This window comes from Pseudophryne corroboree, chromosome 2, assembly GCF_028390025.1.
Source record: "Pseudophryne corroboree isolate aPseCor3 chromosome 2, aPseCor3.hap2, whole genome shotgun sequence".
NCBI classification, from domain to species: Eukaryota; Metazoa; Chordata; class Amphibia; order Anura; family Myobatrachidae; genus Pseudophryne; species Pseudophryne corroboree.
The window spans coordinates 137880052-138024230 of NC_086445.1; the positions used below are offsets into that span (position 1 = coordinate 137880052).

A 144179-nucleotide genomic window follows, 5' to 3' on the forward strand; every position below is an offset into this window, starting at 1 on the left:
CACAGACCTGTAGCGCTTTTATAATGATAAATTCACAATACAGCACCAATTTATACTGTGCCCCCCCCCCCCCTTCCCCCGTTTTGCACCGATACTTGTTCAGAAGTGGAGGACCAGCGTTCTTCTCTGCAGCTTGCTTGAAGAGAAAATGGCGCTGAGCAGTGTGCTGGCTGACTGAGGAGGAAGCCCCGCCCCCGCAATGGCGCATTCCTCCTCAGCAATTTCAATACTAATTTTTATACTGGCGGGGGTAGGACTGTGCCTCAGCAACTTATGTTCCCTTATTAGCCAGTTTTGAGTAGATTTCATGCTGCCCAGGGCGTCCCCCCCCCCCCCCGCGCCCTGCTGTGCCTGTGTTGAAGGGTAGCATGGCACGCAGCGTTCCCACCCGCTGTGCGGTACCTTTTAGCCATCACGATGACTGAAGATCCTCTTCTGTACACTCACCTGTCTTCTGACTTCTGGCTCTGTAAGGGGGGTGACGGCGGGCTGTGGGAGTGAGCGCATAGCCGCAGCTAGTGTTCAGTACCCTTCAGGAGCTAATGGTGTCCTGTCAGCCAGGAGCAGAGCCATGAAACTATTCAGGAAGTTGGTTCCTACTTCTGCCCCCTAAGTCCCACGAAGCAGGGAGACTGTTGCTAGCAGTCCTCCCTGAAAATAAAAAACCTAACATAAAGTCTTTCAGAGAAACTCAGTAGAGCTCCCCTGGAGTGCATCCAGTCTGCCTGGGCACATTTTCTAAACTGAGGTCTGGGGAAGGGGCATGGAGGGAGGAGCCAGTTCACACCCTTGAAAAGTCTTAAGGTGCCCATGGCTCCTGCGGAACCGTCTATACCCCCATGGTACTGAACTGGACCCCAGCATCCTCTAGGGCGTAAGAGAAAAGTACTTAAAAACCCTTGAGGGATCTTAAATTTTTTTATCAGGGTTTAACCAAGCCTCCCTGGCCAGGGAGTTTAATTCCTTAGACACAGGAAAAGTTGCTGAGGTCTTTGGTCTAGCAGTAAAATATAATTCCTCATCTGGTTCCGCCTCATGATCTGGTATGTGGAGAACCTCTCTAATAGCAAAGATGAGAGCCTCCACTCCAGGGGACAGAGAGCTGTCCTCATCCATATCATCATCATCCACATCCGGCTGATCAGAGTCAGAATCAGACCGTAATACCTGAGGCAGTGAGCATTTATGGGATACCCCTAGAGGGGGCTGATAAGCCTTATTGGCATCTGCAGCCTTAGCCACACAATCAACAGCCATGCAAGCGCTATGCCGCCTCCCACTGGGAGTGTATTTTAGCTTAGCAGAAGTGCGAACAAAAGGATCGCAGAGCGGCTACACAAAAAAAATTGCGCAGTTTCTGAGTAGCTCTAAACCTACTCAGCGCTTGCGAACACGTCAGACTGTTCAGTTCCTGTTTTGACATCACAAACACGCCCTGCGTTCTCCCAGCCACGCCTGCCTTTTTCCGAACACTCCCTGAAAACGGTCAGTTGACACCCAGAAACGCCCCCTTCACGTCAATAACTCTGCGGAAGCCAGTGCAACTGAAAAGCATCGCTAGACCCTGTGTGAAACTACATCGTTCTTTGTAATAGTACGCCGCTCGTCCGCATTGCGCCACATACGCATGCGCAGAAGTGCCGCTTTTTTGCCTCATCGCTGCACAGCGACTGAAAGCAGCTAGCGAACAACTCAGAATGACCACCATTGTTCACACACGAGTGACCCCGCTGAAGAGGGGTTTGAGTTATAAGCAGTACACATAACCATGTCCACAGACATTTTGGACAACAGTAATACAGCTTAGCCCACTGACTTAACACCTCCACACAGACCCTAGAGCAGGCATTCCCAACCACGGTCCTCAAGGTACACTAACAGTGCAGGTTTTAGTGATATCCAGGCTTCAGCACAGGTCACTTAATTAGTAGCTCAGTTATTTTGATTTAACCATCTGTGCTGCAGTCTGGATATCACTAAAACCTGCACTGTTGGTGTGCCTGGAGGACAGTGGTTGGCAATGCCTGCCCTAGAGAGCCCCTGGAGTGACACTGAGGAGCGGACACCAGCACACAGAAATACAGCAGCACAAAGTGTGAAAGTATGTGTATGACCTGATAGGAGTGCAGCGACGCTACCGCTGGCGTGCTACCCCTTCTATGACCCCCTGGTACCAGTTTAATCTGCAGCAGCATGGGTCCCTGGAGGAGCAGCATTCATGCAGCCTGATGATCCGCAGCAGCAGGAAATGGCGCCTTCCCGCCTGTTCCTGCTTCGGGAGGCCCCACCCCCTATAATTGCGCGCGGTCCCTGACAGTGATTTTATACTGGCAATGTTAAAAACATTATACATCCATATACAGTCAATTCCCCGAAGGGAGGGGAAGGAGAAAAAAGAAACCAGGTACAATTTAAGGTGCACTCAACCCAACCAGCAAGTTTTACTGTATTATTTTCAAAAAGTGTATGTCCACACTGCAATGTCAAATAAAGGCTCAAATGCCCATTAACTAAGATTAGTACTGAGAATTATTATTGTTTGAGGGACTGAGACATGTCCTTTATTAATAATAGAGCGAAATATTAAAATCTAACAAAAAAGAAAAAGTTTGTGACAGAAATTAACAAATTGTGAATAAAGATTAAAAACAACGCTGATGTGTCATACCCTTAATATATATCCTTAAGAATTATTCCAAATGTACATGAATGTGCATGTATTTATGCAGCACTGTATCGGTGCTATTTATAATAGAGATCTGTACTTCATGTATTAACTGGAGCTCAAATCATATGCCACAGAGGGAGATATATTATTTGGCTGTTTGAATCACAAGTTGTTACAGTACATTGCAACAGTGGTGAGTAGAATATTACTTAGTGTTGTGATAGAAACACTGTTGCTAAATATATGATTCACGCATTTAGATACAAATCACCATGTGGTAGAGAGAGCTAATAAGGGAAATATCTGGCTACAATAGCATTTGTAAAGTAGTGTGCAAATGCATCAATGGATATCCTATATATAGTATCAATCTTGGGTAATATGCTGCCTTATTACACTGTATTGAAATATGATTATTTAATAAATCACAACAGCATAGGATATCTATAAATCCTGTTAACGATATATATATAAAGAGGGTAGATTAGTATTTACTGTATCATATAGATGCACAATGATTGATAATTATGCCGCACTAGATTAGATTGTATCAACTCCGTGTCTCACAATAGCACTGTCTATACATTCTCAGTGCTTATGATATATCGTTCTTCAAAGATCTTTTAATGTGCAAAAATGCCCTATAAATATATAGGGTACATGCAACCCACTTATTTATGCATGGCCTATATATATGGGTCTGTGATGTATAACACAAATCAGCAGTGATTATATCCCGTGCTGTATGATATTATATTGTGCCTATACAGGACATATAAACTGCCCTTGATGATCACTGATCGTGTTTAAATGTGCACATTCATATAACACTAAAAATGGCTACTGGGAGACACTGTCCCTGTGTATATATCGACACAGGGGTAAATTTACTAACATTCGTAATTTTCGGAAAAAGGTCAAAGTTCAATCACGAATGACATCGAAAGTGTAAAACTGCAACTTTTTGAATTTATTACGACTAATTTACTAAGCTGCCGTATTCGGGTTTTTCTTTTCTTCCGATGTCGATGTCATTCGTGGTTTTTTTTTGTTTTTTACGGCAGTGATTAGCAAAACCCTGCCGACTTTTTTTACAATTAATCTCGGCCGGATCTGTGTGATCCGTGCTGGGGTTCATTTTTTTTTTTTTTTTTAATTAAACACTGTAAAATCTAAAAAAAAAATTGCGTGGGGTCCCCCCTCCTAAGCATAACCAGCCTCGGGCTCTTTGAGCCGATCCTGGTTGCAGAAATATGGGGAAAAAATTGACAGGGGTTCCCCCATATTTAAGCAACCAGCATCGGGCTCTGCGCCTGGTCCTGGTTCCAAAAATACGGGGGACAAAAAGAGTAGGGGTCCCCCGTATTTTTAAAACCAGCACCGGGCTCCACTAGCTGGACAGATAATGCCACAGCCGGGGGTCACTTTTATATAGTGCCCTGCGGCCGTGGCATCAAAAATCCAACTAGTCACCCCTGGCCGGGGTACCCTGGGGAGTGGGGACCCCTTCAATCAAGGGGTCCCCCCCCCCCAGCCACCCAAGGGCCAGGGGTGAAGCCCGAGGCTGTCCCCCCCCATCCAATGGGCTGCGGATGGGGGGGCTGATAGCCTTTGTTGTAAAAGAAAAGATATTGTTTTTAGTAGCAGTACTACAAGTCCCAGCAAGCCTCCCCCGCATGCTGGTACTTGGAGAACCACAAGTACCAGCATGCGGCGGAAAAACGGGCCCGCTGGTACCTGTAGTACTACTACTAAAAAAATACCCAAAAAAACACAAGACACACTCACCGTGAAAGTATAATTTTATTACATACATACACACATACATACATACTTACCTTATGTTCCCACGCAGGTCGGTCCTCTTCTCCAGTAGAATCCAAGGGGTACCTGTTGAAGAAATTATACTCACGAGATCCAGGGGTCCAGGGTCCTCGGGGAATCCAGGTGTAATCCACGTACTTGAAAAAAAAAAAAAAACGCAGAGCCGAGCCACGAACTGAAAGGGGACCCATGTTTGCACATGGATCCCCTTTCTCCGAATGCCAGAAACCCACTCTGACTGATGTCTAAGTGGGTTTCTTCAGCCAATCAGGGAGTGCCACGTTGTAGCACTCTCCTGATCGGCTGTGTGCTCCTGTCCTAACTGACAGGCAGCACACGGCAGTGTTACAATGTAGCGCCTATGCGCTACATTGTAACCAATGCTGGGAACTTTCTGCCCTGCGGTTGACCTAAAGTGACGTCACCGCTGAGCAAGAAAGTTCCCAGCATTGGTTACAATGGAGCGCATAGGCGCTACATTGTAACACTGCCGTGTGCCGCCTGTCACTCAGTACAGGAGCACACAGCCGATCAGGAGAGTGCTACAACGTGGCACTCCCTGATTGGCTGAAGAAACCCACTTAGACATCAGTCAGAGTGGGTTTCTGGCAGTCGGGAAAAGGGGATCCATGTGCAAACATGGGTCCCCTTTCAGTTCGTGGCTCGGCTCTGCGTTTTTTTTTTTTTTTTTTCAAGTACGTGGATTACACCTGGATTCCCCGAGGACCCTGGACCCCTGGATCTCGTGAGTATAATTTCTTCAACAGGTACCCCTTGGATTCTACTGGAGAAGAGGACCGACCTGCGTGGGAACATAAGGTAAGTATGTATGTATGTGTGTATGTATGTAATAAAATTATACTTTCACGGTGTGTGTGTCTTGTGTTTTTTGGGGTATTTTTTTAGTAGTAGTACTACAGGTACCAGCGGGCCCGTTTTTCCGCCGCATGCTGGTACTTGTGGTTCTCCAAGTACCAGCAGGCGGGGGAGGCTTGCTGGGACTTGTAGTACTGCTACTAAAAACAATATCTTTTCTTTTACAACAAAGGCTATCAGCCCCCCCATCCGCAGCCCATTGGATGGGGGGGGACAGCCTCGGGCTTCACCCCTGGCCCTTGGGTGGCTGGGGGGGGGACCCCTTGATTGAAGGGGTCCCCACTCCCCCAGGGTACCCCGGCCAGGGGTGACTAGTTGGATTTTTGATGCCACGGCCGCAGGGCACTATATAAAAGTGACCCCCGGCTGTGGCATTATCTGTCCAGCTAGTGGAGCCCGGTGCTGGTTTTAAAAATACGGGGGACCCCTACTCTTTTTGTCCCCCGTATTTTTGGAACCAGGACCAGGCGCAGAGCCCGATGCTGGTTGCTTAAATATGGGGGAACCCCTGTCAATTTTTCCCCCATATTTCTGCAACCAGGATCGGCTCAAAGAGCCCGAGGCTGGTTATGCTTAGGAGAGGGGACCCCACGCATTTTTTTTAAAAAAAATAAGCACTTTCCCACCCCTTCCCACTGATATACATGCACGGATCTCATGGATCCGTGCATGCCTATCCAATCACGAATAAAAAAATAAGAATTTACTTACCGATAATTCTATTTCTCGGAGTCCGTAGTGGATGCTGGGGTTCCTGAAAGGACCATGGGGAATAGCGGCTCCGCAGGAGACAGGGCACAAAAGTAAAGCTTTCCGATCAGGTGGTGTGCACTGGCTCCTCCCCCTATGACCCTCCTCCAAGCCAGTTAGGTACTGTGCCCGGACGAGCGTACACAATAAGGGAGGAATTTTGAATCCCGGGTAAGACTCATACCAGCCACACCAATCACACCGTACAACTTGTGATCTAAACCCAGTTAACAGTATGATAACAGCGGAGCCTCTGAAAAGATGGCTCACAACAATAATAACCCGATTTTTGTAACTATGTACAAGTATTGCAGATAATCCGCACTTGGGATGGGCGCCCAGCATCCACTACGGACTCCGAGAAATAGAATTATCGGTAAGTAAATTCTTATTTTCTCTATCGTCCTAGTGGATGCTGGGGTTCCTGAAAGGACCATGGGGATTATACCAAAGCTCCCAAACGGGCGGGAGAGTGCGGATGACTCTGCAGCACCGAATGAGAGAACTCCAGGTCCTCCTTAGCCAGGGTATCAAATTTGTAGAATTTAGCAAACGTGTTTGCCCCTGACCAAGTAGCTGCTCGGCAAAGTTGTAAAGCCGAGACCCCTCGGGCAGCCGCCCAAGATGAGCCCACCTTCCTTGTGGAATGGGCATTTACATATTTTGGCTGTGGCAGGCCTGCCACCGAATGTGCAAGCTGAATTGTATTACACATCCAACTAGCAATAGTCTGCTTAGAAGCAAGAGCACCCAGTTTGTTGGGTGCATACAGGATAACAGCAAGTCAGTTTTCCTGACTCCAGCCGTCCTGGAACATATTTTCAGGGCCCTGACAACATCTAGCAACTTGGAGTCCTCCAAGTCCCTAGTAGGTGCAAGGCACCACAATAAGCTGGTTCAGGTGAAACACTGACACCACCTTAGGGAGAGAACTGGGGACGAGTCCGCAGCTCTGCCCTGTCCGAATGGACAAACAGATATGGGCTTTTTTGAGAAAAAACCACCAATTTGACACTCGCCTGGTCCAGGCCAGGGCCAAGAGCATGGTCACTTTTCATGTGAGATGCTTCAAATCCACAGATTTGACTGGTTTTAAACCAATGTGATTTGAGGAATCCCAGAACTACGTTGAGATCCCACAGTGCCACTGGAGGCACAAAAGGGGGTTGTATATGCAATACTCCCTTGACAAACTTCTGGACTTCAGGAACTGAAGCCAATTCTTTCTGGAAGAAAATCGACAGGGCCGAAATTTGAACCTTAATGGACCCCAATTTGAGGCCCATAGACACTCCTGTTTGCAGGAAATGCAGGAAACGACCGAGTTGAAATTACTTTGTGGGGCCTTCCTGGCCTCACACCACGCAACATATTTTCGCCACATGTGGTGATAATGTTGTGCGGTCACCTCCTTTCTGGTTTTGACCAGGGTAGGAATGACCTCTTCCGGAATGCCTTTTCCCTTAGGATCCGGCTTTCCACCGCCATGCCGACAAACGCAGCCGCGGTAAGTCTTGGAACAGACCTGGTACTTGCTGAAGCAAGTCCCTTCTTAGCGGCAGAGGCCATAAGACCTCTGTAAGCATCTCTTGAAGTTCCGGGTACCAAGTCCTTCTTGGCCAATCCGGAGCCATGAGTATAGTTCTTACTCCTCTACGTCTTATAATTCTCAGCACCTTAGGTATGAGAAGCAGAGGAGGGAACACATACACCGACTGGTACACCCACGGTGTTACCAGAACGTCCACAGCTATTGCCTGAGGGTCTCTTGACCTGGCGCAATACCTGTCCCGTTTTTTGTTCAGACGGGACGCCATCATGTCCACCTTTGGTATTTCCCAACGGTTTACAATCATGTGGAAAAAACTTCCCGATGAAGTTTCCACTCTCCCGGGTGGAGGTCGTGCCTGCTGAGGAAGTCTGCTTCCCAGTTTCCATTCCCGGGATGAAACACTGCTGACAGTGCTATCACATGATTTTCCGCCCAGCGAAAAGTCCTTGCAGTTTTTGCCATTGCCCTCCTGCTTCTTGTGTCGCCCTGTCTGTTTACGTGGGCGACTGCCGTGATGTTTTTCCCACTGGATCAATACCGGCTGACCTTGAAGCAGAGGTCTTGCTAAGCTTAGAGCATTATAAATTTACCCTTAGCTCCAGTATATTTATGTGGAGAAAAGTCTCCAGACTTGATCACACTCCCTGGAAATTTTTTCCTTGTGTGACTGCTCCCCAGCCTCTCGGGCTGGGCTCCGTGGTCACCAGCATCCAATCCTGAATGCCGAATCTGCGGCCCTCTAGAAGATGAGCACTCTATAACCACCACAGGAGAGACACCCTTGTCCTTGGATATAGGGTTATCCGCTGATGCATCTGAAGATGCGATCCGGACCATTTGTCCAGCAGATCCCACTGAAAAGTTCTTGCGTGAAATCTGCCGAATGGAATTGCTTCGTAGGAAGCCACCATTTTTACCAGGACCCTTGTGCAATGATGCACTGTTTTTAGGAGGTTCCTGACTAGCTCGGATAACTCCCTGGCTTTCTCTTCCGGGAGAAACACCTTTTTCTGGACTGTGTCCAGAATCATCCCTAGGCACAGCAGACGTGTCGTCGGGATCAGCTGCGATTTTGGAATATTTAGAATCCACCCGTGCTGTTGTAGCAGTATCCGAGATAGTGCTACTCCGACCTCCAACTGTTCCCTGGACTATGCCCTTATCAGGAGATCGTCCAAGTAAGGGATAATTAAGACGCCTTTTCTTCGAAGAAGAATCCTCATTTCGGCCATTACCTTGGTAAAGACCCGGGGTGCCGTGGACAATCCAAACGGCAGCGTCTGAAACTGATAGTGACAGTTCTGCCCCACGAACCTGAGGTACCCTTAGTGAGAAGGGCAAATTTGGGACATAGAAGGTAAGCATCCCTGATGTCCCGGGACACTATATAGTCCCCTTCTTCCTGGTTCGTTATCACTGCTCTGAGTGACTCCATCTTGATTTGAACCTTTGTAAGTGTTCAAAAATTTTTTTTTTTTTTTTTTTAGAATAAGTCTCACCTAGCCTTCTGGCTTCAGTACCACAATATAGTGTGGAATAATACCCCTTTTCTTGTAGTAGGAGGGGTAATTTAATTATCACCTGCTGGGAATACAGCTTGTGAATTTTTTCCCATACTGCCTCCTTGTCGGAGGGAGACCTTGGTAAAGCAGACTTCAGGAGCCTGCGAAGGGGAAACGTCTCGACATTCCAATCTGTACCCCTGGGATACTACTTGTAGGATCCAGGGGTCCTGTACGGTCTCAGCGCCATGCTGAGAACTTGTCAGAAGCGGTGGAACGCTTCTGTTCCTGGGAATGGGCTGCCTGCTGCAGTCTTCTTCCCTTTCCTCTATCCCTGGGCAGATATGATCTTATAGGGACGAAAGGACTGAGGCTGAAAAGACGGTGTCTTTTTCTGCAGAGATGTGACTTAGGGTAAAAACGGCGGATTTTCCAGCAGTTGCCGTGGCCACCAGGTCCGATGGACCGACCCCAAATAACTCCTCTTCCTTTATACGGCAATACACCTTTGTGCCGTTTGGAATCTGCATCACCTGACCACTGTCGTGTCCATAACATCTTCTGGCAGATATGGACATCGCATTTACTCTTGATGCCAGAGTGCAAATATCCCTCTGTGCATCTCGCATATATAGAAATGCATCCTTCAAATGCTCTATAGTCAATAAAATACTGTCCCTGTCAAGGGTATCAATATTTTTAGTCAGGGAATCCGACCAAGCCACCCCAGCTCTGCACATCCAGGCTGAGGCGATCGCTGGTCGCAGTATAACACCAGTATGTGTGTATATACTTTTTATGATATTTTTCCAGCCTCCTGTCAGCTGGTCCTTGAGGACGGCCCTATCTATAGACGGTACCGCCACTTGTTTTGATAAGCGTGTGAGCGCCTTATCCGCCCTAAGGGGTGTTTCCCAACGCGCCCTAACTTCTGGCGGGAAAGGGTATACCGCCCATAATTTTCTATCGGGGGGAACCCACGCATCATCACACACTTTATTTAATTTATCTGATTCAGGAAAAACTACGGTAGTTTTTTCACATCCCACATAATACCCTCTTTTGTGGTACTTGTAGTATCAGAAATATGTAACACCTCCTTCATTGCCTTTAACGTGTGGCCCTAATAAGGAATACGTTTGTTTATTCACCGTCGACACTGGATTCAGTGTCCCTGTCTGTGTCTGTGTCGACCGACTAAAGTAAACGGGCGTTTTAAAACCCCTGACGGTGTTTTTGAGACGTCTGGACCGGTACTAATTGTTTGTCGGCCATCTCATGTCGTCAACCGACCTTGCAGCGTGTTGACATTATCACGTAATTTCCTAAATAAGCCATCCATTCCGGTGTCGACTCCCTAGAGAGTGACATCACCATTACAGGCAATTGCTCCGCCTCCTCACCAACATCGTCCTCATACATGTCGACACACACGTACCGACACACAGCACACACACAGGGAATGCTCTGATAGAGGACAGGACCCACTAGCCCTTTGGAGAGACAGAGGGAGAGTTTACCAGCACACACCAAAAACGCTATAATTATATAGGGACAACCTTATATAAGTGTTTTCCCTTATAGCATCTTTTTTATATATTTCTAACGCCAATTTAGTGCCCCCCTCTCTGTTTTAACCCTGTTTCTGTAGTGCAGTGCAGGGGAGAGCCTGGGAGCCTTCCCTCCAGCCTTTCTGTGAGGGAAAATGGCGCTGTGTGCTGAGGAGATAGGCCCCGCCCCTTTTTCGGCGGCCTCATCTCCCGCTCTTAACGGATTCTGGCAGGGGTTAAATATCTCCATATAGCCTCCGGAGGCTATATGTGAGGTATTTTTTGCCAAAATAGGTATTCATTTGCCTCCCAGGGCGCCCCCCTCCCAGCGCCCTGCACCCTCAGTGACTGCCGTGTGAAGTGTGCTGAGAGGAAAATGGCGCACAGCTGCAGTGCTGTGCGCTACCTTTAGAAGACTGAGGAGTCTTCTGCCGCCGATTCTGGACCTCTTCTTACTTCAGCATCTGCAAGGGGGCCGGCGGCAAGGCTCCGGTGACCATCCAGGCTGTACCTGTGATCGTCCCTCTGGAGCTGATGTCCAGTAGCCAAGAAGCCAATCCATCCTGCACGCAGGTGAGTTCACTTCTTCTCCCCTAAGTCCCTCGTTGCAGTGATCCTGTTGCCAGCAGGACTCACTGTAAAATAAAAAACCTAAGCTAAACTTTTCTAAGCAGCTCTTTAGGAGAGCCACCTAGATTGCACCCTTCTCGGCCGGGCACAAAAATCTAACTGGCTTGGAGGAGGGTCATAGGGGGAGGAGCCAGTGCACACCACCTGATCGGAAAGCTTTACTTTTGTGCCCTGTCTCCTGCGGAGCCGCTATTCCCCATGGTCCTTTCAGGAACCCCAGCATCCACTAGGACGATAGAGAAATAAAGGTCTGTTTTTTTTTAGCACTTTTTTACGAGTTGTAATTTTTCACGGCAGTGTTTTTTTTTTTTGGCTTTGCACTTCTTAGTAAATGACCGAGATTCATACTTAAACAGCCGCGTTTTGACCGATGGTGTATTCATTCGTGATTTTTTTCCTAGGACTTCAAAATATTACGAATGCCCTCATCACTGCCGTGATTTGAGTTTAGTAAATTACCGAGATGACACTTTGATGAAAAAACGGCATCTCGGTCAAAATCGGGAGCTTAGTAAATTTCCCCCACAGAGAGAAGATTTGTATATATATGCAACACTGTATATCATAAGTGTGTGATTGCAAAAAAAATAACCTGTTAAATTGAATGGTTGCCAGGCATAAAAATAGCGTGGCATAAACCTCAGTGTTTAATATTAAGGTTACATTTCCTTATGGTGGTTTTGAAATACACACAATTTCTAGAGTAGAGAGCACGTTGTTATCTTTTATATTTAATAAATTTCCCTGCTATCTCTCTTATAAAGCCTTTGAAAATAAGATTTTACTCACCGGTAAATCTATTTCTCGTAGTCCGTAGTGCAGGGGTGGGGAACCTCCGGCCCGCGGACCGTATACGGCCCGCAAAGCCGTTTGGTCCGGCCCACCAGCTTGTGTCAGTGAGACACGCTGCCGCTCAGTCCAGCGGCAGTGTGTCTCAGCTGTCAGAACAGGGAGACAGGGAGGAGAGCGCGGCTGTCGAGTGGGAGCGGCGGCGTGTAGTACTGCAAACCAGCCGCCGGTCCGTGAGCCAATCAGAGCTTGCGGACCGGCAGCCAATCAGGAGCCGCGGCTGCCGGTCCGCGAGCTCTGATTGGCTCTCGAACCGGCGGCTGGTTTGAAGTACTACACGCCGCCGCTCCCACCCGACAGCCGCGCTCTCCTCCGTGTCCCACGGTAAGCAGCACGGAGGGGAGGGGGGAGGGCATCTGTATACCTGGCACTGTGGGGGCATCTGTATATCTGGCACTGTGGGGGGCATTTGTATACCTGGCACTGTGGGGGCATCTGTATACCTGGCACTGTGGGGGCATCTGTATACCTGGCACTGTGGGGGGCATTTGTATACCTGGCAATGTGGGGACATCTGTATACCTGGCACTGTGGGGGGCATTTGTATACCTGGCACTGTGGGGGCATCTGTATACCTGGCACTGTGGGGGCATATGTATACCTGGAACTGTGGGGGGCATTTGTATACCTGGCACTGTGGGGACATCTGTATACCTGGCACTGTGGGGGGCATTTGTATACCTGGCATTGTGGGGGGCATTTGTATACCTGGCACTGTGGGGGCATCTGTATAACTGGCACTGTGAGGGGCATTTGTATACCTGGCACTGTGGGGGCATCTGTATACCTGGCACTGTGAGGGGCATTTGTATACCTGGCACTGTGAGGGGCATTTGTATACCTGGCACTGTGGGGGCATTTGTATACCTGGCACTGTGGGGGCAATTGTGGATCTGGCACCGCACTATTGGGGGCATATGTGTATCACGTCCCATTTTAACTGGCCACACCCATTTTTTTGGCGTGTGGGCGCCTCCGGCGCGCACACACAGTACCTCTAAGGGGCAGACCTACTGGGGGGCAGGGTCATTTTTTAAGTTAAGAATTTTTGTATGGCCCCCGAAGGATTTTATAAATATCCAAATGGCCCTTGGTAGAAAAAAGGTTCCCCACCCCTGCCGTAGTGGATGCTGGGGACTCCGTAAGGACCATGGGGAATAGACGGGCTCCGCAGGAGACTGGGCACTCTAAGAAAGATTTAGTACTACTGGTGTGCACTGGCTCCTCCCTCTATGCCCCTCCTCCAGACCTCAGTTAAGGAAACTGTGCCCGGAAGAGCTGACATTACAAGGAAAGGATTGTAGAATCCAGGGTAAGACTCATACCAGCCACACCAATCACACCGTATAACTTTTGATAACATACCCAGTTAACAGTATGAACAACAACAAAGCATCACCCACGGATGCCAACATAACATAACCCTTTATTAAGCAATAACTATATACACGTATTGCAGAAAGTCCGCACTTGGGACGGGCGCCCAGCATCCACTACGGACTACGAGAAATAGATTTACCGGTGAGTAAAATCTTATTTTCTCTAACGTCCTAGTGGATGCTGGGGACTCCGTAAGGACCATGGGGATTATACCAAAGCTCCCAAACGGGCGGGAGAGTGCGGATGACTCTGCAGCACCGAATGGGCAAACACAAGGTCCTCCTCAGCCAGGGTATCAAACATGTAGAACTTAGCAAAGGTGTTTGAACCCGACCAAGTAGCTGCTCGGCAAAGCTTTAATGCCGAGACCCCTCGGGCAGCTGCCCAAGAAGAGCCCACTTTCCTTGTGGAATGGGCTTTCACTGATTTTGGATGCGGCAATCCAGCCGCAGAATGAGCCTGCTGAATCGTGTTACAGATCCAGCGAGCAATAGTTTGCTTTGAAGCAGGAGCACCCAGCTTGTTGGATGCATACAGGATAGACAGCGAGTCAGTTTTCCTGACTCCAGCCGTCCTGGCTACATAGATCTTCAAAGCCCTGACTACATCAAGCAACTTGGAATCCTCCAAGTCACGAGTAGCCGCAGGCACCACAATAGGTTGGTTCAAATGAAAAGATGACACCACCTTCGGCAGAAATTGCGGACGAGTCCGTAATCCTGCCCTGTCCATATGGAAAACCAGATAGGGGCTTTTACATGACAAAGCCTCCAATTCTGACACACGCCTAGCCAAAGCTAAGGTCAATAGCATGACCACTTTCCACGTGAGATATTTTAACTCCACGGTCTTAAGTGGCTCAAACCAGTGAGATTTCAGGAAACTCAACACCACGTTAAGATCCCAAAGTGCCACTGGTGGCACAAAAGGGGGCTGGATATGCAGCACTCCCTATACAACGTCTGGACTTCAGGAAGAGAAGTCAGTTCTTTTTGAGAGAAAATGGATAGGGCCGAAACCTGGACCCTAATGGATCCCAATTTCAGGCCCAAAGTCATTCCCAACTGTAGGAAGTGAAGGAAATGGCCCAGCTGGAATTCCTCCGTAGGGGCATTCCTGGCCTCACACCAAGCAACATTCTTTTCCGCCATATACGGTGATAATGTTTAGCCGTCACCTCCTTCCTAGCCTTTATCAGTGTAGGAATAACCACATCCGGAATGCCTTTTCTGCCCGGATCCGGCGTTCAACCACCATGCCGACAAACGCAGCCGCGGTAAGTCTTGGAACAGACAGGGCCCCTGCTGCAACAAGTCCTGTCTGAAAGGCAGAGGCTATGGGTCCTCTGTGAGCATTTCTTGCAGATCTGGATACCAAGTCCTTCTTGGCCAATCCGGAACAATGAGTATTGTTCTCACTCCTCCTTTTCCTATGATTCTCCTCACCTTGGGTATGAGAGGAAGAGGAGGAAACACATAAACCGACTGGAACATCCACGGTGTCACCAGTGCGTCTACAGCTATCGCCTGAGGGTCTCTTGACCTGGCGCAATACCTCTGTAGCTTTTTGTTGAGGCGGGATGCCATCATGTCCACCTGTGGCAGTTCCCACCGACCTACAATCTGCGCAAAGACTTCTTGATGAAGTCCCCACTCTCCCGGGTGGAGGTCGTGCCTGCTGAGGAAGTCTGCTTCCCAGTTGTCCACTCCCGGAATGAACACTGCTGACAGTGCTCGTACTTGATTCTCCGCCCATCGAAGAATTCTGGTGGCTTCCGCCATCGCCGCCCTGCTCCTTGTGCCGCCCTGGCGGTTTACATGAGCCACTGTGGTGATGCTGTCTGATTGAATCAGCACCGATTGGTTGCGAAGCAGGGTCTCCGCTTGACTTAGGGCGTTGTATATGGCCCTTAATTTCAGGATATTGATGTGAAGGCAAGTCTCCTGACTTGACCACAGCGCTTGAAAATTTCTTCCCTATGTGACTGCCTCCCACCCTCGGAAGCCTGCATCCGTGGTCACCAGGACCCAGTCCTGAATGCCGAATCTGCGACCTTCGAGAAGGTGAGCACTCTGCAGCCACCACAGGAGAGACACCCTGGCCCAGGGGGATAGGGTGATTTACCGATGCAGTCCAGTAAGTCCCATTGGAAGGTCCTCTCATGGAACCTGCCGAAGGGAATGGCCTCGTATTATGCCACCATCCTTCCCAGGACTCGAGTGCAGTGATGCACTGACACCTGTTTTGGTTTTAATAGATTCCTGACCAGTGTCACGAGCTCCTGAGCTCTCTCTATCGGGAGATAACCCTATTCTGGTCTGTGTCTAGGATCATGCCTAGGAGAGGCAGATGAGCTGTAGGAACCAACTGCGACTTTGGAATATATAGAATCCAGCCGTGTTGCCATTACACTTCCAGAGAAAGTGATACGCTGTTCAGCCACTGCTCTCTTGATCTCGCTTTTATGAGGAGATCGTCCAAGTACGTGATAATAGTGACACCTTGCTTCCGCAGGAGCACCCTCATTTCCGCCATTACCTTGGTGAATGTTTTCGCGGCCGTGGAGAGACCAAACGGCAACGTCTGAAATTGGTAATGACAATCCCGTACTGCAATTCTGAGGTACGCCTGATGAGGTGGATAAATGGGGACATGAAGGTATGCCTCCTTTATTTATCGAGTCACGATAAAATCTCCCCCTTTCAGGCTTGTAACGACCGCTCTTAGCAATTCCATCTTGAACTTGAACCTTTTCAGGTATATGTTCAGGGATTTTAAATTCAATATGGGTCTGACCGAACCGTCTGGTTTCGGGACTACCACATGGTCAAATAATAACCCCATCCTTGTCGAAGGAGGGGAACCTTGACCACCACCTGTTGAAGATACAATTTGTGAATTGCAGTTAACCCTGTTTCCCTCTCGTGGGGGGAAGCCGGCAGGGCCGTCAGTGAGGAGGCATCCTCTAAAAGTCCAGCTTGTATCCCTGAGACACAATATCTATTGCCCAGGGATCTAACAGGGAGTGAACCCACTTGTTGCTGAATTTACGAAAGCGTGCCCCCACCGGGCCTAGCTCCGTCTGTGGAGCCCCAGCGACATGCGGTGGATCTTCATAGAGGTCGGGGAGGACTTCTGTTCCTGGGAACTAGCTGTGTTGTGCAGCTTCTTTCCTCTGGCCCCGCCTCTGGCAAGAAAGGACGCACCTCGGACTTTCTTGTTTCTTTGTTCGAAAAGCTGCATTTGATAATGACGTGCTTTCCTAGGCTGTGCAGGAATATAAGGCAAAATATCAGAATTACCAGCTATAGCCATGGAGACCAGGTCCGAGAACCCTTCTCCACACAATCCTCAGCCTTCCATATGCCACTGAAGTTGGCATCATCTGTCCATTTCATATTCAACAGGACACGTCAAGCAGAAATCGACATACTGTAGCTTTGACTCTAGGACCCAGTATACTCATGTCTCCTTGGGCATGTTTGATTATATATATCTCTTAAGACAGCATCTTTAATATATATATACATATCTCTCTATATACATATATGTATATATATATATATACATACTAGGGTCTCAATTTCTGCTGATAAGGTACCTGTCCACGCCACCACAGCGCTATAAACCCATGCCGACACAATCGCCGGTCTGAGTAGTGTACCAGAATGTGCACGCTATCTGCAGGATCCCTGAGAATAGCTAGGGCTACCTTCTGGGAAAACGTGACACCCTAGGGGAAGATTCCCATCACATCCTGGCCCTAATGGGGAAAGGATACTGCCTGAGAATTCTTTGTGGGAAGCTGCAGTCTCTTGTCTGGAGATTCACGCTCTTTTTCCTCATGAGAGGAGGGAAATTTACCTCAGCTTTCTTCCCCTTAAACATGTGTACCCTTGTGTCAGGGACAAATGAGTCATCAGTGATATGCAAATCATCTTTTATTACAATAATCATATATTGAATACTTTTCTGCCATTTTGGCTGTAACTTTGCATTATCGTAGTCGACACTGGAGTCAAACTCCGTGTCGATATCAGTGTTTATTATTTTGGATAGTGAGCATTGTCAGACTCTGAAGGTCTCTGCGCCATAGGGACAGACATGGGTAGATTTCCTGTCTGTTCTCTAATCTTTTGTGCAATAAATTCACCTTAGCACATACACATATCCAAACAGGTGTCGGCGTTGTCGACGGAGACACCCTCTCACACACATATTTGCTCCATCTCCTCCTTAGGGGAGCCTTTTACCTCAGACATGTCGACACACATGTACCGACACACCACACACACAGGGGATGCTCTATTTGAAGACAGTTCCCCCACAAGGCCCTTTGGAGAGACAGAGAGAGAGTATGCCAGCACACACCCCAGCGCTATATGACCCAGGAATCACACAGTAACTTAGTGTTAACCCAGTAGCTGCTGTATAATAAGAATTTACTTACCGATAATTCTATTTCTCGTAGTCCGTAGTGGATGCTGGGAACTCCGTAAGAACCATGGGGAATAGCGGCTCCGCAGGAGACTGGGCACAAAAAGTAAAAGCTTTAGACTAGCTGGTGTGCACTGGCTCCTCCCCCTATGACCCTCCTCCAAGCCTCAGTTAAGATACTGTGCCCGGACGAGCGTACATAATAAGGAAGGATCTTGAATCCCGGGTAAGACTCATACCAGCCACACCAATCACACCGTACAACTCGTGATCTGAACCCAGTTAACAGTATGATAACCGTAGGAGCCTCTGAAAAGATGGCTTCCAACAATAAACAACCCGATTTGTTTGTAACCATAACTATATACAAGTATTGCAGACAATCCGCACTTGGGATGGGCGCCCAGCATCCACTACGGACTACGAGAAATAGAATTATCGGTAAGTAAATTCTTATTTTCTCTGACGTCCTAGTGGATGCTGGGACTTCCGTAAGGACCATGGGGATTATACCAAAGCTCCCAAACGGGCGGGAGAGTGCGGATGACTCTGCAGCACCGAATGAGAGAACTCCAGGTCCTCCTCAGTCAAGATATCAAATTTGTAGAATTTTACAAACGTATTTGCTCCTGACCAAGTAACTGCTCGGCAAAGTTGTAAAGCCGAGACCCCTCGGGCAGCTGCCCAAGATGAGCCCACCTTCCTTGTGGAGTGGGCATTTTAAGATTTTTGGCTGTGGCAGGCCTGCCACAGAATGTGCAAGCTGAATTGTACTACAAATCCAACGAGCAATCGTCTGCTTAGAAGCAGAAGCACCCAGTTTGTTGGGTGCATACAGGATAAACAGCGAGTCAGATTTTCTGACTCCAGCCGTCCTGGAAACATGTATTTTCAGGGTCCTGACCACGTCAAGCAACTTGGAATCCTCCAAGTCCTTAGTAGCCGCAGGTACCACAATAGGTTGGTTCATGTGAAATGCAGAAACCACCTTAGGTAGAAAATTTGAGGACGAGTCCTCAATTCTGTCCTTTCAGAATGAACTATTAAGTAAGGGCTTTTATATGATAAAGCCGCCAATTCTGACACCCGCCTGGCTGAAACCAGGGCTAACTCGTCACTTCCATGTGAGATATTTTAAGTCCACAGTGGTGAGTGGTTCAAACCAATGTGACTTTAGGAAAACTCAACACAACATTGAGATCCCCAAGGTGCCACTGGAGGCACAAAAGGAGACTGTATATGCAGTACCCCTTTTTACAAATGTCTGAACTTCAGGCACTGAAGCCAGTTCTTTTTGGAAGAAAATCGACAGGGCCGAAATTTGAACCTTAATGGACCCTAATTTTAGGCCCATAGACAGTCCTGTTTGCAGGAAATGGAGGAAACGACCCAGTTGAAATTCCTCTGTAGGGGCCTTCTTGGCCTCACCCCACGCAACATATTTTCGCCAAATGCGGTGATAATGTTTTGCGGTTACGTCTTTCCTGGCCTTGACCAGGGTAGGGATCTTCAGGATCCGGCGTTCAACCGCCATGCCGTCAAACGCAGCCGCGGTAAGTCTTGGAACAGACAAGGCCCTTGCTGGAGCAGGTCCTTTCTTAGAGGTAGAGGCCACGGTTCGTCCGTGAGCATCTCTTGAAGTTCCGGATACCAAGTCCTTCTTGGCCAATCCGGAACCACGAGTATAGTTCTTACTCCTCTCCTTCTTATGATTCTCAGTACTTTTGGTATGAGGGGCAGAGGAGGGAACCCATACACTGACTGGTACACCCACGGTGTTACCAGAGCGTCCACCGCTATTGCCTGAGGGTCCCTTGACCTGGCGCAATATCTGTCTAGTTTTTTTGTTTAGACGGGACGCCATTATGTCCACCTTTTGTTTTTCCCAACGGTTTACAATCAGGTGGAAGACTTCTGGGTGAAGTCCCCACTCTCCCGGGTGAAGGTCGTGTCTGCTGAGGAAGTCTGCTTCCCAGTTGTCCACTCCCGGAATGAACACTGCTGACAGTGCTATCACATGATTTTCCGCCCAGCGAAAATCCTTGCAGCTTCTGCCATTGCCCTCCTGCTTCTCGTGCCGCCCTGTCTGTTTACGTGGGCGACTGACGTGATGTTGTCCGATTGGATCAATACCGCCTGACCCTGAAGCAGGGGTTTCGCTTGACTTAGGGCATTGTAAATGGCCCTTAGTTCCAGAATGTTTTTATGAAGAGATGTCTCCAGGCTTGACCATAAGCCCTGGAAATTCCTTCCCTGTGTGACTGCTCCCCAGCCTCGCAGGCTGGCATCCGTGGCCACCAGGACCCAGTCCCGAATGCCGAATCTGCGGCCCTCTAGAAGATGAGCACTCTGCAACCACCACAGGAGGGATACCCTGGTGACAGGGTTATCCGCTGAAGCATCTGAAGATGCGACCCGGACCATTTGTCCAGAAGGTTCCACTGTGCGTGGAATCTGCCGAATGGGATTGCTTCGTAGGAAGCCACCATTTTTACCCAGAACCCTTGTGCATTGATGCACTGAGACTTGGTTCGGTTTTAGGAGGTTCCTGACTAGCTCGGATAACTCCCTGGCTTTCTCCTCCGGGAGAAGCACCTTCTTTCTGGACAATGTCCAGAATCATCCCTAGGAACAGAAGACAAGTCGTCGGAACCAGCTGCGATTTTTGGAATATTGAAAATCCAATCGTGCTGCCGCAACACTACCTGATATAGTGCTACACCGATCTCCAACTGTTCCCTGGATCTTACCCTTATCAGGGAATCGTCCAAGTAAAGGATAACTAAAATTCCCTTCCTTCGAAGGAATATCATCATTTCTCTATCGTCCTAAGTGGATGCTGGGGTTCCTGAAAGGACCATGGGGAATAGCGGCTCCGCAGGAGACAGGGCACAAAAAAGTAAAGCTTTTACCAGATCAGGTGGTGTGCACTGGCTCCTCCCCCTATGACCCTCCTCCAGACTCCAGTTAGATTTTGTGCCCGAACGAGAAGGGTGCAATCTAGGTGGCTCTCCTAAAGAGCTGCTTAGAGAAAGTTTAGCTTAGGTTTTTTACTTTACAGTGAGTCCTGCTGGCAACAGGATCACTGCAACGAGGGACTTAGGGGAGAAGTAGTGAACTCACCTGCGTGCAGAGTGGATTTGCTGCTTGGCTACTGGACACTAGCTCCAGAGGGACGATCACAGGTACAGCCTGGATGGTCACCGGAGCCGCGCCGCCGGCCCCCTTGCAGACGCTGAAGAGAGAAGAGGTCCAAAATCGGCGGCTGAAGACTCCTGAGTCTTCATAAAGGTAGCGCACAGCACTGCAGCTGTGCGCCATTTTCCTCTCAGCACACTTCACACAACAGTCACTGAGGGTGCAGAGCGCTGGGGGGGGCGCTCTGAGAGGCAAATAAAAACCTTATTAGAGGCAAAAAATACCTCACATATAGCCCACAGAGGCTATATGGAGATATTTAACCCCTGCCTAACTTCAAAAATAGCGGGAGACGAGCCCGCCGAAAAAGGGGCGGGGCCTATCTCCTCAGCACACAGCGCCATTTTCTCTCACAGAAAAGCTGGAGAGAAGGCTCCCAGGCTCTCCCCTGCACTGCACTACAGAAACAGGGTTAAAACAGAGAGGGGGGGCACTGATTTTGGCGATATTGTATATATATAAAAGATGCTATAAGGGAGAAACACTTATATAAGGTTGTCCCTATATAATTATAGCGTTTTTGGTGTGTGCTGGCAGACTCTCCCTCTGTCTCCCCAAAGGGCTAGTGGGTCCTGTCCTCTGTCAGAGCATTCCCGGTGTGTGTGCTGTGTGTCGGTACGTGTGTGTCGACATGTATGAGGACGATGTTGGTGAGGAGGCGGAGAAATTGCCTGTAATGGTGATGTCACTCTCTAGGGAGTCGACACCGGAATGGATGGCTTATTTAGAGAATTACGTGAGAATGTCAACACGCTGCAAGGTCGGTTGACGACATGAGACGGCCGACAATCTATTAGGACCGGTCCAGGCGTCTCAGAAACACCGTCAGGGGTTTTTAAAAAACGCCCATTTACCTCAGTCGGTCGACACAGACACAGACACGGACACTGAATACAGTGTCGACGGTGAATAAACAAACGTATTTCTCATTAGGGCCACACGTTAAGGGCAATGAAGGAGGTGTTACGTGTTTCTGATACTACAAGTACCACAAGAAAGGGTATTATGTGGGAGTGAAAAAACTACCTGTAGTTTTTCCTGAATCAGATAAAATAAAATGAAGTGTGTGATGATGCGTAGGGTTACCCCGATAGCAAATATTGGCGTTATACCCTTTCCCGCCAGAAATTAGGGTACGTTGGGAAACACCCCTTAGGGTGATAAGGCGCTCACACGCTTATCAAGTGGCGTTACCGTCTCCAGATACGGCCGCCCTCAAGGAGCCAGCTGATAGGAAGCTGGAAAAATATCCTAAAAAGTATATACACACATACGGTGGTTATACTGCGACCAGCGATCGCCATCAGCCTGGAGATGCAGTGCTGGGTTGGCTTGGTCGGATTCCCTGACTGAAAATATTTTATTCATGTACAGCATTTAATAGGATGCATTCTATATATATGTATGTGAGATGCACAGAGGGATATTTGCTCTCTGGCATCAAGATAAGTGCGTTGTCCATATCTCCCAGAAGATGTCAGGGACACGACAGTGGTCAGGTGATACAGATCCCATACGGCAGATGGAAGTATTGCTGTATAAAGGGAAGGAGTTATTTGGGGGTCGGTCCATCGGACCTGGGGACCACAGCAACAGCTGGGAAATCCAACCTTTTTTACCCCAAGTTACATCTCAGCTAAAAAAGACACCGTCTTTTCAGCCTCAATCTTTCCTTTCCCATGAGGGCATGCAGGCAAAAGGCCAGTCATATCTGCCCAGACATAGAGGTAAGGGAAGTAGACTGCAGCAGGCAGCCCTTTCCCAGGAAAAGAAGCCCTCCACCGCGTCTGCCAAGTCCTCAGCATGACGCTGGGGCCGTGCAAGCGGACTCAAGGTGGGGGGGTAGTCTCAAGAGTCTCAGGGCGCAGTGGGATCACTCGCAAGTTGACCCCTAGATCGTACGAGTATTATCCCAGGGGTAAAGATTGGAGAGTCGAGACATCTTCTCCTCGCAGGTTCCTGAAGTCTGCTTTACCAACGGCTCCCTCCGACAGGGAGGCAGCATTGGAAACAATTCACAAGCTGTATATCCAGCAGGTGATAATCAAAGTACCCCTCCTACGACAAGGAAAAGGGTATTATTTTTCCACACTATATTGTGGTACTGAAGCCAGACGGCTTGGTGACACATAGTCTAAATCTAAAATGTTTTGAACACTTACATAAAAGGTTCAAATCGAGATAAAGTCACTCAGAGCAGTGATAGCGAACCGGAAAAAAGGGGACTATATGGTGTCCCTGGACATCAAGGATTACCTCCATGTCCAAATTTTGTCCTTCTCATCAAGGGTACCTCTGGTTCGTGGTACAGAACTGTCAATATCAGTTTCAGACGATGCCGTTTGAATTATCCACGGCACCCCGGGCCTTTTTACCAAGGTAATGGCCGAAAAGATGTTTCTTCAAAGAAAAAAGGCATCTAAATTATCCCTTACTTGCACGACCTAAAAAGGGCAAGTTCCAGAGAACAGTTGGAGGTCGGAAGAGCACTATCTAAAGTAGTTCTTCGACGGCACGACTGGATTCTAAATATTCCAAGAATCGCAGCTGTTTTCCGACGATACGTCTGCTGTTCCTAGGGATGATTCTGGACACGGTTCAGAAAAAGGTTTTTCTTCCCGAGGAAAAAGCCAAGGAGTTATCCGACCTGTCAGGAACCTCCTAAAACCAGGAAAGGTGTCTGTACATCAATGCACAAGAGTCCTGGGAAAAATGGTGGCTTTTTACGAAGCAATTCCATTCGGCAGATTCCATGCAAGAATTTTCCAAAGGGATCTGTTGGACAAATGGTCAGGGTCGCATCCTCAGATGCACCTGCGAATAACCCTGTCGCCAAGGACAATGGTATATCTTCTGTGGTGGTTGCAAAAGGCTCATCTATTGGAGGGCCGCAGATTCGGCATACAGGATTTGATCCTGGTGACCACGGACGCCAGCCTGAGAGGTTGGGGAGCAGTCACACAAGGAAGAAACTTCCAGGGGGTATGGACGAACCTGGAAAAGTCTCTTCACATAAACATTCTGGTACTAAGAGCAATCTAAAATGCTCTAAGCCAGGCGGAACCACTCCTGCAAGGAAAACCGGTGTTGATTCAGTCGGACAACATCACGGCGGTCGCCCATGTAAACAGACAGGGCGGCACAAGAAGCAGGAGTGCAATGGCAGAAGCTACCAAGATTCTTCGCTGGGCGGAGAATCACGTAATAGCACTGTCAGCAGTGTTCTTCCCGGGCGTGGACAACTGGGAAGCAGACTTCCTCAGCAGACACGATATTCACCCGGGAGAGGGGGGTCTTCATCCAGAAGTCTTCCACATGCTAGTAAACTGTTGGGAAAGACCAATGGTAGACATGATGGCGTCTCGCCTCAACAAGAAACTGGACAAGTATTGCGCCAGGTCAAGAGATCCACAGGCAATAGCTGTGGACGCACTGGTAACACCTTGGGTGTACAAATCAGTATATGTGTTTCCTCCTCTGCCTCTCATACCAAAGGTATTGAAGATTATACGGTGAGGAGGAGTAAGAACAATACTAGTGGCTCCGGATTGGCCAAGAAGGACTTGGTACCCGGAACTTCAAGAGTTGGTCACGGACGACCCGTGCCCTCTACTTCTGAGAAGGGACCTGCTACAACAGGGTCCCTGTCTCTTTCAAGACTTACCGCGGCTGCGTTTGACGGCATGGCGGTTGAACGCCAGATCCTAAAAGGGAAAGGCATTCCAGAAGAAGTCATTCCTACCTTGATTAAGGCAAGGAAGGAAGTCACCGCGAAACATTATCACCGCATTTGGCGAAAATATGTCGCGTGGTGCGAGGATCGGAGTGTTCCGACGGAGGAATTTCAACTGGGTCGTTTCCTACATTTCCTACAATCAGGATTGTCTATGGGTCTCAAATTGAGATCTATTAAGGTTCAAATTTCGGCCCTGTCAATATTCTTCCAAAAAGAATTGGCCTCAGTTCCTGAGGTACAGACTTTTGTTAAAGGAGTACTGCATATACAGCCTCCTGTGGTGCCTCCGGTGGCACCGTGGGATCTAAATGTAGTTTTAGATTTCCTCAAATCCCATTGGTTTGAACCATTGAAAAAGGTGGATTTTAAATATCTCACATGGAAAGTGACTATGTTACTGGCCCTGGCTTCCGCCAGGAGAGTATCTGAATTGGCGGCTTTATCTTATAAAAGCCCTTATCTAATCTTCCATTCGGATAGGGCAGAACTGAGGACTCGTCCGCATTTTCTCCCTAAGGTGGTATCAGCGTTTCACCTGAACCAACCTATTGTGGTGCCTGCGGCCACTGGCGACTTGGAGGACTCCAAGTTGTTGGACGTTGTCAGAGCCTTAAAAATATACATTTCAAGGACGGCTGAAGTCAGAAAATCTGACTCGCTGTTGATACTATATGCACCCAACAAGTTGGGTGCCCCTGCTTCTAAGCAGACGATTGCTCGTTGGATTTGTAACACAATTCAACTTGCTCATTCTGTGGCAGGCCTGCCACAGCCTAAATCTGTTAAGGCCCATTCCACAAGGAAGGTGGGCTCATCTTGGGCGGCTGCCCGAGGGGTCTCGGCATTACAATTCTGCCGAGCAGCTACGTGGTCGGGGGAAAACACGTTTGTAAAATTCTACAAATTTGATACCCTGGCAAAAGAGGACTTGGAATTCTCTCATTCGGTGCTGCAGAGTCATCCGCACTCTCCCGCCCGTTTGGGAGCTTTGGTATAATCCCCATGGTCCTTTCAGGAACCCCAGCATCCACTTAGGACGATAGAGAAAATAAGAATTTACTTACCGATAATTCTATTTCTCGGAGTCCGTAGTGGATGCTGGGCGCCCATCCCAAGTGCGGATTATCTGCAATACTGTACATAGTTATTGTTAACAAATTCGGGTTATATTGTTAAGGAGCCATCTTTAAGAGGCTCTTTCTGTTATCATACTGTTAACTGGGTTTAGATCACAAGTTGTACGGTGTGATTGGTGTGGCTGGTATGAGTCTTACCCGGGATTCAAATTGCCTCCCTTATTGTGTACGCTCGTCCGGGCACAGTACCTAACTGGAGTCTGGAGGAGGGTCATAGGGGGAGGAGCCAGTGCACACCACCTGATCTGGTAAAAGCTTTACTTTTTTGTGCCCTGTCTCCTGCGGAGCCGCTATTCCCCATGGTCCTTTCAGGAACCCCAGCATCCACTACGGACTCCGAGAAATAGAATTATCGGTAAGTAAATTCTTATTTTCGGTCATTACTTCAGTAAAGACCCGGGGTGCCGTGGACCATCCCTACGGCAGCGTCCGAACTGATACAGTTCTGTACCATAACCTGAAATACCCTTGGTGAGAAGGGTAAATTTTGACATGAAGGTAAGCCTCCTTGATGTCCCGAGACATCATGTAGTCCCCTTCTTCCAGGTTTGCAATCACTGCTCTGAGTGACTCAATTTTGAATTTGAACCTCTGTATGCAAGTGTTCAAAGATTTTAGATTTTAGATTTTAAAATCGGTCTCACCGAGCCGTCTGGCTTCGGTACCACAATAGTGTGGAATAATACCCCGTTCCCTGTTGCAGGAGGGGTACCTTGATTATCACCTGCTGGGAATACAGCTTGTGAATGGCTTCCAAAACTGCCTCCCTGTCAGCGGGAGACGTCGGTACAACAGACTTTTGGAAACGGCGAGGGGAATACGTCTCGAATTCCAATTTGTACCCCTGAAATATTATCTGAAGGATCCAGGGGTCTACTTGCGAGTGATCCCACTGCGCACTGAAATTCATTGAGAACGGGACCCCACCGTGCCTGAATTTGTAAAGCCCTAGCGTCATACTGAGGGCTTGGCAGCGGCGGAAAAGGGTTTCTGTTCCTTGGAACTGGCTGATCTCTGCAGCCATTTTCCTCTCCCTCTGTCACGAGCAGAAAAGAGGAACCCTTTTGTCCGCTTGCCAACCAGGACTGCGCCTGATAATACGGCGTCTTATTTTGATAGGCGACCTGGGGTACATCCCCTCTTTTAAGGCAATACTTCCAAATGCCGTTTGGAATCCGCATCACCTGACCACTTTACTGGAATAATTGAACAACGCACTTATACTTGATGCCAGTCGGCAAATATTCCGCTGTGCATCCTGCATATATAGAAATGCATCTTTTAATTGCTCTATAGGCAATAATATACTGTCCTTATCTAGGATATCATATTTCCAGTCAGGGAATCCGACCACGCCAACCCAGCACTGCACATCCAGGCTGAGGCGATTGCTGGTCGCAGTATAACACCAGTATGTGTGTAAATACATTTTAGGATACGCTCCTACTTTCTATCAGCAGGATCCTTAAGGGCGGCCATCTCAGGAGAGGGTAGAGCCCTTGTTTTTACAAGTGTGTGAGCGCTTTATCCACCCTAGGGGGTGTTTCCCAACGCACCCTAACCTCTGGCGGGAAAAGGTATACTGCCAATAACTTTTTAGAAAATATCAATTGTTATCGGGGGGAAACCCACGCATCATCACACACCTCATTTTATTTCTCAGATTCAGGAAAACTACAGGAAGTTTTTCCTCACCAAACATAATACCCCTTTTTTTGGTGGTATTCATATTATCAGAAAAGTGTAAACTTTTTCCATTGCCTCAATCATGCAATGTGTGGCCCTATTGGAAATCACGGTTGTCTCTTCACCGTCGACACAGGAGTCAGTACCCCTGTCGGCGTCTGTATCTGAGGTAACGGGCGCTTTAGGGCCCCTGTATGAGACGTCTGGACATGCACAAGCTGAGTAGCCGGCTGTCTCATGTCAACCACTGTCTTTTATACAAAGCTGACACTGTCACGCAATTTCAACAGTACATCCACTCAGGTGTCGACCCCCTAGGGGGTGACAACACAATTTCAGACACTCTACTCCGTCTCCTTATCATTTTTCTCCTCATACATGTCGACACCAACGTACCGACACACAGCACACACACAGGGAATGCTCTGATAGAGGACAGGACCCCACTAGCCCTTTGGGGAGACAGAGGGAGAGTTTGCCAGCACACACCAGAGCGTTATATATATACAGGGATAACCTTATATAAGTGTTTTTCCCTTTATAGCTGTTGTATTGTTATATACTGCGCCTAATTTGTGCCCCCCTCTCTTTTTTAACCCCTTTCTGTAGTGTAGTGACTGCAGGGGAGAGCCAGGGAGCTTCCCTCCAACTGAGCTGTGAGGGAAAATGGCGCCAGTGTGCTGAGGAGATAGGCTCCGCCCCTTTCTCGGCGTCCTTATCATCCTTTTTCTGTATGTTTTGGCAGTGGTTAAATGCATCCATATAGCCCAGGAGTTATATGTGATGCATTTATTTTAGCCATATAAGGTTTTTTTATCGATTTATTGCGTCTCAGGGCGCTGCCCCCCCCAGCGCCCTGCACCCTCAGTGACCGGAGTGTGAAGTGTGCTGAGAGCAATGGCGCACAGCTGCGGTGCTGTGCGCTACCTTATCTGAAGACAGGATCGTCTTCTGCCGCCGATTTTTCCGGACCTCTTCGCTCTTCTGGCTCTGTAAGGGGGACGGCGGCGCGGCTCCGGTGACCCATCCAGGCTGAACCTGTGATCGTCCCTCTGGAGCTAATGTCCAGTAGCCTAAGAAGCCCAATCCACTCTGCACGCAGGTGAGTTCGCTTCTTCTCCCCTTAGTCCTTCGATGCAGTGAGCCTGTTGCCAGCAGGTCTCACTGAAAATAATAAACCTAAACTAAAACTTTCACAAAGAGCTCAGGAGAGCCCCTAGTGTGCACCCTTCTCGTCGGGCACAGAAATCTAACTGGGGCTTGGAGGAGGGTCATAGGGGGAGGAGCCAGTGCACACCAGGTGATCCTAAAGCTTTCTTTAGATGTGCCCAGTCTCCTGCGGAGCCGCTATTCCCCATGGTCCTTACGGAGTTCCCAGCATCCACTAGGACGTCAGAGAAAACCTATTTAAACTTTTACTTCTAAGCAGCTCAGGAGAGCCACCTAGCTTGCACCCTTCTCGTTCGGGCACAAAAATCTAACTGAGGCTTGGAGGAGGGTCATAGGGGGAGGAGCCAGTGCACACCAGCTAGTCTAAAGCTTTTACTTTTTGTGCCCAGTCTCCTGCGGAGCCGCTATTCCCCATGGTCCTTATGGAGTTCCCAGCATCCACTAGGACGTCAGAGAAATATTGTTTTTACGCCAAATTTATGTGCCCCCCCCCCCCCTCTCTTTTTCACCCTATTTTATCGTGCTTCTGCAGGGGAGAGCCTGGGGAGCTTCCTCTCAGCGGAGCTGTGGAGAGAAAATTGCGCTGGTGCTGAGTGCTGAGGAAGAAGCCCCGCCCCCTCAGCAGCGGGCTTCTGTAACCCGCGATTTTGTGTAAAAATAATGGCGGGGGCTCATGCATATTACAGTGCCCAGCTGTATATATGCTGCTTTTTGCCAGGAGGTACTCAATTGCTGCCCAGGGCGCCCCCCCCTGCGCCCTGCACCCTACAGTGACCGGAGTGTGTGGGTTAGTGTGGGAGCAATGGCGCACAGCTGCAGTGCTGTGCGCTACCTCATATGAAGACAGGAGTCTTTTGCCGCCGATTTTGACATCTTCTTGCTTCAACCCGCAGGCTTCTATCTTCTGGCTCTGCGAGGGGGACGGCGGCGCGGCTCCGGGAACGGACGACCAAGGTTAAGTTCCTGTGTTCGATCCCTCTGGAGCTAATGGTGTCCAGTAGCCTAAGAAGCGCAACCTAGCCGCAGTTATTAGGTTTGCTTCTCTCCCCTCAGTCCCACGTAGCAGAGAGTCTGTTGCCAGCAGAAGCTCTCTGAAAATAAAAAACCTAACAAAATACTTTCTTATTAGCAAGCTCAGGAGAGCTCACTAAAATGCACCCAGCTCCCTCCGGGCACAGATTCTAACTGAGGTCTGGAGGAGGGGCATTGAGGGAGGAGCCAGTGCACACCAGTAGTACTAAATCTTTCTTAGAGTGCCCAGTCTCCTGCGGAGCCCGTCTATTCCCCATGGTCCTTACGGAGTCCCCAGCATCCACTAGGACGTTAGAGAAAAATCGTGATTCACAGCATATATAAAAAGATGCTAATACAGATAGGAAACGTGGTCATAAATCCCTCTGTACTTTAGGCATATTCAGCTCCTAATAGACCCTCTCAAATTTCTAATATATGCATGTTTCATTCATATATTGGAATATTATTTAGTAATACGGGGACACATAGCGCAAGCCTATGCGCATTTCACTCCTAATAGAGCTTCCTCAGGGCACTATAGTGAACTGAGGAAGCTCTATTAGGAGTGAAATGCGCATAGACTTGCGCTATGTGTCCCCGTATTACTAAATAATATTCCAATATACGAATGAAACATGCATATATTAGAAATTTGAGAGGGTCTATTAGGAGCTGAATATGCCTAAAGTACAGAGGGATTTATGACCACGTTTCCTATCTGTATTAGCATCTTTTTATATATGCTGTGAATCACAATTTTTCAAAGGCTTTATAAGAGAGATAGCAGGGAAATGTATTAAATATAAAAGATAACAACGTGCTCTCTACTCTAGAAATTGTGTGTATTTCAAAACCACCATAAGGAAATGTAACCTTAATATTAAACACAGAGGTTTATGCCACGCTATTTTTATGCCTGGCAACCATTCAATTTAACAGGTTATTTTTTTTGCAAACACACACTTATGATATACAGTGTTGCATATATATACAAATCTTCTCTCTGTGTCGATATATACATAGGGACAGTGTCTCCCAGTAGCCATTTTTAGTGTTATATGAATGTGCACATTTAAACACGATCAGTGATCATCAAGGGCAGTTTATATGTCCTGTATAGGCACAATATAATATCATACGGCACGGGATATAATCACTGCTGATTTGTGTTATACATCACAGACCCATATATATAGGCCATGCATAAATAAGTGGGTTGCATGTACCCTATATATTTATAGGGCATTTTTGCACATTAAAAGATCTTTGAAGAACGATATATCATAAGCACTGAGAATGTATAGACAGTGCTATTGTGAGACACGGAGTTGATACAGTCTAATCTAGTGCGGCATAATTATCAATCATTGTGCATCTATATGATACAGTAAATACTAATCTACCCTCTTTATATATATATCGTTAACAGGATTTATAGATATCCTATGCTGTTGTGATTTATTAAATAATCATATTTCAATACAGTGTAATAAGGCAGCATATTACCCAAGATTGATACTATATATAGGATATCCATTGATGCATTTGCACACTACTTTACAAATGCTATTGTAGCCAGATATTTCCCTTATTAGCTCTCTCTACCACATGGTGATTTGTATCTAAATGCGTGAATCATATATTTAGCAACAGTGTTTCTTCTAGTTTCAATCACAACACTAAGTAATATTCTACTCACCACTGTTGCAATGTACTGTAACAACTTGTGATTCAAACAGCCAAATAATATATCTCCCTCTGTGGCATATGATTTGAGCTCCAGTTAATACATGAAGTACAGATCTCTATTATAAATAGCACCGATACAGTGCTGCATAAATACATGCACATTCATGTACATTTGGAATAATTCTTAAGGATATATATTAAGGGTATGACACATCAGCGTTGTTTTTAATCTTTATTCACAATTTGTTAATTTCTGTCACAAACTTTTTCTTTTTTGTTAGATTTTAATATTTCGCTCTATTATTAATAAAGGACATGTCTCAGTCCCTCAAACAATAATAATTCTCAGTACTAATCTTAGTTAATGGGCATTTGAGCCTTTATTTGACATTGCAGTGTGGACATACACTTTTTGAAAATAATACAGTAAAACTTGCTGGTTGGGTTGAGTGCACCTTAAATTGTACCTGGTTTCTTTTTTTCTCCTTCCCCTCCCTTCGGGGAATTGATTTTATATCCTTGTTTAAACCAGTTGGTAGCACCTTATGAGCCTTTATCCCTATGTCTCATATATACACAAGATTTTATAATAAGGGTTGAAATACACATCATGTAAGGCACCCCAACCTTGTAACATAAACTGAATTAATTTATCTTGGTGCGGGTTACTTTTCTGATTTGGTGTGAGCTTTATGCTTGACCAATATCAGATAAAAATATTTTACATCCATATACAGCCCACACAAAGCCTTAAGACAGTGAGCACTGTGGGGCTTGTAGCCCAGAGCCAGTATGTCCGCGGCGGGCACTGCAGATCCAGGCCCGTGACTTGCCGCCAACACTGTATTGGGGATCCGCTAACCGGGACCCCGGTGTAACACTCACCATACCTGGATCTTCGGCATCTGTTAGAGGGTGGCGGCTAACTACCGGCGTGGGCACACACTAACAGAGTGTGATCAGCACCTCAGGAGCTAAGTGTCCTGTCAGCTGGGATTACAAACAATTAACCCTCAGGAGGTTGGTTCGGTCCCCCCTCTAAGTCCCATGAAGCAGGAAGTCTGATTGCCAACCAGAACTACCTGATAAAAATAAACTTAAAAGAGAAATCTCTGGAGCTCAAGAGAAGTGCACCCGGCTCCTCGGGCACATTTTTCTAAACGAAGTCTGATATGAGCGGCATAGAGGGGAGGAGACAGCACACACTAAAAGTTTTTAAAGTGCCAGACTCCAGTGGACCCGCTCTCTATCCCATGGTACTAAAGAACAAGTCCCCAGTATCCACTAGGACGTATGAGAAATACACTGTACATATAGTAATTTAAACACACTAATACCTACTTTTTAATACTCTGTTTATAATAAGATTTTAAACCTATCGGTAAATCTTTTTCTCCTAGTCCGTAGAGGATGCTGGGGACTCCGTAAGAAACATGGGGTATAGACGGGCTCCGCAGGAGACATGGGCACTCTAAGACTTTAGATGGGTGTGAACTGGCTCCTCCCTCTATGCCCCTCCTCCAGACCTCAGTTAGAGAACTGTGCCCAGAGGAGACGGACAGTAGGAGGAAAGGATTTTTGTTAATCTAAGGGCGAGATACATACCAGCCCACACCATACACGCCGTACAACCTGGTATATACCAAACCAGTTAACAGCATGAACAAAACAGCATCAGCCAGAGACTGATCTCAACTGTAACATAACCCTTATGCATACCTCCCAACTTTTGTCTTCTGTGAAGAGGGACATATGCGCGGCGAAGTCGCGCGCGCTCCCGAAAAGAGGCATGGCCTGTGAAAAGGGGGCGTGGCTTCACGGGAGGACCCGCGATCGCGAGCCACGCCCCCTGTTTTCGTCACTGAAGGGGCATGCCCAGCGCTCTGTGAGCCGCTGGCATGCCCCCTCTCCCTCTGTCTCCAATGAATAGACGCTGTGCGCATGCGCACAGCGTCTATTCTCCGCTGCTCTGCTAAGCAGGGCAGCGAGAGACAGAGACTCCCAACTGCCCCCCCCCCCCACCGCGGGACACTGCGGCCCGCGGGTGGGACAGCGGGACAGTCCCCAAAAAACGGGACTGTCCCGCGAAAATCGGGACAGTTGGGAGGTATGCTTATGTAAGCAACAACTATATACAAGCCTTGCAGAAATAGTCCGCACTGGGACGTCCTAGAGGATGCTGGGGACTCCGTAAGGACCATGGGGATTATACCAAAGCTCCAGACCGGGCGGGAGAGTGCGGATGACTCTGCAGCACCGATTGAGCAAACAGGAGGTCCTCATCAGCCAGGGTATCAAACTTGTAGAAATTTGCAAAAGTGTTTGAACCCGACCAAGCAGCTGCTCGGCAAAGCTGTAATGCCGAGACGCCTCGGGCAGCCGCCCAAGAAGAGCCCACCTTCCTAGTGGAATGGGCCTTTACAGAATTTGGTAACGGCAATCCAGCCGTAGAATGAGACTGCTGAATCGTGTTACAGATCCAGCGAGCAATAGTCTGCTTAGAAGCAGGAGCACCTAGCTTGTTGGGTGCATACAGGATAAATAGCGACTCAGTTTTCCTGACTCTAGTCGTTCTGGCTACATAAATCTTTAAGGCCCTGACTACATCAAGGGACTTGGAATCCTCCAAGTCACCCGTAGCCACAGGCACCACAATAGGTTGGTTCATATGAAACGACGACACCACCTTAGGTAGAAATTGAGGACGAGTCCTCAACTCTGCTCGATCCTCATGGAAAATCAGATAGTGGCTCTTGTGAGACAAAGCCGCCAATTCGGACACCCTCCTCGCAGATGCCAAGGCCAACAACATGACCACTTTCCAAGTGAGAAATTTTAATTCAACCGTTTGAAGAGGTTCAAACCAGTGTGATTTAAGGAACTGTAACACCACGTTAAGGTCCCACGGTGCCACAAAAGGGGGTTGGATGTGCAGCACTCCCTTTACAAAAGTCTTGACTTCTGGGAGAGAAGCCAATTCCTTCTGAAAGAATATAGATAAGGCCGAAATCTGCACCTTAATGGAGCCTAACTTAAGGCCCATATCCATTCCTGTCTGTAGAAAGTGGAGAAAACGACCCAGCTGAAAATCTTCCATAGGAGCATTCTTAGCTTCACACCAAGATACACATTTTCTCCGGATACGGTGATAATGCTTCGCCGTTACCTCCTTCCTAGCTCTGATTAGAGTAGGGATGACTTCCCCCGGAATACCTTTCCTAGCTAGGATTTGGTGTTCAACCGCCATGCCGTCAAACGTAACCGCGGTAAGTCTTGAAACACCCAGGGCCCCTGTTGTAACAGGTCCACCCTGGGAGGAAGAGGCCATGGATCTTCTGGGAGCATTTCTTGAAGATCTGAATACCAGGCCCTTCGAGGCCAATCTGGAACAATGAGTATTGTCTGCACTCTTGTTCGTCTTATGATTCTCAATATTTTTGAGATGAGTGGCAGTGGAGGAAACACATAGACCGACTGAAACACCCACGGTGTCACTAGGGCGTCCACCGCCAGTGCCTGAGGGTCCCTCGACCTGGAACAATACGTCCGAAGCTTTTTGTTGAGTCGTGACGCCATCATGTCTATTTGAGGAAGTCCCCAACAACTTGTTACCTCTGCAAAGACTTCTTGATGAAGTCCCCCCTCTCCTGGATGGAGATCGTGTCTGCTGAGGAAGTCTGCTTCCCAGTTGTCTACTCCCGGAATGAAGACTGCTGACAGAGCGCTTACATGATTTTCCGCCCAGCGAAGAATCCTGGTGGCTTCTGCCATTGCTGCTCTGCCGCTTGTCCCGCCTTTGCGGTTTACATGCGCCACTGCTGTGACGTCGTCTGACTGAATCAGAGCGGGTAGGTTGCAAAGAAGGGTCTCCGCTTGTTGTAGGCCGTTGTATATGGCCCTTAATTCCAGCACATTGATGTGTAGACAAGCCTCCTGGCTTGACCATATTCCCTGAAAATTTCTCCCTTGCGTGACTGCTCCCCATCTTCGGAGGCTCGCGATCGTGGTCACAAGAACCCAATCTTGAATGCTGAACCTGCGACCCTCTAGAAGGTGAGCACTCTGAAGCCACCACAGGAGAGTTACCCTGGCCCTGGGGAACAGGCTTATCCTCCGATGCATTTGTAGATGGGACCCTGACCACTTGTCCAGAAGGTCCCACTGAAAAGTTCTCGCATGGAACCTGCCGAACGGAACGGCCTCGTAGGCCGCCACCATCTTTCCCAATACTCGAGTGCATTGATGAACTGACACTCTTTTTGGTTTTAGCAGGTCCTTGGCCATGTTTTGGAGTTCCTGGGCTTTTTTCATGGGGAGAAAAACCCTCTTTTTTTCCGTGTCCAGAACCATGCCCAAAAATGCCAGCCGAGTCGTCGGGACCAACTGCGACTTTGGCAGATTTAGAATCCAGCCGTGTTGTTGTAGTACTCTCAGGGAGAGAGACACGCTTTTCAGTAACTGATCTCTTGATCTTGCCTTTATCAGGAGATCGTCCAAGTATGGGATAATTGTGACTCCTTGCTTTCGCAGGAGCACCATCATCTCCGCCATTACCTTGGTGAAAATTCTCGGGGCCGTGGAAAGCCCAAACGGCAACGTCTGAAACTGGTAATGACAATCCTGTACAGCGAATCTCAGGTACGCTTGATGAGGCGGATATATGGGGACATGAAGGTATGCATCCTTTATGTCCAGTGACACCATAAAATGCCCCCCTTCCAGGATGGAGATCACTGCCCGGGGAGATTCCATCTTGAATTTGAACCTTTTCAAATATAGGTTCAGGGATTTTATATTCAGAATTGGTCTGACCGAGCCATCCGGCTTCGGGACCCCAAATAGGGTTGAATAAAACCCTTTCCCCTGTTGCACTAGGGGAACCTTTATAATCACATGCTGTTGACACAGCTTTTGTATGGCAGCTGAAACTATTTCCCTCTCTGGGGGAGAAGCTGGCAAGGCCGATTTGAAAAATCGGCGTGGCGGCACCTCTTCGAACTCCAGTTTGTAGCCTTGGGATACAATTTCGACCACCCAAGGATCCAAATCCGACTGAACCCAGACTTGGCTTAAGAACCGAAGACGTGCCCCCACCGGTGCGGACTCCCTCAGCGGAGCCCCAGCGTCATGCGGTGGATTTTGTAGAGGCCGGGGAGGACTTCTGTTCCTGTGAACTAGCTGTAGCTGGTGTTCTTTTCCCTCTACCTCTGGCGAGGAAGGAAGAGCCCTGACCCTTTCTGAACTTATGCGACCGAAAGGAATGCATCTGGTATTGGGGTGTTTTCTTTTGCTGTGGGGGAACATAAGGCAAAAAAGAAGACTTACCCGCGGTAGCTGTGGAAACCAGGTCCACGAGGCCCTCCCCAAATAAAACTTCACCTATGTAAGGTAAAGCCTCCATATGTCTTTTTGAATCAGCATCACCTGTCCATTGACGGGTCCACAGGGACCTTCTAGCAGAAACTGCCATGGCATTGGCTCCTGAACCCAACAGCCCAATATCTCTCGCAGCCTCTCTCATATACAACGCTGCGTCCTTAATGTGACCAAAGGTCAACAGAATACAATCTTTATCCAGGGTGTCAATGTCAGATGACAAGTTATCTGCCCACGCTGCAATTGCGCTACCCACCCATGCTGACGCTACTGCCGGTCTGAGCAGGGCACCCGTATGCGTATAAATTGATTTTAAGGTCGTTTCCTGCCTGCGATCCGCAGGATCCTTGAGGGCTGCCATGTCTGGGGACGGTAGTGCAACCTCTTTGGACAAGCGCGTTAAGCCCTTGTCCACCGTGGGCGAGGATTCCCACCGTAACCTATACTTTGAGGGGAAAGGATACGCCATAATAATTCTCTTGGGAACCTGCAGTCTCTTGTCTGGAGTTTCCCAAGCCTTTTCAAATAAAGCGTTCAGCTCATGAGATGGGGGAAACGTTACCTCAGGTTTCTTTTCCTTAAACATGCAGACCCTCGTGACAGGGACAGCGGGGTCCTCCGTGATATGCAATACATCTTTTATTGCAATAATCATATATTGAATACTCTTGGCCACCCTTGGGTGTAACCTTGCATCATCATAGTCGACACTGGAGTCGGAATCCGTGTCGGTATCAGTGTCTGCAATCTGGGAAAAGGGACGTTTATGGGACCCTGAGGGGTCTTGTGACACAGCCAAAACCATGGATTGACTCTTTTCCTTGGACTCTGCTTTGTGCAATCTCTTATGTAATAAGGTCACATTAGCATTTAAAACATTCCACATATCCAACCAATCAGGTGGCGGCTGTTCAGATGGAGACACCACCATCTGCTCTGCATCCTCCCTCGACGAGCCTTCCGCTTCAGACATGTCGACACACACGTACTGACACCCCCACACACACTGGGATATATGAATATGGGGACAGAGAGAGAGTATGCCAGCACACACCCAGCGCCCCTAGATACTGAAAACAAAGTCTCAGCCTGTACAGCGCTTTATATATATATAATTTGCACCAAATAAATGTGCCTCTCCCTCATATTTTGTTCCCTGTCACTTGTTCAGCAGGGGAGAGTCCGGGAGCAGCTTCTCTGCAGCATGCTGTGGAGAAAATGGCGCTGGTTAGTGCTGGAGGATCAAGCCCCGCCCCTCGACGGCGGGCTTCGGTCCCGCTCAAATGTTTATACTGGCGGGGTTTTTTATAATATACTGCCTCTGCAGTATCTAATAATGGTGCCAGTTTTATGTGAGGTAATTCTTTCTTGCTGCCCAGGGCGCCCCCCCTGCGCCCTGCACCCTTGCTGTGCCTTGTGTGTGTGTGGGAGCAATGGCGCGCAGCGCGACCGCTGCGTGGTACCTCTCTGAAGAACTGAAGTCTTCTGCCGCCTTCTTACTTCATATACTTACCCGGCTTCTATCTTCCGGCTCTGTGAGGACGGCGGCGCGGCTCCAAGACGAACAGCGAGGACGACACCTGTGTTCCGACCCTCTGGAACTAATGGTGTCCAGTAGCCTAAGAAGCAGCGCCCATCAGTCCAGGAAAGTGGGTCTGCTTCTCTCCCCTCAGTCCCACGAGGCAGGGAGCCTGTTGCCAGCAGTGCTCCCTGAAAATAAAAAACCTAACAAAAGTATTTTCAGAGAAACTCAGTAGAGCTCCCCTGCAGTGCATCCAGTCTCCTCTGGGCACAGGATCTAGCTGGGGTCTGGAGGAGGGGCATAGAAGGAGGAGCCAGTTCACACCCATCTAAAGTCTTAGAGTGCCCATGTCTCCTGCGGAGCCCGTCTATACCCCATGGTCCTTACGGAGTCCCCAGCATCCTCTAGGACGTAAGAGAAATATAAAACAACGTTATGCAATTCTAGATCACCTGTATGCACAGTAGTCCAACACCAGGAAGCATGCCTATGGGAGTGCAAAGTAAAATACATGACGTTCAGGTGGCAAAGTTCTAGAATGACTCCAACATCACATAGAACTGAATCACTTGTGTTTTTGTACAAGGCAGTTCTTATATTTGCTGATATTTTACATTAACTGTCTTAATTATAATATTTTTTGTACTTTTTTTATTATTTTCCATTGCTTATGATGGCTAGCATTAAAGACTATTTAAGGTCATCTGCATTTGCACAATCATAAACCCTGTAAGAAAGCATATGCATATTCCAGATAAACCAACAACAGTAATAAAAAAAATTGTTTTCTTTACTTAGAAGCAATCATAATGTCAACAACATTGCAACTTTTTTTTTTCTTTTTTTGCAATTACAGAGTGGTATTCATTTAAACAGAACAACAATTATGATGCGGAAACAACTGTAGATGAAAAATGAACGACATCCCCATATAAACTATTTTGTGCTGTGCACCAATTATGAACTTGCTGAATTTACCATGCCAATTTACAACCCCCATACTATACCAGGCAAGGTTAGTGGCAAGTGAAAACCACTAAAGGTAGGGAAATCTAAAAACACATATGGTAGTGTGTTAACTATACAAGAAAATAAACCAAGGGGGGGGAAAAAAAAAAAAAAAAAAAAAAAAAAAGACTGTACAGTTTAAAAACAAAAACGTACACATTCTTATATTTCATTTGTTTTTGTCTTTAAAAATGAGTGAGCTGTGTACAGGGGGTTTAAATGATATATAGACAAAAAAATGCTCATGGAGAGATTTATTCATCATCGTCATCATCTTCCTCCTCTTCTTCGTCATCCTCCTCATCGTCCTCTTCATCATCGTCTTCATCATCCTCCTGTTTCTTGCTCTTTTCAGGCTTAGCAGGAGCCTTTTTTGCTGGCTCGGGTTTACCTTTGGCCCGATATGCCGCAACATCCTAAAGAAATATTAAAGAAAAATGTACTAAATATAAGCAGAGATTTCACATTTTTAAAGACGAAAAACAGTTTCCTCTATGCACATTTTCAAGTAAAGACTTATTTCCAGAGCAGCACCATGGACTGGGAATGTGGGTATACAGTGTGTGTGCTAACTGCACAATTAGAAGGATGGAGGGGTCATGAATAAGCCATATTTTTAGGATTATCTCTGTAAAAAAGTTAAACTATTTTATTACTAAACAAGTATAATAGATAGTTGTCATGTTTGCCTGAAACCAAGGAGAACTATGTTAAAAATAATATTTTATACATATTACACACACAAACTTACTGTGTCTTAACGACTAACGTAATACGAGTTGTAAATGTCTCTAACCTTCCTAAATTTGATGATTTTAACATTATTGCACAAACGGGTTGGGTACGGGATACCAGCAGTTGGATGCCGGTGGTCAGTATACAGACAGCGGCATCCCGACTGTCATAATCCCGACATGTTTGAGCAACTAAAGTTACCCTACCCCTCTCTTCCCGCAGCCTAACCGTAATCCTCCATTCCCAAAGCCTAACCCTAAACCCCCCCCAGCCTAACCCTGTCCCCGCAGCCTTGATTGGTTAGAGATTATTATTTTTTAAAAAGATCCAAAGTTATTTAATAAAATGTTAAGAAACAATTTTAAGATATGTCATGTTAAATAATATAGTAAAATTATAAAAGAGTTAATTACCTTTTCATATTTTTCCTTCAGTTTCGCAGCTTTCTTTTCGTAAGGCAACTTGTCTTCTGATGCAGTATTATTCCACATCTCTCCCAGTTTCTTTGCAACATCTCCAATGGTCAAGCCTGGGTGCTCCCCTTTGATTTTAGGACGGAAGTCAGAACAGAACAAGAAGAAAGCGGATCTGCATAAAATAAAATACTGTGATGGTTATCTGTATGATCCCTTTTCCTCCATAACTCCTTATTTGTTAGTGTGTAACACGGTCTTATTACAGTATTGCATGAACCACGAGCTGTATTCTATCCAAGACCCTGTGTGCTCTCCCTCTGTTTGTGTAGTGTTCCCATCCAGGTGCTTTGATATTCTCCTACAGCCCACAAACATACTGGTAGACTTATTAATTGTTGACAAAACAGACCCTAGATATGCATGTCCTTTTAATTGCTGTCAGTTAAATAAACCTTTCATTTACCCTAAAACTATTTAGAATGTAAGCCCTCACGAGCAGGGCCCCCTTCCCTCTTACTTTAATAATCTTCAACTGCACCACATCCAGCAGTCTTCTGCCACCTGATACTTATTCCAGTGTCATCTGCTGATGTAACTATGTTTATTTACCCTGTACTTGTCCTACACTGTCATCAACTGTAAGTTGCTGTTTTCCTGTTTGATTATTTGTTTATGTATTCTGTAATTGGGCGCTGCGGAACCCTTGTGGCGCCATATAATAATAAAACTATAAACTTACGGTGGTCTCTTTGGTGCATTTGGGTCCTTAAACTTCTTTTTTGTTTCTCCTTTGGGCGGTATATAAGTTTTCATTTCTCTTTCATAACGAACCTTGTCCACTTTTGCCATATCTTCAAACTTCCCTTTTTCCTTAGCGGACATCGTCTAAGGGGAAAAATATCATGTTTTATTAGGATCTCACAGAAAACTACACTCAACGTTCCGTAATCAAATCCATCTTCTGTTCAACTGCCCAATGTGACTGGTACAAGTTAATTTATAGGAAAATACTTATATGGCAGTTAACAAGTCTCAAAATATTAAGTGGCAACACACAGGGGTCAATCCAATTGTCTGCACTCTCCAACATTTTTACTTTCTCTGACGTCCTAGTGGATGCTGGGAACTCCATAAGGACCATGGGGAATAGACGGGCTCCGCAGGAGACTGGGCACTCTTAAAAGAAAGATTAGGTACTATATCTGGTGTGCACTGGCTCCTCTCTCTATGCCCCTCCTCCAGACCTCAGTTAGAATCTGTGCCCGGCCAGAGCTGGATGCACTTAGTGGGCACTCATGAGCTCACTAGAAAAGAAAGAATTTGTTAGGTTTTTTATTTTCAGTGAGATCTGCTGGCAACAGACTCACTGCTACGAGGGACTGAGGGGAGAGAAGCAAACCTACCTGCTTGCAGCTAGCTTGTGCTTCTAAGGCTACTGGACACCATTAGCTCCAGAGGGATCGAACACAGGGCCCGACTTCGATCGTCCGTTCCCGGAGCCGCGCCGCCGTCCCCCTTGCAGAGCCAGAAGATAAAGATGAAAAACGGCGGCTGAAGACTCCTGTCTTCATTAAGGTAGCGCACAGCACTGCAGCTGTGCGCCATTGCTCCCATAGCACACCACACACTCCGGTCACTGTTGGGTGCAGGGCGCTGGGGGGGAGGGGGGCGCCCTGGGCAGCAATTAGTTTACCTTTTGGCACAAATAGCACATAATACAGTGTATAAAACTGTATATGTGCAAAAAACCCCGCCATTAACATTATAAAAAGCGGGAGAAGCCCGCCGCTGAAGGGGCGGGGCTATCTTCCTCAGCACAGCCAGCGCCATTTTCTCTTCACAGCTCCGCTGGAAGGATGCTCCCCAGGCTCTCCCCTGCAGTATCCAGTACAACAAGGGTAAACAAGAGAGGGGGGGCACATCAATTTAGGTGCAAATTGGTCATTAATAAGCAGCTATTGGGAAAAATCACTCAGTATAGTGATAATCCCTGTGTTATATAGCGCTGTGGTGTGTGCTGGCATACTCTCTCTCTGTCTCGCCAAAGGACTTTGTGGGGTCCTGTCCTCAGTCAGAGCATTCCCTGTGTGTGTGCGGTGTGTCGGTACGGCTGTGTCGACATGTTTGATGTGGAGGGCTACGTGGAGGCGGAGCAGGAGCCGATAAGTGTGATGTCGCCCCCTACGGGGCCGACACCGGAATGGATGGATATGTGGAAGGTATTAACCGACAGTGTCAACTCTTTACATAAAAGTTTGATGACGTAACAGCCTTGGGACAGCCGGCATCTCAGCCCGCGCCTGCCCAGGCGTCTCAGAGGCCATCAGGGGCTCAAAAACGCCCGCTAGCTCAGATGGCAGACACAGATGTCGACACGGAGTCTGACTCCAGTGTAGACGAGGATGAGACAAATGTACAATCCACAAGGGCCATCCGATGCATGATTACGGCAATGAAAAATGTGTTGCACATTTCTGACATTAACCCGGTTACCACTAAAAAGGGTATTATGTTTGGGGAGAAAAAGCAGCCAGTGACTTTTCCCCCATCTGATGAATTAAATGAATTGTGTGAAGAAGCGTGGTGTTCCCCTGAAAAGAAACTAGTGATTTCTAAGAGGTTACTGATGGCGTACCCTTTCCCGCCAACGGATAGGTTACGCTGGGAGACATCCCCTAGGGTGGACAAGGCGCTCACACGATTATCTAAAAGGGTGGCACTGCCGTCTCAGGATACGGCCGCCCTAAAGGAGCCTGCAGATAGAAAGCAGGAGGCTATCCTGAAGTCTGTATATACACACTCAGGTACTACACTGAGACCTGCTATTGCTTCAGCATGGATGTGTAGTGCTGCAGCAGCATGGTCTGATACCCTGTCAGACAACATTGATACCCTCGACAGGGATGCTATTTTGCTAACCATAGAGCATATAAAGGACGTTGTCTTGTATATGAGGGATGCACAGAGGGACATTTGCCGGCTGGCATCTAGAATTAATGCAATGTCCATTTCTGCCAGGAGAGTATTATGGACTCGGCAGTGGACAGGTGATGCTGATTCTAAAAGGCACATGGAGGTTTTGCCTTATAAGGGTGAGGAATTGTTTGGGGACGGTCTCTCGGACCTCGTATCCACAGCAACAGCTGGGAAGTCGACTTTTTTACCTCAGGTTTCCTCACAGCCTAAGAAAGCACCGTATTATCAAGTACAGTCCTTTCGGCCTCAGAAAGGCAAGCGGGTCAGAGGCGCATCCTTTCTCCCCAGAGGCAGGGGTAGAGGGAAAAAGCTGCACCAGACAGCCAGTTCCCAGGAACAAAAATCCTCCCCTGCTTCCACTAAGTCCACCGCATGACGCTGGGGCTCCACAGGTGGAGCCAGGTGCGGTGGGGGCGCGTCTCCGGAACTTCAGCGACCAGTGGGTTCGCTCACAGGTGGATCTCTGGGTTCTACAAGTGGTATCACAGGGATACATGCTGGAGTTCGAGGCGACTCCCCCTCGCCGTTACCTCAAATCAGCCTTGCCAGCGGCTCCCAGGGAAAGGGAGGTAGTGCTGGCGGCTATTCACAAGCTGTACCTTCAGCAGGTGATAATCAAGGTTCCCCTCCTTCAACAGGGACGGGGTTACTATTCCACAATGTTTGTGGTACCGAAACCAGACGGTTCGGTAAGACCCATTCTAAATTTGAAATCCTTGAACACTTATGTAAGGAAGTTCAAGTTCAAAATGGAATCGCTCAGGGCGGTTATTGCAAGCCTGGATTTTATGGTGTCGCTGGAAATAAAGGACGCTTATCTGCATGTCCCCATTTACCCACCTCACCAGGAGTACCTCAGGTTTGTGGTACAGGACTGTCATTACCAATTCCAGACGTTGCCGTTTGGTCTGTCCACGGCACCGAGGGTATTTACCAAGGTAATGGCCGAAATGATGATACTCCTTCGGAAGAAGGGAGTTATAATTATCCCGTACTTGGACGATCTCCTTATAAAGGCGAGGTCCAAGGAGCAGTTGTTAGTCAACGTAGCACTATCTCGGGAAGTGCTGCAACAGCACGGCTGGATTCTGAATATCCCAAAGCCGCAGCTGATTCCTGCGACGCGTCTGCTGTTCTTGGGCATGATTCTGGACACAGAACAGAAGAAGGTGTTTCTCCCGGTGGAGAAGGCCCAGGAATTGTCATCTCTGGTCAGGGCCCTCCTGAAACCAAAACAGGTGTCGGTGCATCACTGCACGCGAGTCCTGGGAAAGATGGTAGCTTCTTACGAAGCAATTCCCTTCGGCAGGTTCCATGCAAGGATCTTTCAGTGGGATCTGTTAGACAAGTGGTCCGGATCGCATCTTCAGATGCATCGGCTGATCACCCTGTCCCCGAGGGCCAGGGTGTCTCTGCTGTGGTGGCTGCAAAAGGCTCATCTTCTCGAGGGCCGCAGATTCGGCATACAGGACTGGGTCCTGGTGACCACGGATGCAAGCCTCCGAGGTTGGGGGGCAGTCACTCAGGGAAGGAACTTCCAAGGACTGTGGTCAAGTCAGGAGACTTCCCTTCACATAAATATTCTGGAACTAAGGGCCATTTACAACGCCCTGAGTCAAGCAGAACCCCTGCTTAAAAACCAACCGGTGCTGATTCAGTCAGACAACATCACGGCGGTCGCCCATGTAAACCGACAGGGCGGCACAAGAAGCAGGATGGCGATGGCAGAAGCCACAAGGATTCTCCGATGGGCGGAGAATCACGTGCTAGCACTGTCAGCAGTGTTCATTCCGGGAGTGGACAACTGGGAAGCAGACTTCCTCAGCAGGCACGACCTCCACCCGCGAGAGTGGGGACTTCATCCAGAAGTCTTCATGCTGATTGCAAATCGTTGGGAACGGCCACAGGTAGACATGATGGCGTCCCGTCTCAACAAAAAGCTAAAAAAATATTGCGCCAGGTCAAGGGACCCTCAGGCGATAGCTGTGGACGCACTAGTGACACCGTGGGTGTACCAGTCGGTTTATGTGTTCCCTCCTCTTCCTCTCATACCCAAGGTACTGAGGATTGTAAGAAAGAGAGGAGTAAGAACTATACTCATCGTTCCGGATTGGCCAAGAAGAACTTGGTACCCAGAACTACAAGAAATGATCTCAGAGGACCCATGGCCTCTGCCTCTCAGACAGGACCTGTTACAACAGGGGCCCTGTCTGTTCCAAGACTTACCGCGGCTGCGTTTGACGGCATGGCGGTTGAACGCCGGATCCTAACGGAAAAGGGCATTCCAGATGAAGTGATTCCTGCGCTGATAAAGGCTAGGAAAGACGTGACAGCACAACATTATCACCGTATATGGCGAAAATATGTTGCTTGGTGTGAGGCCAGGAAGGCCCCTACGGAAGAATTCCAGCTGGGTCGATTCCTGCACTTCCTACAGTCAGGAGTGACTATGGGCCTAAAATTAGGTTCCATAAAGGTCCAGATTTCGGCCCTATCTATTTTCTTTCAAAAAGAACTGGCTTCACTGCCTGAAGTTCAGACGTTTGTTAAGGGAGTGCTGCATATTCAGCCCCCTTTTGTGCCTCCAGTGGCACCTTGGGATCTTAACGTTGTGTTGGATTTCCTGAAATCCCACTGGTTTGAGCCACTTAAGACCATGGAGCTAAAATATCTCACATGGAAAGTGGTCATGCTATTGGCCTTAGCTTCGGCTAGGCGTGTGTCAGAATTGGCGGCTTTGTCGTGTAAAAGCCCTTATCTGATCTTCCATATGGACAGGGCAGAATTGAGGACTCGTCCCCAATTTCTCCCTAAGGTGGTATCAGCGTTTCATTTGAACCAACCTATTGTGGTGCCTGCGGCTACTAGGGACTTGGAGGACTCCAAGTTACTAGATGTAGTCAGGGCTTTGAAAATATATATAGCCAGGACGGCTGGAGTCAGGAAAACTGACTCGCTGTTTATCCTGCATGCGCCCAACAAGCTGGGTGCTCCTGCTTCAAAGCAAACTATTGCGCGCTGGATCTGTAGCACGATTCAGCAAGCTCATTCTTCGGCAGGATTGCCGCATCCTAAATCAGTAAAAGCCCATTCCACAAGGAAGGTGGGCTCTTCTTGGGCGGCTGCCCGAGGGGTCTCGGCTTTACAGCTTTGCCGAGCTGCTACTTGGTCGGGTTCAAACACATTTGCTAAGTTCTACAAGTTTGATACCCTGGCTGAGGAGGACCTTGTGTTTGCCCATTCGGTGCTGCAGAGTCATCCGCACTCTCCCTCCCGTTTGGGAGCTTTGGTATAATCCCCATGGTCCTTACGAAGTTCCCAGCATCCACTAGGACGTCAGAGAAAATAAGAATTTACTTACCGATAATTCTATTTCTCGTAGTCCGTAGTGGATGCTGGGGACTCCGTAAGGACCATGGGGAATAGCTGCTCCGCAGGAGACTGGGCACATCTAAAGAAAGCTTTAGGACTATCTGGTGTGCACTGGCTCCTCCCCCTATGACCCTCCTCCAAGCCTCAGTTAGGATACTGTGCCCGGACGAGCGTACACAATAAGGAAGGATTTTGAATCCCGGGTAAGACTCATACCAGCCACACCAATCACACTGTACAACTTGTGATCTGAACCCAGTTAACAGCATGATAACAAAGGAGCCTCTAGAAAAGATGGCTCACTACAGCAATAACCCGATTTTTTGGTAACAATAACTATGTACCAGTATTGCAGACAATCCGCACTTGGGATGGGCGCCCAGCATCCACTACGGACTACGAGAAATAGAATTATCGGTAAGTAAATTCTTATTTTCTCTAACGTCCTAAGTGGATGCTGGGGACTCCGTAAGGACCATGGGGATTATACCAAAGCTCCCAAACGGGCGGGAGAGTGCGGATGACTCTGCAGCACCAATTGAGAGAACTCCAGGTCCTCCTCAGCCAGGGTATCAATTTTGTAGAATTTTACAAACGTATTTGCTCCTGACCAAGTAGCTGCTCGGCAAAGTTGTAAAGCCGAGACCCCTCGGGCAGCCGCCCAAGATGAGCCCACCTTCCTTGTGGAGTGGGCATTTACAGATTTTTGGCTGTGACAGGCCTGCCACAGAATGTGCAAGCTGAATTGTACTACAAATCCAACGAGCAATAGTCTGCTTAGAAGCAGGAGCACCCAGCTTGTTGGGTGCATACAGGATAAACAGCGAGTCAGATTTTCTGACTCCAGCCGTCCTGGAAACATATATTTTCAGGGCCCTGACAACGTCTAGCAACTTGGAGTCCTCCAAGTCCCTAGTAGCCGCAGGCACCACAATAGGTTGGTTCAGGTGAAACGCTGAAACCACCTTAGGGAGAAACTGAGGACGAGTCCTCAATTCCGCCCTGTCCGAATGGAAAATCAGATAAGGGCTTTTACAGGATAAAGCCGCCAATTCTGACACGCGCCTGGCCCAGGCCAGGGCCAACAGCATGACCACTTTCCATGTGAGATATTTTAACTCCACAGATTTAAGTGGTTCAAACCAATGTGACTTTTGGAACCCAAAAAACTACATTGAGATCCCAAAGTGCCACTGGAGGCACAAAAGGAGGCTGTATATGCAGTACCCCTTTTACAAACGTCTGAACTTCAGGGACTGAAGCTAGTTCTTTTTGGAAGAAAATTGACAGGGCCGAAATTTGAACCTTAATGGACCCCAATTTCAGGCCCATAGACACTCCTGTTTGCAGGAAATGTAGGAATCGACCCAGTTGAATTTCCTCCGTCGGGCCTTACTGGCCTCGCACCACGCAACATATTTTCGCCAAATGCGGTGATAATGTTTTGCGGTTACATCCTTCCTGGCTTTGATCAGGATAGGGATGACTTCATCCGGAATGCCTTTTTTCCTTCAGGATCCGGCGTTCAACCGCCATGCCGTCAAACGCAGCCGCGGTAAGTCTTGGAACAGACAGGGTCCTTGTTGGAGCAGGTCCCTTCTTAGAGGTAGAGGCCACGGATCCTCCGTGAGCATCTCTTGAAGTTCCGGTTACCAAGTCCTTCTTGGCCAATCCGGAGCCACGAATATAGTGCTTACTCCTCTCCATCTTATCAATCTCAGTACCTTGGGTATGAGAGGCAGAGGAGGGAACACATACACTGACTGGTACACCCACGGTGTTACCAGAGCGTCTACAGCTATTGCCTGAGGGTCCCTTGACCTGGCGCAAAACCTGTCGAGTTTTTCCCAACGGTTTATAATCATGTGGAAGACTTCTGGGTGAAGTCCCCACTCTCCCGGGTGGAGGTCGTGCTGAGGAAGTCTGCTTCCCAGTTGTCCACTCCCGGAATGAATACTGCTGACAGTGCTATCACATGATTTTCCGCCCAGCGAAGAATCCTTGCAGCTTCTGCCATTGCCCTCCTGCTTCTTGTGCCACCCTGTCTGTTTACGTGGGTGACTGCCGTGATGTTGTCCGACTGGATCAACACCGGCTGACCTTGAAGCAGAGGTCTTGCTAAGCTTAGAGCATTGTAAATGGCCCTTAGCTTCAGGATATTTATGTGAAGTGATGTCTCCAGGCTTGACCATAAGCCCTGGATATTCCTTCCCTGTGTGACTGCTCCCCAGCCTCGCAGGCTGGCATCCGTGGTCACCAGGACCCAGTCCTGAATGCCGAATCTGCGGCCCTCTAGAAGATGAGCACTCTGCAACCACCACAGGAGGGACACCCTTGTCCTTGGTGACAGGGTTATCCGCTGATGCATCTGAAGATGCGACCCGGACCATTTGTCCAGCAGGTCCCACTGGAAAGTTCTTGCGTGGAATCTGCCGAATGGGATTGCTTCGTAGGAAGCCACCATTTTACCCAGAACCCTTGTGCATTGATGCACTGAGACTTGGCTCGGTTTTAGGAGGTTCCTGATTAGCTCGGATAACTCCCTGTCTTTCCCCTCCGGGAGAAACACCTTTTTCTGGACTGTGTCCAGGATCATCCCTAGGAACCGAAGACAAGTCGTCGGAACCAGCTGCGATTTTGGAATATTGAGAATCCAATCGTGCTGCCGCAACACTACCTGAGATAGTGCTACAACGACCTCCAACTGTTCCCTGGATCTTACCCTTATCAGGGAATCGTCCAAGTAAGGGATAACTAAAATTCCCTTCCTTCGAAGGAATATCATCATTTCGGCCATTACCTTGGTAAAGACCCGGGGTGCCGTGGACCATCCATACGGCAGCGTCTGAACTGATAGTGACAGTTCTGTACCATAAACCTGAGGTACCCTTGGTGAGAAGGGTAAATTTTGACATGAAGGTAAGCATCCTTGATGTCCCGAGACATCATGTAGTCCCCTTCTTCCAGGTTCGCAATCACTGCTCTGAGTGACTCAATCTTGAATTTGAACCTCTGTATGTAAGTGTTCAAAGATTTTAGATTTAGAATCGGTCTCACCGAGCCGTCCGGCTTCGGTACCACAACAGTGTGGAATAATACCCCGTTCCCTGTTGCAGGAGGGGTACCTTGATTATCACCTGCTGGGAATACAGCTTGTGAATGGCTTCCAAAACTGTCTCCCTGTCAGAAGGAGACATCGGTAAAGCCGACTTTAGGAAAACGGCGAGGGGGAGACGTCTCGAATTCTAATTTGTACCCCTGAGATATCACCTGAAGGATCCAGGGGTCTACTTGCGAGTGAGCCCACTGCGCGCTGAAATTCATTGAGACAGGCCCCCCACCGTGCCTGATTCTGCTTGTAAAGCCCCAGCGTCATACTGAGGGCTTGGCAGAGGCGGGAGAGGGTTTCTGTTCCTGGGAACTGGCTGATTTCTGCAGCCTTTTTCCTCTCCCTCTGTCACGGGGCAGAAATGAGGAACATTTTGCCCGCTTGTCCACGAAAAGACTGCGCCTGATAATACGGCGTCTTCTCATGTTGAGAGGCGACCTGGGGTACAAACGTGGATTTCCCAGCTGTTGCCGTGGCCACCAGGTCTGAAAGACCGACCCCAAATAACTCCTCCCCTTATTAAGGCAATACTTCCAAATGCCGTTTGGAATACGCATCACCTGACCACTGACGTGTCCATAACCCTCTACTGGTAGAAATGGACAACGCACTTAGACTTGATGCCAGTCGGCAAATATTCCGCTGTGCATCACGCATATATAGAAATGCATCTTTTAAATGCTCTATAGGCAAAAATATACTGTCCCTATCTAGGGTATCAATATTTTCAGTCAGGGAATCCGACCACGCCAACCCAGCACTGCACATCCAGGCTGAGGCGATTGCTGGTCGCAGTATAACACCAGTATGTGTGTAAATACATTTTAGGATACCCTCCTGCTTTCTATCAGCAGGATCCTTAAGGGCGGCCATCTCAGGAGAGGGTAGAGCCCTTACAAGCGTGTGAGCGCTTTATCCACCCTAGGGGGTGTTTCCCAACGCACCCTAACCTCTGGCGGGAAAGGATATAATGCCAATAACATTTTAGAAATTATCAGTTGTTATCGGGGGAAACCCACGCATCATCACACACCTCATTTAATTTCTCAGATTCCGGAAAACTACAGGTAGTTTTTCCTCACCGAACATAATACCCCTTTTTGGTGGTACTCGTATTATCAGAAATGTGTAAAACATTTTTCATTGCCTCAATCATGTAACGTGTGGCCCTACTGGAAGTCACATTTGTCTCTTCACCGTCGACACTGGAGTCAGTATCCGTGTCGGCGTCTATATCTGCCATCTGAGGTAACGGGCGCTTTAGAGCCCCTGACGGCCTATGAGACGTCTGGACAGGCACAAGCTGAGTAGCCGGCTGTCTCATGTCAACCACTGTCTTTTATACAGAGCTGACACTGTCACGTAATTCCTTCCAACAGTTCATCCACTCAGGTGTCGACCCCCTAGGGGGTGACATCACTATTACAGGCAATCTGCTCCGTCTCCACATCATTTTTCTCCTCATACATGTCGACACAAACGTACCGACATACAGCACACACACAGGGAATGCTCTGATAGAGGACAGGACCCCACTAGCCCTTTGGGGAGACAGAGGGAGAGTTTGCCAGCACACACCAAAGCGCTATATATATACAGGGATAACCTTATATAAGTGTTTTTCCCCTTATAGCTGCTGTATTGTTAATACTGCGCCTAATTAGTGCCCCCCTCTCTTTTTTAACCCTTTCTGTAGTGTAGTGACTGCAGGGGAGAGCCAGGGGAGCTTCCCTCCAACTGAGCTGTGAGGGAAAATGGCGCCAGTGTGCTGAGGAGATAGGCTCCGCCCCTTTTTCGCAGACTTTTCTCCTGCTTTTTTATGGATTCTGGCAGGGGTTAAAATTCATCCATATAGCCCTGGGGGCTATATGTGATGTATTTTCGCCAGCCAAGGTGTTTTTATTGCTGCTCAGGGCGCCCCCCCCTAGCGCCCTGCACCCTCAGTGACCGAAGTGTGCTGAGGAGCAATGGCGCACAGCTGCAGTGCTGTGCGCTACCTTGGTGAAGACAGGATGTCTTCTGCCGCCGATTTTCCGGACCTCTTCTGTCTTCTGGCTCTGTAAGGGGGCCGGCGGCGCGGCTCTGGGACCCATCCATGGCTGGGCCTGTGATCGTCCCTCTGGAGCTAATGTCCAGTAGCCTAAGAAGCCCAATCCACTCTGCACGCAGGTGAGTTCGCTTCTTCTCCCCTTAGTCCCTCGATGCAGTGAGCCTGTTGCCAGCAGGTCTCACTGAAAATAAAAAACCTAAACTAAAACTTTCACTAAGAAGCTCAGGAGAGCCCCTAGTGTGCACCCTTCTCGTTCGGGCACAGAGATCTAACTGAGGCTTGGAGGAGGGTCATAGGGGGAGGAGCCAGTGCACACCAGATAGTCCTAAAGCTTTCTTTAGATGTGCCCAGTCTCCTGCGGAGCCGCTATTCCCCATGGTCCTTACGGAGTCCCCAGCATCCACTTAGGACGTTAGAGAAAATAAGAATCTACTCACCGGTAATTCTATTTCTCGTAGTCCGTAGTGGATGCTGGGCGCCCGTCCCAAGTGCGGACTCTCTGCAATACATGTATATAGTTATTGCTTAACTAAAGGGTTATTGTTATGAGCCATCTGTTACTGAGGCTCAGTTGTTGTTCATACTGTTAACTGGGTATGGTTATCACGAGTTGTACAGTGTGATTGGTGTGGCTGGTATGAGTCTTACCCTGGATTCCAAATCCTTTCCTGGTAATGTCAGCTCTTCCGGGCAGTTTCCCTAACTGAGGTCTGGAGGAGGGGCATAGAGGGAGGAGCCAGTGCACACCAGATATAGTACCTAATCTTTCTTTTGAGTGTGCCCAGTCTCCTGCGGAGCCCGTCTATTTCCCATGGTCCTTACGGAGTTCCCAGCATCCACTACGGACTACGAGAAATAGAATTACCGGTGAGTAAATTTTTATTTTAAACCACATATTTTTTCCCACCTTTTCACTAGCTCAGGGGGCTGCACGCAAAAAAAAAATCCAATAAAAAAATAATAATTTGCAAATTTAATCTAGAAAAGCAAAGCGCATTTGGAATTGGGTTGCAAATGTAATTTGCAGTAAGAGTTCGGTGTGAGAACGGCTCGCAGGACCCAACTCACACCTAATTGGACTGACCCTACAATGTATTGTATACTCAACTTTATACAGCTCACATAAATTATGGATAAATTTTACTTAAAAAAACGGCTTCATTGTGAATTTTTGCTCAATGATTTTATCAGGCAATTCAATTAATGACCTTTTTTCACAGTAAAATTCACTCGCTAGTTTGCAAAACAAAAAAAGGACTCGGGATAAGATTCATGTGTTTTTGTGATTGCAGCAGTGAAAAAACTACACTTATCATAGATTTTGTTTCTCCTGAACTGGGCAGGTGAAACAAAATCCACGATAGTGCAGGCTATTGGAGATAACTGAATTACTCCCCAAGGATCAATTGGCCGCTGTAATTTACTGCGACTAATTAAATTGACCCTATGTATGGCTTAAGCATTGAACCAAGTAAAAAGAGAAAAGGATTATCCAGGAATAAAAGTAGTAGGTGGATTTACAGCCACACACTTTAATGTGTGGATTACAGAACCCGTTACGTTTTAAAAATGCTTTCTACCTAATGTTCCATTTAGCCAACACATAATGGCAGATACAATTAAGCTTTGTGGCTAAGTGTGGGACAGAAAATCTTGACTGTACCTCTATGGGGTGTGAGCTAAAACAGGCAAGATTATCCTGCCTAGATAACATGCATTATAGTAGAGAGCTAAGTTCCGTAAAACCTTGCCGCTAACTGAATTTGCCTCACGATGAAGTTCAGATAGGGGTTTGGTCAAAAGTCATGAATGTGCATTTCAGAACGGTGTACCCTAATTCATGTTGACTAATATCAGTATCTATTCACATTATCAGAATTATCACAAATGCAGAGCATTTCCAGAGATCATTAGGCTATTGATGGGGCACTAAAAACCAAGATGCTTTTACTTCTGTTAAATTCCTTTCGCTGAATATATTTGAACACAAAGTCCCTCCTCTGTATCCCCCATCCAGCAGAATCTGTTACGTCTCTATCAAAACCCAAAGTAAACAACTGTAAAGACACAAAATAAAGCGAGAAAACATGACATGGTGTCGCGTTTATAAAGTATTAGAGAGGAGATCCAAAGGAAAGGATTTAATGTACAGTAGATACAAAGAGAAAATCCCATATTCTAATACACAGAAGGGGATACGGAGACCATGCTGGTGTCCTACAGCTGCCACTTCAGGTGAATTCCATACAAAAAGTGGCATCAGAGTATATAAAAACACTGACACTATAAAGATTTGGAAAGTATGAACCAAGGAACAAGTGGCTGCCTGAAACAGCTCATCAGCCAAAGCCCATGCCACCCACAAAACCCTCATCAATACAGCAGAATAAGCCAAAGGGAATCCCTACTAAAATGTAAGAATAAGGGCCAAAAGGTCAGTCTTCCTCTCATCCATTGTACTATTAATAGAGCTTTGAGGTCTATGAAAAGAGTGCTATACTGCTATGAAAACATTGCATAAAGCTGGCTGAAAGACAGCTACTCTAGCAGCAAATATCATTTTACCTATCAATTGAATAACTTTCACCATCTCGTATAGCAAAGGTGGAACTAGGGTTACTGGGTGCTTGCTACTTTTAATGGGCCCTCTGCTTGCTTAGAACCAAACTTGGAACACTGGAAGTTGGGATTCTAACATTGCTACCACAATTTTCTAGTACTACAGCTATGGAAGCCAATCCCAGGCCATTTTTTTCAATCCTGGGTATCGGGATTGAAAAATGGTCAATCCCAGGATAGACGATTCCCTGTGTGGCCACCCCCCTCGCCCCGCACACATAACTCACCATAGAACTGGAGTGGGCGGGCGGGACACATCAGCTGCATTCTCCCGGTGGCGCATGACAGTGCAGCGTGACCTCTCACTGCATGCCACGCTGCGCTGGGAGGAGGAAGCCGGGCAGCGTCTGAGCGTCTTAAGGACGCTCAACGTTGATCCCTTAATCCCCGGGATTGGATCTTAAATCCCGGGATTGGATCTTAAATCCCGGGATTGGATCCCGGACGGTTTTGGGCCGGGATCCCGCCGATCCCAGGATTGGTCTCCCTAACTACAGCTAACCACCTATCACAGTTTATTATATATACACATCTTGTTGGACTCTTTATAAAGAACGCTGAGGCATGGTCACCTACAAACAAAGATGTCTGGATTTAATTCATGGATAGGTGTGGTTATTTTCTGAATAATTCTTCACAGGATTATCCATTGTTCCTCAACTGTGTATGATAGCCTATAAACAGATCTGTAACTTAGGGGCCGGATGTACTGACGCCCGGGATCGCCGGAGGTCCGTGATTGCCACTTTTTTTTTTTTTTTAAAGTCCAGCATTCCCCGCAGCTGCGGCGATAGTGGGTGTCATTACATTAGTGTTAACATAATATGATATATGCCAGAGGTTCTCAAACGCTGCCCTCAAGGCACCCCAACGGTCCAGGTTTTAAGTTTATCCATGATTGGGGGTTGCACACAAGTCTGAGATAAACATGACCCTGTGTAAAAGCCCAGTTACATACACTCAGTCATAAATGTAGTTGAGATGTGCAAGACTCTTAATTGTACGTAGTTGCACAAAGTTGCATATGCAGGCTAAGCAGTATCAGCAGTGCTAGAAAAAGCAAATAGCAAACTCCATCCACAAAATGGACTTGTGTGTGACTCTGAATCAGCTCCAATGTCTGGTGATCACCAAACAGTAACACCCAAAACTACAGAAACCTTCACAACTGTATCCATCCTGGTTATCCTGTATTTTCATTATATAATGGGGTGATGTATCAAGCAGTGAAAAGAGTGGAAAAGTAGACCAGTGGAGAATTTGCCTATAACAACAACTCAACTTAAGGTAGTATTTATAAAGTATAATCTATAAAATGATAGGTACTAGCTGATTGGTTGCTATGGGCAACTTCTCCCAGGTGTTTACACTGCTTGATACATTATCCCCATAAACAGAAATAAACCGCCTTCTTTAAAGTCTGGAAGAGGATCTCTCTCTCTAACCAAAGACAGAGTCACATTAGTTTAGGCCTCTCTACTAGTGGTCTAAACCTTGAATGCTTGCTGGAGATCCACCAATTACTATCCAAATTCACTACGTAGGGTTCAACACATTTTTTTCTCTGGATGGACACTATTCTCCCTGATGACTGCTGTTATTCATGTTGAATACATATTCCAGGAGTGATTTTTTTTGTTGGCGTTCTATGGGTGAGATTCAAATGACATATCACGCCCAATTTCCTTTCTAAAATGATATCCGTTATCGCGCCCACAGTGATCAGGTTTAGCTGTGTAAAGGGTTGGGTGCCTCCCTACTCCAGGGGTAGCAAGCTGAAATAATGATACCACGCCCCTGAGGGCAGAAACAGAATCGGTGTGGAAAGGGGTGAAAAGAATTGAATCCCACCCTATATGTTTAATACACGGGACTGCTGGACTTTATATTACATTATTCCGATTATGCCCCTTTCAGACTGCCTGTCGCGGGTCGCACCTGGGAGCTCCCAGTGTGCGACCTGCCTCAGGCTCCCAGCCGCCGCTGACTGCAACCTGGCAAATTGCCGGGTTGGTGATGTCAGCGGTGACGCGGCGCTTGGAGATCACATGATCTCCAAGCGCCGCCCGTACACAGAGAGTGAACAGGAAACGGGTCGCAACAACCCGGCTCCCGTTTACATTGCACAGTGAGCTGGGTTGAATACGGGTGTGGTATGGAAGGTAGATAGTAACTAGGTCGACCACTATTGGTCGACAATAACTAGTTCGGCAGGGTTTCTAGATCGGCAGGGTCTTTAGGTCGACATGAGTTTTTTACATGTCGTTTTCTTCGTAGAGTGACCGGGAACCCCAATTAGTGCACCGTGTCCCCTTGCTTTGGGCAAGGTGCTTCGCTCGGCACAGATTACCATTCCAATCGTAGTCCACGTGGATCGTTAAGTATGAAAAGGTTCAAAAAAAGAAGAAAAGAAGTGTGAAAAACTCATGACGACCTTTTGACCTAGAACATGTCGACAGAGACCCTGTCGACCTAGAAACCCTGTCGACTAATAGTGGTCGACCTAGATAGTGTCGACCTAGAGACCGGATCCTGTTGAACACACGTTCAACCCTGCTCACGACCAGGGTTAAAATACCGGGTCACGGTTATGCGCGTTCATGTGGCAATAACCCCTGTTCAGGGGTGGCGGTCTGAAAGGGGTATTATTGTACTAGTTTATTCTGTATTGCAAAGCCTTGTGTTTAATGTTCGATTCTTAATTAAAAAAGCAACAACTTTCATTTGCATCCAACTCTGAATGAAGTTCATATTTTCTTTGGTTGTAGATTGTTAGATTGCACCAAGACCCATACACACACTAGGCGATTCGAGATTGCCAGCGATGGTCAACTATATTGTTGAACGGTATAGTGTTCAACGATGCAGTGTGTACACACTAAACGTTATTGTTCAATGATAATGTTCAGTGATGTCACCGCTGGCATTCCTGAATATGCAGCTCAGCCAGACATTGACAGGTTGAGCTGCATGTCAGCTCAATATTGGTGATCGCTGAACGGTGTGCGGAAGCACACATCGTTCATCGGTCACCAATATTGCCCCCATACACACTGGACGATTTCAGCCAAAAATAAACGATAACGACATTTATGTAAAGGGGGTTTACACACACATCTTTACCTTCCATCTTTCTGAGCACTTCTTGGAGAACTCTGCAAAGTTTACGGATGCATCAGGATGCTTCTTCTTGTGCTCTTCTCTGCAAGTCTGCACAAAGTAAGCATAGGAGGACATTTTCCCTCTTGGCTTCTTAGGATCACCTTTCCCCATTTTAGCAATGTTCTGTTAAGACATGGCAGTTTCTATTAAATACTATGAACAATAGAAGCTCAATTCATTAATATTGCTGTAAACCTGTATTTGAAGTCAGTCCACATTTTATTGTTATGGTTTACTTGTCTAAAACAAACTTTATAAAATGAATTACTGCAGTTAATATTCTAACTACATTTTAAGAAATGCTGGCGTACTGTTTGTTTGTCACAGAATGTGGGATGCAGTTTCATAAAATACTAAGCTTTAACTTTAGCAATCTAAATATGCAAACTGTATTGCTTTGTTAATGTGAGGCCAGGGTGGGAAATGCTGTAGATGTATGTTCCTTCCCTTCAGTGTTAATACAGTAATTTTGAAAAATCAGACGTGAATCATAAAGCAAACTTATAATAACAATTATTCTAAATTTTGGATTCTTTTAAAATGCATACTACTTCAACTTGTAAGCATAGTAACAAAGTATCTTAGGTTGAAAAAAATAGGATTTTAATAACCTACCTGTACATCCTTTTCTCGTAGTCCGTAGAGGATGCTGGGCGCCCGCCCAGTGCTCATTTTTCCTGCAAAATTAAGTTTTGTCTTTTTACACAGGTTCTCATGTGTTAAGATGTTTTACAGCAGTTGCTGTTACGTTATGCATGCACGTTAGCATGGGTTATGTTAAAGGCCATGTTAGGCGACATGTTTTTGGTATGATGTGAGCTGGTGTGAATCTCGCCACTAGTTTAATGTAAATTCTTCTCTCGAAGTTGTCCGTCTCCTCGGGCACAGTTCCTATACTGAGGTATGGAGGAGGGGCATGGAGGGAGGAGCCAGTTCACACTGTTGAAAAGTCTTAAAGTGCCGAAGGCTCCTGCGGAACCATCTATACCCCATGGTACTAAAATGGACCCCAGCATCCTCTACGGACTACGAGAAAAGGATTTAATAGTAGGTAATTAAAATCCTATTTCTCTTACGTCCTAGAGGATGCTGGGGTCCATTTTAGTACCATGGGGGATGTACCAAAGCTCCCAGTACGGGCGGGAAAGTGCTAATGTTCCTGCAGAACTGACTGACCAAACTGAAGGTCGTCAGCAGCCAAGGTGTCAAACCTGTAAAACTTAGCAAACGTGTTTTCCCCTGACCATGTAGCTGCTCGGCAAATTTGCAACGCCGAGACACCCCGAGCAGCCGCCCAGGAAGAACCCACTTTCCTTGTAGAGTGGGTCTTTACCGAACTCGGTAACGGCAATCCTGCTGTGGAATAAGCGTGCTGAATGGTACCTCTGATCCAGCGCGCAATAGTCTGCTTAGAAGCAGGACCCCCAATCTTGTTGGGGTCATGGAGGACAAACAAAGATTCTGTTTTCCTTATCCGAGCCGTTCTTGCAACATAAGTCCTCAACACTCTGACGACATCCAAGGACTTTGAAACGGCTGAGGTGTCAGAAGCCACTGGCACCACCACAGGTTGGTTGATATGGAAATAAGACACAACCTTTGGAAGAAAATGCTGACGCGTCCGCAGTTCAGCTCTATTTTCATGAAAAATCAAATAAGGACTCGTGTGACAGAGCCCCTAATTCAGACACTCGTCTGCCTGAGGCCAAGGCCAACAGCATGACCGCTTTCCAAGTGAGAAACTCTTGTAGAGGCTCAAACCAGTCCGATTTAAGGAACTGCAACACCACATTAAGATCCCATGGCGCCGCAGGAGGCACATAGGGAGGTTGGATGCGCAGAACCCCCTTCACGAACGTCTGGACCTCAGGAAGGGAAGCCAACTGTTTCTGAAAGAAAATGGACACGGACGAAATTTGGACCTTGATAGACCCTAATCTCAAGCCAGCATCCACACCCGCCTGTAGAAATAGGAGAAGACGTCCTAATTTAAACTCCACCGCAGGAGACTTCTTGGATTCACACCAAGATACATATTTTCTCCAAACACGATGGTACTGTTCGGACGTTACCCCTTTCCTGGACAGAATAAGTGTGGGAATGACTTCATTGGGAATACCCTTACGGGCTAGGATCTGGCGCTCAACAGCCATGCCGTCAAACGCAGCCGCGGTAAGTCTTGATAAACAAACGGCCCCTGCTGAAGCAGGTCCTCGCGAAGAGGAAGAGGCTGAGGATCTTCCAGTAATAACTCCTGAAGATCTGGATACCAAGCCCTCCTTGGCCAGTCTGGAGCAATGAGAATTGCTCGAACCCTTGTTCTTCTGATGATCTTGAGAACTTTTTGTATTAGTGGAAGTGGAGGGAACAGATACACCGACTGAAACACCCACTGGGTCCCCAGTGCATCCACTGCTATAGCTTGTGGGCCTCTCGACCTGGAACAATATTTCCGAAGCTTCTTGTTGAGACGTGATGCCATCATATCTACTTGAGGAACGCCCCAACAATCTGCTACCCTCTGCAAAGACTTCTTGGTGGAGGCCCCATTCTCCTGGATGGAGATCGTGTCTGCTGAGGAAGTCTGCTTCCCAGTTGTCCACTCCCGGAATGAAAATTGCCGACAGAGCTTTTGCATGTCTTTCTGGTCAGAGGAGTATCTTTGTCACCTCTGCCATAGCTGCTCTGCTTTTTGTTCCGCCCTGGCGGTTTATGTAAGCTTCTGCCGTTACATTGTCTGACTGGATCTGTATGGGACGACCTTGAAGAAGGTGTGCCGCTTAATGAAGGCTGTTGTACACAGCTCTCAATTCCAGAATGTTTATGTGAAGGAGTACTTCTTGACTTGACCATCGTCCTTGGAAGCTTTCCCCTTGTGTGACTGCTCCCCAACCTCGGAGGCTTGCATCTGTGGTCACCAGGATCCAAGTCTGAATCCCGAACCTGCGTCCCTCCAGGAGGTGAGAACTTTGAAGCCATCACAAGAGTGAAATACTGGCTTTTGTTGACAGGATTATCCTCCGGTGAATGTGTAGGTGCGATTCGGACCACTTGTCCAGTAGGTACCATTGGAACACCCTGGCGTGGAATCGGCCAAATTGTAGAGCCTCGTAGGCCGCTACCATCTTCCCCAGCAGGCGGATGCACTGATGAATCGATACGCGTGCTGGTTTTAAAACTTGTTTGACCATCCTCTGGATCTCCAGAGCCTTTTCCACTGGTAGGAATACTTTCTGTGCTTCCGTGTCCAATATCATTCCCAGAAATGATAACCTCATTGTGGGTTCCAATTGTGATTTTGGAAGGTTTATGATCCAACCGTGCTTTTGAAGCACCGTCAGAGAAAGTGCAATGTTCTGCACTAGTTTCTCCCTGGATCTCGCTTTTATGAGGAGATCGTCCAAGTATGGGATGACTTTGACTCCTTTCTTGCGAAGAAAAGCCATCATCTCTGCCATCACCTTGGTGAATATTCTCGGAGCCGTGGAGAGCCCGATAGGCAATGTTTGGAACTGGTAGTGGCAGTCCTGCACCGCAAACCTCAGGTATGCCTGATGCGGCGGGTAGATGGGAACATGTAAATAAGCATCTTTGATGTCCATCGATACCAGAAATTCCTTTTCCTCCAAGCTGGAGATCACCGCTCTCTGGGATTCCATCTTGAATTTGAACCTTTTCAAATAAAGGTTCAGAGTCTTTAGGTTTAAAATCGGTCTGACCGAGCCATCCGGTTTCGACACTACAAACAGGCTTGAATAAAACCCTTTTCCTGTTGTGACACAGGAACTAAGGAAATTACGTTGTCTTGACATAATTTCTGTATTGCGTTCAGCACTTTTGCTCTGTCCTGAACAGAAGCTGGTAAGGCTGATTTGAAAAATCGGCATGGGGGAAGGCCCTGAAATTCCAATTTGTACCCTTGGGATACTATCTGCAATACCCAAGGGTACAGATCTGAGTTAACCCAGACCTGGCTGAAAGACAGTAGACGTGCCCCCACCGAACCGTACTCCCACAGGGGAGCCCCAGCGTCATGCTGAGGTTTTAGCAGAAGTAGCTGTTGACTTCTGCTCCTGCGAGCCTGATGGTGTTGTAGATTTTTTTACCTCTTCCTGCGAAGAAGGGGGTACCCTTTGACTTTTTGGACATGTTGGGTCGAAAGGATTGCATCGTATGAGAATGAAATCCTTTCCTAGGTGGAGCAGCTGCAGAAGGCAGAAATGCTGACTTGCCTGATGTAGTTGTTGAAATCATGGCATCCAGCTTGTCTCCAAAGAGGGCTTTACCATTGTAAGGAAGCGCCTCAATATTCTGTTTTGATTCCGCATCAGCATTCCATTGGCGGATCCACAGCGCCCTGCGGGCTGAAATCGCCATAGCGGAGGATCTTGAACTCAGCAACCCAATAGCCTTCATAGCTTCAACTAAGTAAGCTGCAGCATCTTTGATATGGCCGAGAGTTAGGACTATTTCATCCCTGTCAACTGTGTCTATGTTAACAAGCAAGTTGTCAGACCATTTTTCCACAGCGTTACCTACCCACGCACAAGCAATGGTGGGCCTGAGCACCATTCCGTTAGCCGTATATATGGATTTTAGGGTTGTTTCAAATTTACGGTCAGCCGGATCCTTTAAAGAGGCTGAACCAGGGGCAGGCAAAACTATTTTCTTAGACAGCCGAGAAACTGGGAAGGGTAAATTACTTCTCTGGGTTAGCCCAGGATTCTTCAAAGATCGCATTCAAATCCTTTGAAGGAGGAAAAGTCACAACCTGCTTTTTATTTAAATAAGATTTTAAACCTACCGGTAAATCTATTTCTCCTAGTCCGTAGAGGATGCTGGGGACTCTGTAAGGACCATGGGGTATAGATGGGCTCCGCAGGAGATAGGGCACCTAAAAAGAACTATGACTATGGGTGTGCACTGGCTCCTCCCTCTATGCCCCTCCTCCAGACCTCAGTTAGAGATGGACAATACAAGGCAGGATTTATAAATCCAAGGGCAAGATTCATACCAGCCCACACCAATCATAACATGTAACCTGGAACATACATAACCAGTTAACAGTATGAACAAACTACAGTAACGGTCCAAGACCGATGTCAACTGTAACATAACCCTTATGTAAGCAACAACTATATACAAGTCTTGCAGAGTTTCCGCACTGGGACGGGCACCCAGCATCCTCTACGGACTAGGAGAAATAGATTTACCGGTTGGTTTAAAATCTTATTTTCTCTTACGTCCTAGAGGATGCTGGGGACTCCGTAAGGACCATGGGGTTTACACCAAAGCATCCAATCGGGCGGGAGAGTGCGTATGACTCTGCAGCACCGACTGAGCAAACGCTAGGTCCTCATCAGCCAGGGTATCAAACTTGTAGAATTTAGCAAAAAAGTGTTTGACCCCGACCAAGTCGCCGCTCGGCAAAGTTGTAATGCCGAGACGCCTCGGGCAGCCGCCCAAGAAGAGCCCACCTTCCTAGTGGAATGGGCCTTAACCGAATTTGGTACCGGCAATCCAGCCGTAGAGTGAGCCTGCTGAATCGTATTACAGATCCAGCGAGCAATAGTCTACTTCGAAGCAGGAGCGCCAATCTTATTGGCCGCATACAGGACAAACAGAGCCTGTTTTCCTAATTGTAGCCGTCCTGGCTACATAAATTTTTAAGGCCCTGACTACGTCCAGGGATCTAGAATCCTCCAGGTCACTTGTAGCCACAGGCACCACAATAGGTTGATTCATATGGAACGAAGAAACCACTTTAGGCAAAAATTGCGGACGTGTCCTTAATTCAGCTCGATCCACATGAAAAATCAAGTAGGGGCTCTTGTGTGACAAAGCCGCCAATTCTGACACTCGCCTTGCTGATATAAGGCCAACAACATGACCACCTTCCAGGTAAGAAATTTCAACTCCACCTTGTTAAGCGGTTCAAACCAGTGTGATTTTAGGAACTGCAACACCACGTTCAGGTCCCATGGTGCCACTGGAGGCACAAAAAGGGGGCTGGATGTGCAGCACTCCCTTTATAAACGTCTGGACTTCTGGAAGAGAAGCCAATTCCTTCTGAAAGAAAATCGAGAGGGCCGAAATCTGTACCTTAACAGAGCCTAATTTCAGGCCCATATCCACTCCTGTCTGTAGGAAGTGGAGAAGACGACCCAGATAAAAATCTTCCGTAGGTGCATTCTTGGTCTCACACCAAGACACATACTTTCGCCAGATACGGTGATAATGTTTTACCGTCACCTCCTTCCTAGCTTTTATTAAAGTAGGGATGACCTCTTCCGGAATCCCCTTTTTCGCTAGGATTCGGCGTTCAACCGCCATGCCGTCAAACGTAACCGTGGTAAGTCTTGAAATACACAGGGCCCCTGTTGCAACAGGTCTTCCCTCAGATGAAGAGGCCAGGGATCTCCTGTGAGCATCTCTTGTAGATCCGAGTACCAGGCCCTTCGAGGCCAGTCTGGGACAACGAGTATCGTCTGTACTCTTCTTTGCCTTATGATCCTCAACACTTTTGTGATGAGAGGAAGAGGAGGAAACACGTAGACCGATTTGAACACCCACTGTGTTACCAGAGCGTCTACTGCTACTGTCTGAGGGTCCCGAGACCTGGCGCAATACCTCCGAAGTTTTTTGTTGAGGTGTGACGCCATCATGTCTATTTGAGGAGTTCCCCAAAGACGTGTTACGTCTGCAAAGACTTCTTGATGAAGTCCCCACTCTCCTGGATGGAGATCGTGTCTGCTTCCCAGTTGTCCACTCCCGGAATGAAGACAGCCGACAGAGCGCTTACATGATTTTCCGCCCAGCGAAGGATCCTTGTGGCTTCCGCCATCGCGACTCTGCTTTTTGTCCCGCCTTGGCGGTTCACATGAGCCACTGCTGTGACACTGTCTGATTGAATCAGAACCGGTAGGTTTCGAAGAAAACTCTCCGCTTGTCGAAGGCCGTTGTAAATGGCCCTGAGTTCCAACACATTGATGTGTAGACAGGACTCCTGGTCTGACCACAGACCCTGAATTTTTTTTCCGTGTGACCGCTCCCCATCCTCGGAGGCTCGCGTCCGTGGTAACCAGGATCCAATCCTGAATTCCGAACCTGCGACCCCTCCAGGAGGTGAGCACTTTGCAACCACCACAGGAGGAACACTCTGGTCCCAGGGGACAGAGTTATTTTCCGATGTAAGTGCAGATGGGACCCGGACCACTTGTCCAGAAGGTCCCATTGAAAAGTCCTTGCATGGAACCTTCCGAAGGGAATGGCCTCGTAGGCCGCCACCATTTTCCCCAGAACTCGAGTGCATTGGTGAACTGACACCCTTTTCGGTTTTAGCAGGTCTCTGACCATGTTCTGGATGTCTTGGGCTTTCTCTATTGGGAGGAAGACCTTCATTTGTTCCGTATCCAGTATCATACCTAGGAACGGTAGTCGAGTTGTCGGAATCAACTGTGACTTAGGTAGATTTAGAATCCAACCGTGTTGCTGGAGCACTCTCAGAGAGAGCACCACACTGCTCAGCAATTTTTCCCTTGATCTCGCTTTTATCAGGAGATCGTCCAAGTATGGGATAATTGTGACTCCATGCTTGCGCAGGACCACCATAATTTCCGCCATTATCTTGGTGAAAATCCTCGGGGCCGTGGAGAGTCCAAACGGTAAAGTCTGAAATTGGTAATGACAATCCTGTACAGCGAATCTCAGGTATTCCTGATGGGGGGCATATATGGGGACATGAAGGTACGCATCCTTTATGTCCAGAGACACCATAAACTCCCCCTCCTCCATGTTGGCTATTATCGCTCTGAGAGATTCCATTTTGAATTTGAATCTTTTTATGTACAGGTTTAGGGATTTCAGATTCAAAATAGGTCTGACCGAACCGTCCGGTTTCGGGACCACAAATAGGGATGAGTAGTAACCTCTTCCCTGCTGGTGCAGGGGAACCTTGATTATCACTTGCTGTATACACAGCGTTTGAATTGCAGCTAACACTATATCCCTGTCCGATGTGGAAGCTGGTAGGGCCGATTTGAAAAATCGGCGCGGGGGCACCTCCTCGAATTCCAATTTGTAACCCTGGGAAACTATTTCCAACACCCAGGGATTCAGGTCCGAACTGACCCAGGCCTGACTGAAAAGTCGAAGACGTGCCCCCACCAGTGCGGACTCCCTCAGGGGAGCCCCAGCGTCATGCTGTGGATTTTGGAGCAGCCGGGGAGGACTTTTGTTCCTGGGCACCTGCCAAAGCAGGTGCTCTCTTGCCTCTGCCCTTACCTCTGGCGAGGAAAGAGGGTCCCCGACCTCTTTTGGACTTGTGTGACCGAAAGGACTGCATCTGATAGGGTGTCACTTTCTTTTGCTGTTGGGGAATATATGGTAAAAAATTTGATTTACCTGCTGTAGCTGTGGAAACCAGGTCCGTCAGCCCATCCCCAAACAATACATCACCCTTATAGGGTAGTACTTCCATATGTTTCTTGGAATCCGCATCACCCGTCCATTGGCGAGTCCATAAGGATCTTGCCGCTGAGATAGACATGGCATTGGCCCTAGAAGCTAGCAATCCAATGTCCCTTTGAGCATCCCTCATAAATAAGACTGCGTCTTTAATATGGGCTAGAGTTAGGAATATAGTATCCTTATCCATATTATCAAATTGATCTGTCAGCTCATCTGTCCAAGCTGCAATTGCGCTACACACCCATGCCTACGCAATTGTCGGTCTTAGCACAGCACCCGTATGACATTAAATACACTTTAAGGTAGTCTCTTGCCTGCGATCTGCAGGGTCCTTAAGGGCCGCTGTGTCAGGAGACGGTAGCGCCACTTTCTTGGACAAGCGCGTCAGGGCCTTGTCCACAGTGGGGGGTGATTCCCAAATCTCCCTGTCCTGCTTAGGGAAGGAGTATGCCATATAAATTCTTTTGGGGATCTGCGGTCTCTTATCCGGAGTCTCCCAAGCTTTTCCAAAGAAATCATTCAACTCATGAGATGTGGGAAAGTTAATAATCCGTTTCTTTTCCTTAAACATGTGTACCCTTGTGTCAGGGACCGAGGGTTCATCCTCAATATGCAACACATCCCTTATTGTCACAATCATACACTGAATGGTTTTAGTCACCCTAGGGTGCAATAAGACTTAGTCGTAGTCGACACTGGAATCAGAATCTGTGTCGGTAGTAGTGTCTTGTGTTAAAGGACGCTTTTGAGACCCCGACGGGCCCTGTGAGTCGGTCCAATCCGAGGATTGACCCCCTGATGTCTCCCCTAATTCAGCCTTATCAAGCCTTTTATGCAAAGATGCCACACTTGCATTCAACATATGCCACATATCCATCCAATCCGGAGTCGGCACAATCGACGCAGACACACCACTCATTTGCTCCACCTCCTCCTTGGAGAAGCCTTCCGCCTCAGACATGTCGACACACACGTACCGACACCCCACACACACAGGGATTAACCTATAAGGGGACAAAACCCCAACCAGGCCCTAAGGAGAGACAGAGAGAGAGTATGCCAGCACACACCAGCGCTTAAAAACACTGGAAAAAATATGACCAGATAGCGCTTTTCTATATATAATATGCCAATTCCCACTCACTGCGTCGCTAATGTGCCCCCCTCCTCTTTTTTCCAGCCTGTGAAGTTCAGCAGGGGAGAGACCAGGGAGCCAGCGTTTTCCTCATGCAGCTTCTGTGGAGAAAATGGCGCTGGTTAGTGCCGAGGATCAAGCCCCGCCCACCCAACGGCGGGCTTCGGTCCCAGTGATTTTGGCGGGGGATCATAGATTTACTGCCTCCGCAGCCTAATCAATCTGCATTTGCCCAAATGTGAGGTTTATTGCTGCCCAGGGCGCCCCCCCCTGTGCCCTGCACCCTTCATTGCTGCTCTGTGTGTGTGTGACTGGGAGCAATGGCGCGCAGCGCCTTACATCATGAAGATCTGATGTCTTCTGCCTTCTCATCCGGCTTCTATCTTCGGCATCTGTGAGGAGGACGGCGGCGCGGCTCCGGGACGAACCCCAGGTGAGACCCGTGTTCCGACTCCCTCTGGAGCTAATGGTGTCCAGTAGCCTTAGAAGCAGTGCCCAACTTGACAAGCCAGCTCTGCTTCTCTCTCCTCGGTCCCACGATGCAGGGAGCCTGTTGCCAACAGGACTCCCTGAAAATAAAAAACCTAACAAAATTCTTCTTCAACAGAAAACTCTGGAGAGCTCTCTGCAGTGCACCCATTCTCCTCTGGGCACAAGATCTAACTGAGGTCTGGAGGAGGGGCATAGAGGGAGGAGCCAGTGCACACCCATAGTCAAAGTTCTTTTTAGGTGCCCTATCTCCTGCGGAGCCCGTCTATACCCCATGGTCCTTACGGAGTCCCCAGCATCCTCTAGGACGTAAGAGAAATTTAAAATAATCCTTTTCCTCAGGGACCAGTGTTGGTTCAAGAAACTCCAACACTTCCTTTATAGCAACTATCATACATTGTATGCTTTTGGCTAATTTGGGGTCTACCCCTCTCAAATCCCCAGTGTCGACGTCAGAGTCGGAATCTGTGTCTGTGTCCCCTTGCATTATCTGGGCCAGAGACCTTTTCTGGGAACTGGATGGGACCAGAGTGGATGATATGGAGGGGTCAGTAAACAGTGCATCCTCCACAGACTGCCTCCAATATTTAGTCTGTTGTTCAGACTCAGAGAATTTCTTTGCAAGCATTGACATTCTTTTGCAACATTCTCACCCACTCCGGCTCCTTCTGGGAGGGATGGGCCACCACATTACCCTTCCTGGGAAGAACCCTCTCCAATGTCTGACATGTTACACACTTGTGTATACACACACACACCTATCACACAGGGGAGCTATTGGGGACAGACCCACACTAAAGTCTGTCAGAGAAACACAGGGGGATTTGCCAGTCCACACACTGCGCATTATTGTGAATTGTGGAAATATTACCCACTTACAGCGCATATACCAATAATAGGCCCACAGACCTAATTATAATGAACACTCTCTGCCCCTTCTATAACACCCTGTACTTGTATCAGCGTTGTCCTGAGGAGAAACAGCGTTCAGGAGCTTCACACTGGAGTTTCTGCAGGAGAAAATGGCACCCAGTGAGTGTTCTGCCAAGTCTGAGGAGAAGCCCCGCCCTTCAGCCTCAGCAATGTAATAATAAGATTTTACTTACCGGTAAATCTATTTCTCGTAGTCCGTAGTGGATGCTGGGGACTCCGTAAGGACCATGGGGAATAGACGGGCTCCGCAGGAGACAGGGCACTTTAAGAAAGAATTTGGATACTGGTGTGCTCTGGCTCCTCCCTCTATGTCCCTCCTCCAGACCTCAGTTAGAGAAACTGTGCCCGGAAGAGCTGACAGTACAAGGAAAGGATTTTGGAATCCAGGGCAAGACTCATACCAGTCACACCAATCACACCGTATAACTTGTGATACACTTACCCAGTTAACAGTATGAACAACAACGGAGCATCAGATCAACCCTGATGCAACCACAACATAACCCTTATTTAAGCAATAACTATATACAAGTATTGCAGAAGAAGTCCGCACTTGGGACGGGCGCCCAGCATCCACTACGGACTACGAGAAAAAGATTTACCGGTAAGTAAAATCTTATTTTCTCTAACGTCCTAGTGGATGCTGGGGACTCCGTAAGGACCATGGGGATTATACCAAAGCTCCCAAACGGGCGGGAGAGTGCGGATGACTCTGCAGCACCGAATGAGCAAACACAAGGTGCTCCTCAGCCAGGGTATCAAACTTGTAAAACTTTGCCAAAGTGTTTGAACCTGACCAAGTAGCTGCTCGGCAAAGCTGTAATGCCGAGACCCCTCGGGCAGCCGCCCAAGAAGAGCCCACCTTCCTTGTGGAGTGGGCTTTTACTGATTTTGGAAGCGGCAATCCAGCCGCAGAATGAGCCTGCTGAATCGTGTTACAGATCCAGCGAGCAATAGTTTGCTTTGAAGCAGGAGCACCCAGCTTGTTGGATGCCTACAGGATAAACAGCGACTCAGTTTTCCTGACTCTAGCCGTTCTGGCTACCTAAACCTTCAAAGCCCTGACCACATCCAGCAACTCGGAATCCTCCAAGTCACGAGTAGCCACAGGCACCACAATAGGTTGGTTCATATGTAAAGATGACACCACTTTTGGCAGAAATTGTGGACGGGTCCGCAATTCTGCCCTGTCCATATGGAAAACCAGATAGGGGCTTTTATGTGACAAAGCCGCTAATTCTGACACACGCCTAGCTGAAGCCAAGGTCAATAGCATGACCACCTTCCACGTGAGAAATTTTAACTCCACGGTTTTGAGTGGCTCAAACCAGTGTGACTTCAGGAAACTCAACACCACGTTAAGATCCCAAGGTGCCACTGGAGGCACAAAAGGGGGCTGAATATGCAGCACTCCCTTTACAACGTCTGAACTTCAGGAAGAGAAGCCAGTTCTTTTTGCAACCCAATTTCAGGCCCAAAGTCACTCCCGACTGTAGGAAGTGAAGGAAACGGCCCAGCTGGAATTCCTCCGTAGGGGCATTCCTGGCCTCACACCAAACAACATATTTTGGCCATATACGGTGATAATGTTGAGCCGTCACATCCTTCCTAGCCTCTATCAGCGTAGGAATGACCTCATCCGGAATGCCTTTTTCTGCTAGGATCTGGCGTTCAACCGCCATGCCGTCAAACGCAGCCGCAGTAAGTCTTGGAACAGACAGGGCCCCTGTTGCACAAGTCCTGTCTTAGAGGCAGAGGCCACGGGCCCTCTGTGAGCATTTCTTGTAGATCTGGATACCAAGTCCTTCTTGGCCAATCCGGAACAAAGAGTATTGTTCTCACTCCTATTTTCCTTATGATTCCCAGCACCTTGGGTATGAGAGGAAGAGGAGGAAATACATAGACCGACGGGAACACCCACGGTGTCACCAGTGCATCCACAGCTATCGCCTGAGGGTCTCTTGACCTGGCGCAATATCTCTGCAGCTTTTTGTTGAGGCGGGATGCCATCATGTCCACCTGTGGCAGTTCCCACGACTTGCAATCTGCATGAAGACTTCTTGATGAAGTCCCCACTCTCCCGGCTGGAGGTCGTGCCTGCTGAGGAAGTCGGCTTCCCAGTTGTCCACTCCCGGAATGAACACTGCTGACAGTGCGCTTACGTGATTCTCCGCCCAGCGAAGAATTCTGGTGGCTTCTACCAACGCCACCCTGCTCCTTGTGCCACCTTGGCGGCTTACATGAGCCACTGCGGTGATATTGTCTGACTGAATCAGAACCGGTTGGTCGCGAAGCAGGGTCTCCGCTTGACTTAGGGCGTTGTATATGGCCCTTAGTTCCAGGATATTGATGTGAAGGCAAGTCTCCTACCTTGACCACAGCCCTTGGAAATTTCTTCCCTGTGTGACTGCCCCCCACCCTCGGAGGCTTGCATCCGTGGTCACCAGGACCCAGTCCTGAATGCCGAATCTGCGACCTTCGAGAAGGTGAGCACTCTGCAGCCACCACCGGAGAGACACCCTGGCCCTGGAGGATAGGGTGATTAACCGATGCATTGGAAGATGTGATCCGGACCACTTGTCCAGTAAGTCCCATTGGAAGGTCCTCGCATGGAACATGTCGAAGGGAATGGCCTCGTATGATGCCACCCTCCTTCCCAGGACTCGAGTGCAGTGATGCACTGACACCTGTTTTGGTTTTAATAGATTCCTGACCAGTGTCACGAGCTCCTGAGCTCTCTCTATCGGGAGATAAACCCTTTTCTGGTCTGTGCCTAGGATCATGCCTAGGAGAGGCAGATGAGCTATAGGAACCAACTGCGACTTTGGAATATATAGAATCCAGCCGTGTTGCCGTTACACTTCCAGAGAAAGTGATACGCTGTTCAGCAACTGCTCTCTTGATCTCGCTTTTATGAGATCGCCCAAGTACGGGATAATAGTGAAACCTTGCTTCCGCAGGAGCACCATCATTTCCGCCATTACCTTGGTGATATTCTCGGGGCCGTGGAGAGACCAAACGGCAACGTCTGAAATTGGTAATGACAATCCCGTACCGCAATTCTGATGAGATGGATAAATGGGGACATGAATGTATGCATCCTTTATGTCCAGAGTCACCATAAAATCTCCCCCTTTCAGGCTTTAATGACCGCTCTTAGCGATTCCATCTTGAACTTGAACCTTTTCAGGTATATGTTCAGGGATTTTAACTTCAATATGGGTCTGACCGAACCGTCTGGTTTCGAAACTACAACATGGTCGAATAATAACCCCCTCCTTGTTGAAGGAGGGGAACCTTGACCACCACCTGTTGAAGATACAATTTGTGAATTGCAGTTAATACTGTTTCCCTCTCGTGGGGGGAAGCCGGCAGGGCCGTCGGTGAGGGGGCATCTTCTCAAAGTCCAGCTTGTTTCCCTGAGACACAATATCTATTGCCCAGGGATCTAACAGGGAGTGAACCCACTTGTGGCTGAACTTACGAAGGCGTGCCCCCACCGGGCCTAGCTCCGCCTGTGGAGCCCCAGTGACATGCGGTGGATTTTTGTAGAGGCCGGGGAGGACTTCTGTTCCTGGGAACTAGATGTGTTGTGCAGCTTCTTTCCTCTGCCCCCGCCTCTGGCAAGAAAGGACGCACCTCGGACTTTCTTGTTTCTTTATTCGAAAGGCTGCATTTGATAATGTCGTGCTTTCCTAGGCTGTGCAGGAATATAAGGCAAAATATCAAAATTACCAGCTATAGCTGTGGAGACCAGGTCCGAGAACCCTTCTCCACACAATCCTCAGCCTTCCATATGCCTCTTAAGTCGGCATCATCTGTCCATTGCATATTCTACAGGACACGTCAAGCAGAAATCGACATAGCTTTGACTCCAGGACCCAGTATACTCATGTCTCTTTGGGCATGTATATTATATATATATATATATATATATATATATATATATATATATATATATATATATATATATACACATACATACATACACACACACACACACACACACACACACACACACACACACATATACATATCTTTTAAGACAGCATCTTTAATATATATATCTCTATATATACATATATATATCTATATGCATACTAGGGTCTCGATCTCTGCTGATAAGGTACCTGTCCATGCTGCCACAGCGCTATAAACCCATGTCGACACAATCGCCGGTCTGAGTAGTGTACCAGAATGTGCACGCTATCTGCAGGATCCCTGAGAATAGCTGTTACGTCAGGGCTACCTTTTGGGCAAACGTGACACCCTAGGGGAAGATTCCCATCATATCCTGGCCCTAGTGGGGAAAGGATACTGCCTGAGAATTCTTTGTTGGAAACTGCAGTTTCTTGTCTGGAGATTCCCGCTCTTTTTCCTCATGAGAGGAGGGAAATTTACCTCAGCTTTCTTCCCCTTAAACATGTGTACCCTTGTGTCAGGGACAGATGAGTCATCAGTGATATGCAAATCATCTTTTATTACAATAATCATATATTGAATACTTTTCTGCCATTTTGGCTGTAACTTTGCATTATCGTAATCGACACTGGAGTCAAACTCCATGTCGATATCAGTGTCTATTATTTTGGATAGTGAGCATTGAGAGACTCTAAAGGTCTCTGCGACATAGGGACAGACATGAGTAGATTTCCTGTCTGTTCTCTAATCTTTTGTGCAATAAATTTACCTTAGCACTTAATTACACATATCCAAACAGGTGTCGGCGTTGTCGACGGAGACACCCTCTCACACACATATTTGCTCCATCTCCTCCTTAGGGGAGCCTTTTACCTCAGACATGTCGACACACACGTACCGACACACCACACACTCAGGGAATGCTCATCTGAAGACAATTCCCCCATAAGGCCCTTTGGAGAAACAGAGAGAGAGAGTATGCCAGCACACACCCCAGCGCTATTAACCCAGGAATAACACAGTAACTTAATGTTAACCCAGTAGCTGCTGTTTATATTGATTTCTCTAACGTCCTAAGTGGATGCTGGGGACTCCGTAAGGACCATGGGGAATAGCGGCTCCGCAGGAGACTGGGCACATCTAAAGAAAGCTTTAGGACTATGTGGTGTGCACTGGCTCCTCCAAGCCTCAGTTAGATCTCTGTGCCCGAACGAGAAGGGTGCACACTAGGGGCTCTCCTGAGCTTCTTAGTGAAAGTTTTAGTTTAGGTTTTTTATTTTCAGTGAGACCTGCTGGCAACAGGCTCACTGCATCGAGGGACTAAGGGGAGAAGAAGCGAACTCACCTGCGTGCAGAGTGGATTGGGCTTCTTAGGCTACTGGACATTAGCTCCAGAGGGACGATCACAGGCCCAGCCTGGATGGGTCCCAGAGCCGCGCCGCCGGCCCCCTTACAGAGCCAGAAGGCAGAAGAGGTCCGGAATATCGGCGGCAGAAGACGTCCTGTCTTCAACAAGGTAGCGCACAGCACTGCAGCTGTGCGCCATTGCTCTCAGCACACTTCACACTCCGGTCACTGAGGGTGCAGGGCGCTGGGGGGGAGCGCCCTGAGACGCAATAATAAACACCTTGGATGGCAAAAGAATGCATCACATATAGCTCCTGGGCTATATGGATGCATTTAACCCCTGCCAAAATACATAGAAAAACGGGAGATAAGGCCGTCGATAAGGGGGCGGAGCCTATCTCCTCAGCACACTGGCGCCATTTTCACTCACAGCTCCGTTGGAGGGAAGCTCCCTGTCTCTCCCCTGCAGTCACTACACTACAGAAAGGGTTAAAAAAGAGAGGGGGGGGCACTAATTACGCGCAGTATTAAATAAAACAGCAGCTATAAGGGGAAAAACACTTATATAAGGTTATCCCTGTATATATATATATATATATATATATATATATAGCGCTCTGGTGTGTGCTGGCAAACTCTCCCTCTGTCTCCCCAAAGGGCTAGTGGGGTCCTGTCCTCTATCAGAGCATTCCCTGTGTGTGTGCTGTATGTCGGTACATTTGTGTCGACATGTATGAGGAGAAAAATGATGTGGAGACGGAGCAGATTGCCTGTAATAGTGATGTCACCCCCTAGGGGGTCGACACCTGAGTGGATGAACTGTTGGAAGGAATTACATGACAGTGTCAGCTCTGTATAAAAGACAGTGGTTGACATGAGACAGCCGGCTACTCAGCTTGGGCCTGTCCAGACGTCTCATAGGCCGTCAGGGGCTCTAAAGCGCCCGTTACCTCAGATGGCAGTTATAGACGCCGACACGGATACTGACTCCAGTGTCGACGGTGAAGAGACAAATGTGACTTCCAGTAGGGCCACACGTTACATGATTGAGGCAATGAAAAATGTTTTACACATTTCTGATAATACGAGTACCACCAAAAAGGGGTATTATGTTCGGTGAGGAAAAACTACCTGTAGTTTTCCTGAATCTGAGAAATTAAATGAGGTGTGTGATGATGCGTGGTTTTCCCCCGATAACAACTGATAATTTCTAAAATGTTATTGGCATTATATCCTTTCCCGCCAGAGGTTAGGGTGCGTTGGGAAACACCCCCTAGGGGGGATAAAGCGCTCACACGCTTGTAAGGGCTCTACCCTCTCGTGAGATGGCCGCCCTTAAGGATCCTGCTGATAGAAAGCAGGAGGGTATCCTAAAATGTATTTACACACATACTGGTGTTATACTGCGACCAGCAATCGCCTCAGCCTGGATGTGCAGTGCTGGGTTGGCGTGGTCGGATTCCCTGACTGAAAATATTGATACCCTAGATAGGGACAGTAAGGTGATATCTCAGGGGTACAAATTAGAATTCGAGACGTCTCCCCCTCGCCGTTTCCTAAAGTCGGCTTTACCAATGTCTCCTTCTGACAGGGAGACTGTTTTGGAAGCCATTCACAAGCTGTATTCCCAGCAGGTGATAACAAGGTACCCCTCCTGCAACAGGGAACGGGGTATTATTCCACACTGTTGTGGTACCGAAGCCGGACGGCTCGGTGAGACCGATTCTAAATCTAAAATCTTTGAACACTTACATACAGAGGTTCAAATTCAAGATGGAGTCACTCAGAGCAGTGATTGCGAACCTGGAAGAAGGGGACTACATGATGTCTCGGGACATCAAGGATGCTTACCTTCACTCAGGTTTATGGTACAGAACTGTCACTATCAGTTCAGACGCTGCCGTATGGATGGTCCACGGCACCCCGGGTCTTTACCAAGGTAATGGCCGAAATGATGATATTCCTTCGAAGGAAGGGAATTTTAGTTATCCTTTACTTGGACGATTCCCTGATAAGGGTAAGATCCAGGGAACAGTTGGAGGTCGGTGTAGCACTATTTCAGGTAGTGTTGCGGCAGCACGATTGGATTCTCAATATTCCAAAATCGCAGCTGGTTCCGACGACTTGTCTTCTGTTCCTAGGGATGATCCTGGACACAGTCCAGAAAAAGGCTTTTCTCCCGGAGGAGAAAGCCAGGGAGTTATCCGAGCTAGTCAGGAACCTCCTAAAACCGAGCCAAGTCTCAGTGCATCAATGCACAAGGGTTCTGGGTAAAATGGTGGCTTCCTACGAAGCAATCCCATTCGACAGATTCCACGCACCAGTGGGACCTGCTGGACAAATGGTCCGGGTCGCATCTTCAGATGCATCAGCGGATAACCCTGTCACCAAGGACAAGGGTGTCCCTCCTGTGGTGGTTGCAGAGTGCTCATCTTCTAGAGGGCCGCAGATTCGGCATTCAGGACTGGGTCCTGGTGACCACGGATGCCAGCCTGCGAGGCTGGGGAGCAGTCACACAGGGAAGGAATATCCAAGGCTTATGGTCAAGTCTGGAGACATCACTTCACATAAATATCCTGAAGCTAAGGGCCATTTACAATGCTCTAAGCTTAGCAAGACCTCTGCTTCAAGGTCAGCCGGTATTGATCCAGTCGGACAACATCACGGCAGTCACCCACGTAAACAGACAGGGTGGCACAAGAAGAAGGAGGGCAATGGCAGAAGCTGCAAGGATTCTTCGCTGGGCGGAAAATCATGTGATAGCACTGTCAGCAGTATTCATTCCGGGAGTGGACAACTGGGAAGCAGACTGCCTCAGCACGACCTCCACCCGGGAGAGTGGGGACTTCACCCAGAAGTCTTCCACATGATTATAAACCGTTGGGAAAAACTCGTCAGGTATTGCGCCAGGTCAAGGGACCCTCAGGCAATAGTTGTAGACGCTCTGGTAACACCGTGGGTGTACCAGTCAGTGTATGTGTTCCCTCCTCTGCCTCTCATACCCAAGGTACTGAGATTGATAAGATGGAGAGGAGTAAGCACTATATTCGTGGCTCCGGATTGGCCAAGAAGGACTTGGTAACCGGAACTTCAAGAGATGCTCACGGAGGATCCGTGGCCTCTACCTCTAAGAAGGGACCTGCTCCAGCAAGGACCCTGTCTGTTCCAAGACTTACCGCGGCTGCGTTTGACTGCATGGCGGTTGAACGCCGGATCCTGAAAAGGCATTCCGGATGAAGTCATCCCTATCCTGATCAAAGCCAGGAAGGATGTAACCGCAAAACATTATCACCGCATTTGGCGAAAATATGTTGCGTGGTGCGAGGCCAGTAAGGCCCGACGGAGGAAATTCAACTGGGTCGTTTCCTACATTTCCTGCAAACAGGAGTGTCTATGGGCCTGAAATTGGGGTCCATTAAGGTTCAAATTTCGGCCCTGTCAACTTTCTTCCAAAAAGAACTAGCTTCAGTTCCTGAAGTTCAGACGTTTGTAAAAGGGGTACTGCATATACAGCCTCCTTTTGTGCCTTCAGTGGCACTTTGGGATCTCAATGTAGTTTTTGGGTTCCAAAAGTCACATGGGTTTGAACCACTTAAATATGTGGAGTTAAAATATCTCACATGGAATGTGGTCATGCTGTTGGCCCTGGCCTGGGCCAGGCGCGTGTCAGAATTGGCGGCTTTATCCTGTAAAAGCCCTTATCTGATTTTCCATTCGGACAGGGCGGAATTGAGGACTCGTCCTCAGTTTCTCCCTAAGGTGTTTTCAGCGTTTCACCTGAACCAACCAATTGTGGTGCCTGCGGCTACTAGGGACTTGGAGGACTCCAAGTTGCTAGACGCTGTCAGGGCCCTGAAAATATATGTTTCCAGGACGGCTGGAGTATGAAAACTGACTCGCTGTTTATCCTGTATGCACCCAACAAGCTCCTGCTTCTAAGCAGACTATTGCTCGTTGGATTTGTAGTACAATTCAGCTTGCACTTTCGGTGGCAGGCCTGCCACAGCCAAAAATCTGTAAATGCCCACTCCACAAGGAAGGTGGGCTCATCTTGGGCGGCTGCCCGAGGGGTCTCGGCTCTACAACTTTGCCGAGCAGCTACTTGGTCAGGAGCAAATACGTTTGTAAAATTCTACAAAATTGATACCCTGGCTGAGGAGGACCTGGAGTTCTCTCATTTGGTGCTGCAGAGTCATCCGCACTCTCCCGCCCGTTTGGGAGCTTTGGTATAATCCCCATGGTCCTTACGGAGTCCCCAGCATCCACTTAGGACGTTAGAGAAAATAAGAATTTACTTACCGATAATTCTATTTCTCGTAGTCCGTAGTGGATGCTGGGCGCCCATCCCAAGTGCGGATTGTCTGCAATACTGGTACATAGTTATTGTTACCAAAAAATCGGGTTATTGCTGTAGTGAGCCATCTTTTCTAGAGGCTCCTCTGTTATCATGCTGTTAACTGGGTTCAGATCACAAGTTGTACGGTGTGATGGGTGTGGCTGGTATGAGTCTTACCCGGGATTCAAAATCCTTCCTTATTGTGTACGCTCGTCCGGGCACAGTATCCTAACTGAGGCTTGGAGGAGGGTCATAGGGGGAGGAGCCAGTGCACACCACATAGTCCTAAAGCTTTCTTTAGATGTGCCCAGTCTCCTGCGGAGCCGCTATTCCCCATGGTCCTTACGGAGTCCCCAGCATCCACTACGGACTACGAGAAATAGAATTATCGGTAAGTAAATTCTTATTTTTTGTGCCTAATTATGTGCCCCCCCTCTCTTTTTACCCTCTTCTACCGTGTAAATGCAGGGGAGAGACTGGGGAGCTTCCTCTCAGCGGTGCTGTAGAGAAAAAACATGGCGCTGGTGAGTGCGGAGGAAGAAGCCCCGCCCCCTCAGCGGCGGGCTTCTGTCCCGCGTTTCTGTGTAAAAATATGGCGGGGGCCCATGCATATATACAGTGCCCAACTGTATATATGCCCACTTTTGCCAAAAGGTCTCTAATTGCTGCCCAGGGCGCCCCCCCCCTGCACCCTACAGTGACCGGAGTATGTGGGTTTAGTGTGGGAGCAATGGCGCACAGCTGCAGTGCTGTGCGCTACCTCATATGAAGACTGGAGTCTTCTGCCGCCGATTTCGAAGTTCTTGCTTCTGTCACCGGCTTCTGTCTTCCGGCTCTGCGAGGGGGACGGCGGCGCGGCTCCGGGATCGGACGACCAAGGGTGCGATCCTGTGTACGATCCCTCTGGAGCTAATGGTGTCCAGTAGCCTAAGAAGCTGGACCTATCTTTAGTGAGTAGGGCTGCTTCTCTCCCCTCAGTCCCACGTAGCAGAGAGTCTGTTGCCAGCAGATCTCTCTGAAAATAAAAAAACCTAACAAAATACTTTCTTTTTAGCAAGCTCAGGAGAGCTCACTAAGTTGCACCCAGCTCGTCCGGGCACAGATTCAAACTGAGGTCTGGAGGAGGGACATAGAGGGAGGAGCCAGAGCACACCAGTATCCAAATTCTTTCTTAAAGTGCCCTGTCTCCTGCGGAGCCCGTCTATTCCCCATGGTCCTTACGGAGTCCCCAGCATCCACTAGGACGTTAGAGAAATTTAAACTGGCTGGGGATGGCACATCAGCGGCTGTACATGTATGTACCCTTTTTGCCAGTGAGAGTAAGGTTTTAAAACATGCCCTCAGAGCGTGCCCCCCCCCCCCCCCCGCGCTCTGCACCCATGTGCTGAGAGACATGGCGCACAGTGTGCGCGTGTACCTGTATGCCGCCAACGGTGACCGGAGGATCCCCTCTCTGCAGGACTCCGGTAATATACTCACCAGCCTTCTGGCTCTGTTAGGGGGTGGTGGCAGTGCTGTGGGAGTGAATGCTGGCCAGGCTTGGGCTGTGTTCAGTACCCTTCAGGAGCTAATGGTGTCCTGTCAGCGGAAGCAGAACCATTAACTAATTGAGAAGTTGGTTCCTACTTCCCCCCCCCTAAGTCCCACGAAGCAGGGAAGCTGTTGCCAGCAGCTTCCCTGTAAAATAAAAAACCTAAGAAAAAGTCTTTTTCTAGCAAAGCTCTGTAGAGCTCCACTAGTGTGCATCCAGTCTCCTGGGCACATTTTCTAAACTGAGGCCTGGAGGAGGGGCATAGAGGGAGGAGCCAGTTCACACTGTTGAAAAGTCTTAAAGTGCCGAAGGCTCCTGCGGAACAGTCTATACCCCATGGTACCAAAATGGACCCCAGCATCCTCTAGGACGTAAGAGAAAAGACAATTTGTCCATTGAGTTCAACCTATTTGTGGTCTCCTGTGCAGTATTATTTTTGGACTAATTTGGTCTGATGCTGATGTCAGCCGTTGTGTGTTATTCCTTTTTTTTTTTTTTAAATAACTATAGTGTGTGACTACGCACCATAACCCTGGATATCCTTATCCATTAGTAATTTATCTAACCCATTCTTAAAGGTGTTGACTGAGTCCGCCATTACTACTCTCTCAGGCAGGGAATTCCAAACACGTATTGTCCTTACTGTGATAAAACCTTTTCGCCGCTTTGTGCGGAATCTCCTCTCCTCTAACCTAAGCGAGTGTCCACGTGTCCTCTGTGCTGATCTTACCAAAAACAGGTCTCGCGAAAGCTCTGTGTATTGTCCCCTTATATATTTGTAAATGTTGATCATGTTGCCTCCTAATCTCCTCTTTTCCAGTGTAAACATGCCTAGCCTTGCAAGCCTTTCCTCGTATTCCAGCATCTCCATGCCCTTAATTTGGTCGCCCGCCTCTGAACCTTTTCTAGCTCCAGGATATCGTTTTTGCAGTATGGAGCCCAAAATTGTACACAGTATTCAAGATGTGGCTTTACTAGTGATTTATATAATGGGACTCTCGTCCCTTGCATCAACACTGATGTAAATAGTATTACAATACTAGGTTACAACTCTTGTTTACATAGCCTTTTCACTTGAATCAAATTGTATTTTTCATACTGACACAAAGTTGACTGTTGATGAATAAAATACTAAAGGTGGAATTCAATTATCCCCGAAAACCGGCACTATCAAGGATTTTGTGTCACCTGCCCACAAGCAGGAGAAACAAAATCCACAATAAGGACCTTATTCAGTAGGGATTGTAAAATTTGCGAATCACAATCTGGCCAATTATCGGACTGCCCATGCGCAGCGTTCGCATTGTGCACGCATGAACAAAAAATAAGAATTTACTTACCGATAATTCTATTTCTCGTAGTCCGTAGTGGATGCTGGGGACTCCGTAAGGACCATGGGGAATAGCGGCTCCGCAGGAGACTGGGCACAAAAGTAAAGCTTTAGAACTACCTGGTGTGCACTGGCTCCTCCCCCTATGACCCTCCTCCAAGCCTCAGTTAGGATACTGTGCCCGGACGAGCGTACACAATAAGGAAGGATTTTGAATCCCGGGTAAGACTCATACCAGCCACACCAATCACACCATATAACTTGTGATCTAAACCCAGTTAACAGCATGATAACAGAGGAGCCTCTAGAAAAGATGGCTCACTACAACAATAACCCGATTTTTTGGTAACAATAACTATGTACCAGTATTGCAGACAATCCGCACTTGGGATGGGCGCCCAGCATCCACTACGGACTACGAGAAATAGAATTATCGGTAAGTAAATTCTTATTTTCTCTAACGTCCTAAGTGGATGCTGGGGACTCCGTAAGGACCATGGGGATTATACCAAAGCTCCCAAACGGGCGGGAGAGTGCGGATGACTCTGCAGCACCAAATGAGAGAACTCCCGGTCCTCCTCAGCCAGGGTATCAAATTTGTAGAATTTTACAAACGTATTTGCTCCTGACCAAGTAGCTGCTCGGCAAAGTTGTAAAGCCGAGACCCCTCGGGCAGCCGCCCAAGATGAGCCCACCTTCCTTGTGGAATGGGCTTTTACAGATTTTGGCTGTGGCAGGCCTGCCACAGAATGTGCAAGCTGAATTGTACTACAAATCCAACGAGCAATAGTCTGCTTAGAAGCAGGAGCACCCAGCTTGTTGGGTGCATACAGAATAAACAACGAGTCAGATTTTCTGACTCCAGCCGTCCTGGAAACCTATATTCCCAGGGCTCTGACAACGTCTAGCAACTTGGAGTCCTCCAAGTCCCTAGTAGCCGCAGGCACCACAATAGGTTGATTCAGGTGAAACGCTGAAAACCACCTTAGGGAGAAACTGAGGACAAGTCCTCAATTCCGCCCTGTCCGAATGGAAAATCAGATGAGGGCTTTTACAGGATAAAGCCGCCAATTCTGACACGCACCTGGCCCAGGCCAGGGCCAACAGCATGACCACTTTCCATGTGAGATATTTTAACTCCACATATTTAAGTGGTTCAAACCAATGTGACTTTTGGAACCCAAAAACTACATTTAGATCCCAAGGTGCCACTGGAGGCACAAAAGGAGGCTGTATATACAGTACCCCTTTCACAAACGTCTGAACTTCAGGGACTGAAGCTAGTTCTTTTTGGAAGAAAATTGACAGGGCCGAAATTTGAACCTTAATGGACCCCCATTTCAGGCCCATAGACACTCCTGTTTGCAGGAAATGTAGGAATCGACCTAGTTGAAAATTCCTCCGTCGGGGCCTTACTGGCCTCGCACCACGCAACATATTTTCGCCAAATGCGGCGATAATGTTTTGCGGTTATATCTTTCCTGGCTTTGATCAGGATAGGAATGACTTCATTCGGAATGCCTTTCTCCTTCAGGATCCGGCGTTCAACCGCCATGCCGTCAAACGCCGCCGCGGTAAGTCTTGGAACAGACAGGGTCCTTGCTGGAGCAGGTCCCTTCTTAGAGGTAGAGGCCCCGGATCCTCCGTGAGCATCTCTTGAAGTTCCGGTTACCAAGTCCTTCTTGGCCAATCCGGAGCCACGAATATAGTGCTAACTCCTCTCCATCTTATAATTCTCAGTACCTTGGGTATGAGAGGCAGAGGAGGGAACACATACACTGACTGGTACATCCACTGTGTTACCAGAGCGTCTACAGCTATTGCCTGAGGGTCCCTTGACCTGGCGCAATACTTGTCGAGTTTTATAAACCTGTGGAAGACTTCTGGGTGAAGTCCCCACTCTCCCGGGTGGAGGTCGTGTCTGCTGAGGAAGTCTGCTTCCCAGTTGTCCACTCCCGGAATGAATACTGCTGACAGTGCTATCACATGATTTTCCGCCCAGCGAAGAATCCTTGCAGCTTCTGCCATTGCCCTCCTGCTTCTTGTGTCACCCTGTCTGTTTACGTGGGTGACTGCCGTGATGTTGTCCGACTGGATCAACTCCGGGTGACCTTGAAGCAGAGGTCTTGCTGAGCTTAGAGCATTGTAAATGGCCCTTAGCTTCAGGATATTTATGTGAAGTGATGTCTCCAGGCTTGACCATAAGCTCTGGAAATTCCTTCCCTGTGTGACTGCTCCCCAGCCTCGCAGGCTGGCATCCGTGGTCACCAGGACCCAGTCCTGAAATGTGCGGCCCTCTAGAAGATGAGCACTATGCAACCACCACAGGAGAGACACCCTTGTGCTTGGTGACAGGGTTATCCGCTGATGCATCTGAAGATGCGACCCGGACCATTTGTCCAGCAGGTCCCACTGGAAAGTTCTTGCGTGGAATCTGCCGAATGGCTTTTCTTCGTAGGAAGCTACCATTTTCCCCAGAACCATTTCATTGATGTACTGAGACTTGGCTCGGTTATAGGAGGTTCCCGACTAGCTCGGATAACTCCCTGACTTTCTCCTCCGGGAGAAACACCTTTTTCTGGACTGTGTCCAGGATCATCCCTAAGAACAGAAGACGAGTCGTCGGAATCCGCTGCGATTTTGGAATATTGAGAATCCAATCGTGCTGCCGCAACACTACCTGAGATAGTGCTACACCGACCTCCAACTGTTCCCTGGATCTTACCCTTATCAGGGAATCGTCCAAGTAAGGGATAACTAAAATTCCCTTCCTTCGAAGGAGTATCATCATTTCGGCCATTACCTTGGTAAAGACCCGGGGTGCCGTGGACCATCCATACGGCAGCGTCTGAAACTGATAGTGACAGTTCTGTACCATAAACCTGAGGTACCCTTGGTGAGAAGGGTAAATTGGGACATGAAGGTAAGCATCCTTGGTGTCCCGAGACATCATGTAGTCCCCTTTTTCCAGGTTCGCAATCACTGCTCTGAGTGACTCAATCTTGAATTTGAACCTCCGTATGTAAGTGTTCAAGATTTTAGATTTAGAATCGGTCTCACCGAGCCGTCCGGCTTCGGTACCACAACAGTGTGAAATAATACCCCGTTCCCTGTTACAGGAGGGGTACCTTGATTATCACCTGCTGGGAATACAGCTTGTGAATGGCTTCCAAAACTGCCTCCCTGTCAGGAGACATCGTTAAAGCCGACTTTAGGAAACGGCGAGGGGGAGACGTCTCGAATTCCAATTTGTACCCCTGAGATATCACCTGAAGGATCCAGGGGTCTACTTGCGAGTGAGCCCACTGCGCGCTGAAATTCATTGAGACGGGCCCCCACCGTGCCTGATTCTGCTTGTAAAGCCCCAGCGTTATACTGAGGGCTTGGCAGAGGCGGGAGAGGGTTTCTGTTCCTGGGAACTGGCTGATTTCTGCAGCCTTTTTCCTCTCCCTCTGTCACGGGGCAGAAATGAGGAACCTTTCGCCCGCTTGCCTACGAAAAGACTGCGCCTGATAATACGGCGTCTTCTTATGTTGAGAGGCGACCTGGGGTACAAACGTGGATTTCCCAGCTGTTGCCGTGGCCACCAGGTCTGAAAGACCGACCCCAAATAACTCCTCCCCTTAATAAGGCAATACTTCCAAATGCCGTTTGGAATCCGCATCACCTGACCACTGTCGTGTCCATAACCCTCTACTGGCAGAAATGGACAACGCACTTAGACTTGATGCCAGTCGGCAAATATTCCGCTGTGCATCACGCATATATAGAAATGCATCTTTTAAATGCTCTATAGGCAATAATATACTGTCCCTATCTAGGGTATCAATATTTTCAGTCAGGGAATCCGACCACGCCAACCCAGCACTGCCCATCCAGGCTGAGGCGATTGCTGGTCGCAGTATAACACCAGTATGTGTGTAAATACATTTTAGGATACCCTCCTGCTTTCTATCAGCAGGATCCTTAAGGGCGGCCATCTCAGGAGAGGGTAGAGCCCTTGTTCTTACAAGCGTGTGAGCGCTTTATCCACCCTAGGGGGTGTTTCCCAACGCACCCTACCTCTGGCGGGAAAGGATATAATGCCAATAACATTTTAGAAATTATCAGTTGTTATCGGGGGAAACCCACGCATCATCACACACCTCATTTAATTTCTCAGATTCAGGAAAACTACAGGTAGTTTTTCCTCACCGAACATAATACCCCTTTTTGGTGGTATTATCAGAAATGTGTAAAACATTTTTCATTGCCTCAATCATGTAACGTGTGGCCCTACTGGAAGTCACATTTGTCTCTTCACCGTCGACACTGGAGTCAGTATCCGTGTCGGCGTCTATATCTGCCATCTGAGGTAACGGGCGCTTTAGAGCCCCTGACGGCCTATGAGACGTCTGGACAGGCACAAGCTGAGTAGCCGGCTGTCTCATGTCAACCACTGTCTTTTATACAGCGCTGACACTGTTACGTAATTCCTTCCAACAGTTCATCCACTCAGGCGTCGACCCCCTAGGGGGTGACATCACTATTACAGGCAATCTGCTCCGTCTCCACATCATTTTTCTCCTCATACATGTCGACACAAACGTACCGACACACAGCACACACACAGGGAATGCTCTGATAGAGGACAGGACCCCACTAGCCCTTTGGGGAGACAGAAGGAGAGTTTGCCAGCACACACCAGAGCGCTATATATATACAGGGATAACCTTATATAAGTGTTTTTCCCCTTATAGCTGCTGTTTTATTAATACTGCGCCTAATTAGTGCCCCCCTCTCTTTTTTAACCCTTTCTGTAGTGTAGTGACTGCAGGGGAGAGCCAGGGAGCTTCCCTCCAATGGAGCTGTGAGGGAAAATGGCGCTTGTGTGCTGAGGAGATAGGCTCCGCCCCCTTCTCGGCGGCCTTTCTCCCGCTTTTTTACGGAAAACTGGCAGGGGTTAAATGCATCCATATAGCCCAGGAGCTATATGTGATGTATTTTTCGCCATCTAAGGTGTTTTTATTGCGTCTCAGGGCACCCCCCCCCCCCCCCAGCACCCTCAGTGACCGGAGTGTGAAGTGTGCTGAGAGCAACGGCGCACAGCTGCGGTGCTGTGCGCTACCTTATTGAAGACAGGACGTCTTCTGCCGCCGATTTTCCGGACCTCTTCTGTCTTCTGGCTCTGTAAGGGGGCCGGCGGCGCGGCTCTGGGACCCATCCATGGCTGGGCCTGTGATCGTCCCTCTGGAGCTAATGTCCAGTAGCCTAAGAAGCCCAATCCACTCTGCACGCAGGTGAGTTCGCTTCTTCTCCCCTTAGTCCCTCGATGCAGTGAGCCTGTTGCCAGCAGGTCTCACTGAACATAAAAAACCTAAAACTAAACTTTTCACTAAGCAGCTCAGGAGAGCCACCTAGTGTGCACCCTTCTCGTTCGGGCACAAAAATCTAACTGAGGCTTGGAGGAGGGTCATAGGGGGAGGAGCCAGTGCACACCAGGTAGTTCTAAAGCTTTACTTTTGTGCCCAGTCTCCTGCGGAGCCGCTATTCCCCATGGTCCTTACGGAGTCCCCAGCATCCACTTAGGACGTTAGAGAAATAGCGAAATAAATTGCATACAGATCACAATGCAGCCGCTGTTTGACTGGCAGAAAGCCGGCGTTTTTGGCCGAAAACCTGCCGTTTTCTGGGTGTGTCTGAAAAAACCCAGACTTGCCCAGTCGTTTTTAAGGAGGGCCTCTGGCGTCAGTCATGTCCACTTCCAGCCTCGTGTCAGAAGAATTGTGAATGACCTTGCCTGGCGCAGATAGGAAAAATCTTCGATGTTCCAGTAATTGTGTATGGTTTCGCGATCAGCCCGCATATTGCAATGCCCTTTTTTTCTCTATTTCTGGGCGGCAACTATTTGATCACAGGAACTGCTTTTTAGCAGAAATTGCAATAAAGGTGGTCATTCCAAGTTGATCGCTCGCTAGCAGTTTTTCGTAGCCGTGCAAATGCATTGTCGCCACCCACCGGGGAGTATATTTTCGCTTTGCAGAAGTGCGAACGCCTGTGCAGCATAGCGCCTGCAAAAACATTTTGTGCAAACAAGACCAGCCCTGTAGTTACTCTTCGTGTGCATTGATTCTAACGTTGGTGGGTTGGCTTTTGATGTCACACACCGACCCAGCATTCGGCCAGCCACGCCTGCGTTTTCCCTGGCACGCCTGCATTTTTCTAAGCACTCCCTGAAAACGGTCAGTTGATACCCAGAAACGCCCCCTTCCTGTCAATATTCTTGCGGCCGCCAGTGCGAATAAAAACTTCGCTAGAACCTGTGCAAAACCAAAAAGGACTTTGTACCCGTACGTCGCGGGTGCGCATTGCGGTCCATACGCATGCGCAGAAATGCCGATTTTTAGCCTGATCGCTGCGCTGCAAACGACAGCTAGCGATCAACACGAAATGACCCGCAAAGTCCTAAGTGCAGTTTTTTCACACAAAAAACAAAAGGGAAGCAAATAACACTATTGGGCAATAAATCAACTGAATTCCCCCTAAGGCTGGGTACACACTTAGACGATATAGGCAAAACGTGCCATATTGGAACGACAAATCCTGCTGATTGTTTAATGTGTGCCCGTGATTGCGCACTCCCAAGGGGTGCATGTAACATCTTCCAAGTGCCCGTGCTGCGCAGCTAACCAGAAAATATTGTGTGTGACCCGGTACAGTGAGAAAGACGGAACAAGATGTCGTTCATTACGTCACTTTGTGTTTACCATCCATCTGGCATGACGTGGGGCGAAAGAAAATCGCCCCGACCATCGGCCCAATTGCCAGTCATCCTAATGCGTATTTATATATCCATGATGTGCAAACACAATGTTCAGCTGCATACATCATAAAAGAGAACAGTATGCCAACATCACCAATTTCCCTACAGATCTACATATGGGGAGAAAAAAATTTGCACTGTTGGTAGGTTCAACTGATTTGTCCAATTATTATAATATAGTTTGTTACATCTCCTGCATGAAGGAGAAATTTATAACAGGTATTTACTCGGAAATAGGTGAAGAATACTATGTGAATGATATTATTAAAATTTTAGGCATTCTTGTATATGATAAGGGTATTAAATTCTGTATTATAGCCTAGGTCTATTTCTAATGGGCCCTACACATTCGGCGACACGCCGCCGAGCTGCCCGACGGCCGATACGGTAGACAGAACTGTTCATATCGTACAGTTATATCGCCTAATGTGTAGGGCCTATAAGCATCAAGCAATAATTTTTAAACTAAGTAATTGTGAGTTGGATGTGTGCAATTATATTATTATTATTATTACCACTTATATAGCGCACACATATTCCGCAGTGCTTTACAGAGAATATTTTGTCATTCACATCAGTCCCTGACCCAGTGGAGCTTACAATCTATATTCGCTATCACATGTACACACATTCATGTTAGGGTTAATTTTGTTGGGAGCCAATTAACCTACCTGTATATTTTTGGATTATGGGAGGAAACCGGAGTACGCGGAGGAATATACAAACTCCACACAGTTAGGGCCATGGTGGGAATCAAACCCATGACCTCAGTGCTGTGAGGTACAATGAAATTGTATTACCTATGTGAGGCAGCGATATGTAACCAAAGCTAAAAATTTAACTATAGGCTGTAAGCGTGGTACGGTGTTGTATATGTTGACAGCAAAGGGTGATCTGTCCCTATTATGTATACCCTCAAGTGGATAAGTAAACAGATGATGTTAAAACTGATAGTTTCATTGTTACTAGGATAACAGGACCCAACCATAGATGTACTATGCTCAGGGAGCAGAAAATGCTCTGTATTTAAAGGATGTTATGGCTGAACTGAAATAAAGCATATCAAATGGATTTATTTAACATTACAATATTTTCAAAGAGGCTTATTCAATGTAACGTCTTTCGTAATAATTGAATAAATAAGAATTTACTTACCGATAATTCTATTTCTCGGAGTCCGTAGTGGATGCTGGGGTTCCTGAAAGGACCACGGGGAATAGCGGCTCCGCAGGAGACAGGGCACAAAAAAGTAAAGCTTTTACCAGATCAGGTGGTGTGCACTGGCTCCTCCCCCTATGACCCTCCTCCAGACTCCAGTTAGGTACTGTGCCCGGACGAGCGTACACAATAAGGGAGGCAATTTGAATCCCGGGTAAGACTCATACCAGCCACACCAATCACACCGTACAACTTGTGATCTAAACCCAGTTAACAGTATGATAACAGAAAGAGCCTCTTAAAGATGGCTCCTTAACAATATAACCCGAATTTGTTAACAATAACTATGTACAGTATTGCAGATAATCCGCACTTGGGATGGGCGCCCAGCATCCACTACGGACTCCGAGAAATAGAATTATCGGTAAGTAAATTCTTATTTTCTCTATCGTCCTAAGTGGATGCTGGGGTTCCTGAAAGGACCATGGGGATTATACCAAAGCTCCCAAACGGGCGGGAGAGTGCGGATGACTCTGCAGCACCGAATGAGAGAATTCCAAGTCCTCTTTTGCCAGGGTATCAAATTTGTAGAATTTTACAAACGTGTTTTCCCCCGACCACGTAGCTGCTCGGCAGAATTGTAATGCCGAGACCCCTCGGGCAGCCGCCCAAGATGAGCCCACCTTCCTTGTGGAATGGGCCTTAACAGATTTAGGCTGTGGCAGGCCTGCCACAGAATGAGCAAGTTGAATTGTGTTACAAATCCAACGAGCAATCGTCTGCTTAGAAGCAGGGGCACCCAACTTGTTGGGTGCATATAGTATCAACAGCGAGTCAGATTTTCTGACTTCAGCCGTCCTTGAAATGTATATTTTTAAGGCTCTGACAACGTCCAACAACTTGGAGTCCTCCAAGTCGCCAGTGGCCGCAGGCACCACAATAGGTTGGTTCAGGTGAAACGCTGATACCACCTTAGGGAGAAAATGCGGACGAGTCCTCAGTTCTGCCCTATCCGAATGGAAGATTAGATAAGGGCTTTTATAAGATAAAGCCGCCAATTCAGATACTCTCCTGGCGGAAGCCAGGGCCAGTAACATAGTCACTTTCCATGTGAGATATTTAAAATCCACCTTTTTCAATGGTTCAAACCAATGGGATTTGAGGAAATCTAAAACTACATTTAGATCCCACGGTGCCACCGGAGGCACCACAGGAGGCTGTATATGCAGTACTCCTTTAACAAAAGTCTGTACCTCAGGAACTGAGGCCAATTCTTTTTGGAAGAATATTGACAGGGCCGAAATTTGAACCTTAATAGATCTCAATTTGAGACCCATAGACAATCCTGATTGTAGGAAATGTAGGAAACGACCCAGTTGAAATTCCTCCGTCGGAACACTCCGATCCTCGCACCACGCGACATATTTTCGCCAAATGCGGTGATAATGTTTCGCGGTGACTTCCTTCCTTGCCTTAATCAAGGTAGGAATGACTTCTTCTGGAATGCCTTTCCCTTTTAGGATCTGGCGTTCAACCGCCATGCCGTCAAACGCAGCCGCGGTAAGTCTTGAAAGAGACAGGGACCCTGTTGTAGCAGGTCCCTTCTCAGAAGTAGAGGGCACGGGTCGTCCGTGACCAACTCTTGAAGTTCCGGGTACCAAGTCCTTCTTGGCCAATCCGGAGCCACTAGTATTGTTCTTACTCCTCCTCACCGTATAATCTTCAATACCTTTGGTATGAGAGGCAGAGGAGGAAACACATATACTGATTTGTACACCCAAGGTGTTACCAGTGCGTCCACAGCTATTGCCTGTGGATCTCTTGACCTGGCGCAATACTTGTCCAGTTTCTTGTTGAGGCGAGACGCCATCATGTCTACCATTGGTCTTTCCCAACAGTTTATTAGCATGTGGAAGACTTCTGGATGAAGACCCCCCTCTCCCGGGTGAATATCGTGTCTGCTGAGGAAGTCTGCTTCCCAGTTGTCCACGCCCGGGAAGAACACTGCTGACAGTGCTATTACGTGATTCTCCGCCCAGCGAAGAATCTTGGCAGCTTCTGCCATTGCACTCCTGCTTCTTGTGCCGCCCTGTCTGTTTACATGGGCGACCGCCGTGATGTTGTCCGACTGAATCAACACCGGTTTTCCTTGCAGGAGTGGTTCCGCCTGGCTTAGAGCATTTTAGATTGCTCTTAGTACCAGAATGTTTATGTGAAGAGACTTTTCCAGGTTCGTCCATACCCCCTGGAAGTTTCTTCCTTGTGTGACTGCTCCCCAACCTCTCAGGCTGGCGTCCGTGGTCACCAGGATCAAATCCTGTATGCCGAATCTGCGGCCCTCCAATAGATGAGCCTTTTGCAACCACCACAGAAGATATACCCTTGTCCTTGGCGACAGGGTTATTCGCAGGTGCATCTGAGGATGCGACCCTGACCATTTGTCCAACAGATCCCTTTGGAAAATTCTTGCATGGAATCTGCCGAATGGAATTGCTTCGTAAAAAGCCACCATTTTTCCCAGGACTCTTGTGCATTGATGTACAGACACCTTTCCTGGTTTTAGGAGGTTCCTGACAGGTCGGATAACTCCTTGGCTTTTTCCTCGGGAAGAAAAACCTTTTTCTGAACCGTGTCCAGAATCATCCCTAGGAACAGCAGACGTATCGTCGGAAAACAGCTGCGATTCTTGGAATATTTAGAATCCAGTCGTGCCGTCGAAGAACTACTTTAGATAGTGCTCTTCCGACCTCCAACTGTTCTCTGGAACTTGCCCTTTTTAGGTCGTGCAAGTAAGGGATAATTTAGATGCCTTTTTTCTTTGAAGAAACATCTTTTCGGCCATTACCTTGGTAAAAAGGCCCGGGGTGCCGTGGATAATTCAAACGGCATCGTCTGAAACTGATATTGACAGTTCTGTACCACGAACCAGAGGTACCCTTGATGAGAAGGACAAAATTTGGACATGGAGGTAATCCTTGATGTCCAGGGACACCATATAGTCCCCTTTTTTCCGGTTCGCTATCACTGCTCTGAGTGACTTTATCTCGATTTGAACCTTTTATGTAAGTGTTCAAAACATTTTAGATTTAGACTATGTGTCACCAAGCCGTCTGGCTTCAGTACCACAATATAGTGTGGAAAAATAATACCCTTTTCCTTGTCGTAGGAGGGGTACTTTGATTATCACCTGCTGGATATACAGCTTGTGAATTGTTTCCAATGCTGCCTCCCTGTCGGAGGGAGCCGTTGGTAAAGCAGACTTCAGGAACCTGCGAGGAGAAGATGTCTCGACTCTCCAATCTTTACCCCTGGGATAATACTCGTACGATCTAGGGGTCAACTTGCGAGTGATCCCACTGCGCCCTGAGACTCTTGAGACTACCCCCCCACCTTGAGTCCGCTTGCACGGCCCCAGCGTCATGCTGAGGACTTGGCAGACGCGGTGGAGGGCTTCTTTTCCTGGGAAAGGGCTGCCTGCTGCAGTCTACTTCCCTTACCTCTATGTCTGGGCAGATATGACTGGCCTTTTGCCTGCATGCCCTCATGGGAAAGGAAAGATTGAGGCTGAAAAGACGGTGTCTTTTTTAGCTGAGATGTAACTTGGGGTAAAAAAGGTTGGATTTCCCAGCTGTTGCTGTGGTCCCCAGGTCCGATGGACCGACCCCCAAATAACTCCTTCCCTTTATACAGCAATACTTCCATCTGCCGTATGGGATCTGTATCACCTGACCACTGTCGTGTCCCTGACATCTTCTGGGAGATATGGACAACGCACTTATCTTGATGCCAGAGAGCAAATATCCCTCTGTGCATCTCACATACATATATATAGAATGCATCCTATTAAATGCTCTACATGAATAAAATATTTTCAGTCAGGGAATCCGACCAAGCCAACCCAGCACTGCATCTCCAGGCTGATGGCGATCGCTGGTCGCAGTATAACCACCGTATGTGTGTATATACTTTTTAGGATATTTTTCCAGCTTCCTATCAGCTGGCTCCTTGAGGGCGGCCGTATCTGGAGACGGTAACGCCACTTGATAAGCGTGTGAGCGCCTTATCACCCTAAGGGGTGTTTCCCAACGTACCCTAATTTCTGGCGGGAAAGGGTATAACGCCAATATTTGCTATCGGGGTAACCCTACGCATCATCACACACTTCATTTTATTTTATCTGATTCAGGAAAAACTACAGGTAGTTTTTTCACTCCCACATAATACCCTTTCTTGTGGTACTTGTAGTATCAGAAACACGTAACACCTCCTTCATTGCCCTTAACGTGTGGCCCTAATGAGAAATACGTTTGTTTATTCACCGTCGACACTGTATTCAGTGTCCGTGTCTGTGTCGACCGACTGAGGTAAATGGGCGTTTTTAAAACCCCTGACGGTGTTTCTGAGACGCCTGGACCGGTCCTAATAGATTGTCGGCCGTCTCATGTCGTCAACCGACCTTGCAGCGTGTTGACATTCTCACGTAATTCTCTAAATAAGCCATCCATTCCGGTGTCGACTCCCTAGAGAGTGACATCACCATTACAGGCAATTTCTCCGCCTCCTCACCAACATCGTCCTCATACATGTCGACACACACGTACCGACACACAGCACACACACCGGGAATGCTCTGACAGAGGACAGGACCCACTAGCCCTTTGGGGAGACAGAGGGAGAGTCTGCCAGCACACACCAAAAACGCTATAATTATATAGGGACAACCTTATATAAGTGTTTCTCCCTTATAGCATCTTTTATATATATACAATATCGCCAAAATCAGTGCCCCCCCTCTCTGTTTTAACCCTGTTTCTGTAGTGCAGTGCAGGGGAGAGCCTGGGAGCCTTCTCTCCAGCTTTTCTGTGAGAGAAAATGGCGCTGTGTGCTGAGGAGATAGGCCCCGCCCCTTTTTCGGCGGGCTCGTCTCCCGCTATTTTTGAAGTTAGGCAGGGGTTAAATATCTCCATATAGCCTCTGTGGGCTATATGTGAGGTATTTTTTGCCTCTAATAAGGTTTTTATTTGCCTCTCAGAGCGCCCCCCCCAGCGCTCTGCACCCTCAGTGACTGTTGTGTGAAGTGTGCTGAGAGGAAAATGGCGCACAGCTGCAGTGCTGTGCGCTACCTTTATGAAGACTCAAGAGTCTTCAGCCGCCGATTTTGGACCTCTTCTCTCTTCAGCGTCTGCAAGGGGGCCGGCGGCGCGGCTCCGGTGACCATCCAGGCTGTACCTGTGATCGTCCCTCTGGAGCTAGTGTCCAGTAGCCAAGCAGCAAATCCACTCTGCACGCAGGTGAGTTCACTACTTCTCCCCTAAGTCCCTCGTTGCAGTGATCCTGTTGCCAGCAGGACTCACTGTAAAGTAAAAAACCTAAGCTAAACTTTCTCTAAGCAGCTCTTTAGGAGAGCCACCTAGATTGCACCCTTCTCGTTCGGGCACAAAATCTAACTGGAGTCTGGAGGAGGGTCATAGGGGGAGGAGCCAGTGCACACCACCTGATCTGGTAAAAGCTTTACTTTTTTGTGCCCTGTCTCCTGCGGAGCCGCTATTCCCCGTGGTCCTTTCAGGAACCCCAGCATCCACTTAGGACGATAGAGAAAAGTGTATTAATTTGCTGAGCTGTGTTTGTTAAGTTCTCTAAAATATTAATGTTCCCTCAGTAAAATCACACATATTGCAAAATACCTGAACTTAGGGTGCATAGACAGGAAACGGTCACCTGCCACAAAACTTAACGGCCTGACAAGATATTTTAAAGAGATTTATTTAGGAGTGATGCATTTGTATGAATAGCTGGTTACAATGCAGGACACAAGTTTGCATAGATTAATGGGCCACATAGTGTGAGAGAGGGAGCAGGCCACTTGTGAGCGCATCCTGGGAATGTCCTGTGTTTGGAATACTTCAAATGTTACTCATCCCTCAGCACAACCCGTGATCCACCACATGGGAAACTCTGTGCAACAAGCTCAATGGGGAACACACAGGGGATGCTGTCCAGCTGTGCGGCTCCTGTGGCATTACTAATATGTGTGTACAGCGAGCTGTTAAGTTATGCTGGGACTTTTAGTTCTGCACCTACAGAGCAGCACACCTCCTACTTTGCCATAAACTACTAGGTAATGATGTGGTTCCCTCAGCTGATGTGATACTACAGGTCCCCGCATGCCCATAGCGTCTCCCAGGGCTACTGCCTCCCATCTGGCATCGCTGATCCATTAGAGAGAGAGCTGGGGAGAGTGAATGTAATCACCACGTCGTGCTATTAGTCAAGAAATGGCGCAGCTCCAGGAAGGAGGAGGGAGAGAAGGTCAACAATGACAGTCACTGCTCCTTCCATCTTGTGCCTGCCGCGTCCTGATGAAAGAAAGTCCCCTCCAAATGCATCCCTCCGCCGGCTTGTGTATGTGCGGGGGCGACCGGCGGTGAGGGAGCCCAGAGCACTGACGCGCCTGATGCTGCTCTATCCCGAGCCCCGCTTATATATACACAGCAGCAGCTATTACACAGCACTGCGGGGTGGGAGCGCGCAGCCTCCTCGCAGCGGCCGCGACGCGCGCCCCCGCCATCTCAGTCCCCTATTGTTGTTGCTGCTGCTGCCGCCGCGCTCGTGTGTGGTAACCACCATGTTAGAGAGCGGTGCGGCTCGCGCGCACAAAACCGCCATCTCAGGGACGTGGAGAGAGAGCCGGCGCCGCCGCCCGGGCACACCGCGCTCCCCCGCTTCTCCCCGGGTCACGGTGGCGGGTGTATGATGATGTACATACACACACATACGCACAGCTAGGGCTGGTCACCGGTCACACCCGGCGGCTCACCCCTCCCTATTTACACCCTCGTCAACCATGTTACGGCGGCAGCCCCTGAGGTAAATTGGGACATTTTCCTGCTAGCAGTACGCCCCCGGGTGTGCCCGCTTCCAAACACCCGCCGGGGTGGGCAGCGACGCCCGGAACAGGGCGATACCCCTTCCCCCGTTACCGGGCTGCATTTATCATAGTTGCCGCTTCCTGTCATACAGTGTGTGCGGGTGTCAGTGCCCGGCTGTGGTGAAACATCACCCGGGGAACACCCGAATTACAGAAACGGGTGTTAAAAGTTACCTCATTACTTTGTACGGTAAATAAAAGGTGGGCAGAATAACACCGGGCTCCGGTACTGACTCCCGGTCAATGCATCTTTCTGAGGGGCACTGCTAGGAATATGACCCTTTTTAGGGCAACCCTGGCCGTAGCCAGCACCGGCGCCGGGTGTGTGTTAGCAATTATGCCCTCGACGGCCCGGGATTATTTGACGTCTTCCAGCGGAGGGAGACGGGTTACTGACGTCCCGCACCGCCAGCGATACTTACCCGCTTGTTCCCAGCACATAGACATGACCACTCAGTGTAGCTGGCTGCTGCCGTGTACTCACCCAATGCTGTGCCTATGGAGCGCAATGTACTGCAATGGCTGTGACAGAGAGCGGGATCGATACGCAGCCTCTTCACTTCTCCCAATCTGTAACATTACTCTTAGCCCAGGCCGGCGCTGATTGGCCGCCGCCAACTCGTCCCCTCTCGACATTGGCCATCGGGCCTCCATTGTCCTTGCCAGCGGCCGACGGTGATTGGGCGGAATTTAGCCGACGTCACTGGAGATCAAAACAGCGCGCAAATACGAAATATGCTCAGTGTGTGTGAGGCGCTGAGGCGGGAGGGATGCGGCTGCTAGCAGCACTGTGTAATGCGAGCCTGCCATAGTCTATGCAGCTCGGTGCGGGGGCCTCCCTGCAGTACGGGGCTAAGCCATGCTGGGGTACGGGCGGCCAGCTGCCACGCAGCACCTGTGCCCACACTCTCACCCCCACCACACCCTGCAGCCATCCGCACAGACCGGAGCACGGGAACCTATCAGCCGCTCTCCTCCCTATGCTGGCTCCGCCGCCGTGAACGCGCATAGTGAAAAGACCAGGCAGGGCATGTATGAGAAGGCAATGCGGAGACCCTGTCCTGCCAGCAGCCCCTGCGGCGTGACCCCCTCTGCCCATCGCCTACCTACATGTGGTGTAGCTGCACGGGATAGACAGCCTGTAGCTATCGCCTATGTTGTGGAACTATAAGTCGCCCTGCTAGCCATACGCAGTCTGGACATGCTGGGGCTTGTAGTCCCACACGAGTTATGCACAGATCGCTTCTCTCCAGCACAGAGCGTGGCTGTATCCTACAGGACGCCGGGATGATGGGGGATGAGATCGGCTCTGGGAGACTGCAGTGTCCCTGGTGCGGAGAGCCGTGTACTGTGCTAGGGCAGCAGGTGGCCTGGGAATGTCATGCTGCTGTTATGGTCTGTGCATTGCGGTGTGCGCAACATCCAGAGTCTATACATCGTCATTATTCCCTAATTATACACTGGTGCCTGTGGGAAGGATGTATGGAAACAGTCGCATATCTATATACCTGTGCAGGTAAGTTACTTGGGCTACTTATCTACACACAGTAATTGCAGCCAGTGCAGGCTATCTGAACCAGGTCCTGCAAGACACGAGGGGGTCCAACTGCATGGTGACATTGACATCCATGGGGGGAATTCAATTTGAAAAGTCAGTTGGGTGTCTGTTTTTTCCTATCTAATAGACAGGAAAAACAGACACCCTAGGGATGGCTATCAGTACTGTTGCCATCGATGGGTAAATTAGAAAACCATCTATGGCAGTAGTTCCCAAACTGTGTGCCGTGGCTCCCTGGGGTGCTTTGGATTGGTGGTTCAGGACCAATTCAAATTATTTATGGTCAATATAATAGGAAAAACTAGTTCTAGTAACTGTCAGTCATAAAATATGCGGATAAACAAACAAATCTTGTCCCTCACCACACAATTGAGCCTAAGGATGACATAAACACAATCTACTTAATTTAATATTTATTTCTCTGACGTCCTAAGTGGATGCTGGGGACTCCGTAAGGACCATTTGGAATAGCGGCTCCGCAGGAGACTGGGCACATCTAAAGAAAGCTTTAGGACTAACTGGTGTGCACTGGCTCCTCCCCCTATGACCCTCCTCCAAGCCTCAGTTAGATTTCTGTGCCCGACGAGAAGGGTGCACACTAGGGGCTCTCCTGAGCTTCTTAGTGAAAGTTTTAGTTTAGGTTTGTTATTTTCAGTGAGACCTGCTGGCAACAGGCTCACTGCATCGAGGGACTAAGGGGAGAAGAAGCGAACTCACCTGCGTGCAGAGTGGATTGGGCTTCTTGGCTACTGGACATTAGCTCCAGAGGGACGATCACAGGCCCAGCCTGGATGGGTCCCGGAGCCGCGCCGCCGGCCCCCTTACAGAGCCAGAAGAGCGAAGAGGTCCGGAAAAATCGGCGGCAGAAGACGTTCCTGTCTTCAATAAGGTAGCGCACAGCACTGCAGCTGTGCGCCATTGCTCTCAGCACACTTCATACTCCGGTCACTGAGGGTGCAGGGCGCTGGGGGGGGCGCCCTGAGACGCAATAAATCATGATAAAAATACCTTACATGGCAAAAAATACATCACATATAGCTCCTGGGCTATATGGATGCATTTAACCCCTGCCAGAATATACAGAAAAACGGGAGATAAGGCCGCCGAGAAGGGGGCGGAGCCTATCTCCTCAGCACACAAGCGCCATTTTCCCTCACAGCTCCGTTGGAGGGAAGGTTTTTTATGTTCAGTGAGACCTGCTGGCAACAGGCTCACTGCATCGAGGGACTAAGGGGAGAAGAAGCGAACTCACCTGCGTGCAGAGTGGATTGGGCTTCTTAGGCTACTGGACATTAGCTCCAGAGGGACGATCACAGGCCCAGCCATGGATGGGTCCCAGAGCCGCGCCGCCGGCCCCCTTACAGAGCCAGAAGACAGAAGAGGTCCGGAAAATCGGCGGCAGAAGACGTCCTATCTTCAATAAGGTAGCGCACAGCACCGCAGCTGTGCGCCGTTGCTCTCAGCACACTTCACACTCCGGTCACTGAGGGTGCAGGGCGCTGGGGGGGAGGGGCGCCCTGAGACGCAATAAAAACACCTTAGATGGCGAAAAATACATCACATATAGCTCCTGGGCTATATGGATGCATTTAACCCCTGCCAGTTTTCCGTAAAAAAGCGGGAGAAAGGCCGCCGAGAAGGGGGCGGAGCCTATCTCCTCAGCACACAAGCGCCATTTTCCCTCACAGCTCCGTTGGAGGGAAGCTCCCTGGCTCTCCCCTGCAGTCACTACACTACAGAAAGGGTTAAAAAAGAGAGGGGGGCACTAATTAGGCGCAGTATTAATAAAACAGCAGCTATAAGGGGAAAAACACTTATATAAGGTTATCCCTGTATATATATATATATATATATATATATATATATATATATATATATATATATATATAGCGCTCTGGTGTGTGCTGGCATACTCTCCCTCTGTCTCCCCAAAGGGCTAGTGGGGTCCTGTCCTCTATCAGAGCATTCCCTGTGTGTGTGCTGTGTGTCGGTACGTTTGTGTCGACATGTATGAGGAGAAAAATGATGTGGAGACGGAGCAGAGTGTCTGTAACAGTGATGTCACCACCTAGGGGGTCGACACCTGAGTGGATGTACTGTTGAAAATTACGTGACAGTGTCAGCTCTGTATAAAAAAACAGTGGTTGACATGAGACAGCCGGCTACTCAGCTTGTGCCTGTCCAGACGTCTCATAGGCCGTCAGGGGCTCTAAAGCGCCCGTTACCTCAGATGGCAGATACAGACGCCGACACGGATACTGACTCCTGTGTCGACGGTGAAGAGACAACCGTGATTTCCAGTAGGGCCACACGTTACATGATTGAGACAATGGAAAATGTTTTATACATTTCTGATAATACGAGTACCACCAAAAAGGGGTATTATGTTCGGTGAGGGAAAAACTACCTGTAGTTTTCCTGAATCTGAGAAATAAAATGAGGTGTGTGATGATGCGTGGGTTTCCCCCCGATAACAATTGATAATTTCTTAAAAAGTATTGGCTGTATACCCTTTCCCGCCAGAGGTTAGGGTGCGTTGGGAAACACCCCCTAGGGGGGATAAGGCGCTCACACGCTTGTAAGAACAAGGGCTCTACCCTCTCATGAGATGGCCGCCATTAAGGATCCTGCTGATAGAAAGCAGGAGGGTATCCAAAAATGTATTCACACACATACTGGTGTTATACTGCGACCAGCAATCGCCTCAGCCTGGAGGTGCAGTGCTGGGTTGGCATGGTCGGATTCCCTGACTGGAAATATTGATATCCTAGATAAGGATAGTATATTATTGCCTATAGAGCATTTAAAAGATGCATTTCTATATATGCATGATGCACAGCGGAATATTTGCCGACTGGCATCAAGTATAAGTGCGTTGTCCAATTCTACCAGTAAAATGGTCAGTTGATGCGGATTCCAAACGGCATTTGGAAGTATTGCCTTTGAAAGGGGACATTTGGGGTCGGTCTTTTAGACCTGGTGGCCACGGCAACAACTGGGAAATCCACGTTTGTACCCCAGGTCGCCTCTCAAAATAAGACGCCGTATTATCAGGCGCAGTCCTTTGTTGGCAAGCGGACAAAAGGTTCCTCTTTTCTGCTCGTGACAGAGGGAGAGGAAAAAGGCTGAAGAGATTAGCCAGTTCCCAGGAACAGAAACCCTTTCCCGCCTCTGCCAAGCCCTCAGTATGACGCTAGGGCCTTACAAGCTCAGGCACGGTGGGGGCCCGTTCTCAATGAATTTCAGTGCGCAGTGGGCTCACTCGCAAGTAGACCCCTGGATCCTTCAGGTAATATCTCAAGGGTACATATTGGAATTCGAGATGTCTCCCCCTCGCCGTTTCCAAAAGTCGGCTTTACCGACGTCTCCCTCTGACAGGGAGGCAGTTTTGGAAGCCATTCACAAGCTGTATTCCCAGCAGGTGATAATCAAGGTACCCCTCCTGCAACAGGGAACGGGGTATTATTCCACACTATTGTGGTACCGAAGCCAGACGGCTCGGTGAGACCGATTCTAAATCTAAAATCTTTGAACACTTACATACAGAGGTTCAAATTCAAGATTGAGTCACTCAGAGCAGTGATTGCGAACCTGGAAGAAGGGGACTACATGATGTCTCGGGACATCAAGGATGCTTACCTTCATGTCAAAATTTACCCTTATCACCAAGGGTACCTCAGGTTATGGTACAGAACTGTCACTATCAGTTCAGACGCTGCCATAGGGATGGTCCACGGCACCCTGGGTCTTTACCAAGGTAATGGCCGAAATGATATCCCTTCGAAGGAAGGAAATTTTAGTTATCCCTTACTTGGACGATTCCCTGATAAGGGTAAGATCCAGGGAACAGTTGGAAGTCGGTGTAGCACTATCTCAGGTAGTGTTGCGGCAGCACGATAGGATTCTCAATATTCCAAAATCGCAGCTGGTTCCGACGACTTGTCTTCTGTTTCCTAGGGATGTTCCTGGACACAGTCCAGAAAAAAGGTGTTTCTCCCGGAAGAGAAAGCCAGGGAGTTATCCGAGCTAGTCAGGAACCTCCTAAAACCGAACCAAGTCTCAGTGCATCAATGCACAAGGGTTCTGGGTAAAAATGGTGGCTTCCTACGAAGCAATCCCATTCGTTAGATTCCACGCAAGAACTTTCCAGTGGAACCTACTGGACAAATGGTCCGGGTCGCATTTTCAGATGCATCAGCGGATAACCCTGTCACCAAGGACAAGGGTATCCATCCTGTGGTGGTTGCAGAGTGCTCATCTTCTAGAGGGCCGCAGATTCGGCATTCAGGACTGGGTCCTGGTGACCACGGATGCCAGCCTGCGAGGCTGGGGAGCAGTCACACAGGGAAGGAATATCCAGGGCTTAGGGTCAAGCCTGGATACATCACTTCACATAAATATCCTGAAGCTAAGGGCCATTTACAATGCTCTAAGCTTAGCAAGACCTCTGCTTCAAGGTCAGCCGGTGTTGATCCAGTCGGACAACATCATGGCAGTCACCCACGTAAACAGACAGGGTGGCACAAGAAGGAGGAGGGCAATGGCAGAAGCTGCAGGGATTCTTCGCTGGGCGGAAAATCATGTGATGGCACTGTCAACAGTATTCATTCCGGGAGTGGACAACTGGGAAGCAGACTTCCTCAGCACGACCTCCACCCGGGAGAGTGGGGACTTCACCCAGAAGTCGTCCACATGATTAAAAAACTCGACAGGTATTGCGCCAGGTCAAGAGACCCTCAGGCAATAGTTGTAGACGCTCTGGTAACACCGTGGGTGTACCAGTCAGTGTATGTGTTCCCTCATCTGCCTCTCATACCCAAGGTACTGAGATTGATAAGATGGAGAGGAGAAAGCACTATATTCGTGGCTCCGGATTGGCCAAGAAGGACTTGGTAACCGGAACTTCAAGAGATGCTCACGGAGGATCCGTGGCCTCTACCTCTAAGAAGGGACCTGCTCCAGCAAGGACCCTGTCTGTTCCAAGACTTACCGCGGCTGCGTTTGACGGCATGCCGGTTGAACACCGGATCCTGAAGGAAAAAAGGCATTCCGGATGAAGTCATCCATATCCTGATCTAAAGCCAGGAAGGATGTAACCGCAAAAACATTATCACCGCAATTGGCGAAAATATGTTGCGTAGTGCGAGGCCAGTAAGGCCCGACGGAGGAAATTCAACTGGGTCGATTCCTACATTTCCTGCAAACAGGAGTGTCTATGGGCCTGAAATTGGGGTCCATTAAGGTTCAGATTTCTTTTTCATCCACTAGGGGTCACTGGAGTACTCTTGGGATATGGACGGCTTCCACCGGAAGAAGGCACTGAATAAATTAATTTTGAGACTACTCCTCCCCTCCATATCCTGCAGCACTTCAGTGTTTTTTCTGTGCTCGACACAGTTAGAAGGCATAGTGGAGCTCGTCCACAAAGTATTGGAATTTTTTCTAAGTTTTTTTTTTTCTTCAATTTCCACGTCCTTTCCCCCCTTCTAACAGGCGTGGGTCAGGGACAGTGGAAGCGGCTGAGTAGCCGTGAGTGTCGGACCTCTCTGTAAAGAGCTCCCTCACTCCACTTGCAGGCTGCCTGCAGGAAAGCTGGACGGAGCTTGGATGAAAGCCCCGTCATAGACTTTTGTCACGGTCCAGGTATGTTGGGTTGGGGCGGTCAGCGCTTGCTGCCGCTCCACTGTTGGGGATTGTTGGGTACTCACCGCTGCCCGGAGCGCGTGTACATGGGCCGCTTCACGGTCCATGCGGCGCGCTCTCACTCTCCGGCTCCCAGCATCCTAAGAGACCGCTGTTCCCTGCGCAGCAGCAGCGCTGCTTGGCTACACAGACACGCCGCTATGCTGTGTGTGGCGGGCGGGAGCACGTGTGCATAGGCCGCTCCACGGCTCTATGCAGCACGCTCTCTGCTTCCGCCATCCGCCCGCAGCAGCCGAGGAGTTCCGTTGTCCGGGGTCTACAGGACAGGCCGCTCACACGGCCCTTTGCAAAACTTCCACAGGCCCAGACCCGGTGCTGTACACGGAGGTCGTGGGAGTGGGGGGAGACTTTAACAGTATTTGGCAGTGTCAAGCTTTTAGGAAAGACTTGGTGCTTAGTATGTTTAATGTTCTCCTGTCTGTTCCAGGTTTCCTATTTTACATCTCGGCTAAGAGTGGTACTAGGGGAATTTTGGGGTCAGTTTTCGTATTGCTGGCAGGCACTGCACTTGCCTAGATATATACCAGGAACTTTGGTGTTATTACTGAGTCGTGCAGTCTGTCTGTGTGGAGTTTGTATTGTCTGTCTTCATAACGAGTAAGACACCAGCAAAATCTAAGAAACATTTGTCATGTCATGTCTGTAAGAGTGTGTTGCCTGATGGATCCACCACATGTACAGCATGTGTTGTTAATACAGCCATAAATACGATTTCCATTCCAGAAGTAAAGCCAGCATCTCAGGACCCTCCATGGGCTTTACTTGCATGTATTAGTTGGTTTACAATCAGAGCTGGCCGCCTCTCGTGAAGAAAGAGAGGCGGCAAGATCTGAGTTTAAGATGAGACCATTTGAGTTACCTGGGGAGTCTCAAACTGGTCATAAGTCCACCTTGAGTGGAAAAGATAAGTTTCCTTTTCCTACTAATTTTCCTGTCTCTGGGATACTAGATCTCACTGAACAGGAGTATGAGGAGGGCGAAATAGAACAACAGTCAGAAGGTGACGACTTTGACAGCCCAGGTATTGACAATCTCATCAGAGCAGTTCGTCAGTCGCTGGAGTTTACGGAAACTGAGGAGCCACTGACGAATGATGAAGTAGTCTTTACTAAACGACAGAGATCTCCGATGTGTTTCCCTATCTCGGAATCTCTTAATAAAATGTTACTGGAGTCACGGAAAAATCCGGACAAACGGTTTTCTATTCCTCGTAGATTTAAATCGAGTTACCCGTTTCCAGAGGCCATGACAGCTACATGGGAGAACCCACCATTGGTGGATTCATCCGTATCTAAACTTACGAGGAAGTTAACCATACCAGTACCAACTGCTACTACGCTTAAAGACCCTGCAGATCGTAAAATAGAGGCTATGCTAAGGTCCATGTATACAGCAACTGGAGTGCTGTTAAGACCTGGGTTGGTTGGCATTTGGGTTACTAAAGCTTTAATGGTATGGATAAAAGAGCTCAAATCTTCTCGCGGATCAAATCTTGGAAGCTGCTGAATATCTATGTACAGCTTCTACTGACGTCTGTCAGCTTACTTCTCGCCTGTCCTCATCGCTAGTCACAGTACGACGAGCACTTTGGCTGCGTTCGTGGCAGGCGGAGACGGAGGTTAAAAAAGGGTATAGAGGCATTGCCTTATGATGGCGAGAAACTTTTTGGTCCTGAATTGGACAAATGGATTTCTGAGGCTACTGGAGGGAAGTCTGTTTTTCTTCCATCGCCTACAACTATACCTAAACGGAAATATTCTGGTCCGGCGTTCAAATCCTTTAGAACTCAGCCCTTTCGTGGGCAGGGAGGAGCAGTCACGCCGGGCAGAAGAGGTCGGGGACGTAGTGCCCGACAATCCAATGCACGTCGTCAAGACACCAAGACCACTAACAAACCAGTGGCATGACGGGCTCCCAGCCCATCTCGGATCTCCAATTGTGGGAGCACGCCTTCAGAGCTTCAGGGGGCGTGGCTGCAGACGTCCACAGATGGGTGGATCCGCAATTTAATATTAGAGGGTTACAAAATAGAGTTCGATTATGTTCCGACAGGAAGATTTTTCACGACAGGACTGCCTGTGTCGGACGACAAGAAAGCAGTTCTGCAGGTTGCCATTCAGTCTCTGCTGAATGCTGCAGTGATAATTCCGGTCCCTGTGCAGGAACAGGGGCAGGGTTATTATTCCAGTCTGTTTCTGGTACCAAAACCAGATGGCTCAGTCAGGCCAATATTGAACCTAAAAGGTCTCAATCATTACGTCACTTACCACAGATTCAAGATGGAATCTCTCAGGTCAGTAATTGCAGGGTTAGAGCCACAGGAATTCATGATTGCACTAGATCTCAAGGATGCGTATTTGCACATTCCGATCTGGCCACCTCACCAGAGTTTCTTAAGGTTTGCGATAAGGCGAGACCATTACCAATTTCAGGCTCTACCGTTTGGCCTCTCATCAGCGCCTCGGGTATTCACCAAGGTAATGTCCGTGATGACAGCTCATCTCAGGTCCCTAGGGGTAATAATTGTTCCGTATTTATACGATCTACTCATAAAGGCTCCGTCTCAACAATTGCTTCTCCAACATGCCTTACTAACGTACAATGTACTAGTTCAGCACGGTTGGATAGTCAGTTTAAAGAAATCACATCTAATTCCGTGTCAACGACTTCAATTCCTAGGGATGATTCTCGATACAGTAAAACAAAGGGTTTTCCTGCCACAACAGAAAGTACAGGGCATTCGTCATCTGGTGCAACTAGTGCTCAAGCCACGCACAGTCTCAGTACATTTGTGCATTCGCCTTTTAGGCACAATGGTGGCGGCTTTCGAAGCACTTCAGTTCGGAAGATTTCACTCACGTCCGTTTCAACTGGAGGTGTTAGCACAGTGGTCGGGATCACATCTGCAGCTGCACCACAGGGTGAGGTTGTCACCACAAGTCAGGGTGTCTCTTCTCTGGTGGTTAAAAATACACAATCTATCTGCAGGGAGACGATTCGGCGTCGCGAATTGGATAATTCTGACAACAGACGCAAGTCTCAGAGGTTGGGGAGCTGTAGTTCAGAGTTATCGGCTCCAGGGCCTCTGGGCGGATCACGAAAGATCGCTATCCATAAATGTTCTGGAACTCAGGGCGATTTACAATGCTCTAAGACAAGCGGTGTACATGTTTCGTTTTCAGACTGTTCAGGTGCAGTCAGACAACGCGACGGCAGTCGCATACATAAACAAACAAGGAGGAACGAGAAGCCGCATGGCTATGCGGGAAGTAGCTCGGATCCTCAGATGGGCCGAATATCACCAGGTGATATTATCGGCAGTGTTCATTCCTGGAGTGGACAACTGGGAGGCAGATTTTCTCAGTCGTCGGGATTTTCATCCAGGAGAGTGGGCATTAAATCCAGAAGTATTTCAGATGTTGATCCAGAAGTGGGGTACCCTCAGGTGGATCTAATGGCATCCCGCCACAATCATCAGGTGTCAAGATATGTGTCCAGAACAAGAGATCCAGGGGCAGTAGCGGTGGATGCTCTCACAGCCACGTGGCCATACAGCCTTGTGTATCTGTTTCCACCGTTTCCGCTGCTCCCGTTGGTGCTAAAACGGATCAAGAGAGGGTTCGTCACAGTCATTCTAATAGCGCCTCATTGGCCTCGGAGGGCTTGGTTCTCGGATCTCCTCGGGTTACTCGCAGACGATCCGTGGCCACTCCCACTACGTCCGGACCTGTTACAACAGGGTCCGTTCCTTTACCCCGATTTAGCGCGGCTGCGTTTGACGGGGTGGCTGTTGAAAAGGCCATCTTAAGGAAAGAGGGCATTCCTGAGTCTGTTATACCAACCATGGTACGAGCTAGGAAGCCGGTTACGGCAGCTCATTATTATAGAATTTGGCGTACTTATATAGGTTGGTGTGAAGCTCGGAAATTTCCGACATCGTCTTTTAAATTATCCCGTCTTTTGTTATTTTTACAAATGGGGTTAGATGGAGGACTACGTCTTTCCACACTAAAGGTGCAGGTATCTGCGTTGTCAATTTATTTTCAAAAGAAATTGGCCTCGTTGCAGTCAATACATACGTTTCTACAGGGTGTAAAGAGGATACAGCCTCCTTTCATTCCACCTACAGCACCATGGGACTTGAATCTGGTTTTAGATTTCTTACAGTCCGATTACTTTGAACCCTTACAACAAGTGGATATTAAATTTCTCACTTGGAAAACAATTTTTCTTTTAGCCTTAGCTTCGGCTAAGCGTGTTTCAGATTTGGGTGCCTTGTCATGCAAGTCACCGTATTTAATTTTTCATGATGACAGAGCGGAACTTCGGACGAATCCCGTTTTTCTACCAAAGGTAGTGTCGTCTTTTCACATCAATCAACCAATAGTAGTTCCTGTGTTAACAGGAGATTCTGGAACGTTGGATGTGGTTCGCGCATTGCGCATCTATGTTTCCCGAACGTCTACTGTGCGTAAGACAGATACGTTGTTTGTTCTCTATGACGCAGCTAAGAGGGGTTGGCCAGCCTCTAAGCAGACCTTATCCAGATGGATCAAACTGACTATACGTCAGGCTTACCTTTATGCTAAGTTACAGCCACCTACTTCAGTAACAGCTCATTCCACACGTTCTGTGGGGACGTCATGGGCAGCGAGTCGTGGGGCTTCTACGACACAGCTTTGCCGTGCGGCTACTTGGTCGTCAGTGCACACGTTTGTGCGCTTTTACAAGTTTGATACGTTCGCGGCATCAGCATCTAGCTTTGGCCGTTTAGTGTTACAAGTGCCAAACAGCTCTCCCGCCACGGAGGAGACTTTGGTACATCCCAAGAGTACTCCAGTGACCCCTAGTGGATGAAAAAGAAAATAGGATTTCTCTATCGTCCTAGTGGATGCTGGGGTTCCTGAAAGGACCATGGGGAATAGCGGCTCCGCAGGAGACAGGGCACAAAAAGTAAAGCTTTAGGATCAGGTGGTGTGCACTGGCTCCTCCCCCTATGACCCTCCTCCAAGCCAGTTAGATTTTGTGCCCGGCCGAGAAGGGTGCAATTCTAGGTGGCTCTCATAAAGAGCTGCTTAGAGAGTTTAGCTTAGGTTTTTTATTTTACAGTGATTCCTGCTGGCAACAGGATCACTGCAACGAGGGACAGAGGGGAGAAGAAGTGAACTCACCTGCGTGCAGGATGGATTGGCTTCTTGGCTACTGGACATGAAGCTCCAGAGGGACGATCACAGGTACAGCCTGGATGGTCACCGGAGCCACGCCGCCGGCCCCCTCACAGATGCTGAAGCAAGAAGAGGTCCAGAATCGGCGGCTGAAGACTCCTGCAGTCTTCTTAAGGTAGCGCACAGCACTGCAGCTGTGCGCCATTTTCCTCTCAGCACACTTCACACGGCAGTCACTGAGGGTGCAGGGCGCTGGGGGGGGGGCGCCCTGGGAGGCAAATGAAAACCTTTAAAAAGGCTAAAAATACCTCACATATAGCCCCAGAGGCTATATGGAGATATTTACCCCTGCCTAAATGTACTAAATAGCGGGAGACGAGCCCGCCGGAAAAGGGGCGGGGCCTATCTCCTCAGCACACGGCGCCATTTTCTGTCACAGCTCCGCTGGTCAGGAAGGCTCCCAGGTCTCTCCCCTGCACTGCACTACAGAAACGGTATAACAGAGAGGGGGGGCAAAATAAATGGCTATATATATATATATATATTAATATAAAAGCAGCTATAAGGGAGCACTTAATCATAAGGCTATCCCTGTCATATATAGCGCTTTTTGGTGTGTGCTGGCAGACTCTCCCTCTGTCTCCCCAAAGGGCTAGTGGGTCCTGTCTTCGTATAGAGCATTCCCTGTGTGTCTGCTGTGTGTCGGTACGTGTGTGTCGACATGTATGAGGACGATATTGGCGTGGAGGCGGAGCAATTGCCTGTAATGGTGATGTCACTCTCTAGGGAGTCGACACCGGAATGGATGGCTTATTTAGGAAATTACGTGATAATGTCAACACGCTGCAAAGTCGGTTGACGACATGAGACGGCCGACAAACAATTAGTACGGTCCAGACGTCTCAAAAACACCGTCAAGGGTTTTTAAAACGCCCGTTTACTTTAGTCGGTCGACACAGACACAGACAGGGACACTGAATCCAGTGTCGACGGTGAATAAACAAACGTATTCCTTATTAGGGCCACACGTTAAAGGCAATGAAGGAGGTGTTACGTATTTCTGATACTACAAGTACCACAAAAGAGGGTATTATGTGGGATGTGAAAAAACTACCATAGTTTTTCCTGAATCAGATAAATTAAATAAAGTGTGTGAGCATTGGTGGTTCAGTGGTAGAATTCTCGCCTGCCACGCGGGAGGCCCGGGTTCGTTTCCCGGCCAATGCACCATGATGCGTGGGTTCCCCCCGATAGAAAATTATGGGCGGTATACCCTTTCCCGCCAGAAGTTAGGGCGCGTTGGGAAACACCCCTTAAGGTGGATAAGGCGCTCACACGCTTATCAAAACAAGTGGCGGTACCGTCTATAGATAGGGCCGTCCTCAAGGACCAGCTGACAAGGCTGGAAAATATAATAAAAAGTATATACACACATACTGGTGTTATACTGCGGCCAGCGATCGCCTCAGCCTGGATGTGCAGAGCTAGGGTGGCTTGGTCGGATTCCCTGACTAAAAATATTGATACCCTTGACAGGGACAGTATTTTATTGACTATAGAGCATTTCTATATATGCGAGATGCACAGAGGGATATTTGCACTCTGGCATCATGAATAAACGCGATGTCCATAACTGCCAGAAGATGTTATGGACACGACAGTGGTCAGGTGATGCAGATTCCAAACGGCACAGTATGGCCGTATAAAGGAAGAGGACTTGTTTGGGGTCGGTCCATCGGACCTGGTGGTCACGGCAACTGCTGGAAAATCCACCGTTTTTTACCCTAAGTCACATCATCTGCAGAAAAAGACACCGTCTTTTCAGCCTCAGTCCTCTCGTCCCTATAAGATCATATCTGCCCAGGGATAGAGGAAAGGGAAGAAGACTGCAGCAGGCAGCCCATTCCCAGGAACAGAAGCGTTCCACCGCGTCTGACAAGTTCTCAGCATGGCGCTGAGACCGTACAGGACCCCTGGATCCTACAAGTAGTATCCCGGGGGTACAGATGGGAATGTCGAGACGTTTCCCCTTCGCAGGCTCCTGAAGTCTGCTTTACCAAGTCTCCCTCCGACAAGGAGGTAGTATGGAAAAAAAAAAAAAAAAAAAAAAAAAATAATTCACAAGCTGTATTCCCAGCAGGTGATAATTAAATTACCCCTCCTACTACAGAAAAGGGGTATTATTCCACACTATATTGTGGTACTGAAGCCAGAAGGCTAGGTGAGACTTATTCTAAAAAAAATTTTTGAACACTTACAAAGGTTCAAATTAAGATGAAGTCACTCAGAGCAGTGATAACGAACCAGGAAGAAGGGGACTATATAGTGTCCCGGGACATCAGGGATGCTTACCTCTATGTCCCAAATTTGCCCTTCTCACTAAGGGTACCTCAGGTTCGTGGTGCAGAACTGTCACTATCAGTTTCAGACGCTGCCGTTTGGATTGTCCACGGCACCCCGGGGTCTTTACCAAGGTAATGGCCGAAATGATGATTCTTCTTCGAAGAAAAGGCGTCTTAATTATCCCTTACTTGGACGATCTCCTGATAGGGGCATAGTCCAGGGAACAGTTGGAGGTCGGAGTAGCACTATCTCGGATACTGCTACAATCAGCACGGGTGGATTCTAAATATTCCAAAATCGCAGCTGATCCCGACGACACGTCTGCTGTGCCTAGGGATGATTCTGGACACAGTCCAGAAAAAGGTGTTTCTCCCGGAAGAGAAAGCCAGGGAGATTTCCGAGCAAGTCAGGAACCTCCTAAAAACAGTGCATCATTGCACAAGGGTCCTGGTAAAAATGGTGGCTTCCTACGAAGCAATTCCATTCGGCAGATTTCACGTAAGAACTTTTCAGTGGGATCTGCTGGAAAAATGGTCCGGATCGCATCTTCAGATGCATCAGCGGATAACCCAATATCCAAGGACAAGGGTGTCTCTCCTGTGGTGGTTATAGAGTGCTCATCTTCTAGAGGGCCGCAGATTCGGCATTCAGGATTGGATGCTGGTAACCACGGAGCCCAGCCTGAGAGGCTGGGGAGCAGTCACACAAGGGAAAAATTTCCAGGGAGTGTGATCAAGTATGGAGACTTTTCTCCACATAAATATACTGGAGCTAAGGGTAAAATTATAATGCTCTAAGCTTAGCAAGACCTCTGCTTCAAGGTCAGCCGGTATTGATCCAGTGGGAAAAACATCACGGCAGTCGCCCACGTAAACAGACAGGGCGACACAAGAAGCAGGAGGGCAATGGCAGAAACTGCAAGGACTTTTCGCTGGGCGGAAAATCATGTGATAACACTGTCAGCAGTTTTTCATCCCGGGAATGGAAACTGGGAAGCAGACTTCCTCAGCACGATCCTCCACCCGGGAGAGTGGAAACTTCATTGAGAAGTTTTTTCCACATGATTGTAAACCGTTGGGAAATACCAAAGGTGGACATGATGGCGTCCCGTCTGACCAAAAAATGGGACAGGTATTGCACCAGGTCAAGAGACTCTCAGGCAATAGATGTGGACGTTTCTGGTAACACCGTGGGTGTACCAGTCGGTGTATGTGTTCCCTCCTCTGCTTCTCATACCTAAGGTGCTGAGAATTATAAGACGTAGAGGAGTAAGAACTATACTCATGGCTCCGGATTGGCCAAGAAGGACTTGGTACCCGGAACTTCAAGAGATGCTTACAGAGGTCTTATGGCCTCTGCCGCTAAGAAGGGACTTGCTTCAGCAAGTACCATGTCTGTTCCAAGACTTACCGCAGCTGCGTTTGTCGGCATGGCGATGGAAAGCCGGATCCTAAAGGAAAAAAGGCATTCCGGAAGAGGTCATTCCTACCCTGGTCAAAGCCAGAAAGGAGGTGACCGCACAACATTATCACCACGTGTGGCGAAAATATGTTGCGTGGTGTGAGGCCAGGAAGGCCCCACAAAGAAATTTCAACTCGGTCGTTTCCTGCATTTCCTGAAAACAGGAGTGTCTATGGGCCTCAAATTGGGGTCCATTAAGGTTCAAATTCGGCCCTGTAAATTTTCTTCCAGAAAGAATTGGCTTCAGTTCCTGAAGTTCAGAAGTTTGTCAAGGGAGTATTGCATATACAAACCCCTTTTTTGTGCCTCCAGTGGCACTGTGGGATCTCAACGTAGTTCTGGGATTCCTCAAATCACATTGGTTTAAAACCAGTCAAATATGTGGATTTGAAGCATCTCACATAAAAAGTGACCATGCTCTTGGCCCTGGCCTGGACCAGGCGAGTGTCAAATTGGTGGTTTTTTCTCAAAAAAGCCCATATCTGTTTGTCCATTCGGACAGGGCAGAGCTGCGGACTCGTCCCCAGTTCTCTCCCTAAGGTGGTGTCAGTGTTTCACCTGAACCAGCTTATTGTGGTGCCTTGCACCTACTAGGGACTTGGAGGACTCCAAGTTGCTAGAAGTTGTCAGGGCCCTGAAAATATGTTCCAGGACAGCTGGAGTCAGAAAATCTGACTCGCTGTTTATACTGTATGCACCCAACAAGTTGGGTGCGCCTGCTTCTAAGCAGTCGATTGCTCGTTGGATTTGTAACACAATTCAACTTGCACATTCTGAGGCAGGCCTGCCACAGTCTAAATCGGTTAAGGCCCATTCCACAAGGAAGGTGGGCTCATCTTGGGCGGCTGCCCGAGAGGTCTCGGCATTACAACTCTGCCGAGCAGATACGTGGTCAGGGGAGAACACGTTTGTAAAATTCTACAAATTTGATATCCTGGCAAAAGAGGACCTGGAGTTCTCTCATTCGGTGCTGCAGAGTCATCCGCACTCTCCCGCCCGTTTGGGAGCTTTGGTATAATCCCCATGGTCCTTTCAGGAACCCCAGCATCCACTAGGACGATAGAGAAAATAAGAATTTACTTACCGATAATTCTATTTCTCGGAGTCCGTAGTGGATGCTGGGCGCCCATCCCAAGTGCGGATTATCTGCAATACTTGTACATAGTTACAAAAATCGGGTTATTATTGTTGTGAGCCATCTTTTCAGAGGCTCCGCTGTTATCATACTGTAACTGGGTTTAGATCACAAGTTGTACGGTGTGATTGGTGTGGCTGGTATGAGTCTTACCCGGGATTCAAAATTCCTCCCTTATTGTGTACGCTCGTCCGGGCACAGTACCTAACTGGCTTGGAGGAGGGTCATAGGGGGAGGAGCCAGTGCACACCACCTGATCCTAAAGCTTTACTTTTTGTGCCCTGTCTCCTGCGGAGCCGCTATTCCCCATGGTCCTTTCAGGAACCCCAGCATCCACTACGGACTCCGAGAAATAGAATTATCGGTAAGTAAATTCTTATTTTTGGTACTTACCAGGTAAATCCTTTTCTTTGAATCCATAGGGGGCACTGGACGCCCACCCAGAGCAGTTTACCTGTTTTAGGAGTCCAGTGGTTCTTATGGTAACACACTTTCACGACTGGTTTAAATTTAACAAGGGTTAATCAGTTATGGTGTCAACTGTTTAGTTGTCTGTTACGTTGTGTCAACTTTATTGTTGTCTGTGAGACTATATGTAATTCTCCTTTTGTCAATCTCTCTATCGATCCTGTTCGGCTCAGTAAAAAACACTGAAGTGCTGCAGGATATGGAGGGGAGGAGTAGTCTCAAAATTAATTTATTCAGTGCCTTCTTCCGGTGGAAGCCGTCCATATCCCAAGAGTACTCCAGTGCCCCCTATGGATTCAAAGAAAAGGATTTACCTGGTAAGTACCAAAATCCTATTTTCGGCCCTGTCAATTTTCTTCCAAAAAAGAACTAGCTTCAGTCCCTGAAGTTTAGACGTTTGTAAAAGGGGTACTGCATATACAGCCTCCTTTTGTGCCTCCAGTGGCAATTTGGGATCTCAATGTAGTTTGGGTTCCAAAAGTCACATTGGTTTGAACCACTTAAATCTGTGGAGTTAAAATATCTCACATGGAAAGTGGTCATGCTGTTGGCCCTGGCCTGGGCCAGGCGCGTGTCAGAATTGGCGGCTTTATCCTGTAAAAGCCCTTATCTGATTTTCCATTCGGACAGGGCGGAATTGAGGACTCGTCCTCAGTTTCTTCCTAAGGTGGTTCCAGCGTTTTCACCTGAACCAACCTATTGTGGTGCCTGCGGCTACTAGGGACTTGGAGGAATCCAAGTTGCTGGATGTTGTCAGGGCCCTGAAAATATGTTTCCAGGACGGCTGGAGTCAGGAAATCTGACTCGCTGTTTATCCTGTATGCACCCAACAAGCTGGGTGCTCCTGCTTCTAAGCAGACTATTGCTCGTTGGATTTGTAGTACAATTCAGCTTGCACATTCTGTGGCAGGCCTGCCACAGCTAAAATCTGTAAAAGCCCGTTCCACAAGGAAAGTGGGCTCATCTTGGGCGGCTGCCCGAGGGGTCTCGGCTTTACAACTTTGCCGAGCAGCTACTTGGTCAGGGGCAAACACGTTTGCTAAATTCTACAAATTTGATACCCTGGCTGAGGAGGACCTGGAGTTCTCTCATTCGGTGCTGCAAAGTCATCCGCACTCTCCCGCCCGTTTGGGAGCTTTGGTATAATCCCCATGGTCCTTACGGAGTCCCCAGCATCCACTTAGGACGTTAGAGAAAATAAGAATTTACTTACCGATAATTCTATTTCTCATAGTCCGTAGTGGATGCTGGGCGCCCATCCCAAGTGCGGATTGTCTGCAATACTTGTACATAGTTATTGTTACAAAAATCGGGTTATTATTGTTGGGAGCCATCTTTTCAGCGGCTCCTCTGTTATCATACTGTTAACTGGGTTCAGATCACAAGTTATACGGTGTGATTGGTGTGGCTGGTATGAGTCTTACCCAGGATTCAAAATCCTTCCTTATTGTGTACGCTCGTCCGGGCACAGTATCCTAACTGAGGCTTGGAGGAGGGTCATAGGGGGAGGAGCCAGTGCACACCAGTTAGTCCTAAAGCTTTCTTTAGATGTGCCCAGTCTCCTGCGGAGCCGCTATTCCCCATGTTCCTTACGGAGTCCCCAGCATCCACTACGGACTATGAGAAATAGAATTATCGGTAAGTAAATTCTTATTTTCTCTGACGTCCTAAGTGGATGCTGGGACTCCGTAAGGAATAGCGGCTCCGCAGGAGACTGGGCACAACTAAAAGAAAGCTTTAGACTACTGGTGTGCACTGGCTCCTCCCACTATGACCCTCCTCCAGACTTCAGTTAGAATCTTGTGCCTGGCTGAGCTGGATGCACACTAGGGGCTCTCCTGAGCTCCTAGAAAGAAAGTATATTTAGGTTTTTTATTTTACAGTGAGATCTGCTGGCAACAGACTCACTGCAGCGAGGGACTAAGGGGAGAAGAAGCGAACCTACCTGACTTGGAGGTAGCTTGGGCTTCTTAGGCTACTGGACACCATTAGCTCCAGAGGGATCGAACACAGGACCCGACCTCGATCGTTCGGTCCCGGAGCCGCGCAGCCGGCCCCCTTACAGAGCCAGAAGCAAGAAGTGTTCCGGAAAATCGGCGGCAGAAGACTTCTGTCTTCAACAAGGTAGCGCACAGCACTGCAGCTGTGCGCCATTGCTCCTCATGCACACCTCACACTCCGGTCACTGATGGGTGCAGGGCGCTGGGGGGGGGGCGCCCTGAGGGCAATATAATACACCTTGGCTGGCAAATCTACACCATATATAGTCAGGAAGGCTATATAGGTGTAAAAATACCCCTGCCAGAATTCCAGAAAAAGCGGGAGAAGTCCGCCGGAAAAGGGGCGGGGCTATCTCCCTCAGCACACTGGCGCCATTTTTCCCTCACAGCTCCGCTGGAAGGACGCTCCCTGGCTCTCCCCTGCAGTGTCAAGCTACATAAGGGTAAAAAAGAGAGGGGGGGCACTTAATTTAGGCGCAGTATGTATAATATAAGCAGCTATAAGTTAAAAAACACTCATTTATAGTGGGATCCCTGTGTTATATAGCGCTCTGGTGTGTGCTGGCATTCTGTCTCCCCAAAGGGCTTTGTGGGGTCCTGTCCTCTGTCAGAGCATTCCCTGTGTGTATGCGGTGTGTCGGTACGGCTGTGTCGACATGTTTGATGAGGAGGCTTATGTGGAGGCGGAGCAGATGCCTATAAATGTGATGTCACCCCCTGCGGGGCCGACACCTGAGTGGATGGTTATGTGGAAGGAACTACGTGACAGTGTCGACTCCTTACATAAAAGGTTTGACGACATACCAAATATGGGACAGCCAGCTTCTCAGCCTGTGCCTGCCCAGGCGTCTCAAAAGCCATCAGGGGCTCTAAAACGCCCGCTACCTCAGATGGCAGACACAGATGTCGACACGGATACTGACTCCAGTGTCGACGACGATGAGACTAATGTAACTTCCAATAGGGCCACACGTTACATGATTGAGGCAATGAAAAATGTGTTGCACATTTCTGATGTTACCCCCGGTACCACAAAAAAGGGTATTATGTTTGGAGAGAAAAAACTACCAGTAGTTTTTCCTCCATCTGAGGAATTAAATGAAGTGTGTGAAGAAGCGTGGGCTTCCCCCGATAAGAAACTGGTAATTTCTAAAAGATTTCTAATGACGTACCCTTTCCCGCCAGAGGATAGGTCACGTTGGGAAACATCCCCTAGGGTGGATAAAGCGCTCACACGCTTGTCAAAGAAGGTGACATTACCGTCTCCGGATACGGCCGCCCTAAAGGAACCTGCTGATAGAAAGCAGGAGGCTATCCTGAAGTCTGTATATACACACACACAGGTATTATACTGAGACCAGCTATTGCTTCAGCATGGATGTGCAGTGCTGCAGCTGCGTGGTCAGATTCCCTGTCGGAAAATATTGATACCCTAGACAGGGACACTATATTGCTAACCATAGAGCATATTAAAGACGCAGTCTTATACATGAGAGATGCACAGAGGGATATTTGCCGGCTGGCATCTAAAATAAGTGCAATGTCCATTTCTGCCAGGAGAGGGTTATGGACTCTGCAGTGGACAGGTGATGCAGACTCAAAAAGGCACATGGAAGTTTTGCCTTATAAAGGTGAGGAGTTGTTCGGGGATGGTCTCTCGGACCTCGTTTCCACAGCAACTGCTGGGAAGTCTGCATTTTTACCCCATGTTGCCTCACAGCCAAAGAAAGCACCGTATTATCAGGTACAGTCCTTTCGGCCCAATAAGGGCAAGCGGGTTAAAGGCGCGTCCTTTCTGCCCAGAGGTAGAGGGAAAAAACTGCAGCATACAGCCAGTTCCCAGGAGCAAAAGTCCTCCCCCGCTTCCTCTAAGTCCACCGCATGACGCTGGGGCTCCACAGGCGGAGCCAGGTACGGTGGGGGCCCGTCTCAAAAATTTCAGCGATCAGTGGGCTCGCTCACGGGTGGATCCCTGGATCTTTCAAGTAGTATCTCAGGGGTACAAGCTGGAATTCAAGACGTCTCCCCCCCGCCGTTTCCTCAAATCTGCCTTGCCAACAACTCCCTCAAGCAGGGAGGAAGTGATAGAGGTAATTCACAAGCTGTATTCCCAGAAGGTGATAGTAAAGGTGCCCCTACTTCAACAAGGACGGGGTTACTATTCCACAATGTTTGTGGTACCGAAACCGAACGGTTCGGTGAGACCCATTTTAAATTTGAAATCCTTGAACACATATATAAAAAAAATTCAAGTTCAAGATGGAATCGCTCAGGGCGGTTATTGCAAGCCTGGACGAGGGGGATTACATGGTATCACTGGACATCAAGGATGCTTACCTGCATGTCCCCATTTACCATCCTCACCAGGATTACCTCAGATTTGTGGTACAGGATTGTCATTACCAATTCCAGACGTTGTCGTTCGGTCTATCCACGGCTCCGAGGGTATTTACCAAGGTAATGGCCGAAATGATGATACTCCTTCGAAAGAAGGGAGTTTTAATTATCCCGTACTTGGACGATCTCCTGATAAAGGCGAGGTCCAGGGAGCAGTTGTTGGTCGGGGTAGCACTATCTCGGGAGGTGCTACAACAGCACGGCTGGATTCTAAATATTCCGAAGACACAGCTGGTCCCTACGACACGTCTACTGTTCCTGGGGATGGTTCTGGACACAGAACAGAAAAAAGTGGTTCTCCCGGAGGAGAAGGCCAAGGAGCTGTCATCTCTAGTCAGAGGCCTCCTAAAACCAAAACAGGTGTCGGTGCATCACTGCACGCGGATCCTGGGAAAGATGGTAGCTTCCTATGAAGCAATTCCATTCGGCAGGTTCCGTGCAAGAACCTTTCGGTGGGACCTGTTGGACAAGTGGTCTGGATCGCATCTTCAGATGCATCGGCTGATAACCTTGTCTCCAAGGACCAGGGTGTCTCTGCTGTGGTGGCTGCAGAGTGCTCATCTTCAAGAGGGCCGCAGGTTCGGCATACAGGACTGGGTCCTGGTGACCACGGATGCCAGCCTTCGAGGCTGGGGGGCAGTCACACAGGGAAGAAACTTCCAAGGACTATGGTCAAGTCAGGAGACTTCCCTACACATAAATATTCTGGAACTGAGGGCCATTTACAATGCCCTAAGTCAGGCAAAACCCCTGCTTCAAAACCAGCCGGTACTGATCCAGTCAGACAACATCACGGCGGTCGCCCATGTAAACCGACAGGGCGGCACGAGAAGCAGGACGGCGATGGCAGAAGCCACAAGGATTCTCCGATGGGCGGAAAATCACGTGTTAGCACTGTCAGCAGTGTTCATTCCGGGAGTTGACAACTGGGAAGCAGACTTCCTCAGCAGGCACGACCTCCACCTGGGAGAGTGGGGACTTCATCCAGAAGTCTTCCAACTGATTGTAAACCGTTGGGAAAGGCCACAGGTGGACATGATGGCGTCCCGCCTAAACAAAAAGCTAGAAAATATTGCGCCAGGTCAAGGGACCCGCAGGCGATAGCTGTGGACGCTCTAGTGACACCGTGGGTGTACCGGTCAGTTTGTGTTCCCTCCTCTTCCTCTCATACCAAAGGTACTGAGGATAATAAGGAGAAGAGGAGTAAGAACTATACTCATTGTTCCGGATTGGCCAAGAAGAGCTTGGTACCCGGAACTTCAAGAAATGATCTCAGAGGACCCATGGCCTCTGCCGCTCAGACAGGACCTGCTGCAGCAGGGGCCCTGTCTGTTCCAAGACTTACCGCGGCTGCGTTTGACGGCATGGCGGTTGAACGCCGGATCCTGAAGGAAAAGGGTATTCCGGAGGAAGTCATTCCTACGCTGATTAAAGCTAGGAAAGAAGTAACCGCAAACCATTATCACCGCATATGGCGAAAATATGTTGCGTGGTGTGAGGCCAGGAAGGCCCCAACGGAGGAATTTCAGCTGGGCCGTTTCCTGCACTTCCTACAGTCAGGGGTGACTATGGGCCTAAAATTGGGTTCCATTAAGGTCCAGATTTCGGCTCTATCGATTTTCTTCCAGAGAGAACTGGCTTCACTACCTGAAGTTCAAACTTTTGTTGAGGGAGTGCTGCATATTCAGCCCCCTTTTGTGCCTCCAGTGGCACCTTGGGATCTCAATGTGGTGTTGGATTTCCTAAAGTCACATTGGTTTGAGCCACTTAAAACCGTGGAATTGAAGTATTTCACGTGGAAAGTGGTCATGTTGTTGGCCTTGGCTTCGGCCAGGCGTGTATCAGAATTGGCGGCTTTGTCATGTAAAAGCCCTTATCTGATTTTCCATATGGATAGGGCAGAATTGAGGACTCGTCCCCAATTTCTCCCTAAGGTGGTATCAGCCTTTCATCTGAACCAACCTATCGTGGTGCCTGCGGCTACTAAAGACTTGGAGGATTCCAAGTTACTGGACGTAGTCAGGGCCCTGAAAAATATGTTTCCAGGACGGCTGGAGTCAGGAAAACTGACTCGCTATTTATCCTATATGCACCCAACAAGCTGGGTGCTCCTGCTTCTAAGCAGACTATTGCTTGCTGGATCTGTAGCACGATTCAACTTGCACATTCTGCGGCTGGACTGCCGCACCCTAAATCTGTAAAAGCCCATTCCACGAGGAAAGGGGCTCTTCTTGGGCGGCTGCCCGAGGGGTCTCTGCTTTACAATTTTGCCGAGCTGTTACTTGGTCGGGTTCAAACACTTTTTCAAGAGTCTACAAGTTTGATACCCTGGCTGAGGAGGACCTAGAGTTTGCTCATTCGGTGCTGCAGAGTCATCCGCACTCTCCCGCCCGTTTGGGAGCTTTGGTATAATCCCCATGGTCCTTACGGAGTCCCAGCATCCGCTTAGGACGTCAGAGAAAATAAGATTTTACTCACCGGTAAATCTATTTCTCGTAGTCCGTAGTGGATGCTGGGCGCCCATCCCAAGTGCGGATTGTCTGCAATACTTGTTTATAGTTATTGCCTAACTAAAGGGTTATTGTTGAGCCATCTGTTGAGAGGCTCCGTTATATTTCATACTGTTAACTGGGTATAGTATCACGAGTTATACGGTGTGATTGGTGTGGCTGCTATGAGTCTTACCCGGGATTCAAAATCCTTCCTTATTGTGTCAGCTCTTCCGGGCACAGTATCCTAACTGAGGTCTGGAGGAGGGTCATAGAGGGAGGAGCCAGTGCACACCAGGTAGTCCTAAAGCTTTCTTTGGTTGTGCCCAGTCTCCTGCGGAGCCGCTATTCCCCATGGTCCTTACGGAGTCCCAGCATCCACTACGGACTACGAGAAATAGATTTACCGGTGAGTAAAATCTTATTATGAGGGATGCACAGAGGGATATTTGTCGGCTGGCATCCAGAATTAATGCAGTGTCCATTCTGCCAGGAGGGTATTAGGGACCCGGCAGTGGACAGGCGATGCTGACTTTAGAAGGCACATGAAGATTCTGCCTTATAAGGGTGAGGAATTGTTTGGGGATGGTCTCTGGGACCTCGTATCCACAGCAACAGCTGGGAAAGAGAATTTTTTACCTCAGGTTTCCTCACAGCCTAAGAAAGCACCGTATTATCAGGTACAGTCCTTTCGGCTTCAGAAAAGCAAGCGGGTCAAAGGCGCTTCCTTTCTGCACAGAGACAAGGGAAGAGGGTAAAAGCTGCACCAGACAGCCAGTTCCCAGGATCAAAAATCTTCCCCCGCTTCCTCTGAGTCCACCGCATGACGCTGGGGCTCCACAGGTGGAGCCAGGTGCGGTGGGGGCGTGTCTCGGGAACTTCAGCGACCAGTGGGCTCGCTCACAGGTGGATCCCTGGGTTCTGCAAGTAGTATCACTGGGATACAAGCTGGAGTTCGAGGCGACTCCCCCTCGCCGTTACCTCAAATCAGCCTTGCCTGCTGCCCTCGAGGGGAGGTAGTACTGGCGGCAATTCACAAGCTGTACTCCAGCAGGTGATAATCAAGGTACCCCTCCTTCAACAAGGCCGGGGTTACTATTCCACAATGGTTGTGGTACCGAAACCAGACGGTTCGGTGAGACCCATTTTAAAATTGAAATCCTTGAACACTTATATACGAAGGTTCAAGTTCAAAATGGAATCGCTCAGGGCGGTTATTGCAAGCCTGGATGAAGGGGATTACATGGTATCACTGGACATCAAGGATGCTTACCTGCATGTCCCCATTTACCCTCCTCACCAGGAGTACCTCAAAATTGTGGTACAGGACTGTCATTACCAATTCCAGACGTTGCCGTTGGTCTGTCCCCGGCACCGAGGGTATTTACCAAGGTAATGGCCGAAATGATGATACTCCTTCGAAAAAAGGGAGTTATAATTATCCCGTACTTGGACGATCTCCTTATAAAGGCGAGGTCCAGGGAGCAGTTGTTGGTCGGAGTAGCACTATCTCGTGAAGTGCTACAACAGCACGGCTGGATTCTGAATATTCCAAAGTCGCAGCTGGTTCCTACTGTTCCTGGGTATGGTTCTGGACACAGAACAGGAAAAAGGGTTTCTCCCGGAGGAGAAGGCCAAGGAGTTGTCATCTCTAGTCAGAGACCTCCTAAAACAAATACAGGTGTCGGTGCATGAATGCACTCGAGTCCTGGAAAAGATGGTAGCTTCTTACGAAGAAATTCCATTCGGCAGGTTCCATGCAAGGATCTTCCAGTGGGATCTGTTGGACAAGTGGTCCGGGTCGCATCTTCAGATGCATCGGCTGATAACCCTGTCTCCAAGGGCCAGGGTGTCGCTGTTGTGGTGGCTGCAGAGTGCTCATCTTCTAGAGGGCCGCAGATTCGGCATACAGGACTGGGTCCTGGTGACCACGGATGCCAGCCTTCGAGGCTGGGAAACTTTCAAGGACTATGGTCGAGTCAGGAGACTTCCCTACACATAAATATTCTGGAACTAAGGGCCATTCACAATGCCCTAGGTCAGGCTAGACCCCTGCTTCAACACCAGCCGGTGCTGATCCAGTCAGACAACATCACGGCGGTCGCCCATGTAAACCAACAGGGCAGCACAAGAAGCAGGATGGCGATGGCAGAAGCCACGAGGATTTTCCGATGGGCGGAAAATCATGTGTTAGCACTGTCAGCAGTGTTCATTCCCGGAGTGGACAACTGGGAAGCAGACTTTCTCAGCAGGCACGACCTCCACCCGGGAGAGTGGGGACTTCATCCAGAAGTCTTCCAAATGATTGTACACCATTGGGAAAGGCCACAGGTGGACATGATGGCGTCCCGCCTCAACAAAAAGCTAAAACGATATTGCGCCAGGTCAAGGGACCCTCAGGCGATAGCTGTGGACGCTCTGGTAACACCGTGGGGGTACCAGTCGGTGTATGTGTTCCCTCCTCTGCCTCTCATACCTAAGGTACTGAGAATAATGAGAGGAGTAAGAACTATACTCGTGGTTCCGGATTGGCCAAGAAGAGCTTGGTACCCAGAACTTCAAAAAATGATGTCAGAGGACCCATGGCCTCTGCCGCTCAGACAGGACCTGCTGCAGCAGGGGCCCTGTCTGTTCCAAGACTTACCGCGGCTGCGTTTGACGGCATGGCGGTTGAACGCCGGATCCTGAAGGAAAAGGGCATTCCGGAGGAAGTCATCCCTACGCTAATTAAAGCTAGGAAAGAAGTGACCGCAAACCATTATCACCGCATATGGCGAAAATATGTTGCCTGGTGTGAGGCCAGGAAGGCCCAACGGAGGAATTTCAGTTGGGCAGTTTTCTGCACTTCCTACAGTCAGGGGTGACTATGGGCCTAAAATTGGGTTCCATTAAGGTCCAGATTTCGGCTCTGTCGATTTTCTTCCAGAAAGAACTGGCTTCACTGCCTGATGTTCAGACATTTGTTTAGGGAGTGCTGCATATTCAGCCCCCTTTTGTGCCTCCAGTGGCACCTTGGGATCACAACGTGGTGTTGGATTTCCTAAAGTCACATTGGTTTGAGCCACTAAAAACCATGGATTTGAAATATCTCACGTGGAAAGTGGTCATGCTGTTGGCCTTGGCTTCGGCCAGGCGTGTGTCAGAATTGGCGGCTTTGTCATATAAAAGCCCTTATCTGATTTTCCATATGGATAAGGCAGAATAGAGGACTCGTCCCCAGTTTCTCCCTAAGGTGGTATCAGCTTTTCATTTGAACCAACCTATTGTAGTGCCTGCGGCTACTAACGACTTGGAGGATTCCAAGTTGTTGGATGTAGTCAGGGCCCTGAAAATGTATGTTTCCAGGACAGCTAGTGTCAGGAAAACTGACTCGCTATTTATCCTGTATGCACCCAACAAGCTGGGTGCTCCTGCTTCAAAGCAGACTATTGCTCGCTGGATTTGTAGTACGATTCAGCTTGCACATTCTGCGGCTGGACTGCCGCATCCTAGATCAGTGAAAGCCCATTCCACGAGGAAGGTGGGCTCTTCTTGGGCGGCTGCCCGAGGGGTCTCGGCTTTACAACTTTGCCGAGCAGCTACTTGGTCGGGGTCAAACACATTTGCTAAATTTTACAAGTTTGATACCCTGGCTGAGGAGGACCTAGAGTTTGCTCATTCGGTGCTGCAGAGTCATCCGCACTCTCCCGCCCGTTTGGGAGCTTTGGTATAATCCCCATGGTCCTTACGGAGTCCCAGCATCCACTTAGGACGTCAGAGAAAATAAGATTTTTCTCACCGGTAAATCTATTTCTCGTAGTCCGTAGTGGATGCTGGGCGCCCATCCCAAGTGCGGATTGTCTGCAATACTTGTATATAGTTATTGTTAACTAAAGGGTTATTGTTGAGCCATCCGTTGAGAGGCTCAGTTATATTTCATACTGTTAACTGGGTATAGTATCACGAGTTATACGGTGTGATTGGTGTGGCTGCTATGAGTCTTACCCGGGATTCAAAATCCTTCCTTATTGTGTCAGCTCTTCCGGGCACAGTATCCTAACTGAGGTCTGGAGGAGGGTCATAGAGGGAGGAGCCAGTGCACACCAGGTAGTCCTAAAGCTTTCTTTAGTTGTGCCCAGTCTCCTGCGGAGCCGCTATTCCACATGGTCCTTACGGAGTCCCAGCATCCACTACGGACTACGAGAAATAGATTTACCGGTGAGTAAAATCTTATTTTTGTGCCACCAGTGGCACCTTGGGATATTAACGTGGTGTTGAGTTTCCTGAAATCCCACTGGTGTGAGCCACTTAAGACCGTGGAGCTAAAGTATCTCACGTGGAAAGTGGTCATGCTGTTGGCTTTAGCTTCGGCTAGGCGTGTGTCAGAATTGGCGGCTTTGTCATGTAAAAGCCCCTATCTGGTTTTCCATATGGATGGGGCAGAATTGCGGATTCGTGGTGGTGTCATCCTTTCATTTGAACCAACCTATTGTGGTGCCTGCGGCTACGGGTGACTTGGAGGATTCCAAGTTGCTTGACGTAGTCCGGGCTTTGAAGATTTATGTGACCAGAACGGCTGGAGTCAGGAAGACTGACTCGCTGTTTGTCCTGTATGCATCCAACAAGCTGGGTGCTCCTGCTTCAAAGCAAACTATTGCTCTCTGGATCTGTGGCACGATTAAGCAGGCTCATTCTGCTGCTGGATTGCCGCATCCAAAATCAGTGAAAGCCCATTCCACAAGAAAGGTGGGCTCTTCTTGGGCGGCTGCCCGAGGGTCTCGGCATTACAGCTTTGCCGAGCTGCTACTTGGTCGGGTTCAAACACATTTGCAAAGTTCTACAAGTTTGATACCCTGGCTGAGGAGGACCTTGAGTTTGCCCATTCGGTGCTGCAGAGTCATCCGCACTCTCCCGTCCGTTTGGGAGCTTTGGTATAATCCCCATGGTCCTTACGGAGTCCCCAGCATCCACTAGGACGTTAGAGAAAATAAGATTTTACTCACCGGTAAATCTATTTCTCGTAGTCCGTAGTGGATGTTGGGCGCCCGTCCCAAGTGCGGACTTCTTCTGCAATACTTGTATATAGTTATTGCTTAAATAAGGGTTATGTTATGGTTGCATCATGTTTGTCTGATGCTATGTTGTTCATACTGTTGACTGGGTATGTTATCACAAGTTATACGGTGTGGCTGGTATGAGCCTTACCCTGGATTCCAAAATCCTTTCCTTGTACGGTCAGCTCTTCCGGGCACAGTTTCCTTAACTGAGGTCTGGAGGAGGGGCATAGAGGGAGGAGCCAGTGCACACCAGTAGTACTAAATCTTTCTTAGAGTGCCCAGTCTCCTGCGGAGCCCGTCTATTCCCCATGGTCCTTACGGAGTCCCCAGCATCCACTACGGACTACGAGAAATAGATTTACCGGTGAGTAAAATCTTATTTTTTCACCTCCCCCTACATTTCTCTGACGTCCTAAGTGGATGCTGGGGACTCCGTCAGGACCATGGGGATTAGCGGCTCCGCAGGAGACAGGGCACAAAAATAAAAGCTTTAGGACTAGGTGGTGTGCACTGGCTCCTCCCCCTATGACCCCCCTCCAAGCCTCAGTTAGGTTTTTGTGCCCGGCCGAGAAGGGTGCAATCTAGGTAGCTCTCCTGAGCTGCTTGGAATAAAAGTATAGACTTAGGTTTTTTTATTTTCAGTGAGTCCTGCTGGCAACAGGCTCACTGCATCGAGGGACTAAGGGGAGAAGAAGCGAACTCACCTGCGTACAGAGTGGATTGGGCTTCTTGGCTACTGGACATTAGCTCCAGAGGGACGATCACAGGCCCAGCCATGGATGGGTCCCGGAGCCGCGCCGCCGGCCCCCTTACAGATGCTGAAGACAGAAAAGGTCCAGAAATCGGCGGCAGAAGACGTCCATGTCTTCATAAAGGTAGCGCACAGCACTGCAGCTGTGCGCCATTGCTCTCGGCACACTTCACACCGCGGTCACTGAGGGTGCAGGGCGCTGGGGGGGGGCGCCCTGAGACGCAATGAAAACACTATATATGACTAAAAATACATCACATATAGCTCCTGGGCTATATGGATGTATTTAACTCCTGTCATTTTACCTCAGAAAAAGCGGGAGAGAGGCCGCCGAGAAGGGGGCGGAGCCTATCTCCTCAGCACACAAGCGCCATTTTTCCACACAGCTCCGCTGGTAGGAAGGCTCCCAGACTCTCCCCTGCACTCCTGCTACAGAAACAGGGTAAAAAAGAGAGGGGGAGCACTTATTTGGCTAGATATAGATATATTGCAGCTATAAGGGATAGACACTTATTTATAAGGTTGTCCCTATACATATATAGCGTTTTGGTGTGTGCTGGCAAACTCTCCCTCTGTCTCCCCAAAGGGCTAGTGGGGTCCTGTCCTCTATCAGAGCATTCCCTGTGTGTGTGCTGTGTGTCGGTACGCGTGTGTCGACATGTATGAGGAGGAAAATGGTGTGGAGACGGAGCAATTGCCTGTATTAGTGATGTCACCCCCTAGGGAGTCGACACCTGACTGGATGGTCTTATTTAAGGAATTACGTGATAGTGTCAGCACTTTACAGAAAACTGTTGACGACATGAGACAGCCGGCAAATCAGTTAATGCCTGTCCAGGCGTCTCAGACACCGTTGGGGGCTCTAAAGCGCCCATTACCTCAGTCGGTCGACACGGACACTGACTCCAGTGTCGACGGTGAAGAAACAAACGTATTTTCCAGTAGGGCCACACGTTACATGATCACGGCAATAAAGGAGGCTTTGCATATTTCTGATACTACAAGTACCACAAAAAAGGGTATTATGTGGGGTGTGAAAAAACTACCCGTAGTTTCTCTGACGTCCTAGTGGATGCTGGGACTCCGTAAGGACCATGGGGAATAGCGGCTCCGCAGGAGACAGGGCACAAGAATAAAAGCTTTAGGGTCAGGTGGTGTGCACTGGCTCCTCCCCCTATGACCCTCCTCCAAGCCTCCGTTAGATTTTTGTGCCCGAACGAGAAGGGTGCAGGCTAGGTGGCTCTCCTGAGCTGCTTAAAATAAAAGTATATTTTAGGTTTTTTATTTTCAGTGAGTCCTGCTGGCAACAGGCTCACTGCATCGTGGGACTAAGGGGAGAAGAAACGGACTCACCTGCGTGCAGAGTGGATCGGGTTTCTTAGGCTACTGGACATTAGCTCCAGAGGGACGATCACAGGTTCAGCCTGGATGGGTCCCGGAGCCGCGCCGCCGGCCCCCTTACAGAGCCAGAAGAGCGAAGAGGTCCGGTGAAATCGGCGGCAGAAGACGATCCTGTCTTCAGACTAAGGTAGCGCACAGCACCGCAGCTGTGCGCCATTGCTCTCAGCACACTTCACACTCCGGTCACTGAGGGTGCAGGGCGCTGGGGGGGAGCGCCCTGAGACGCAATATAACATGATATACCTTAGATTGGCTAAAGAATACATCACATATAGCTCTGGGGCTATATGGATGTATTTTAACCCCTGCCATTTTTTACAGAAAAAGCGGGAGATAAGGACGTCGTGAAGGGGCGGAGCCTATCTCCTCAGCACACAAGCGCCATTTTCCCTCACAGCTCCGCTGGAAGGACGGCTCCCTGACTCTCCCCTGCAGACTTGCTACTGAATCAGGGTAAAAAAGAGAAGGGGGGGCACTATTGGCAGCTAAAAACTATATAAACAGCAGCTATAAGGGAATAACACTTATATAAGGTTATCCCTGTATATATATATATATAGCGCTTGGTGTGTGCTGGCAGACTCTCCCTCTGTCTCTCCAAAGGGCTTGTGGGGTCCTGTCCTCTATCAGAGCATTCCCGGTGTGTGTGCTGTGTCGGTACGTGTGTGTCGACATGTATGAGGAGGAAAATGATGTGGAGGCGGAGCAATTGCCTGGGTTAGTGATGTCACCCCCTAGGGCAGGCATGTCCAAACTGCGGCCCTGCAGCTGTTGAGAAACTACCCATCCCAGCATGCCCTGACACAGCTTTAGCATTCTCTGACAGCAAAACTGTGTCAGGGCATGCTGGGATATGTAGTTTCTCAACAGCTGGAGGGCCGCAGTTTGGACATGCCTGCCCTAGGGAGTCGACACCTGACTGGATGATCGTATTTAAAGAATTAAGTGATAATGTCAGCACTTTGCAAAGAACGGTTGATGACATGAGACAGCCGGCAAATCAATTAGTGCCTGTCCAGGCGTCTCAGACACCGTCAGGGGCCCTAAAACGCCCGTTACCTCAGTGGGTCGACACAGATCCAGACACAGATACTGAGTCTAGTGTCGACGGTGAGGAGACAAACGTAATGTCCAGTAGGGCCACACGTTACATGATCACGGCAATGAAGGAAGCATTGAACATTTCTGACACTACAAGTACCACAAAGAAGGGTATTATGTGGGGTGTGAAAAAACTACCAATAGTTTTCCCTGAGTCAGATGAGTTAAATGAGGTGTGTGATAAAGCGTGGGTTTCCCCCGACAAAAAACTGCTAATTTCTAAAAAATTATTGGCACTATATCCTTTCCCGTTAGAGGTTAGGACACGTTGGGAAACACCCCCTAGGGTAGATAAGGCGCTCACACGTTTATCTAAACAAGTAGCGTTACCGTCTCCTGATACGGCCACCCTCAAAGAACCAGCAGATAGAAGGCTTGAAAATATTCTTAAAAGTATATACACACATACTGGTGTTATACTGCGACCAGCAATCGCTTCAGCCTGGATGTGCAGTGCTGGCGTCGCGTGGTCGGATTCCCTGACTGAAAATATTGATACCCTGGATAGGGACAATATACTGTTAACTATAGAGCATTTGAAGGATGCATTACTATATATGCGTGATGCACAGAGGGATATTTGCACCCTGGCATCAAGAGTAAGTGCTATGTCCATTTCTGCCAGAAGAGCGTTATGGACGTGACAGTGGTCAGGCGATGCGGATTCCAAACGACATATGGAAGTATTGCCGTATAAAGGGGAGGAGTTATTTGGGGCTGGTCTATCGGACCTGGTGGCCACGGCAACGGCTGGAAAATCCACCTTTTTACCCCAGGTCACTTCACATCAGCAGAAAAAGACACCGTCTTTTCAAACTCAGTCCTTTCGTTCCCATAAGTACAAGCGAGCTAAAGGCCATTCCTTCCTGCCCCGGGGCAGAGGAAGGGGAAAAAGACTGCACCATGCAGCCGCTTCCCAGGAGCCGAAGCCCTCCCCTGCTTCTGCCAAGTCTTCAGCATGACGCTGGGGCTTTACAAGCAGACTCAGACATGGTGGGGGCCCGTCTCAAGAATTTCAACGCGCAGTGGGCTCACTCGCAAGTGGACCCCTGGATTCTACAGGTGGTATCGCAGGGGTACAAACTGGAATTCGAGGCGTTTCCCCCTCGCCGGTTCCTGAAGTCTGCTCTACCAAAGTCTCCCTCCGACAGGGAGGCAGTTTTGGAAGCCATTCACAAGCTGTATTCCCAGCAGGTGATAATCAAGGTACCCCTCCTACAACAGGGAAAGGGGTATTATTCCACGCTGTTTGTGGTACCGAAGCCGGACGGCTCGGTGAGACCAATTTTAAATCTAAAATCCCTGAACACTTTTATATAAAGAGGTTCAAATTCAAGATGGAATCACTCAGAGCGGTGATAGCAAACCTGGAAGAAGGGGACTATATGGTGTCTCTGGACATCAAGGATGCTTATCTCCACGTCCCAATCTACCCGTCTCACCAAGGGTACCTCAGTTTTGTAGTACAAAACTGTCATTATCAGTTTCAGACGCTGCCGTTTGGGTTGTCCACGGCACCTCGGGTCTTTACCAAGGTAATGGCCGAAATGATGATTCTTCTTCGAAGAAAAGGCATCTTAATTATCCCTTACTTGGACGATCTCCTGATAAGGGCAAGGTCCAGGGAACAGTTAGAAGTCGGAGTAGCACTATCTCAGGTAGTGTTACGTAAGCACGGGTGGATCCTAAATATTCCAAAATCGCAGCTGATTCCAACGACACGTCTACTGTTCCTAGGAATGATTCTGGACACAGTCCAGAAAAAGGTGTTTCTCCCGGAGGAGAAGGCCAGGGAGTTATCCGAGCTAGTCAGGAACCTCCTAAAACCAGGCCAGGTGTCAGTGCATCAGTGCACGAGGGTCCTGGGAAAAATGGTGGCTTCTTACGAAGCGATTCCATTCGGAAGATTCCATGCAAGAACGTTTCAGTGGGATCTACTGGACAAATGGTCCGGATCGCATCTTCAGATGCATCAGCGGATAACCCTGTCGACAAGGACAAGGGTGTCTCTTCTGTGGTGGCTGCAGAGTGCTCATCTACTAGAGGGCCGCAGATTTGGCATTCAGGATTGGGTCCTGGTGACCACGGACGCCAGCCTGAGAGGCTGGGGGGCAGTCACACAGGGAAAAAATTTCCAGGGCTTGTGGTCAAGCATGGAAACATCTCTTCATATAAACATTCTGGAACTAAGGGCCATTTACAATGCCCTAAGTCAAGCGAAACCCCTGCTTCAGGGTCAGGCGGTATTGATCCAATCGGACAACATCACGTCAGTCGCCCACGTAAACAGACAGGGCGGCACGAGAAGCAGGAGGGCAATGGCAGAAGCTGCAAGGATTCTTCGCTGGGCGGAAAATCATGTGATAGCTCTGTCAGCAGTGTTCATTCCGGGAGTGGACAACTGGGAAGCAGACTTCCTCAGCAGACACGACCTTCACCCGGGAGAGTGGGGACTTCACCCAGAAGTCTTCCACCTGATTGTAAACCGTTGGGAAAAACCAAAGGTGGACATGATGGCGTCACGTCTAAACAAAAAACTAGACAGATATTGCGCCAGGTCAAGGGACCCTCAGGCAATAGCGGTGGACGCTCTGGTAACACCGTGGGTGTACCAGTCAGTGTATGTGTTCCCTCCTCTGCCTCTCATACCAAAAGTACTGAGAATCATAAGAAGGAGAGGAGTAAGAACAATACTCGTGGTTCCGGATTGGCCAAGAAGGACTTGGTACCCGGAACTTCAAGAGATGCTCACGGAAGACCCGTGGCCTCTACCTCTAAGAAAGGACCTGCTCCAACAGGGGCCTTGTCTGTTCCAAGACTTACCGCGGCTGCGTTTGACGGCATGGCGGTTGAACGCCGGATCCTGAAGGAAAAAGGCATTCCAGATGAAGTCATCCCTACCCTGGTCAAAGCCAGGAAGGATGTAACCGCAAAACATTATCACCGCATTTGGCGAAAATATGTTGCGTGGTGTGAGGCCAAGAAGGCCCCTACAGAGGAATTTCAACTGGGTCGTTTCCTCCATTTCCTGTAAACAGGACTGTCTATGGGCCTAAAATTAGGGTCCATTAAGGTTCAAATTTCGGCCCTGTCGATTTTCTTCCAGAAAGAACTGGCTTCAGTACCTGAAGTTCAGACATTTGTAAAAGGGGTACTGCATATACAACCTCCTTTTGTGCCTCCAGTGGCACCTTGGGATCTCAATGTTGTTTTGAGGTTCCTTAAGTCACATTGGTTTGAACCACTCACCACTGTGGACTTAAAATATCTCACATGGAAGGTGACGATGCTGTTAGCCCTGGCTTCAGCCAGGCGTGTGTCAGAATTGGCGGCTTTATCATATAAAAGCCCTTACTTAATTTTTCATTCTGACAGGGCAGAATTGAGGACTCGTCCTCAATTTCTCCCTAAGGTGGTTTCTGCCTTTCACATGAACCAACCTTTCTCGAACGTCCTAGTGGATGCTGGGGACTCCGTCAGGACCATGGGGAATAGCGGGCTCCGCAGGAGACAGGGCACATCTAAAAAAGCTTTTAGGTCACATGGTGCGTACTGGCTCCTCCCCCCTATGACCCCCCTCCAAGCCTCAGTTAGGTTTTTGTGCCCGTCCGAGAGGGTGCAATCTAGGTGGCTCTCTTAAAGAGCTGTTTAGAAAAGTTTTTTTTTTAGGTTTCAATCTCAGTGATTCCTGCTGGCAACAGGATCACTGCATCGAGGGACTTAGGGGAGAGATTTCCAACTCACCTGCGTGCAGGATGGATTGGAGTCTTAGGCTACTGGACACTTAGCTCCAGAGGGAGTCGGAACACAGGTCAGCCTGGGGTTCGTCCCGGAGCCGCGCCGCCGATCCCCCTTACAGACGCTGAAGAGACGGCAGAACGGAGGTCCGGAAAACAGGCGGCAGAAGACTCCACAGTCTTCATGAAGGTAGCGCACAGCACTGCAGCTGTGCGCCATTGTTGTCACACGGCTCACTGACTCAGTCACGGAGGGTGCAGGGCGCTGCTGGGGGCGCCCTGGGCAGCAATATAATTACCTTTAGTGGCAAAAGAAATACATCACATATACCCATTAAGGCTATATGTATGTATTTTGACCCAGGCCAGTTTCTTAAAAACCGGGAGAAAAATCCCGCCGAAAAAGGGGCGGAGCTTATTCTCCTCAGCACTCAGCGCCATTTTCCTGCTCAGCTCCGCTGGTGAGGAAGGCTCCCAGGACTCTCCCCTGCACTGCACTACAGAAACAGGGTAACAAAGAGAAGGGGGGCATAAATTGGCGATATTTATATATTAAGAGCGCATATATAGTAAACAACACCTTCTAGGGTTGTTTTTATACATTTATAGCGCTTTTGGTGTGTGCTGGCAAACTCTCCCTCTGTCTCCCCAAAGGGCTAAGGGGTCCTGTCTTCGATTAGAGCATTCCCTGTGTGGCTGCTGTGTGTCGGTACGTGTGTGTCGACATGTATGAGGACGATGTTGGTGTGGAGGCAGAGCAATTGCCGATGATGGTAATGTCACCCCCTAGGGAGTCGACACCGGAATGGATGGCTTTAGTTATGGAATTATGTGATAATGTCAGCACACTGCAAAAGTCAGTTGACGAAATAAGACGCCCGGCAAACCAGTTAGTACCGGTTCAGGCGTCTCAGACACCGTCAGGGGCTGTAAAACGTCCTTTACCTCAGTCAGTCGACACGGGTACCGACACAGATGAATCTAGTGTCGACGGTGAAGAAACAAACGTATTTTCCAATAGGGCCACACGTTATATGATCACGGCAATGAAGGAGGCGTTACAGATCTCTGATACTGCTGGTACCTCAAAAAGGGGTATTATGTGGGGGGTGAAAAAACTACCTGTATTTTTCCCAGAATCAGAGGAATTGAATGATGTGTGTGATGAAGCGTGGGTTACCCCCGATAGAAAATTGCTAATTTCAAAGAAGTTGTTGGCATTATACCCTTTCCCACCAGAGGTTAGGGCGCGCTGGGAAACACCCCCTAAGGTGGATAAGGCGCTCACACGTTTATCAAAGCAAGTGGCGTTGCCGTCTCCTGATACGGCCGCCCTCAAGGATCCAGCAGATAGGAGGCTGGAAACTACACTGAAGAGTATATACACACATACTGGTGTTCTACTGCGACCGGCAATAGCCTCAGCCTGGATGTGCAGTGCTGGGGTAGTGTGGTTGGATTCTCTGACTGAAAATATTGAGACCCTGGATAGGGACAGTATTTTATTGACTCTAGAGCAATTAAAGGATGCTTTTCTTTATATGCGAGATGCTCAGAGGGATGTTTGTACTCTAGCATCAAGAGTAAGCGCGATGTCCATATCTGCCAGAAGAAGTTTATGGACGCGACAGTGGTCAGGTGATGCGGATTCCAAGAGGCATATGGAAGTATTGCCATATAAAGGAGAGGAATTGTTTGGGGTCGGTCTTTCGGACCTGGTGACCACGGCAACTGCCGGCAAATCCACCTTTTTACCTCAGACCCCTTCACAACAGAAAAAGACACCGTCTTTTCAGCCGCAGTCCTTTCGCTCCTATAAAAAGCGACCAAAAGGACAGTCTTATCTGCCGAGAGGCAGAGGAAAGGGTAAGAAAGGGCAGCACGCAGCCCCTGCCCAGGAACAGAAGCCCGCCCCGGCTTCTACAAAGCCATCAGCATGACGCTGGGGCTTTACAAGCGGACCCAGGAACGGTGGGGGGTCGACTCAAGATTTTCAGCAATCAATGGGCTCACTCACAAGTGGACCCGTGGGTCCTGCAGATAATATCTCAGGGTTACATGCTGGAGTTCGAAAGGTTTCCCCCTCGCCGGTTCCTAAAGTCTGCTTTACCAACGTCTCCCTCAGAAAGGACGTCGGTTTTGGAAGCCATTCACAAGCTGTATTCTCAGCAGGTGATGGTCAAGGTACCCCTCCTACAACAGGGAAAGGGGTATTATTCCACTCTATTTGTGGTACCGAAACCGGACGGTTCGGTAAGGCCTATTCTAAATCTGAAATCCTTGAACCTGTACATACAGAAATTCAAGTTCAAGATGGAGTCACTCAGGGCAGTGATAGCGAATCTGGAAGAAGGAGACTTCATGGTGTCCTTGGACATAAAGATGCTTATCTACATGTCCCGATTTACCCCTCACACCAAGGGTATCTCAGGTTCGTGATACAAGACTGTCATTATCAGTTTCAAACGCTGCCGTTTGGTTTGTCCACGGCCCCTCGGGTCTTTACCAAGGTAATGACCGAAATGATGGTTCTTCTACGAAGAAAAGGCGTATTAATTATCCCTTACTTGGACGATCTCCTGATAAGGGCAAAGTCCAGAGAACAGCTGGAAGTCGGTGTGACGCTAACACAAGTAGTGCTTCAGCAACACGGGTGGATTCTAAATCTTCCAAAATCTCAATTGACCCCGACAACGCATCTGCTGTTCCTGGGTATGATTCTGGACACGGTTCAGAAAAAGGTATTTCTCCCGGAAGAGAAAGCAAGGGAGTTATCCGAACTTGTCAGGAACCTCCTAAAACCAGGAACGGTGTCAGTACATCAATGCACAAGAGTCCTGGGAAAGATGGTGGCTTCGTACGAAGCGATTCCATTCGGCAGATTCCATGCACGGACATTTCAGTGGGATCTGCTGGACAAATGGTCCGGATCGCATCTGCACATGCATCAGCGGATAACACTGTCACCGAGAACAAGGTTGTCTCTCCTGTGGTGGCTGCAGACTGCCCATCTGTTAGTGGGCCGCAGATTCGGCATACAGGACTGGGTCCTGGTGACTACGGATGCCAGCCTACGAGGTTGGGGAGCAGTCACAAAGGGAAGAAACTTCCAGGGCGTGTGGTCAAACCTGGAGACGTCTCTTCACATAAATATACTGGAGCTAAGAGCGATCTACAATGCTCTAAGTCTGGCAAAACCGCTGCTTCAGGGTCAGCCGGTGTTGATCCAGTCCGACAACATCACGGCAGTCGCCCACGTAAACCGACAAGGCGGCACGAGAAGCAGGAGTGCAATGGCAGAAGCTGCAAGGATTCTGCGCTGGGCGGAGAATCATGTCATAGCACTGTCAGCAGTGTTCATCCCGGGAGTGGACAACTGGGAAGCAGATTTCCTCAGCAGACACGACCTTCACCCGGGAGAGTGGGGACTTCATCCAGAAGTTTTCCACATGATTGTGAACCGTTGGGAAAAACCAAAGGTAGACATGATGGCGTCTCGCCTCAACAAAAAATTGGACAGGTATTGCGCCAGGTCAAGAGACCCTCAGGCAATAGCTGTGGACGCTCTGGTAACACCGTGGGTGTACCAGTCAGTGTATGTGTTCCCTCCTCTGCCTCTCATACCAAAGGTACTGAGAATTATACGGAAAAGAGGAGTAAGAACGATACTGGTGGCTCCGGACTGGCCAAGGAGAACTTGGTATCCGGAACTTCAAGAGATGCTCACGGAGGATCCGTGGCCTCTACCTCTAAGAAGGGATCTGCTTCAGCAGGGACCTTGTATGTTCCAAGACTTACCGCGTCTGCGTTTGACGGCATGGCGGTTGAACGCCGGATTCTAAAAGAAAAGGGCATTCCAGAGGAAGTTATTCCTACCTTGATTAAGGCTAGAAAGGAAGTGACTGTACAACATTATCACCGCATTTGGCGAAAATATGTTGCGTGGTGTGAGGCCAAGAAGGCTCCAACGGAAGAATTTCAATTGGGTCGATTCTTACATTTCCTGCAAGCAGGATTGTCTATGGGCCTAAAATTGGGGTCCATTAAAGTTCAAATTTCGGCCTTATCAATCTTCTTCCAGAAGGAATTGGCGTCAGTGCCTGAAGTACAAACTTTTGTCAAAGGTGTACTACATATACAACCCCCAATAGTGCCTCCAGTGGCACCGTGGGATTTGAACGTGGTTCTAAATTTTCTCAAATCTCATTGGTTTGAGCCGTTAAAATCGGTAGAATTAAAATACCTTACATGGAAGGTAACCATGCTGTTGGCCCTGGCTTCTGCCAGGAGAGTTTCAGAGTTGGCAGCTTTGTCATACAAGAGCCCATATCTGATATTCCATTCGGACAGGGCAGAATTGAGGACACGTCCTCAATTTCTCCCTAAGGTGGTTTCGGCATTTCACTTAAACCAGCCTATTGTGGTGCCTGCGGCTACTAGCGACTTGGAGGACTCCAAGTTACTGGACGTTGTCAGAGCATTAAAAATATATATTTCAAGGACAGCTGGAGTCAGAAAAACTGACTCGTTGTTTACATTGTATGCACCCAACAAGATGGGTGCTCCTGCGTCTAAACAGACGATTGCACGTTGGATCTGTAGCACAATCCAACTTGCACATTCTGTGGCAGGCGTGCCACAGCCTAAATCTGTAAAGGCCCACTCCACAAGGAAGGTGGGCTCATCTTGGGCGGCTGCCCGAGGGGTCTCGGCATTACAACTTTGCCGAGCAGCTACGTGGTCAGGGGAGAACACGTTTGTAAAATTTTACAAATTTGATTCTCTGGCTACAGAGGACCTGGAGTTTTCTCATTCGGTGCTGCAGAGTCATCCGCACTCTCCCGCCCGTTTGGGAGCTTTGGTATAATCCCCATGGTCCTGACGGAGTCCCCAGCATCCACTAGGACGTTAGAGAAAATAAGAATTTACTTACCGATAATTCTATTTCTCATAGTCCGTAGTGGATGCTGGGCGCCCATCCCAAGTGCGGATTGTCTGCAATGCTTGTACATAGTTATTGTTACAAAATCGGGTTATTACTGTTGTTGTGAGCCATCTTTTCAGAGGCTACTTCGTTTTGTTATCATACTGTTAACTGGGTTCAGATCACAAGTTGTACGGTGTGATTGGTGTGGCTGGTATGAGTCTTACCCGGGATTCAAGATCCTTCCTTATTGTGTACGCTCGTCCGGGCACAGTACCTAACTGAGGCTTGGAGGGGGGTCATAGGGGGAGGAGCCAGTACGCACCATGTGACCTAAAAGCTTTTTTAGATGTGCCCTGTCTCCTGCGGAGCCCGCTATTCCCCATGGTCCTGACGGAGTCCCCAGCATCCACTACGGACTATGAGAAATAGAATTATCGGTAAGTAAATTCTTATTATTGTGGTGCCTGCGGCTACTAGGGACTTGGAGGACTCCAAGTTACTTGACGTTGTCAGGGCCCTGAAAATATGTTTCTCTATCGTCCTAAGTGGATGCTGGGGTTCCTGAAAGGACCATGGGGAATAGCGGCTCCGCAGGAGACAGGGCACAAAAAAGTAAAGCTTTTACCAGATCAGGTGGTGTGCACTGGCTCCTCCCCCTATGACCCTCCTCCAGACTCCAGTTAGATTTTGTGCCCGAACGAGAAGGGTGCAATCTAGGTGGCTCTCCTAAAGAGCTGCTTAGAGAAAGTTTAGCTTAGGTTTTTTACTTTACAGTGAGTCCTGCTGGCAACAGGATCACTGCAACGAGGGACTTAGGGGAGAAGTAGTGAACTCACCTGCGTGCAGAGTGGATTTGCTGCTTGGCTACTGGACACTAGCTCCAGAGGGACGATCACAGGTACAGCCTGGATGGTCACCGGAGCCGCGCCGCCGGCCCCCTTGCAGACGCTGAAGAGAGAAGAGGTCCAAAATCGGCGGCTGAAGACTCCTGAGTCTTCATAAAGGTAGCGCACAGCACTGCAGCTGTGCGCCATTTTCCTCTCAGCACACTTCACACAACAGTCACTGAGGGTGCAGAGCGCTGGGGGGGGCGCTCTGAGAGGCAAATAAAAACCTTATTAGAGGCAAAAAATACCTCACATATAGCCCACAGAGGCTATATGGAGATATTTAACCCCTGCCTAACTTCAAAAATAGCGGGAGACGAGCCCGCCGAAAAAGGGGCGGGGCCTATCTCCTCAGCACACAGCGCCATTTTCTCTCACAGAAAAGCTGGAGAGAAGGCTCCCAGGCTCTCCCCTGCACTGCACTACAGAAACAGGGTTAAAACAGAGAGGGGGGGCACTGATTTTGGCGATATTGTATATATATAAAAGATGCTATAAGGGAGAAACACTTATATAAGGTTGTCCCTATATAATTATAGCGTTTTTGGTGTGTGCTGGCAGACTCTCCCTCTGTCTCCCCAAAGGGCTAGTGGGTCCTGTCCTCTGTCAGAGCATTCCCGGTGTGTGTGCTGTGTGTCGGTACGTGTGTGTCGACATGTATGAGGACGATGTTGGTGAGGAGGCGGAGAAATTGCCTGTAATGGTGATGTCACTCTCTAGGGAGTCGACACCGGAATGGATGGCTTATTTAGAGAATTACGTGAGAATGTCAACACGCTGCAAGGTCGGTTGACGACATGAGACGGCCGACAATCTATTAGGACCGGTCCAGGCGTCTCAGAAACACCGTCAGGGGTTTTAAAAACGCCCATTTACCTCAGTCGGTCGACACAGACACAGACACGGACACTGAATACAGTGTCGACGGTGAATAAACAAACGTATTTCTCATTAGGGCCACACGTTAAGGGCAATGAAGGAGGTGTTACGTGTTTCTGATACTACAAGTACCACAAGAAAGGGTATTATGTGGGAGTGAAAAAACTACCTGTAGTTTTTCCTGAATCAGATAAAATAAAATGAAGTGTGTGATGATGCGTAGGGTTACCCCGATAGCAAATATTGGCGTTATACCCTTTCCCGCCAGAAATTGGGAAACACCCCTTAGGGTGATAAGGCGCTCACACGCTTATCAAGTGGCGTTACCGTCTCCAGATACGGCCGCCCTCAAGGAGCCAGCTGATAGGAAGCTGGAAAAATATCCTAAAAAGTATATACACACATACGGTGGTTATACTGCGACCAGCGATCGCCATCAGCCTGGAGATGCAGTGCTGGGTTGGCTTGGTCGGATTCCCTGACTGAAAATATTTTATTCATGTAGAGCATTTAATAGGATGCATTCTATATATATGTATGTGAGATGCACAGAGGGATATTTGCTCTCTGGCATCAAGATAAGTGCGTTGTCCATATCTCCCAGAAGATGTCAGGGACACGACAGTGGTCAGGTGATACAGATCCCATACGGCAGATGGAAGTATTGCTGTATAAAGGGAAGGAGTTATTTGGGGGTCGGTCCATCGGACCTGGGGACCACAGCAACAGCTGGGAAATCCAACCTTTTTTACCCCAAGTTACATCTCAGCTAAAAAAGACACCGTCTTTTCAGCCTCAATCTTTCCTTTCCCATGAGGGCATGCAGGCAAAAGGCCAGTCATATCTGCCCAGACATAGAGGTAAGGGAAGTAGACTGCAGCAGGCAGCCCTTTCCCAGGAAAAGAAGCCCTCCACCGCGTCTGCCAAGTCCTCAGCATGACGCTGGGGCCGTGCAAGCGGACTCAAGGTGGGGGGGTAGTCTCAAGAGTCTCAGGGCGCAGTGGGATCACTCGCAAGTTGACCCCTAGATCGTACGAGTATTATCCCAGGGGTAAAGATTGGAGAGTCGAGACATCTTCTCCTCGCAGGTTCCTGAAGTCTGCTTTACCAACGGCTCCCTCCGACAGGGAGGCAGCATTGGAAACAATTCACAAGCTGTATATCCAGCAGGTGATAATCAAAGTACCCCTCCTACGACAAGGAAAAGGGTATTATTTTTCCACACTATATTGTGGTACTGAAGCCAGACGGCTTGGTGACACATAGTCTAAATCTAAAATGTTTTGAACACTTACATAAAAGGTTCAAATCGAGATAAAGTCACTCAGAGCAGTGATAGCGAACCGGAAAAAAGGGGACTATATGGTGTCCCTGGACATCAAGGATTACCTCCATGTCCAAATTTTGTCCTTCTCATCAAGGGTACCTCTGGTTCGTGGTACAGAACTGTCAATATCAGTTTCAGAGATGCCGTTTGAATTATCCACGGCACCCCGGGCCTTTTTACCAAGGTAATGGCCGAAAAGATGTTTCTTCAAAGAAAAAAGGCATCTAAATTATCCCTTACTTGCACGACCTAAAAAGGGCAAGTTCCAGAGAACAGTTGGAGGTCGGAAGAGCACTATCTAAAGTAGTTCTTCGACGGCACGACTGGTTTCTAAATATTCCAAGAATTGCAGCTGTTTTACGACGATACGTCTGCTGTTCCTAGGGATGATTCTGGACACGGTTCAGAAAAAGGTTTTTCTTCCCGAGGAAAAAGCCAAGGAGTTATCCGACCTGTCAGGAACCTCCTAAAACCAGGAAAGGTGTCTGTACATCAATGCACAAGAGTCCTGGGAAAAATGGTGGCTTTTTACGAAGCAATTCCATTCGGCAGATTCCATGCAAGAATTTTCCAAAGGGATCTGTTGGACAAATGGTCAGGGTCGCATCCTCAGATGCACCTGCGAATAACCCTGTCGCCAAGGACAAGGGTATATCTTCTGTGGTGGTTGCAAAAGGCTCATCTATTGGAGGGCCGCAGATTCGGCATACAGGATTTGATCCTGGTGACCACGGACGCCAGCCTGAGAGGTTGGGGAGCAGTCACACAAGGAAGAAACTTCCAGGGGGTATGGACGAACCTGGAAAAGTCTCTTCACATAAACATTCTGGTACTAAGAGCAATCTAAAATGCTCTAAGCCAGGCGGAACCACTCCTGCAAGGAAAACGGTGTTGATTCAGTCGGACAACATCACGGCGGTCGCCCATGTAAACAGACAGGGCGGCACAAGAAGCAGGAGTGCAATGGCAGAAGCTGCCAAGATTCTTCGCTGGGCGGAGAATCACGTAATAGCACTGTCAGCAGTGTTCTTCCCGGGCGTGGACAACTGGGAAGCAGACTTCCTCAGCAGACACGATATTCACCCGGGAGAGGGGGGTCTTCATCCAGAAGTCTTCCACATGCTAATAAACTGTTGGGAAAGACCAATGGTAGACATGATGGCGTCTCGCCTCAACAAGAAACTGGACAAGTATTGCGCCAGGTCAAGAGATCCACAGGCAATAGCTGTGGACGCACTGGTAACACCTTGGGTGTACAAATCAGTATATGTGTTTCCTCCTCTGCCTCTCATACCAAAGGTATTGAAGATTATACGGTGAGGAGGAGTAAGAACAATACTAGTGGCTCCGGATTGGCCAAGAAGGACTTGGTACCCGGAACTTCAAGAGTTGGTCACGGACGACCCGTGCCCTCTACTTCTGAGAAGGGACCTGCTACAACAGGGTCCCTGTCTCTTTCAAGACTTACCGCGGCTGCGTTTGACGGCATGGCGGTTGAACGCCAGATCCTAAAAGGGAAAGGCATTCCAGAAGAAGTCATTCCTACCTTGATTAAGGCAAGGAAGGAAGTCACCGCGAAACATTATCACCGCATTTGGCGAAAATATGTCGCGTGGTGCGAGGATCGGAGTGTTCCGACGGAGGAATTTCAACTGGGTCGTTTCCTACTTTTCCTACAATCAGGATTGTCTATGGGTCTCAAATTGAGATCTATTAAGGTTCAAATTTCGGCCCTGTCAATATTCTTCCAAAAAGAATTGGCCTCAGTTCCTGAGGTACAGACTTTTGTTAAAGGAGTACTGCATATACAGCCTCCTGTGGTGCCTCCGGTGGCACCGTGGGATCTAAATGTAGTTTTAGATTTCCTCAAATCCCATTGGTTTGAACCATTGAAAAAGGTGGATTTTAAATATCTCACATGGAAAGTGACTATGTTACTGGCCCTGGCTTCCGCCAGGAGAGTATCTGAATTGGCGGCTTTATCTTATAAAAGCCCTTATCTAATCTTCCATTCGGATAGGGCAGAACTGAGGACTCATCCGCATTTTCTCCCTAAGGTGGTATCAGCGTTTCACCTGAACCAACCTATTGTGGTGCCTGCGGCCACTGGCGACTTGGAGGACTCCAAGTTGTTGGACGTTGTCAGAGCCTTAAAAATATACATTTCAAGGACGGCTGAAGTCAGAAAATCTGACTCGCTGTTGATACTATATGCACCCAACAAGTTGGGTGCCCCTGCTTCTAAGCAGACGATTGCTCGTTGGATTTGTAACACAATTCAACTTGCTCATTCTGTGGCAGGCCTGCCACAGCCTAAATCTGTTAAGGCCCATTCCACAAGGAAGGTGGGCTCATCTTGGGCGGCTGCCCGAGGGGTCTCGGCATTACAATTCTGCCGAGCAGCTACGTGGTCGGGGGAAAACACGTTTGTAAAATTCTACAAATTTGATACCCTGGCAAAAGAGGACTTGGAATTCTCTCATTCGGTGCTGCAGAGTCATCCGCACTCTCCCGCCCGTTTGGGAGCTTTGGTATAATCCCCATGGTCCTTTCAGGAACCCCAGCATCCACTTAGGACGATAGAGAAAATAAGAATTTACTTACCGATAATTCTATTTCTCGGAGTCCGTAGTGGATGCTGGGCGCCCATCCCAAGTGCGGATTATCTGCAATACTGTACATAGTTATTGTTAACAAATTCGGGTTATATTGTTAAGGAGCCATCTTTAAGAGGCTCTTTCTGTTATCATACTGTTAACTGGGTTTAGATCACAAGTTGTACGGTGTGATTGGTGTGGCTGGTATGAGTCTTACCCGGGATTCAAATTGCCTCCCTTATTGTGTACGCTCGTCCGGGCACAGTACCTAACTGGAGTCTGGAGGAGGGTCATAGGGGGAGGAGCCAGTGCACACCACCTGATCTGGTAAAAGCTTTACTTTTTTGTGCCCTGTCTCCTGCGGAGCCGCTATTCCCCATGGTCCTTTCAGGAACCCCAGCATCCACTACGGACTCCGAGAAATAGAATTATCGGTAAGTAAATTC

At 48.5% G+C, this 144179-nt stretch overlaps 1 protein-coding gene and 1 non-coding gene across 3 annotated transcripts; one reads left to right on the forward strand and one right to left on the reverse strand.

Annotated features, from left to right (window-relative positions):
- Window positions 1–39317: 39317 nt before the first annotated feature.
- HMGB1 (high mobility group box 1) lies at window positions 39318–96964 on the reverse strand. Of its 2 annotated transcripts, none has more exons than XM_063951748.1 (5): window positions 96856–96964; window positions 57954–58115; window positions 41444–41589; window positions 40702–40876; window positions 39318–39969 (listed from the first exon to the last, which is right to left on the reverse strand). In XM_063951748.1, the coding sequence occupies exons 2-5, from the start codon at window positions 58101–58103 to the stop codon at window positions 39808–39810; spliced, it is 633 nt and encodes a 210-aa protein (XP_063807818.1). In that variant the 5' UTR covers window positions 58104–58115; window positions 96856–96964; the 3' UTR covers window positions 39318–39807. The 2 variants fall into 2 exon arrangements, with proteins under 2 accessions (XP_063807818.1, XP_063807819.1); XM_063951749.1 differs by having other exon boundaries at window positions 96794–96867.
- A 12989-nt stretch (window positions 96965–109953) lies between these two features.
- Window positions 109954–110024, forward strand: TRNAG-GCC (transfer RNA glycine (anticodon GCC)). The gene has a single exon. It is a non-coding gene; the product is annotated as a tRNA-Gly (tRNA).
- Window positions 110025–144179: the final 34155 nt, after the last annotated feature.

Excerpts from the sequence above, each read along its gene's own strand:
- HMGB1 (XM_063951748.1), bottom strand. The coding sequence starts at position 58,103 with ATGGGGAAAGGTGATCCTAAGAAGCCAAGAGGGAAAATGTCCTCCTAT. Across the intron at positions 40,877-41,443 it reads AATGCACCAAAGAGACCACC|ATCCGCTTTCTTCTTGTTCT; the intron begins GTAAGTTTATAG and ends TATTTTATGCAG. Across the intron at positions 39,970-40,701 it reads TGAAGGAAAAATATGAAAAG|GATGTTGCGGCATATCGGGC; the intron begins GTAATTAACTCT and ends ATATTTCTTTAG.